Source organism: Clarias gariepinus, chromosome 16, assembly GCF_024256425.1.
Source record: "Clarias gariepinus isolate MV-2021 ecotype Netherlands chromosome 16, CGAR_prim_01v2, whole genome shotgun sequence".
NCBI lineage: Eukaryota > Metazoa > Chordata > Actinopteri > Siluriformes > Clariidae > Clarias > Clarias gariepinus.
In genome coordinates, this window is record NC_071115.1 from 2,878,706 (window position 1) to 3,022,884 (window position 144,179).

General features: G+C 38.4%; 3 protein-coding genes and 1 long non-coding RNA gene across 5 annotated transcripts in view; all 4 read right to left on the minus strand.

The window, feature by feature from the left end:
• Positions 1 to 27,905: 27,905 nt before the first annotated feature.
• On the minus strand, positions 27,906 to 83,142 carry LOC128544926 (deleted in malignant brain tumors 1 protein-like). Its single transcript, XM_053515239.1, has 6 exons — positions 83,007 to 83,142; positions 82,578 to 82,768; positions 61,902 to 62,106; positions 60,818 to 61,132; positions 28,719 to 29,033; positions 27,906 to 27,967 (listed from the first exon to the last, which is right to left on the minus strand). The coding sequence occupies exons 1-6, from the start codon at positions 83,140 to 83,142 to the stop codon at positions 27,906 to 27,908; spliced, it is 1,224 nt and encodes a 407-aa protein (XP_053371214.1).
• Positions 83,143 to 94,348: 11,206 nt separating this feature from the next.
• Positions 94,349 to 99,581, minus strand: LOC128544333 (uncharacterized). The gene is made up of 3 exons (XR_008365778.1): positions 99,499 to 99,581; positions 96,267 to 96,296; positions 94,349 to 94,521 (listed from the first exon to the last, which is right to left on the minus strand). It is a non-coding gene; the product is annotated as an uncharacterized LOC128544333 (long non-coding RNA).
• A 7,626-nt stretch (positions 99,582 to 107,207) lies between these two features.
• Positions 107,208 to 118,568, minus strand: LOC128544327 (scavenger receptor cysteine-rich type 1 protein M130). 2 transcript variants are annotated; one of them, XM_053514331.1, is made up of 5 exons: positions 118,279 to 118,567; positions 110,942 to 110,971; positions 109,216 to 109,530; positions 108,603 to 108,734; positions 107,208 to 108,031 (listed from the first exon to the last, which is right to left on the minus strand). In XM_053514331.1, the coding sequence occupies exons 1-5, from the start codon at positions 118,349 to 118,351 to the stop codon at positions 107,817 to 107,819; spliced, it is 765 nt and encodes a 254-aa protein (XP_053370306.1). In that variant the 5' UTR covers positions 118,352 to 118,567; the 3' UTR covers positions 107,208 to 107,816. The 2 variants fall into 2 exon arrangements, with proteins under 2 accessions (XP_053370306.1, XP_053370307.1); XM_053514332.1 differs by lacking the exon at positions 110,942 to 110,971 and having other exon boundaries at positions 118,279 to 118,568.
• Positions 118,569 to 135,213: 16,645 nt separating this feature from the next.
• Positions 135,214 to 144,179, minus strand: part of LOC128544328 (uncharacterized) — a 17,083-nt gene continuing 8,117 nt past the window's right edge. The window contains exons 3-6 of the mRNA XM_053514334.1: positions 137,320 to 137,382; positions 136,848 to 137,144; positions 136,624 to 136,755; positions 135,214 to 135,654 (exon numbers count right to left, since the gene is read on the minus strand). Of these exons, the coding sequence (XP_053370309.1) occupies positions 135,452 to 135,654; positions 136,624 to 136,755; positions 136,848 to 137,144; positions 137,320 to 137,382 (695 nt within the window). The 3' untranslated portion in view covers positions 135,214 to 135,451. The remainder of the gene's footprint in view (positions 135,655 to 136,623; positions 136,756 to 136,847; positions 137,145 to 137,319; positions 137,383 to 144,179) is intronic.

Consider the following 144,179-nt stretch of genomic DNA (forward strand, 5'->3'; position numbering starts at 1 on the left):
CTTTTTCTATACAATTAAAGAGGTGGAGTTAATTTTTTTTGTGGCCAGTTCCTGCTTCTGTGAAAGGTCAAAATGTAAAGCACTTGTCCAGATTATATTTAGTAAATTTTGTAATAATTTAAGCAATATTTTTCAAGGTTATTGACAAATATAATGTGCCTAAAAATCTGCTCTTTCATGTCATTATTGAACTCTCATTTAACATTCATTTATCAACTTCAGCTTTTAAGTAAACAATCCAACTCATACCACCTCGATTTTTTAGAGGGCAAACATTACATTACATAGATATTATTTTGACTAAAACAAATACTATTAAGATAAAACCTATTGTACTATTTATCACAGAGTACTTCACTGAAATGTTTACAAAAGTCACTTTTTGAAACAAGCTAATGTTTTTAAACTTAGCCACAAAATAACAACATTTGTGTTCCTAGTCAAAACAGGTCATTTATTTAGTAAAAAAGACAAGAGCCCAAACATCCACAGGGAAAACTTAACTATATTACATATATAATGCTTGATGCACACACTGTATAAACATATTTACAATTTTACAGTAGCCCTGCTGCCATTTCTGAGACCCCCACTTCACCTGATTTTTTCCCAGGACACCATCAGCCAGTTTTCTGCGTACCCTTGCATGTTCCAGGCATAACAAGTCTTTGCATCACACACTGCCAATGTCTTTATATCATACTTACTGTAAATGCTTTGTTTGGCATATGCTACTTAAATGGGCACCGTCCCCTAAAACTGACAAGATGCTCATCAACAGTGATGTCATGACCTGGTTTATTAATGAGTGGCAGGCACTTCACCCACTTCTACCAAACTTCCAAGTTTGTATCGTTGACTTCGGGCTGCTTTTATGTGGTGGTCATCAAAGCATAGCACACATGACTGGAAATGGAAGGTCTCCAAAGAGATTGTAGTGTGAAAAATTGCCCAACTGGTGTCCGCATTCTATAAGCTGGATGCAGATTCGTTCCAGATTCGTCCCCTTCAGGTTTGTCATGTTCATGACAATGGTTACAATGGAGTATGCGAGGAAATGATGAAAAACAGATTTGATGTCATCTCTCACTTTTTACTAACAACCTGGTTTCTCTTTGCCTGATCACTGTCATTGTCAAATGTAATTCCATATCTCATGTGAAGTATATCTCTTGGCCTTCATGCTGCCAAAGAATGAACAGCGAGTAAGGCCTCAAAAAAGCTTTATATACCAGAGCTAAAAGAAAGGTGTATGAAGCAATATTGGAGTTTTGTTTTGCAACAGGTCTGGTAAAAATTATGTTGTGGATAGGTTCCTGTGTGGGTTGCAGTGGAAGCTAAAAAGAGGCATAAGAAGTGTTTGTGTGTGTGTGTTTGCTTAAAGACACCTGCATGTAGAAATGTGCTTGAACTCTGTTTGATACATTAACTGTAGTCTTACCTATTCATTTTTAATGACCGGTCATTTTTGACTAGGAACACCATGAGTGTATAAGTACAAGTTCAATGAACCACTCAAATTGTTAAAAAAAAAATTTTTTTGTTCAAATGTCATGTTTGAACAAACTCATTAAACCTCATGAAAAATAAATGAAATTTACTGCACTTTTTAAAGAGGAAATTTTGCAAAAAATTCATCATATATGCCTGACACAATAGGCTTTAAAAGTTAAGTTTGAGGAACCATCTATTATGAACTTTAGACATTATACACAAACAAATGACAATTAAAAAGGGTTAGTGAGCAGTTATTATGTGCTGATTTAGCATAACGAGTTGCTCCATCTGCATTTTTTTTTATCAGTCAAAAAAAAACATTTACACACCCTAAAAAATGCTGGGTTAAAAACAACCCAATCTACCCAGCTGCTGGGTAACTATTGGACTAACTAAATGCTGGGTTAATTTAACCCAGCAAAATGGGTTATTTTTTTAACCCAGCAAAATGGGTTAAATATTCAACCCAAATGCTGGGTTATATTTAACTATAATGCTGGGTTAATTCTACCACATAAATTGGTTAAATGTTCTACCCAGATGTTGGTTCATTTTAACTGGAATGTTGAGTTAATTCTACCTCACAAATAGGTTATTATTATTTTCATGTTTTACAGTGAATCTGTAAAAAAAAAAAAAAAAAAAAAAACTACCCATGTCTATTAAACAGTTAAATTACTTTGATATACTGGTTTATTACAAAAAAAAAACTTAAAAGTTTTGCAAACCATACATATATGCAATAAACAACATCCTATTAAATGTTCATAGAAAAAACGTTCATTTTTCAAAAGCACAAGAACAGATAATCAACAGCGACATCATTACTATACTATTACTCACAAGGGCAGAATGGAGTAATAACACAAATAGGCTGAGGCAGCTTCTACAGAGCAGGATCTCTCAGTGTCATTAGATATCTTTTCTGCAGAACAAAACTATCCAGCCCTGGTTCCATTTTAACATACAAACACTGTCTATGACTTTTCAAGTAGGCCTTGCTATTTCATAGCAACATTACAAAAAGTCCTATACAGGTGCACACTACTTTAAATAGTTAATGTCAAAAATATAAAATGCCTTGAAGCACACATCAACCGCCCCAAGTAGTGTACATTGCTCCAGAGCCTCCCACCAGAATGACAAATGCCTGAGAGCAGCGCTGGTCATTACCTCCCAACGTCAGGATGTACAGTAGGGGTACGGCCTTGAAACTTCAGCCTGCTGGAGGTATTCCACCATGTTGGTGCCAACCTTAGAAAGAAATGAAAAAAAGTAAAAAAATTGGTTGAATAACAAAGATTAAACTGAAAAAGACTATCAATTTAATGTGTAATAGGATTTATACTAAATAAAAAAAATGACAAAGCTAGGGTAGAGGTAACATGAAACAAAAACATGGAGACAGCTACTACCAAAACTAAAATTATATATATACTTTAGTCAGACTAGTTGATCTTGTGGTCTGTGTTGATTTTAAGCTAATTACAAAGGAAATGCATTGTCATATCTGTGGTCATACTGGCACATTACAATCACCCAAATATAAATACTTTCATCTAGTATTTATCTGTACAGCTGACTAATAGTTAATTTAGCCTGAGTCACAAGCAACTTTGGTTAAAGAGGGCTACCTGGTTAGCTTACATGCAGCAGTCATATTTTCATACTACTTGCCAAAGGGGGAAAGGTGTAAAATATTGTTATAACTCGGGAGAAACGCGGGTGACTTTTGACCGTGGAGTAAATTACTAGCTAGTGAAAAACGGGAGGGTTAGCAGGTGTGTATATTTGTGAGAGGGTCAGCGTTTTGTAACACCCAGCATTTTATTGTCTCAAACAGTGAGATTAATAAAATTCTAATGTTAACTAAATGCTAGCGTCATGCTAATACTACAGTTATAGTTTCGTCACCTTGCAAACATTCTACAGAGAAAGCTAAAAAGCTCAGACATCTTATCCGTTTCTTTCACACACAGGTGGGGTTCTTTGGCTAACTATAGCAGCTATTGTCAGCTAAATTATCTTACCTCAGACCAGCCTGAAAGTTTAAGTGTAACCTTAACACGGTAACTGTAATAAATGTTATATATAGTAATAATTTTTCAGTAATATGTGACTTAGGTGAGTGAACATGTGTATACAGACCTTGTATTTAACGTCATTTTCCCTTAAATGAACCGTCATCAGCGGTGTGGGAGCTGAAGAGAGACACGAAGCTCTGACTGACAGCCGCTGAATCCACCGGTGAACTTTGGGGGAGGGGCCAAGCAAACTTCAACCCAGCAGCTGGGTTACACAAAAACTACCCAACTCTCTGTAAATAACCCAGAAAAATGACCCAACAGAGGCAACCCAGCGCTTGGGTAGAAAAAACAACCCAGCGTTTTTTAGAGTGCAGTAAATCTGGTCAGACACTAACCAATACTTAGGATTCAACTGTGCCAGACATACAAGATTACTTTACCATTATGTGACATTACATTACAAGAAATTTCAAGATTACTGTAGAAGCACAAGTGTCTGTGGGTAAAAGAATGTGATACGGTGGGTGTAATTAGCATTGCAATAATTAAAATTGCAATAACAAAAAAAAATGCAACCACGGGGAGGCGCAATCCAGTGTCTTCTTGTGCCAGTCCCAAGTCTGGATAAATGCAGAGGGTTGTGTCAGGAAGGGCATCCGACGTAAAACATTTGCCAAATCAATGATGCGAATCACGAATATAAATCCCATACCGGATCGGTCGTGGCCCGGGTTAACAACGACCGCCACTGGTGTTGTTGACCTACAGGGTGCTGGTGGAAATTGGGCTACTGTTGGTTGAAGAAGGAGAGGAGAAAGGCGTGTTCGAAAGCAGAGAGAGAAGAGGAAAGGCAAGAGTTTAGGAGTGATAGTAGGGACTTTGAATGTTGGGACCATGACAGGACAGGGGAAGAGAGTTAGTTGATATGATGCAGAGAAGGAAGGTGGATATACTGTGTGTCCAGGAGACCAGGTGGAAAGGTAGCAAGGCTAGAAGCTTAGGATCAGGGTTCAAATTGTTTTACCATGGTGTGGATAGAAAAAGAAATGGAGTAGGAGTTATTCTAAAAGAGGAGTTTGTAAGGAATGTTCTAGAGGTGAAGAGAGTATCAGATAGGGTGATGAGTCTGAAGCTGGAAATTGAAGGGATAATGTTCAATGTTGTTAGTGGTTATGCCCCACAGGTAGGATGTGAGTTAAAAGAGAAGGAGAAATTCTGGAGTGAGTTAGATGAAGTGATGCAGAGCATCCCCAGAGGTGAAAGAGTGGTGATTGGTGCAGACTTCAATGGACATGTTGGGGAAGGGAACAGAGGTGATGAAAATGTGATGGGCAGGTTTGGTCTTCAGGACAGGAATGTAGAAGGACAGATGGTGGTGGACTTTGCAAAGAGGATGGAAATGGCAGTAGTAAATACTTTCTTCCAGAAAAGGCAGGAACATAGGGTGACATATAAGAGTGGAGGCAGAAGCACTCAGGTCGACTACATCTTGTGTCGACGTTGTAACCTGAAAGAGATCAGTGACTGCAAAGTGTTGGTAGGGGAGAGTGTAGCCAGACAACACAGAATGGTGGTGTGTAAAATAACCCTGGTGGTGAGGAAGGCGAAGAGGACAAAGGCAGAGCAGAGGACAAAGTGGTGGAAGCTGAGAAAGGAAGAATGTTGTGTAGTCTTCAGGGAGGAGTTGAGACAGGCTATGGGTGGTCAGGAGGGGCTTTCAGTTGACTGGACAACTACAGCCAATGTGATCAGGGAGACAGGTAGGAGGGTACTTGGTGTATCATCAGGTAAGGGGAAAGTGGACAAGGAGACTTGGTGGTGGAATGAGGAAGTCCAGGAGTGTATACAGGGAAAGAGGCTAGCTAAGAAGAAGTGGGACATTGAGAGGACTGAAGAGAGTAGACAGGAGTACAGGGAGATGCAAAGTAAGGTGAAGGTAGAGGTGGCAAAGGCCAAACAAAGAGCATATGAGGACTTGTATGCTAGGCTAGACAGTAAGGAGGGAGAGGTGGATCTGTACAGGTTGGCAAGGCAGAGAGATAGAGATGGGAAGGATGTGCAGCAGGTTAGAGTGATTAAAGATAGAGATGGAAATGTACTGACAGATGCCAGGAGGGTGATGGGAAGATGGAAGGAGTACTTTAAGGAGTTGATGAATGAGGAAAACGAAAGAGAACAAAGAGTAGAAGAGGTGACTGTTGTGGAACAGGAAGTAGCAAATATTAGTAAAAGTGAGGTGAGAAGGGCGTTAAAAAGGATGAAGAGTGGAAAGGCTGTTGGTCCAGATGACATACCTGTGGAGGTATGGAAGTGCTTAGGAGAGGTGGCAGTAGAGTTTCTGACAAGTTTGTTTAACAAGATCTTGGAGAGTGAGAGGATTCCAGAGGAATGGAGGAGAAGTGTATTGGTGCCAATTTTTAAGAACAAGGGAGATGTGCAAAGCTGTGGCAATTATAGAGGTATAAAGCTAATGAGCCAGACAATGAAGCTGTGGGAAAGAGTAGTGAAAGCTAGGTTAAGGGCAGAGGTGAGCATTTGTGAGCAGCAATATGGTTTTATGCCTAGAAAGAGTACATCAGATGCAGTATTTGCTTTGAGGATGCTGGCGGAGAAGTACAGAGAAGGTAACAGGGAGTTGCATTGTGTCTTTTTAGATTTAGAGAAAGCATATGACAGGGTTCCAAGAGAGGAGCTGTGGTATTGTATGAGGAAGTCTGCAGTGGCAGAGAAGTATGTTAGAGTGGTGCAGGACATGTATGAGAGCTGTAAGACAGTGGTAAGATGTGCTGTAGGTGTGACAGAAGAGTTCAAGGTGGAGGTGGGTCTGCATCAAGGATCGGCTCTAAGCCCCTTTTTGTTTGCTCTGGTGATGGACAGGATGACAGATGAGGTAAGACAGGAGTCCCCATGGACTATGATGTTTGCAGATGACATTGTGCTCTGTAGCGAGAGCAGGGAACAGGTGGAGGAAAATTTGGAGAGGTGGAGGTATGCTCTGGAAAGCAGAGGAATGAAGGTTAGCCGCAGCAAGACAGAATACATGTGTATAAATGAGAGGGACCCAGGAGGATCGGTGAGGCTACAGGGAGCAGAAGTAAAGAAGGTGCAGGATTTTAAGTACTTAGGGTCAACGCTCCAGAGCAATGGAGAGTGTTCAAAGGAGGGGAAGAGGCGGGTACAGGCAGGTTGGAATGGGTGGAGAAAAGTGTCAGGTGTGTTGTGCGATAAAAGAGTATCAGCGAGAATGAAAGGAAAGGTGTACAGGACAGTGGTGAGACCAGCAATGCTCTACGGCCTAGAGACAGTGGCGCTGAAGAAAAGACAGGAGGCAGAGTTGGAGGTAGCAGAGCTGAAGATGTTGAGGTTCTCTTTGGGAGTGACAAGGATGGATAGGATCAAGAATGAGTTTATCAGAGGGACAACCCACGTTAGATGTTTTGGAGATAAAGTCAGAGAGGCCAGATTGAGGTGGTTTGGACATGTTCAGAGGAGAGATGGTGAATATATCGGTAGAAGGATGCTGAGGTTGGAACTGCCAGGCAGGAGGTCTAGAGGAAGACCAAAGAGGAGATTTATGGATGCAGTGAGAGAGAACATGAAGTTAGTTGGGGTGAGAGAAGAGGATGCAGAGGATAGGGTTAGATGGAGGCAAATGATTCGCTGTGGCGACCCCTGAAAGGGAACAGCCGAAAGACAAAGAAGAAGAGAATTAAAAAATAAATTTGAATATATAACCTTACCAAAACAGTTGGTATAGAGTGAGGACAGAAGATGACCCATCACTGAATCTTGTGGTACATCAAAAAAGATTCTCTATTGAACAAAAACTAACCCTCTCTGCCAATTAATGTTAAGATCACCTATCTTAGGAAGCCAACCCTTTTCTACTGTGTCATGAATTCCAAAATACATGGCAAGGCTCTAGCTTGTAAATGATTACAGTGGAGTCTTCTCAGTAACAACCACAAGAGAGCTTTCAGCTGTATATGCCATTTCAAAAACTGTACTGGTGCTAGAATCGTGGAGGTCATTATGGGAGAGATAAAGAAAAAAGTGTTGGAATATACAGGAATTCTTTATAGGTTCAGAATCGTTTACTTCAATCATGGAGCTAGCTGAACCCAAGCTGTGGGCTTGGTGGTTACAGAGGAGATGTTTCTGATATTGAGTCAAGGGACACTTGATCATCATGGCAGGCCAGTTCCACAGTTTTCAAGGCCTGAACAAAAGTGCATGCTTTTTTCATCCCTTTTAGCTGCTAGTGTGCAACAGTCCAGGGTCAAATCCAGCTATGTTTTTCCTCCACTATGTGACTGTGGGGAGCTGCTTTTTGAATACTTTGGCCTCAGATTACCTCTCTGCTTAGTACTAAGCAGGATGTGAAACAAGCAAGCTAGGCATCATCATGCAACTTTTCCCAATTTAAAACTATCAAGTCAGCACCAGTGGTCAATCAACAACGCTTACACTTTCAGTTTAAAGCCCAAATGCTGTCCATCCTAGACTCATGGTACAGAGGGTGTAAGCTCCAGTACCTGATCAACTAAGAAAACTATGATCTAGAGGAGAGACACTGGGGAAAGAATTTTATTAGGAATCCCCACCCTGAAATGAATAATCCAAAACAATGTGGTTACTCCACTTAGACCTGATCCACTTTAACTGGTCTCTGTTCCAGGAGGAGTTCAAAAGTTGCATTTTTGCATATATATAGATGGCTCTTCTGTATATACATACAGTGAGGTCAATAAGTATTTGATCACCCTGTGATTTTGCAAGTTCTGTGAGAGACAGAATCTAAAAAGAAAAATCCGATTTTTTTAAACAATTTATTTGTGAATTACTGTGTCAAATAAGTATTTGATCACTTGTTTAGCAGCCAGATTTCTGACCCTCAAAGAACTGTTATTTTGCTTTTAAATAGTCCAGCTACACTCTGCTCATGATTCTAAATTAGCAGCACCAGTGGCGGCTGCTAGCTTTTGAAACAGGTTAGCTCATATTTCTCTCTCCTTGTAAGGATGACTACTAAATAGTTTTGCCAAAAGCAGGTCAACAATATTAGCACTGTCTGCGTTTGCCATTATGCACAGCTTGCTAGCTGGCTAGTTTCCCCTTCCACGAGCTACCTCAATTATATGAATAAACTAACTTTACACTGTTGAAACAAGAAAATTGCGTCAAACAATCTACAATAAATACCTGATTCTAATCGAGCTGGTCATGAAGTTGAACGCGTTTTAGCACACTTATAAAACCAATATAAATACGACAGTGCATATATGAGCATTTATTTTCTGACATAGTAGAGGAAGCGGAGCTTCCCTTGTAGTCTTAGAGCAGCCACCACTGAGTAGCACCTATTTGAGATCGTTAGCTGTCATAAAAACACCTGTGCACCTCACAATCAGCCAAAGTCTAAGTAGATACATGGGGTATCAATAATGCTAAGAATGGTAAAGAATCAGCCCAGGACTACACGGGAGGAGCTGGTCAATGCCATGAAGAGAGCTGGGACCATCGTTTCCAAGGGTATTATCAGTACTAAGACATCATGGTTTAAAATCTTATATCGCACGGAAGGTTCCCCTGCTTAAGTCAGCCCATGTCCAGGCCCATGTGAAGTTTTCCAGGGATCATCTGGATGATCCAGAGGAGTCATGGGAGAACGTCCTGTGGTCAGATGAGACCAAAGTAGAACTTTTTGGTCTTAACTCCATTCGCCGTGTTTGGAGGAAGAAGAACGATGAGTATCATCCCATATATAATATAAGGTATAATATATAGGTATAATACCATACCTACAGTGAAGCATGGGGCTGGAAGCATCATGCTCTCTGAGGTGTTTTTCTGCACAGGTGACAGGATAACGGCACTGTATTAAGGAGAGGATGTACAGGCAACTCGTGCATCTTAACTGCTTCTCTCTAAAGAAGACCCAAAATGGTGCAAAGGATTAAAAAAAATCTTTTTACCATAAACTCTTACTAACTCACCATCTATATTATCCAGGGTTACAGGGGGCCTAGAGTCTATCCCTGGACAAAGTGCCAATCTAACGCAGGGCACACACATGTGAACTTACTCACACAAACTATGGGCAATTTGGAAATGCCAATTAGCCTAATCTGCGGGTCTTTGGACTGTGGAAAAAAAACGGAGTACCCGGAAGAAAATAACTAAGCACAGAGAAAACATGCAAAACAATTAAATTACATTTTAAAAGGATACTTTTAAATCTACAATAAGAAATATCAATGGATTCTGCATTGTTCAATTAAAACAAAACAAAAACATTACATCTAATTGATGTTTACAATTAGATGTTTTTTGTTACTTATAATTACTTGTACATCACTGACATAATTTTACTTACTTTACAATATTTAATTATACAACAGTTAGTTTGTATTGAGTAATCTGTTTGGGTGGGAGACATTCCATGAGTGATAACATAAGGCAAAATAGCATAATAAAGGTGAGACATTTGCTCTAACAATATGTGTCCCTTGGCATTCCAGGTGTTCTACAATCATTAATTACACTAACTGTCAGTCGCAGCATGGGTGAAAGTAGGTCTGTATGGTCTGCAGCACTGCGGAGAGAGTAGCTGCCTGCCAAAACCCACATTCCACAACCAGTCAAAAAAGCACTTTCAGCAAGTACACACACCTGACAACATTATGACATCTTACACTACACACTCATTTACTCATCTTTGTTTGCACATTTGCACGTGCACTTTGTTGTCTATTGTTGTCTCTTTTTGTATAAAAATAGTTTTAGGTTAACTTAAAGGGGTCATACAGGCCTACATGCACTTTTTTAAGCTATTTGGACTGAACTGTGTGTTAGGAGAGTGCGTACACAACCACTCTACGATGATAAAGAGCCACCCAGTGGTTTTCTTTTCATTTATTACGATAACATGCCCCTTCTGAAATCAGGCCAATTGCAAATGCCTGTCACTGTGATGCCACACCACAAGAGGCCGCTCCTACACTAGTTGATTGACACTGGTGTTTAAGCAAAGACCCGCCCCGAGTGAGAAGAAGCTGTCGGCCATTGTTTTTCACCGCTGGAGCAAAATGTCGCCTAAGTGAGTGTGGTGTACAGTTGTTGGGTGTAATAGCGAACACAGCAGTCGTCATTCACTACCGACTTTTGAGCTGCTGAGGACGTAGTGGCTGAATTTAGTTTTTAAAGCTATCCTCCCCGCCGATTTACCTAAATGCGTTCATGTTTGCACTAATCATTTTTCACCAGACTGCTTTATAAACGCGGGTCAATATAAAGCAGGTTTTACTAAAAAGCAGCTCCTAAAAAATAGATCTGTACTAACGCTTCGTGTTCCTGCTTCATCTTCGCCAGGCTCAGTGAGTAATTTCTTTTTCTATGACTATTTGCAGATCGCCTTTTCTAATAATCATGATGAATGCGGAGTGTAAGTTAACTTATACTCTCATAGAACATGGTTATGGCTTCTTCTCTATGTACATCCGTCTCTATATAATCCCTAATCGCCCGTTTATAATAAACAATGCATTAAGGTGATTGTCTAGTTGCAAACTGTGTACGTAGTCGGAAAACTATATTATGCTTACCTTTGTAACGCTAGATGGTTTATAACGATGTCTGTCGAAGATTAAGAAGTCATGTAAACACATCAGTAAACACATCGCGTCCGTATCTCTCTCAGTAAGCTTTTCCGCTTTTGTTGTTGTTGCTCGCGGCAGCGTAACAGCCCGTTAATTCATGCCCATGCAGTGATGAGAAAGACAAATCGAGTCGATACATGTCCATTCTTTTAATTTCTGCGTTGTCAGGCGATATTACAAACTTCCGCGTAGGTTCCGTACTTAAATCAAACCAAAAACTACTTAAGAAAACAGGCTCAGCCTCTATATTCCAGCGTTTTCCGGTTTGGACTGCATTACCCACAAAGCACTGCGTTGTGGGCAATGCTTTGTGGGTAATGCAGTCCAAAGCATTGCCCGCACTGGACTACACTCCCGTGGCTATACACCACGTGTGTTGTGAAGACACGCCCCACAGAACTGGGGGGGCGGGCTCAGCAGAGATCATAAGCATTTAAGGGAACATGCACTGAAATAGGTTGCTGAGAACAGAGCTAGTTTTTACCAGTTAAAAGTAGTGTTTTTTTTACACAACCATTGAGAATTTTTAATTAAATATATTACAAACTTTTCATTAGTACCCTAAAGATCATATTAACATTTAATGAAAAATGGTTCTGGATGATCCCTTTAAAAAAAAAATAAATAAAAAAAAAAAAAATATATATATATATATATATATATATATATATATATACAAAATGATGCGACAATCATCCTGCTCACTCATTCACTGAAAACAATATCTTCATTTACATTTTCAAAGACCCTTTTTGTTTAGAAACACCATATGCATGGAGGCGTGAATGATGATGAATAATGCTGTAATTCACACCACAAAGTCCTGCATAATGAGCCTCTCAGTCAGGTCTGTGACAGAGGGAAGTGCGACAAGAAAATAATTAGAGGACAAAAAAAACATTTTTTGTCTTTGTATTTAGTTTGTTCAGAGTATAGCTTTTATTCATTTTACAGTAGGGCCTATTAATTAGATTCACTGTTTTGGCACATGTAGAAGCGACTACTATCAGTGTGTGCCCCGTGTGCCCAAACCTTGAAGAAGCAAATGACAAGCAGGGCTCAGCTGGTCTTGAACAGCTCTCTGTGCGGGCATATTTTCGTAAAAAGTGCCCAATTTATATTGGTGACCAGAGCAAAATAAATCAGAGCATTGCTAGTGTACTTCATATACATAAACTAATTATACTTTTAGTATATTTTAGAGGCTTACAAGCTACAGTCAAACCATTAACCTGCTTATTGTAATATGCCCCTTTAAATCGTACACTATATGGACAAAAGTATTTGGCCAAACCTGTTAATTTTTTAAATGAGGTGTTTCAAACAGGCTTCAATCCTATGTCCTTCATATCCTATTTGGTATATCTTATTTGGTATACCAAGACATATTGGACAATGCTATGTTTCCTAACTTTGTAGCAACAGTTTGGAAAATGTCAATTAAATTGAATTTTATTTATTTATTTAGCGTGAAATAAATTATGAGTATAACAGAGACATGACTTGAGTCTACTTTTCACACTTTTTACAGTTTCACACTGTAACTTTAAATAGCCTTTCTGTTCCAACAAGTGCAACAGTGAAAGACCTCGGTGTGATTATAGATCCCAGTAGGGCTGCAACTAACGATTATTTTGATAATCGATTAGTTGGGCGATTATGTTTTTCGATTAATCGATTAATCGGATAAAACCTAACCGCTTATTTAATTTGATATTTTGCTTATAACTATATAAAAAAAACCTAAATCAGGGTATTATTAATGTCTAAAATTAAACTTTTAAAAATGCAAAAGCCACATATAGAGTTTAGTAATTTTAGAAAATGTATATATATATATAGTTTAAAAAAATACCCTGATATATTCTGTTCTTAAGATTTAAACAGCTAAAATAATGTAATTTTGTATAATAAAATGATGTATGCATAAGTAAAACCACAGTAAAGTGCAAGTTAACTTTGTAGTGGACTATAAAAAAAACTGTAGAAATGCAAAAAGCTAATAGTCACAAATATACTGTTATTTGCATTCGCTGAAAACCACAACAATCACTAAATGTAATATTCTCCTGTTATTCGCACCGTGTAATTTAAGCTAATCTAAAGTAGCGCCATTTAACTAATCATTATTGCTCATGAGGTGATTGCGCAATGTGATGCTAGCGAGTAGCACATGAACAGATCTAGCGCGACTGTCCCGAAGTTAGCAAACAGTGTAAACAAAAGCACTTAATACTATACAACTTTTACACGATGGAGATTTTACTGACCCTGCTGACGTTTCGCCATCCGTAATACCATCACGTTTTCTGTTTAAGTGTTCGTGCATGACATGCTGTGAAAGCTCGGTCTTGCATAGCGTGCAGGTTACCGTCTTCTTAGAGGCGTTTAATGTAAATTGCTATCAAACCTTGGAGGACTCTGGGCGCGCGCTTATTCCTGCAGACGCTTCTGTAAGTGAGCGGCTGTGTATCTGTGTGTATTTGTGCATCTTGTGGTCGCGCTCCTCAGTGACGTGAGCAGCCCAACTAATTGATAACAGCATTCGTTGACAACGAATTTCGTTATCGATAATTATCGATTTTATCAATTAGTTGTTGCAGCCCTAGATCCCAGCCTTTCATTTGAAGCACATGTAGATAATATTACCAGAATAGCATTCTTTCACCTTAGAAATGTTGCCAAGATAAGGAATATATTGTCACTAAACGATGCAGAAAAACTAGTTTATGCTTTTATCACCTCTAGATTGGACTATTGTAACGCCTTACTGTCTGGTTGTTCAACTAGGTGTATAAACAAGCTTCAGTTAGTCCAAAATGCAGCAACGAGAGTCCTCACTAGAACCAGAACATACATCACTCCTATCTTATCCACACTGCATTGGCTACCTGTGAAATTTCGCATCGATTTTAAAATACTACTTTTGACATATAAAGCATTAAATGGTCTTGTGCTTCAGTATCTGAGTGAACTGCTAGTGCCTTATGATCCGCCACGCCTACTTCGATCAAAGAATGCAGGCTGCTTGTCGGTATCATGTATTATGAAAACTACAAAGCCCCAAAGTTATGGAAGTCTTCCAATAAATGTTCAGGACTCAGACACAGTGTTTAAGTCTAGGCTAAAAACCTATTTATTTAGCCAAGCATTTTTGTAAATAGATTAGCCTAAGGTACAGGAGCAGATCTGGGGGACTCATGGACGTAGAGTATTACGGTGAACTGGTATGTTTAGATGCTGTCTTCCCCACTCTCATTGATCACTCAGGTTTGTTGACGATGAAGTGATTGGTCACTTTACATCTCAGGGATCCCTCATGTCTGTGTTTCCTTCTGACTCTCCCTTTTAGTTATGCTGTTATAGTTAGTCCTGCAAGAGTCCCTGCTTGCTCTCTGCACTAAATATGCATTCGATTTATACATTGTTTGACTGTAACTGCCATCTCTCCTTCTCTTCTGCTCTCTCTTCTCCCTTTTCTCTCACGGATGGATGCCCTGAATTGAACATTTAAACTGCTAGACTGTGTCTGAGCCCCAAACACTGTCTGGAAGGCTATTCCAAAGCTTAGGAGCTAAATATGAGAATGCCCCCTTTTGTAGATTTTGTAGATTTAAAAAAAAAATTCTGGTAGTTTTTCTTAAAGAAATGTGGAGGATTGTATATTGTCTGAAGACTGTCCAGATATGTGGGAGCTAATCCATTTAGAGTTTTGTATGTAAGTAATGCTAGTTTTTAATTAATTTTAAACTGAACAGATGGCCAGTGCAGGGATGATAATATTGGGGCCATACGATCATATTGATCTACTGAGAACCCTGGCAGCTGCATTTTGGACTAACTGTAGATTGTTTATTGAGGATGCATGACAACCACCTAGTAATGCATTACAATATTGAAGTCTGGAGGTCCAGCGTGCAACTTTTCTACATCAGATATGGATAGAATGTTCCTAAGTTTGGCAATATTTCTAAGGTGAAAAAGGCTGTTTTTGTAATATGGGAAATATGATTTTCAAAGAATAACTTACTGTAATATTACGCCCAGGTCTTTCACTGTCGAGCTGGTAGTAATAGTAAATCCTTCCAAATGCAGGCTGAATTGTAAGAGCTGTTGTGTGCTGTTTTTTTGGGCCAATAAGTAATATCTCTGTCTTATCTGAATTTAGTAAAAGAGAATTTTAGGTCATCCAATCTTTATATCTTGGACACCGTAATCTAGACAACTTGGGTATTTCGTCTGGTTTTGTTGAGATGTATAACTACAGATGTCGCCATTAAGACTGCGCGTTATTTCCCGCGAGATGCCGCAATGTAGCGCGCGGCGTGCCGCGACTTGCTGGAGGCAACATTCGGGAATTTAATAAATGTTTTGTGCTTCACTAAACATCCGCCAGATGGCGCATGGAAGGACTTTATGAATGCTGAAGCAAACATGAATTTTATTTTGTTTTAAAACAGATATTTCATAATGAACGTGTTCATATGTGCTTCGTGTTATTTTTATAATGATAAAATGAGATGCCCAAATTCGTGCTTTAAAAGTTTTTTATATAGTTTTTGTGATGTCTTAACAGGGACAAAATAATGAAAGACATCGCAATGCCTCGGTTTAAATAGTATTGAAATTAATTAAATTTCCTGATAGTAGGCTATCTGATAGTGTTAACTATGCAAATGTCCGGATTATTATTCATAATTACTTTAAGTGTAATTCACAAATTTACTGATTATATTATGTTTTTATGTGTATACAGTATGTGTTTGTATGTAAATATATTATATAAGTATGTGTTTGTGCGCGTGTCTCATATGTAACATTCATATTAAATGCAATTCATGATAAGTGTATGTTGTTAAAGTATTTGTGGATATGTATGTACAGTATCGACGCGGCTCGCGCAGGGGGCAGTGACGCGCATAAACAGTTAGCGCGCTCTCGGGTTAAAGCGCACAGAGCACAAACTCTCTCTTCCTATAAATCCTTGGTAAGGGCATATAGTTAGCCCTGAGAACATCTTTAGTTTAGGTTCCAGGATCCCATCCGTTCTCGCGTAGACGGCAGAGCTCTGGTTATTTTAATTTTTAGATTTTAAGGTGTGTGTGTGTGTGTGTGTGTCCGCGCGCGTCTCATATACAATGTATGTGCTTTATATTATTTTCATAAGGATAAAATGAGATGCCCAAATTCGTGGTTTGAAATTTATAGTAAGTTTCTTATATAGTTTTTGTAATGTCTTAACAGGGAGAAATTAATAAAAGACGCGGCAATGCCTCGGTTTAAATGGTCTTAAATGAATTTAATTACCTGATAGTAGGCTACCTTATAATCTGATAGTGTTAACTATGCGAATGGCCTGATTCGTGAATATGCCAACATGTGTTATTTAAAATGTTAAAATGTGTCGCCATCATCAGAAGACATGAATGAACTATAATGTGTGTGTGTGTGTGTGCAGTATATACAACGAGACAGCGGGATGGGGGAATTGGCAGAATTGAGGTTTAAAACTAATTAACAAGACCAAGCAGACGTCTCTGCCTAAATGTATTTCGCCAGCAAAACATAGAATAAATAGAAAAAACATGTTCAATGGTACCAATTAAATCAGACTTCATAATTACTTTGAGTGTAATTTACAAATTTACTGATTATACTATGTTTTTATGTGTATACAGTATGTGTTTGTGCGCGTGTCTCATATGTAACATTTAGATAAAATGCAATTCATGATAACACGGAGAGTTTCTGTTGATAAGTGTATGTCAAAGTATTTGTGGACATGTAATTATCTCAAAAAAAAAAAAAACTCTTAAACTCTCAAAACTTAAGAATGTCTTGAAACATAATGCAGTAACTCTATAAGCCCGCAATCTTATTAAGGTTAATTATTGCCAGCTGGCACGAATAGGTGACTTCGTCCCTTTGGCTACTCGCTCACTCCGTAGGCTCCCTGAACAGAAGAGCCTCAGATTTAAGAGGTTTTTAAAGTGTGGAGAGATTCATTTCAGTTTCTCTGAATGTATAGGTGAGAACAGCTGATTCACACCTGGGGAGGGTGCGACAACCCAGGATTAATAGGAATAAGAGGCCCTTACTGCATAAATATTATTTAGTACGACAACATTCCTCCGCGCTCTGGAAAACGTTTTTGGTGCGGTTGAGCGCTGATTAGACTGTAGGAAATGTAGGAAATTATAATGTAGGAAATTAAAAAGAAGAATTTTTATTTTGACTATTAAAAAAATTAACCTTTGTCTATTTTTAGGCGTGCCAGCTGCACCTTTTTAGTTATAAGTTTTCAATACAAATCTTATAATGCATGACTCTCCCCTTGTTAATATTTTAACTATTAATTTTACTATTTTAGCTATTACTATTTAGTTTACTTCCAAATAACATTAAAACAAGAATAAAATGTTTAATATATATTGTTGACTACATTTGGGCCATGTAACGGGTTTGACTCTAAGTGCACGGGCGGCACCATGAAGCACGGACTCGCGGCAAGGTCTTACGGAAAAAAATAAGAAGAAAAGGGTTAAAGGAGTGAGGATGGAAAGGAAGAAATGTGCACGTGCAGGTTTAATTGGCATGCGGGCACGGCCTGGTGAGCGGTGGGCAGCCACGTGGGCCCACGAGGACAGCAGATCCAGCAGCTCCTGCCTCCGTCCATTCGCGCTGACTCTGCTCTCCGCGGATGGCCACACCGGCCCCTCCCATCTCTCGCTACGTTTGAAGTCCCTGGGGCGCGTTCCATTTGCGCTGCTTGCATGCCGCACTTCCGCGTTATTGCGCGTGCGTCGCATTTGCACCGTGTAGTAAAATCCACTGTAACCCAACAAACCCCGAGGATTTTATAGCGTGGGGTGCAAGCCCGGGATCATAAGCAAGGATAGCCCCGCTTCTTCGCATATCTGAAGTAGTACTATATATATAGTAAAACCTTGAATTAAGAGCATAATCATTGCAATTCCCGATTTCGTCTGTCCCTTCCCTGTCCAAACTGACGCATTGGACACAGTTCTTTCTCAGAAGTTTAAGGGCGAAGGTAGGGAGCTTACACAGGGAGAGACAACCGATGCCACAATTGAACGGGGTCTCTTGCTTTTTAGTGGGCAGTAGAGGAGCTCTGTTATTATCTAGAAGAACGGCACTTCACATTAGTCATGGACTTTGCACACACATTGTGCACAAAGCTCTCATCCAAGGTGCTGTTATTTGGTGATTTTTGAGGCTGGTAACTTTAAATAAACTGTTCATGCCTAATGTGAGCTACAAAGCTATCTAATTACAGCCACATCGGTAATATTCAGCACAACAGCCTCAATGACATCAAATGTGATATTGTTTAATTGGACAGCAACTAGAAATAGTCATTCCATCACCAGCTCTGTCTTAAAGTTAAGCGAAGAAAACCTAAACTTCTCTGTCCTAAGACTTTTCAGTGTTGAAAAAGTGATAGCTGTACGTCTGACTTTTGAAAGTATTGACACTAGAGACTTCACCACATCACCAGGAAGCACATTTTAAAAATATAAAGGAAAGAGTCTCTGTTAAGGTTGTTGCAACAGAATCAATACAACAAGGATGTTGTAAAAATAAACATTTTTGAAAAAAATGACATTTTTAGCTGCATTGCTGTCAAAACACTGTTAAAGAAAATGAATTAGCTGTAAGAATGCAACAGTGCTGTGGTATAAAACAAAATTATTATATTAGTTCAATCTTCACTTTAAAAAAAAAAAAACAACAACAATGCATTTATTTGAATTATTTTTCAACAACGTATATCATAGATCTTATCCTCTTGACAATTTTTCCTTTTCTGTGTTTTCACCAAGCATATGATGACTGGTACTAAGATGAGAAGCAGTCCTGCTGTCGCTCCAACAGCAATGTAAGGAGTCAGAGATGCTGAAAGAGAAATCATCATCATCATTAACCTTTTTAAACTTTCAACTGCATAACCCACACACAAAAAGCAAAAGAAATGTATTTTACTATACCTTTCACCGTAATGAACAGCGGTTCAGTGGGAGGGGAGGTAAAGGAGCGTGAAGACACGTTAACTTCATAAGTACAGCTGTAGTTTCCCTGATGAACAAAATCTGCCTCAGGAAAGAGGAACAGAGCTGAATGATTAACAGCTGACTGAGTCCTGGTGATGTTGGATCCACTGAGCACCAAGTGGAAGGAACCTCCTGGATGCTGAGGTTCAGTGGAGCAGATGATGGAGAAGCTGTAGCCCCTTGTTACTTTTGGTCCATCAGCAACATGGAAGGAGATGCTGGGCTGCTGCAGGTTCACTAGAAAACAAAACACAGAGTTTGTTAGGAACGTCAATATAAAATCCAGTCAGTATAAATCTTAACAAAAATAAATTACAGAAATACACTACAAACAAAAGGGCAAATATTGTCTAAAAACACTGGTCAGGTTAACATTTTCTCTGCTCTTACCCACAGTGATGGTAATGGAGCTGCTCCTGGATGATATAGAGTTACTTTCCCTGTATGTGTAGTCACAGGTGTACTGGCCCTGATGTGATTCATCTACAGTCAGAGTAAATGTTGTTGTAGTCTCTGCAGTTTGGTTCTTTATTAATGTCCCAGTTTTATACAAACTGAAGTCTACAGAGATGCATGTTGGGCTGGGTGTGGAACATCTGAACTGAAGGACTTCTCCAGGTGAGACCACAGAGTTTGATGAGATCCAAGTCATTGTAGGACTCTGCAAATCTTATAATAAAACTATATATATTTAATATTTTTTATGCATTTACTTTAACCAGCATTTTTTTACAATCAAAAACATTTTTAAAAGTCTTGAGCACACAAGTCCTATCCTCTTCTTTGTGTAATCTGTTGCATTCAGCCATGAAATTTATTTTATACAATTTGTACCCTACTTACGAATAAGTTCTGTTCTGGGACGCATTTATAAGTCTAATTTGTTCTTAAGTCCAACACAGTGAGTCTTATTCATCCATGACGCGAATATACAATGTAAAGTATACCAATCCAATTGACTATATCTCTGTCCCCTCACTGCCACCATGTCCAAATCGCCAAATTTTTAACCAAGCCTAAAAAATTTATCTTATACAGTGTTGTTTCTCCACCTTTTAATTGCAAGGCAAATTACAGATGCCATTTTATCTTAGAGCAAATTTTCCTAATAAGAAATAATGGAAACTCAGATTATTCCAGTTTGTCTTAAAGCTGTTTTCCAATGTTCATTGGATTGTACTCTGTACATAGTTCTCCTGGACTGATTCAATGGAACCGGTAAGGTTTATTTCTCCCACACCCCCACACGTGCAAACACAATATACCAGACTTTATATATTTTATACATTCACTTACAAATTAAATTAATATATATAATTGTAAATATAGGTATCCGGTGCAGCGCAGTGTCTATTTTTTGTACAATACAATACACACACAATTTCCGCGATTTGTTCATGTCTATGAAGGTTTTTTAACTGTGGTAATTCGTAACTCGGATGTTCGTAAGTCAGGGACTCCCTAAATTAATTGTAACTCTTTGGGGTAAAATATGAGCTGAATTGATAAAATCATACAATATTAGAAAAGTATTATTATTTTTTTTTTTGTTTATGCACAGAAAGACATTTATGTTCATGAAATAAACAGCTAGTAATTTGATATAATTTAGTTTAAATGTTTTTTTTCCAAGGATTTTATACATTTATACATTTATAGTTATATAACATTTTTTACACGTGAAAAAATATATATTATGAAATAATAACTTACCTGAGCACACAATTCCAGCATCTTCATGATGTGGACAGTCCTCTACTCCAAATCCTCTGTGTGAGCACTGATCTATGTAGCTCTCAGTTCCAGTACACTGAACATCATCCAGCCAGGTTGGTTCACTTCCCTGACCGAAGCGGGCATTATGAGGAGCGCTGACTGCTTTACCACATCCAAGCTGTCTACACACCACCTCTGCATCCTTTAAGTTCCATGAATGATCACACACTGTTCCCCACTGGGCTTTGTGCTGGATCTCTACTCGACCGCAACAGTTACTGCGACCATTAATAAGCCTGATCGCATAATGGCCTGATATATTATGTAAAAAGAAAGAACTGGTTACTATTGACTGTTTTTATATGCTTGCTAATAAAAAAGAAAAAATATAATATAAACAATAAAGATTCTTTATGGAATAGGACAACTGAAATGCTTTTTGGGACTGCAAAATAAGTATTATATAAAACCAAATATTTTTAAAAAATGTGTTCGGTGCACATGAATGGAAGGAAGCAAGTGCAGGTAAAAGAAAGTATTCAATCAAATATGGTGAATCAAACATGAGTAATAATGTAAAGTCAGGTCACAAGCTATGGTCAGGCGAGCAGTATACAGGTTAGTCAAGAAGTCAAAATAAAGTTCATACACATGGAATCCAAATTGAAAGACTTAAATTCCAGAGTCAAAGGCTTGATATAATTAAGGGGTGAACTTACGAAAGCATATATATGTACTTCACAAAGACTTGTAGTTTCTGAACATCCTTTAAACTATACATCCAGGAAGATTGGAGACAGGTGTCTTGGGTAATTATCACTTAGGTGACTTGGAAAGAGCTTGCTAGAAAGTATAGTTCATTCTGTGCCTTACCAGAGTTGTGACAGATCCCCCCTGCCTCCCTCATCTACTGTATGAAGTTTGCTAACACCCAGGATATCTACATTTGCCTAAATTCTTCCCACTCAGTAAGGTATTGGATTATACCTTGATGTTGTCTAGACTGTAGGATTGCCTTAATTTTATAAGATGGTTGTTCCTCGATTTTCAATGGTTCTGCTGGTCATTCAATTGTTGCTGTTTTGTCTAGTCGTCCTTCCCTGATGGTCTTTCCTAGGTGGCTAGAGGTGGTAGTGCCAGCTTGGATGTTGCGTTGTCTATTCTTCTTAAAACTTTGAAGGGGCCAATGAATTTGTGATATAGCTTTTGGCATACATCTACTGCTGGTGAATTGGATGTGCTTGCATTCCATGGAAATAGAGGTAATCGATAACTGTGATTAAGACACACTTCGGTGCTGGATTGTATTAGTGAGTTCTGTGCATATTTGGTCCATAGAAAGAATCAACTTCTTTGGTTTTCTGTACAGTAGCTTCTTAGGAATCAGCCCATTCTATTCATTTATTGTTGTTAACAACTGGTTGTTGTAATTTTTTTTCTTTTTTAAATCAAGTAGAAACAACAATATAAAACAAACACACAAACAAAAAAGAAACACCATTCTATTCATTTATTGACTTGTGGGTGATGTCTGGACGTTAGGTTGACTGTGGTTCCTATTTTTTTCCATGAAGTCTTCCCAAACGTCTGACATAAATTGGGGACCACCGTCACTAAGTATTTTTTCATGGATGACAAAATTGTAAGTACTTTTGTTAAATACTTTTGTTCACCCGGAGGCTGCTTTTATTATTGCGGGGGACTTTAATCATGCCAACTTAAAGACAGTACTTCCTAAATTTAACCAGAACATTTTCTCTCACACCAGAGAAAACAAAACTTTAGACCATGTATACACAAACATGGCTGAAGCCTATAATGTGGACCCCCTCCCCCACTTGGGACAATCAGACCACCTTTCTTTGTTCCTCACCCCTTATCAACCGTGTGCAGCCATCAGTGAAGAGCATCAAAGTGTGGCCAGCGGGGTAGACCTTACACTCCAGGACAGGTTTCTACACACGGACTGAAGAATGTTTGCTACTCAGGCCACCTGTGGCTCTCACACGAACATTACAGCATAACATGAATAAACAGCTACACTTCCTCTGTTCTGAATGACATCAACACTACCACAGACAGTGTCAGAACCCAGAAGCAGATTACTATATACTCAAATCAGAAGCCATGGATGAACAAGGAGGTGCGTCTCCTACTGAAGGCACGCAACACTGCCTTCAGATCAGGCGATGCACTGGCCTACAGCACTTCCAGGGCTAATCTGAAGAGGGGCATGAAAAAGGCCAAACACTTCTACTAACTAAAGCTGGATAGAAATTGCTTGTTCCTCAGGCATTCTATTAAAATTTGTGAAGGGGAAGATTATCAATATCTTTTTTGATGTCTCACCTTTTTATGCGCACAATTCTTCGGTTAAGGATGGTGTGCTTTGATTCCTTTTCAGGAATTGGGGCTTTATAAATGCAAGAGAGCGCATCAGCTTTTGTATTTTTTTTTTATCCTGGTCTGTAGGACAAGGTGAAATTAAATTGTGTGTAAAATAGTGACCACGGCACTTAACGTGCATTCATTCTTCTGGAGATTTCATGTTTTTTGTGATCTTTCTAAACAGTGGTTGGGTGTCAGCCCTTTCTAGGCAGTGTCTCCATACTTTTATTATAACTTTAATTGCTAAAAGTTTTTTTATTTCATATGTCATAATTGCTTTCTGCTGAAATTACATTTTTTTACAGAATCTTTGTGAAAGGCCTGCTTGACTTAAAGGGTTTCAAGGGGGTTGGATGCTTTAGAATCGGTACTGTGATAAATAATATCTTTAGGCTTTAAAATGCCATATCAGCTGCCTGAGCATGCTTAGTCTTTTATTTTTGCCTTATAGAAGGCTTGTCAGAAGAGCAACAACAAAGCTGATAGTTCTAAGGCATCTTTGATACAAATTTTTAAATCCAAGAAGGTGATGTAGTTCTTTGATCGATTTGGAGGTTGCCCAGTCCTCCACTAATCTATGATGTATCCCAGAAAGGAAACTTTCTTTATGTGGAATTCACCCTTTCACCTTTGACAGTTGGTTCTCTTGTAGTTTCTCAACTTGTGTTACAAGGTTGATGTGAGAGTGATTATGAGAGGAATAAATCAAAATGTCGTCAATGTACATGATGATACATCTTCCCATGTCTCTAAGGACATCATTGATGTCAAGAACTAACCTGAGGTGACCAGAAGACTTAGCTTTAGCGGTTAGCCCTTTGTAGCGTGAATGGTAAACTCAAACGCGGAAGAACACGAGTAGGCAGGATAATCACGCTATTTAATCTAAGGACTCTCACAAATGGGGAGCAAGGGAAAGACACAATCTAACCCGTGTCCTATAAATGCACACTCAATCAGAAAGCAAGACCAATAAAGTGAGTACTCACGATTCGACTAACGATTCCGACGAGACATAGCCCAAACTCAATGACTGAGCAAGATGCTATGGTTTGTTTACTCCTTTTATACTTCCTGGTTCCGAGTGTGCATGACAATTGATTAGGGTTTGGTAAACTGCTGGGCCGTTGGACAATCTATAAGGCATGGCACAATATTCAAAGTGACCTAAGGCATTGCTAAATCCCATTTTCCACTCATCTCTATCTTTGATTCTGACTAGGTCGTATGCACTGGGTAGGTTTAATTTGGTGGAGATTGTGGCCTCTCTTAACTGTAACAGGGCAAAAGGAACAAGAGAGATACTTATATTTTCTTGTGACCTTTTTCAGTTCCCTGTAATCAATACAGAACTTGGGCATAGCCCACCCCCTTTCTTGGAAGCTGGCTTAATGAGCATATGTGGAGGGTCGGACAAGTGTCTTGTGTAATACGTACTCAGGTGACATGGAAAGAGCATGCTGAGAAGTGTAGTATGTCCTGTCTCTTACCAGAGTTATGACAAAATAAGAAAACCAGATTTTTTCAATAGTTGTTTAAAAATAAATAAAGAAAGAAATTTCAGCTAGTTTTCTGATTTCCAAATTTGGAAACAAATTAAAAATATTAAAAACAAAAATAAGCGCTCACTTTTCATTTTAGTTCATTAGACACAAGTAGCGTAACTTGGAAGTTTTTACTTGTGCAGACAAACTATAATTTTATTTTCCCTGAACAGCATAAATAATATTTAAAGAAGGCATATGTGTTAACCTTTTAATGAACTACTGTATGGTTAAACAGCAGCACTTTCTAAAGCTGGGTTAATCAGCTGCACAGGGATTTTATGGGGTGTGGCATTTAGTTACAACATAGCAGAAAGCAATCATACAAATGTCACTTTCTACAGAATAATAATCTTTAACTAAGTAACACAGTTCACAATATTTATGAACATAGACGATGTAAGAAATATTTATTTATATAATTTAAATAATATATTTGTGTTTCATTGTATTCTGTGTGCGTGAGAACAGAGTGTCTTTCTTTACCACGACACAAGCTGCACTTTCAATAAACACATTCTATAGTAGTTTATGTTAAAGGTCGTAAAACTGTGAAACGCTCGTAAATGCAGAGCTACTCCTAAATTTATGTTCTTCTTTACCTTATCTTTTAAAAGCATTCCAGACTGGATGTAAACACTCCTGCATCCACCTTTTCTTTGGTTCTTTGTGTGTGTGCATATATATACTCCTGTCTCCCACAATAAACTTTGAACGTCTCACTGAACATTGACTTCTAATATTAAAGGTTTCAAAAAAAAAATTAATACATTTTATGTAGTTCATAGAGAACAGTGGAATCTTGGATTGCGAGTAACCCTTGGTAACTTTTGGAATAGCCTTTCAGACTTTGAAATAGCCTTCCAGACAATGTTCGGAGCTCAGACACAGTCTACTAGTTTAAAAGTAGACTTAAGACACATCTCTTCAACCTGGCATACGCATAATTAATTCCAAAACCTCGCACTCCAGTATATCTAAATGCACACTCCTATTTAGTGCTACGGTAATTCTTTTCCACCTGTTCTTTCTTTCCCTACCCATCTCGAGGCATCTGGAGATTGTGCCAGCTCCATTAGGCAGGGGCCATCCTGCGTGGATCTTGAGGCATCCAGAAAAGGACCAGCTCCGGCTGGATTCTGCTTCATGATGGTTTGGATCTACACATGCTGCTCCCAGTTATCCAGACCTCCCCTCCGTCCTCTGCACCTGCTGACTCATCCCTGTGCTAAACTGGACTTCATGATAACTTTGACAACTTCTGTTATACTGAACTTCCAGCAGCCTAACACACATGGTGTCATTATAAAATTTCTGGTTCCTCTCAAGCTTGAGTCTTGATTTACGAGTACCTAGTATCATCTCGTAATATCATGTGGCATGCATGCTCTTCTTGTTTTGACGCGAGTGTCACATGATCACAACTGAGCCAATGGTTCTTCTCTCTCTCTCGTGCTGCAGAATTGTGGTTAATCGTCTCCCATGCTCGGTTTCAGTGCACGTGCGCCACTCATACAGTCAACGCGCGTGTACTGTTTACTACTTTTGTCCTTTATAGCAGTGATTCTGTTAGTGTGTGCACTCTTATCATTAGAGATGTTTCTTGTTAAAGAAGTTTTTAGATAAAAAAATGTGTGTGTGTGCAGTCCAAGGTTCCACTGTAATAAAAGTAAATCATAATATGCAATGCAGTGTAATCACATTCATTACAAGGTCAGGAGATGTCTGTACCAGAGCAAGTTACACCAGCATCTTCACCATGATTGCAGTTGTGTTTTCCAAATTCATTATGAGAGCACTGTGTGATGGTCCGTTCACTTCCACCACACTGAATATCATCCATCCATATTGGGCCACTTCCCTGACCAAAGTGGGCTTCTTGATGAGCGCTGACAGCATTACCACATCCAAGCTGTCTACACACCACCTGCGTATCATTTATGTCCCAGACATCATCACACACTGTTCCCCACTGGTTTTTATAATAGAATTCCACTCTACCAGAGCAGGAGTGAGTTCCACCACTTAGCTGTATAGCAGCATCTAAGGGGGAAAAAAATGATACATGTTAATATTAATGATTTCTCATTAATCTCATTACAATGTTGAAAAATTTAAACCATTCAACAAGTATGAATCCATTTCTATCATCCATAATACCAGGATTTGTACATAATCATTATACAACATTATTTGCAAATTTATAAAATAAATTTCATATCACATGCAATTTAGTATTTCACACACCACAGCCTTTGTTTTGAGTTTGTATTACTTAGCTTCTTTATTTATTCTATTTCTTCTCTCTCTCCTTTGTACAAAAAAATACATTATATTACAGTGGTGGCCAAAAGTTAAGACAACACCACAAATTAATATTTTAAAGTTTAGCTTGTTTAAATACAATGTGAGTGCGTATGTTTTCTAATATTGTTTATTTATTTAGGATGATAACTTTTTTTAAGTAAAATAATGCTTATGTGGAGTTCCTCATGAGTACCTCATTTTTCACTTTCAGCTCTGTTAAAGCGAAATGTCTAAAAGCTACACTGCTTTAAGCCTTGTGCAGCCGATTAAGCATGCTTCATCATCGGGTTGCACAATGTGCTTCCTTAAATAGCGGGAAAAATAAAATAAAAAAATAACAGTGAAAGCTATTTAGAGGAAGTTAAAATTCCCTGGTCATGCCACTTGCATCCACGGAAAAAAAAAACGTGTTGTATCATTTTTTGTCACGAGTGCGGGTGTATCGGGCTGAGGTTATCGCCGTGACCCTAAAAAGGGCAGGCATATACGCAGAGGGTTGTCAAAATAAAGAGTCTTTTATTCAACATAAACTAATCAGACAGAAACGAAACAAACAAAACACTGACTTTGGAAACATAACACACACAGGGGTAGCTCCAGAAACCGAACTCACACCAGGGTAACTCTAGGTCCTAACACAGGCTTGAACACACACAGGCTCTAATGCCCATCGACATTAACACATACAGGACATTGTTACACAAGCTCTATGTTGTACTCACAACACACCCTCCTATGAGCGATACACACATACTCACCTTTGAGCGACACACACGCACTCAACACACACGCTTCTATTAACAACACACACACTCGTAGAAGGCACACAGGCTTAGAGCTTTCAACTAACGACAGCCTTTAACTAACGTTTCTCTTAACAGAAAAAGAAACAGGAGTAACTGAAAACAATAAGACACTAATCACACTTCCCAATACGCACAAAACACAGGTAAACCCAACAATGTACTTAAATACATTCAACTCAAAAAAATAAGACTACAGAACCAGTTCAACATAAATAAACAAAACAAAAGCCCACTAGACAATATTAATGCTCGACCCAGTTTCCCAGAGCTAACAGCTTTTTATAAGATCTCTAATGAGCCACCTCGGCTCAGGTGAAGCTTCGTCATTACCTGACCGAGGTGCCTTCTGGGAAACTGGGTCTTCTAACAAAACTACAAACAACCACTTCCACAGTGCCCCCTAGGGGCAGTCCCTTACAATTTTGGTTTTGGGATTGGTTATTTAAGATATATTTTATATATATATATATATATATATATATATATATATATATATATATATATATATATATTTTTTTTTTTATAATAAAAGATACAATGGAACCTTGGATTACAAACATAATTAATTCCTGAAACTCGTAAGTTTGCTCGTCTTGCGGAACACTCGCAAACTGCAATATTAGCAATTCGAGGTTTCACTGTGCAATGCAATGTAAATAAAATCACATTTATAACAATGACATGGTAAATGGCATTTCTCTACCTGAGCAAGTAACACCAGCATCTTCACCATGGACACAGTTGTGTTTTCCAAACCCTCTATGTAAGCATTGTGTGATGGTGGTTTCATTTCCAGAACACTGAACATCATCTAGCCATATTGGGCCACTTCCCTGACCAAAGGTAGCATTTTTATGAGCACTGCCAGCATTACCACATCCAAGCTGTCTACACACCACATGCGCATCCTTCATGTCCCAGTCATCATCACACACTGTTCCCCACTGGTTATTATAATAGACTTCCACTCTACCAGAGCAGAAGTTACTGCCACCAACGAGTTGTAGATTAGCGCCATCTAGAAAAGAAATAAACACACACAATCCATGTTTATATTACCTAATAATAATGAATCTCATTACAATGTTTGCTAAATAACTGAAATTTAGTAAAAAACTGACTATGTGACAATAGTATTCATCTTCTGTAGCCATGTCCAAAGTCATCTCCAGACCTAACGCAGTAGAAAACTGTTGGACACTGGTGAAGAAAAAAGTACATCTGAACATCATCTTCAGGAAGTGATGTAGCAGATACCAGATTAGTAAGCCTTCGCTAAGGGTCACACTCGGTCTATGAATATGCCATTGAGTTTCGGACTCTAGCCACCTCAAGTGGTTAAAACAACAGATCTCTAGTGGACGTCTTCCAGGAGGGTTTGTCAGAGATGGCTAGAGATAAGCTTGTTTCTCAAGAGCTGCCCACCAACTATGGATCTCGTAGGCTGGATCAATTTACGCCCTGTTCGAGATGACCATCAAGGAGATCGCCTCCTGCTAGGAGATCACCCCCTTCCAAAGCTAACAAACGTGTCCCTTTCTCTAAAACAAAGTAATTGGACAGGACTCACATCTCCAAGGAGGAAGGGTGGTGCTGCCTAGAGAAGGCTTGCTTTTACTGTGGGCTTCAGGACACATGTTTAAGAACTGTCTGATAAAAAGAGGTGGCCCTCTAGTCAGACTGGGAGCACTGGAGTATGCGAATAAGGTGTCCATTCTTAACAAACATGCCTTTGATGCAAGCTCTGATTTCATGGTTTTACAACTATCTCATAGGGATGTTGTGTGGCAGCCTCTTAAAAGGCCGCATGGAGGTCGAGTGGCAAGATTGCCGATGTTGCCGACACAGTAATCAACCAAAGATTAAACAGAAATTTTAATTATACAGTGCAAAACTTATCTGGAGACATAGCACAATTCTACAGCAGTGATTTTTGTAACATTTTGGACAACAGTTTTCATACTCATTAATATAATGCAAGATACAGTAAAATACCCTGAAGTGGTACATCACAAAACTGCATACAATATGTGTCAAGGGACTAGATCTCTCTTCTTGCCCTACTGTACATGCAGAACCATTATTAAAAAATCTCATGCTAATGGTATTGTTCATTGGCTTTCAACCATTGTCCAAGTGTCCTTAAAAGTGCTGTGATAACAACAATCGCTAATGATTACACCAATCAAATGCTTTAAAATGATAGTAGTGGTGCTTTTGGTACATGGAAGTTTATTCAAATGTTGATAATCGTACCTACTTTATTGTTAATATTGACCAATTGTGCCTAATTCTTCCTAATATACCTTTAATAGCTGTAGTTTGTGGCACCTCAGGGGTTTAAGTGCTCATTAGGTTTAAGTAAAAAGAAGTGCTATTAAGGTCTGGGCAGTGTTTGAGCCCTGGATTTGGTAGAGTGAATAAAATTTATTAAAATGGAAAAATCACTTACCTGCAAACAGAGATGTTCCAAGAACACTGACTATGGAGAGAAAATAGAGATGGGACTTCATTAAACGAACGACTTAAAAGCTCAAACCGGTTTTGTTTTGTACCAATCTTATATTAAAAATATACCATATTGTTCCCTTTCAAAGGCTACACTCGATGCTGCATGAAAACGCTATGGGAACATCTCTTTTTGTGTTGCCGGTTGTGAAGCATGTGTGTGTCAAACACGCCAAATTTTGGCATATATAACCTCGGTCAGGTGACGTCATCTAATGAAACGCACCTGCAGGTTATAAATAGGAGTGAACCAGAACATTCCTCAGATCTTTTTGTCTTCAAAGGACCGAATATTGTGTTTGCATGTAATGCGTGCAAGCGAATTTAAAAGTATTGACTCACCGATATGGTGAAGTTCGTTAGGAGATCCATGCTTCCGCTCTTTCGGAGCGCGATTTTCACACCGTTGTTTCGGCGCATTCCTGGGTTAAACAGTGCAATCTGGCAGACGTGCACGAGACGGGAATCCCCCTTTCTCTTGCCGGATCAGGCACTTCTTGTGAATGGATGGGAAAGACTTACTCTCACTTCTGCAGGTATTAAGTGACCTATGCGATCGAGCGTTTGCGTTTCGTATTTGGCCGCGGAAGCAGGATTTCCCCAAGCGCTCGGAAAAAAAAAAAAGACGACAGATTGCTGTCGGGTGGCGGGGGGAGGAGCCTCGGATAAACAGCACTCTCTGTCTCTCCCTTCTTTCTTGGCAACCTTCATGACGAGTTAACACTTTCATGGAATAGCCTTATTCATCCTGTGTTTTTGCGCCATCATCTTCGAATTATTTGAATGTTGTTGATGCAAAGGCGGGGTTATATGATGATGTCCCAGTTAGAAGAGACGCTTGGGCTATCTCTCCTGGGACATCATCCTCCCTAATAAGAAGCATACACTCTCCACCAAGCCGTGTAGACTGACATCTTCCCTGGTGGGGAAGAGCTTCAGGCAGCTGATCAGGCTGGTGCTCTACTGCACACCATGGCGGTTTTGCAGGCTTACCAGGCTGACCTGCTCGAAGACTTGAGCACTGGCGAGGCTCTACAACGTCGTTCCTGGAATTACGCTGAGCCACAGACCTGTCTCTTCGTGCAACAAAGCAGACGGTCCATGCTATCGGCTGTTTATGGCTGCGATGGTGTTCCGCAGAGTTACCTGTGGCTAAATCTCACGAGAGAATCATGGATAAGGATAGTGCATTCCTCCTTGATGCCCCATCTCGCTCTCTGGCCTGTTTGGCAATGCTGGTAACGTCGCCACTAGGTTCGGGAGGCGAACTCATATGAACAAGCCTTCGGGAAAGTCCTTCCCCGCCATGCTCAAGGGTCGGGACTGTCGGCCACCCAGCCCCGACCGGGTCTGACTCTTGCGAGTCGCTAAGCGCAGGAATAGAGCGTTATGAGCCGGACACCCCCTCGTAAGACTGGGGTGCGGCGCGACACGCTTTGCAATCAGCCTCGAGCTGAAATGAGAGCTACAGGATCCAGTTCTCACAGCACCTTTCGCGTTTCAACGGCGTGGTCTCCACTTCTGTCAAACCAGAAAGGGCGCATCTGCTGACTCTGGAGTTACAAGACGTTCCTGGGAATAGGGGCCATAGAACATGTTCCCCTACCAGGCAGAGAGTCAGGCTACTACAGTCGTTTTTTTTCTTGGTTCCCAAAAGGAACGGGGGGGGCTGCGTCCGATTTTGTATCTTCGCGGGCTGAACGGCTATCCAAAATAAGACAGGTTCAAAATGTTGACTGTCAAAGTGATTGCTCTTAATCCAACCAAGGGATTGATTGTGACAATCGATCTGAAGGACGCATATATTTTACACGGAAAAATTGCCACAACACAGGAAGTTCCTGATGTACGCTTTCCAGTATCAGGTCCTTCCATTTGGTCTAGCTAACCCGCACATTAGACGACTAGCTATGCTGGTTCAGTCTCAGGAGCTAGCGCTTTGACATCGGGATGTCGTCCTAGTTCATCTCTGTTCCTGGATTGAGACTCAACGCCATAAAAGTGTTCCCTTTCCTGCTCAGAACACAACATTTTGGGTGTCACCTAGGATGCGATTGCAATGCGGGCACAGGGGTCTCCTGCGCGTGTCAAATCCATTCCAACACCCTGAAGGAAACCAAGCTAGGCCAGAAAGTGACTGTTCATCACTTTCAGATATTTTTAGGTCTCATGGCAGCTGTGTCCACGGTAAAACCTTTGGGCCTCTGCACATGAGATTGTTTCAGTTGTGGCTAAAAGTAAGGGAGTTGTACTCAGGGGCAATCCCCAGAGGCAAATAAGGGTTACGCGCCAAGGGTTTCGTACCCTTTCTATGTGGTTCAAATCCCGGTTTTTAACTTTGGGTCCCAATCTACGTGCATCTTTTTAACGTTTTTTTTTTTTTCTACACTAGACGTTTTCCCTCACGGGCTGGGTTGCGGTCTTAAATGACCGTCCAGCCCAAAGGGAGGTGGAAAGGCCATCTTCTTGCGTGGCACATCAATTGCCCCAAATGATGGATTTATTTTGCCCTGAAACACCTCCTCCAGCAGTTGAGGCTACCATGTCCTAGTGCGGGTGGACAACACTACAGTAGTCTCGTACATAATCGCCAGGGCAGATTGTGTCGCGCCGCTTGAATAGCTAGCGCACCAGGTTCCCCTTGGGGGCACAGGACAAGTTTCTTTCCCGCAGGGCAAAGTACATTATAGCTAAAAGCCAGGGGATTATTCAAGGGCCAATCCCCAGAGGCAAATATGGGTTAAGCGCCAGGTGGCTTCATACCCTTTCTATGTGGTTCAGACCCCAGTTTCTGACTTTCTCACTGTCTCACTCTACGGCCGTCCTTTTGTCGTCACAGATGCTACAGACAGACGCTTCCCTCACGGGCTGGAGTGCGTTCTTAGATGGCCGTCCAGCCCAAGGGAGCTGGGGAGGCCACCTTCTCACATGGCACATCAATTGCCGAACTGATGGCTTTATTTTGGGCCTAAAACACCTCCTCCAGCAGTTGAGAGGCTACCATGCCAAAGTGCAAGTGGACGACACTAGGGTAGTCTCGTACATAATCGCCGGGGCAAACTGTGCTCGCGCCGCTTGAATGAGCTAGCGCACCAGTTCTGCTTTGGGCACAGGGCGAGTCCCTGTCCCTCAGGGCGATGTACATTTTGGCCCATTTTGGCTGGAGTTCGGCAAGAAGTTACTTGGGCTTATGCCCTAGTACCCTCGGAATGTACGTAGCCGCTATTTTGGCTTGTCATGTTCTGACGGATGGGGACTGGCTGACACCCCTCCCTAACCACTAGAGTCAGCGCCTGTCTGGCTTCAGACCATTAAAATAGTTTTTCTCATAATCACTTTTGGAGATCTGCAGGCTTCCCTTCCTGCCTAGACTTTGCCCCTGGGCTAGTCAGAGCTATTCAGCATCCTCACCCAAAACTATTTTCATTCTTGACCATGCACCCAGTTTCCTCAAAGCCTTCTGTCCTTCGCCTTTTACAGCTCCAGAGCAGAATAGGTTTCACCTACTATCTTCAGTACGCACTCTTCAGATTTACGTCCACCGCACTAGCTAGTGGCGTACGTCAGAGCAGCCTTTTTCATCACATCAGGGAAAGATGCTATTGCCCTAGCCTACGAGGCGCGTGGTCTCACTTCGCCTTGAGGAATCAGGGCTCATCCAACCAGGGGGATCGCCTTATCTATTGCGCTGGCAAGAGGGTTCCCCCTGCAGCAAGTGTGTCATGCGGCAGGTTGGTCCTTTCCGCACACATTTGTGAGATTCTATAGTCTGGATGTTCATGCTACTCCGGGCTCACAGGTCCTCGACTCAGCCTCCCAGAAATTGTTCTGAGACTTCTCGGCCTTTGTACGCACACGCTTCACAACCTTGGGGTCCAGACACTTGCAGTGCGGCGGCGTTGGTATTCTCGTTCCCATAGCGTTTTCATGCAGCATCGATTATAGCCTTTGAAAGGGAATGTGTCGGGTTGCTTTGCTGTAACCCTGTTCCCTAAAAAGGCTGAAACGAGATGCTGCGCTCCAATTCCGCACTGCCTACGTGACTGGACGTCCTTTTCAGACAAAATTGATCTGAGGAATGTTCCGGTTCACTCCTATTTATAACCTGCAGGTGCGCTTCATCAGATGACGTCACCACATGCCAAAAAGATGTTCCCATAGCGTTTTCACGCAGCATCTTGTTCCCGCCTTTTCAGGGAACAGGGTTACAGCAAAGTAACCCTAGACATTCTAGCAGCACAGTCACAATCTGAAACTATAGTGTTTCTTTAAAATTAGCTGTGTCTAGGTTTGATAGCCTAGACTTGATCTTTTCATGCTTTTAAGAACAGTGATAAAAAAGTAGGGATATTTATGCACCTAAAACAAACTTTTGACACAATAAATCATGAAATAATAATAAATAAACAAGAAATATATGGGATGGGTTGTATTGGACTGGGTTAGAGATTATTTAACTAACAGGCAACAGTTTGTGAAGATGGGAGAAATTTGTGTTATTTGCTGACGACACAAACATTTGGGCTACTGGTAAATATCTACAGGAGCTTTTGGACCTGATCATTTTAGAAAAAAAAAAAATGGTTAGACAAAACCAAGTAAACTTTAATCTAGATAAGGCAAAATGTATGGTTTTTAAAAAAATGCAGAAATCATAGTTAAATACAGGTACAAATAGAGGGTGTCGATATAAACCGAGTCTATGAAACAAAGTTCTTGGGTGTGATAATAGATGACAGAATCTGCTGGAAATCTCATGCCCAGAATAAAAGTATTTTTATTCTGGTCAAAGTAAATCACTTTTTGAAGTCACTCCACACACTGTATTGCTCACTGATTTGTCTTACTTAAATTACTGTGTTGAGAACTGGGGGAACACATACGAAAGCTCACTACAACCTTTGTTTATACTCCAAAAAAGAGCCATGAGAATTGTTTATAAGTTAGGATTTCATGACCACATTAACTCCCTCATTCTTCAACCTTGTGGGATTCAGAACTGCATTAGCTATATACAAAGCTAGGAATAATCTGTTACCTGAAACATACAGAAAATGTTTTTTAGAGTAAAAAGAAAGTTATAATTTAAGAGGCAAGTTAAATTTAAAGGTGCATAGCATGCATACAATAGTTAAAAGCTTTTGTATATCTGTCTGTGGAGTGAGCCTGTGGAACAGATTAGGTTGGAATTTTAAAACAAATATTAAATATAAAACAGTTTACAAGAAAATATAAAGAAGTGATTCTTACAAAGTATTGAAATGAGGAGAGGTTAGGTTAATCTTACTGTATAGGAGTATTTTGTGTATATTATATGATGAAAACAAGTTTGAATAAATAGCAAAGGTGGAGTGTAACTGTATCAATAAGGGTATGTGGGAGCTGTATGTACAGTATAATGAACAATATTTACATTTGTATATATATTTGTTGTATGGGTACAAATATATGTGTGTATGGATGGGTATGGATGTATGTGTATGTATGTATGTGTGTAAGGACAGTATGTATATCTAAGTGCGTCTTTACAGTACTGTGCAAAAGTCTTAGGCATCATATTATATGCTATACCAATTTTGTTATATATGTTTATCATGTCTGCATAATTATGGAGCCATGGATAAATTCTTCTGTAATGTTATTCATGTTATTTATTTACAGAATATAATATGGTGTCTAAGACTTTTGCACAGTACTGTATGAGTATGTGTATGGTACATGTGTATGTGTAAATATACTATGGGTGGGTATGTATGCATATATACAGCATATGTATTTGTATGGATAAGTGTACTGTACAGTATTTGTTTGTGTGTGTAGAATATGGGTATATGTATGTATACTTGTGTGTATATGGGTATGTGTATATATGTGTATTTGTGTGTATACAGTAAATGTGTACACACACATGTGTGTGTATATATATACACCCACAGTATCTCACAAAAGTGAGTACACCCCTCACATTTTTGTAAATATTTTATTATATCTTTTCAAGGGACAACGCTAAATATATGAAACTCTAATGGGATGTAAAGTAATCAGTGTACAGCTTGTATAATGGTGTAAAGTTGATGTCCCCTCAAAATAACTCAACACATAGCCATTAACGTCTGAACTACTGGCAACAAAAGTAAGTACACACCTAAATGAAAATGCCCAAATTGTGCCCAATTAGGTATTTTCCCTTCCCGTTGTCATGTCACTCATTAGTGTTACAAGGTCTCAGGTGTCCTTGGGGAGCAGGTGTGTTAAATTTGGTGTTATCGCTCTCACACTCTCATACTGGTCACTAAATGTTTAACATAGCACCTCATGGCAAAGAATTCTCTGAGGATCTGGAAGAAAGAATTATTGCTCTACACAAAGATGGCCTAGGCTATAAGAAGATTGCTAACACCCTGAAACTGAGCTGCAACACGGTGGCTAAGACCATACAGCGGTTTAAAAGGACAGGTTCCACTCAGAACAGGCCATAGCAGACCAAAGAAGTTGAGTGCACCGTCTCAGCGTCATGTCCAGAGTTGGCTTTTGAAAATAGACATGTGAGTGCTGCCAGCATTGCTGCAGAGGTTGAAGGGATGGGGAGCCAGCCTGTCAGTGCTTAAACCATATGCCGCACACTGCATCAAATTGGTCTGCATGGCTGTCGTCCCAGAAGAAAGCCTCTTCTAAAGATGGTGCAGAAAAAAGCCCGCAAACAGTTTGCTAGAGACAAGCAGACTAAGGACATGGAATACTGGAATCACATCCTGTGGTCTGATGAGACCAAGATAAACTTATTTGGTTCAGATTGTGTCAAGCGTGTGCGGCGGCGACCAGGTGAGGAGTACAAAGACAGATGTGTCTTGCCTACAGTCAAGCATGGTGGTGGGAGTGTCATGGTTTGGGGCTGCATGAGTGCTGCCGGAACTGGGGAACTACAGTTCATTGAGGGAAACATGAATGCCAACATGTACTGTGCCATACTGAAGAAGAGCATGATCCCCTGCCTTCGGAAACTGGGCCATAGAGCAGTATTCCAATATTATAATGACCCCAAACACACTTCCAGGACAACCACTGCCTTGCTAAAAAAAACTGAGGGTAAAGGTGCTGGACTGGCCAAGCATGTCTCCAGACCTAAACCGTATTGAGCATCTGTGGGGCATCCTTAAACGGAAGGTGGAGAAGCGCAAGGTGTCTAACATCCACCAGCTTCGTGACGTGATCAAGGAGAAGTGGAAGAGGATTCCCGTGGCAACCTGTGAAGCTCTAGTGAACTCCATGCTCGAGAGAGTTACGGCAGTGCTGGAAAATAATGGGGGCCACACAAAATATTGACACTGAGCAACTGTTCCACAGTTGGAACATTTTCATGAGGGGTGTACTCACTTTTGTGAGATACTTATATATATATATATATATATATATATATATATATATATATATATATACAGTATAGTGTGTGTGTGTGTGTGTGTGTATATATACACTATGTGCGGTATACTGTAGATTGAGTAAAATTGTCAAGTAGTCAAAAGGGAAATGTATTTTATACTTCTTCCTACTCCTTTTTAAACATTTTCGTTCTGCTTTCGTTCTGCTAATCCAACCCAATTGGAAGTCCATCTAAAAAAGAACAATAGAAACACAATCCCTTCAATTTCTCTCACTCATTCTCTATACCATTTATCCTCTGGAGGCCTTGAGCAGATTTCAGGGGACAGGGCACATAAGCGATCGCATAAGCATGCATGCACGCACTATGGGAAATTCCAATTGGCCTGTTCCACATGTTTTTGTGGGAGAAAACCGGACTACCCGGAGGCATGAGGGAAACATACCTACAGTACTCCATGCACACAGAACAAAGACAATACATGAACCCTTGACCCTGGTGGTGCGGGCCACAGTGCTAATCACAATGGCACCTGCTGCAGTGTCCATACAATCAATGTAAATTATGCTTAAAATTATGCATTGTAACAGGAGTTAGTAGTCTCTTAACTGTGTATTGTATGTTGTCACAGTCCTTCCCTGAAAAAAAATAGGCATAATCTGGTATTTAAATAGAGACAATTACAAATATACTGTTACTGGAAAAGAATCAGCACTAGGGTAGTAACAGTAACTTCACATTATAATGTCATAGATCACTGAAGAGGAGTGAGGACCGAACACAGGAAGTGTCCACACGAGTGGACAGTGTGAAAAAGTTAGTCCTACAGACCAGTGCAATATTATTTTTTCAGGTTTGTATGGGCCAAATGAAACACGATAGCGGGCTGATGGCAGGCATAAAATTTGACATTGTGAGCCCTAGAGACTTTAAATGCCGCCTAATAATGGTAAATGCCGCCCTTTGATCTTCGCGAGTCACTCCGTGTGTCTGTAATGCCAGCCATGCACAAAGGGTCCAGCCCCTCACACTATATATATATATATAGTGTGAGGATTACCCTGTGATTTTGCAAGTTCTCTTACTTAGAAATCATGGAGGGAGCTACAATTTTCAGCCAGATGTGAGAGACATCCGGAAATCACATTGCATGATTTTTTAAAACAAATTATTTGTGAATTACTGTGTGAAATAAGTATTTGATCACTTGCTTATCAGCCAGATTTCTGACTCTCAGAGACCTGTAATTTGTAATGTGACATATTTTGTAAATCCTCCTTTCCTCAGTCAGAGCATTAAGATGGCTTGTGGCTCGGTCTTCCAACATGATGATGACCCAAAGCACACAGCCAGGAAAACCAAGAAATGGCTCTGTAAGAAGCATATGGACTATTTAAAAGCAAAATAACTGGTCTTTAAGGGTCAGAAATCTGGCTGATAAGCAAGTGATCAAATACTTATTTGACACAATAATTCACAAATAAATGGTTAAAAAAATCATACAATGTGTTTTCCGGATTTTTCTTTTTAGATTCTGTCTCTCACAGTGGAAATGCACCTATGCTAAAAATTGTAGACCCTCCATGATTTCTAAGTAAGACAACTTGCAAAATCACAGGGTGATCAAATACTTATTGACCTCACTATATATATATATATATATATATATATATATATAATTTTTCCCTCTATTTGCTTCGTTATATATGGCTCCTCAGAGCTAATTATAATATAGGAATTATGTTATATTTTATGTAAATAAGCAGGCACTGTAAATGTCTTCCTTTTGGTTTTCTATATTGTGTTAATAAATGCATATTTAATTAAAACACAAAAACAAACAATATTAGCAATTAGCTAGCAAAGATTATTTTTGATTTGATTATTGTTTTTTCAACTCTGGTCTTAATATTAAGTTTAAAAAAAATGTGTTGATAAAAATGTTAAATTTACCTAACATTAAATAGAGACGAAGGCTCAGCATCCTGGTTCTTAAAGCGGGGTTTAGTTTGGTGTCACTCACTGAGTCCACTCCTGCTGTCTACTCAGAATAAAACTTGTCAAATCATGAGGGCGATGGTCTTTTTCTATACATTTAAGGAGGCAGAGTTTTATAAAAAATAAATAAATAAATCTTTTGTTGGTGGGGGCAGTTCCTGTTTCTGTGATCAGTCAAATGTGAAGTTAATATAATTTATATTCTCTCACAAACAGTTGTGAGACTGTATTGTTTAAAATTATTGATGATTAAAGCAACATTTGTGAGTACGCGAGTATAGAATTATATCCAGTTTAATGATATAAGATCAGTTATATTACTGGGCAGAGAAAAGTTCTTTCACGCTCTCTGTTCAGCAAAAAAATAAATAAATTAATGTCAAGTACATAGCCAAGTTCTGCTGTATACATTAAGTTTGAGGAACCACACTTAGAGCCCAAAAAGTGTGTAAGTGTTAAAAAAAAAAAAAAAAAAACTTCCTCTTGGTTCCTCTTCCATTCATCTACCATGGCATCAAGACATTATACAAAGAGGCGACAAACTAACAAAGTTTAGTAAGCAGTTATTTTGAGCTTATTTAGCAGAACAAGTTGCTCCATCTGCATGTCAACAGAACATGCACAGAAACTATGCCCAGACACTAACCAAGGCTCAGGATATACCTGGAAACCCTAAAGCTGTGGGGCAGTAATGCAAATGATTTACATACAAAAATAGATGTATGTATACACTACATCTGTGATGAAGTTTCTGAGTGGGTTGCATATTATATACACATTAGTAGCATTTGCCAGATGACTTTATTTGGAGAAAGTTACAAAAGTACTCAATTATTTATACAAACAATGTAGTACTGTCGGTTTTACTTAAGTGCTTGTTTGGTCAACTTAATATTGTTGAGTAAAACGCTAAACTATCCGTACTGTAGCAGCTCACCTTTGAGATTAGCAGGGGAATGGAACGTAAAACACCTTGTGAATATGCTGATTCTGTCAGGTAGTGTATAAATATTTCATTTTAATTCTAGCCCTATTCAGATAAATACTGTCAGGAAAAAGTGATGTAGGTATACACAGAATGTAATTAATTTACGTTGTTAGTTAATTTTATGTTTTAGTGTTTTGCTTTTTTAAAAACATAATTTTAGGCATTTTTGCTAATTTCTCAAGTAAAGCATGTGGCAGTGTAAGGTCTGCAAAATCACAGTGTTAACTAGATCTCAGTTGTTGAAACACTTTAGATAAATGCATGGACATTATAAACGCAGTAATCATTTCTAATGCATTTATTCTGATTGTCCCTGTACATTTACAACATGGAATGTGCTACACAGCCATCTTAATTGTTACTATGCAAGGTTACCAGCAAGATTAGTCACATTCAATTGTTATGTGTGTTCTTGCAGCGATATAGCACGGCAGGCACGTGCACACATAGAGATCAAAGGGGGCTTGAGCACCTGCCGTTTTTATTCCTGGAGAGAAAGTGCCCTTTTTCTGGGGTGTTTTTTTTTTTTTTTTTTTTTGAAAAATAATACATATTCCTGTTTGCGCACAGCTTCCCTGTCAAACTAATATATTTATTGAAGAATAGTATATCTATATCAGTATAAATATAAATATCAGGTCAGGAGTTCTGAAGCGAACAGAATTCAACCAAGCCATCATGTAATAAAATAATGTGGGGCGTGGGCGGGGTTTCCATTAGCAACCATCATGCTTTGCGGGAGGGGTTGTTACGTGTTTGGGTTAGTGGCTTCGGCCAGGTTGTGTGTGTGTGAGAGACACACACACTTTCGTGCCGTGCTGAGCTGAATAAAATACTCCCAGACATTTGAATTGGGCAGTAAGGAAGCTCACTCGTCTCTCCAAGTTCCTTCGTACAGTAGCAGTGAAGAACGCTACAATAAGTTAGTAAATCTGTTCAGTTTATTGTACAGTATGTTAGATAACTTACCACCGGGCTCTAGTTCATCATTGTCCACTATTAATCTCGCTCTGTTATGTAAAAGTGATAATGTGAAGGCCTTTGGCTATGAAAAAATTAGATAAGACCAATCGCCCTCATGTGCTTCCACTCACTTTTGTGAGAAAAAAAATATAATGGGGGAGACGCATATGAGAATTTGTGTTATCTGCGGCTAATACCAATAATCTTTGGAAAACTTATACCTCAGGATGAACCTGCTTGGGAGCTCATTCTTCTTTTAAAATACATTGTTGAGCTTCTTTTATGTCTTGTGCATACTTGGATAGCAAAATTTCTGAGCACAGCAATGGGTTCCAATAGCTTTTTCCCAGAAAGAAAACTTTTGCCAAAGTACCACTTTCTGGAGCATTATCCAGCAATCATTTATCTTTTTGGGCCACCTGTTTTGTTCTCGACAATGAGATTCGAAGGTGTCAGTTGCTGTACTTAGGCACTAAATGAGCATATAAGCAGAGGTGAATAACTGAGTCTTTAAATAAAGAAAAAAGACAAAAGGACAATAGCAGTAACACAACAGACTAATGGAACAGGAACCAAACAGAACAGGAGTTAAGCAAAACGACAGCTGAACTAAACAAGGGCGAAGCAAATCAAGGACTAAGCTGAACAAGAGCTAAACGAGCTAAACTAAAACAGGTACAAGAATAATGGTAACCGGCATGACGCAGACACAGGGAAACCACAACAACCATTAAACTAAACAAATAGATGCAATACAAAACACTAAACTTAGGCAGACTATTTACAAATAAACTAATTAGCTACCTATGATGGCATAAAATACACAAAGGGCATGATCATTGTGCATGGAACAATTAGTGCACTGCCTGATGTTGCAGAAATTGTGCAGATTTTTTTTGGAAAGATTGAGTTGCTTTTATGGCTAAAAAGTTATGCTCCTGGTACAATGAACACTATTGATCCTTTAAATTGGAAAAACATCCAAGGGATGTTTTGTTTATAGAGCTGGGTGAATTGACAGATCATTATCCTCTCTCTGATTACAAAGTTGGATCTGTTTGTATGGTTACCTTGAAAAGGTAAATACATGCTGCTTAACCTTTTTTTAGAGTAATTAATAAAAAATATAAAAATTACTCATCCAGCAAAGTTAAAAATTGTTCAAATTCAAAAATTTTTTGTCACATGCACAGTCATACACAGTACAAAATGTAGTGAAATGCTTACATGACTGCCAGTGACCCTAAAAGAGAATTAAAGCTTATAATAAGAAATAAATGAATAAAAGAAATACGATAGAAAAATTAAATAGAAAAATTAAATTAAACTAGGAAAAATTGAACTAAAAAATAAAAATAGAAATATGCTGTACATAAAAATAGAAATATACTGTACAAATAGAAATATACTGTACTGTACAAGAGCATTTAAGAAATTGAGAAATTTTGATATTTTGTAAGAAAGATGGTGTGCAAATATGCATAGAACAAAGTGTCTTTGTGCAAAGGTTATTAAAGTGTCTTTGTGCACTGGTCCATGATGTAAACGTAAACATGTAGTGTAGATGTGAAGGTAGGTGTGCAAAGTTATTAAAGTGTCTTTGTGCAATGGTTCAGGATGTAAACGTAAACATGTAGTGTAGATATGAAGGTAGGTGTGCGTGGAATTGTCCATAGTGTCCATGGATGTAAAAAGATTGATTGATTGATCAATTGTGAAAAGATTGTGTTAGTTCTGCATAGTGGTGTGGTTGTGGTTGAGAGACCTTATCGCCTGCGGGAAGAAGCTCCTCCTCAGTCTCTCTGTGTTGGCCTTCAGGGAGCGGAAACGCTTCCCAGACCGCAACAGAGTAAACAGTCCGTTGTTAGGGTGGCTGAGGTCCTTCACGATCTTCCTGGCCTTGGTCCAGCACTGCTTGGTGTAGATTGAGGGCAGGTCAGGGAGCTCGGTGCGGATGATGCGCTCAACTGATCGCACCACCCTCTGTAGAGCTCGTCTGTCCTGCATGGTGATGTTTCCCGTCAGGATGCTCTCTATGGTGCAAAAGTAGAAATTCCTGAGCACCTTGGAGGGCAGTCTAAAGTCTCTCAAGCGTCTGAGGTAGTAGAGACGCTGCCGGGCCTTTTTCACCACGGTGTTGATGTGACAGGACCATGACAGGTCCTGCGTGATGTGAACACCAAGGTATCGTAAGCTGTCCACTCTCTCCCCTGGGCTCCTGTTGATGACGGGGGTCTGGTAGTTCCTCACCTGCTTTGTACTGAAGTCTACTATCTGCTCCTTTGTCTTACTGACGTTCAGGAGGAGATTGTTCCTCTGGCACCAGTTCTCCAGATTTCCAACCTCCTCCAGGTAGGGCGTCTCATCGTTGTTCGTGATCAGGCCCACCACAACAGTGTCGTCAGCAAACTTGATGATGGTGGTGGAGTTGGTAGTGGCCACGCAGTCATAGGTGTACAGAGAGTACAGCAGGGGGCTCAGAACACAACCCTGGAGGGCTCCAGTGCTGAAAGTGAGGGAGGCTGAGACATGTCCGCCCATCCTTCCTGCCTGTGGTCTGTCAGTCAGAAAATTGGAGATCCACTGACACATTGATGAGGTGAGTCCCAGGTGCTCCAGCTTGGTGGTAAGTGTGGAGGGAATTATGGTATTAAACGCAGAGCTGTAGTCGATGAAAAGCATTTTCACATAATTCCCCCTCCGAGTGTCCAGGTGAGTGAGAGATGTATGGAGGAGATGAGAGATTGCATCGTCCGTGGAACGGTTTGGACGATAAGCGAATTGTAGTGGGTCCAGTGTGTCGGGTAGTGAAGAAATGATGAAGTCTCTGACCAGGCGTTCAAAGCACTTCATCACTACTGAGGTGAGGGCTACAGGGCGATAGTCATTGAGGGAAGCAGGATGAGGTTTCTTTGGGACAGGAACAATGATTGACTCTTTGAAGCATGTGGGGATCACTGACTGAGATAAAGAGATGTTGAATATCTCAGTGAACACGGGTGCTAGCTGGTCTGCGCAGGCTCTGAGGATTTGGCCTGAGATGCCGTCTGGTCCGGCTGCTTTACTGGTGTTCACTCTCTTGAAGGCTCTCCTCGGTGAGCTGTGCTCGGTGATGATGAACGCGCTTCCGGTGCTGGCAGTGACTTCCTGTCCGCAGCTGTTAGCACCGCTAGCATTAGCATCGCTAGCGTCTTTAGCTGCAGCCTCGAAGCAAGCATAGAAAGTGTTCAGCTCGTCTGCCAGAGACACGTCTGCGTTCATCATACCGGATGTTGGTGCTTTATAATCTGTTATTGTCCTTAATCCCTGCCACAGGCTCCTAGAGTCACTCTGTTGGAGTTGTGACTCTAGCTTTCTCCCGTAGCGCTGCTTCGCCTCTTTTACCGCCTTCCGGACGCTGTATGACGCAGCCTTGTATGGTTCCATGTCCCCCGACGCGAGTCCCGCGTTATAGGCAGCGGTGCGAGATCTCAGAGCATCGCAGATGGTTTTATCCACCCAAGGCTTCTGGTTGGAAAACGTTCTAATAGTCTTTTTTTCCATGGTATCATCCGCTAGTTTGATCCATACACAATCATCATGGAATTATTTACTTTTAATTAAATTAAAAATAAAATTTAAGCAAATAAATAGATAAAAAAAAACTGCTGCAGCAAAAGAGTCTGGGTAAGTTCTTAATGTAGAAAACAGTAAGGTTCCCTTTTAAAGGCTAAACTCAATGCTGCGTGAAAACGCCATGGGAACATCTTGTCATGTTGCCGGTTGTGAAGCATGTGTGTATCAAACACACCAAATTTTGGCTTATATAACCTCGGTCAGATGACGTCATCTGATGAGATGCACCTGCAGGTTATAAATAGGAGTGAGCCGGAAACATTCCTCAGATTCTTGTCTTTACTGACATTGTGCTCGTGCGCGTGTCAGCATAAAATACATTTAAAATACATTTAAAAGCAGATAAAAGCATAAAACTCACCAGAAATAATGGCGGAGTTTATAGCAAGATGTCCCCCTCCTTGTGAAAATTTTCTTTCGGAGCGCGATTCACATATTCTCTGCTTTGAATGTTTGGGTGAGAGCCACGCTCTCGAAGGACTTAAAGGAGAGTGTGAGCACTGTGATAATCTTCCGATTAAGGTGCTTCGCACGCGCCTTGTGTTCTTTAAGGAACCACGAGCCGCGCTGCACTCTTGGGGATCACAAGTTGATCTGGCCGAGGCACAAGAGACAGAGCCCCTCCTTTCTCTCGCCCTCTCTCCCGATCACAAAGTCTCTCCTTCCACTTCACTAGCGCACTTTGGTGCTTCTCGTGGGTGTACGGAAGAGATTTGTTCTCCTGCTTCTGGAGAAATGGAAGTAGCTACCTCAGAACGCTCCTCTAAAGATGATAGAGAGTATAAGGAGTTGCTTACACGTTATAACACATGCAGTCGAATGACTGAACATTGATTGGCCACAGGAGCAAGCTCACCCAAAACAATCAAAATTAGACGACAGATTTCTGTCGGGTGGCCAGGAGAGGGCGCCACAACGCCGCTCTCTCCTCTTTTTTGATGACCTCCATAACGAATTCTCATTCTTGTAATAAACCTTTCTCAGCCCGTATTTTTGTACCATCGACTTCGTTCTATTCGATTTATCTCTCTCCTGGAACATCATCCTCATTAAAGAAGCCAACCCTCCAAGCTGTGTAGAACATCTTCTACCCTGGTAGGGAAGGCGTTCCAAGCAGCAGGTCACGCTGGTGCTTCCTTGCACACCATGGCGGTTTTGCAGGCGTACTAGGCTGATCTGCTCAATGATTTGAGCATGAGCGGCACTGTGAATCAGGAAGCATTCACAGAATAACGCTGGGCTACTGATTTGTCCCTACGCGTGACTAAACAAACAGCCCGTGCTATCGGCCGTTCTATGGCCTCATTGGTGTCCGCTGAGAGACACCTATGGCTAAACCTGACAGGCATCAAGTATAAGGATCGAACGTTCCTCCTTGATGCCCCTGTCTCACCCTCCGACCTATTTGGCGACCCTGTTAATTCCGGACTAGGGTACAGCTCGCCGCCCTTCACAGGCCTCCTCTGAAAGATCAGATCGCCGCGCCGCCTTCTTTTCAAAGAAGAAGTCCTGAAGGCTTACGCACCCAGGACCGTGGGGGTGACCCGGGGAGGGGCATGTAACATTCTTTTCCATAAGAGCGTGCCCTCCCGGGCACCCCCAGGGGATCGGTGTTTAGTTTCCGCCGCCTTTGGTGTTTTGGACAACACCGGTTTCCAATGAGGAGTTAGTCCTTTGGTCATATCCTGCTATATTCCAGGATGCCGAACCACTAACAGATCCCCCCCGTGGAAGCTACTGCCAGGCATATCTCCCTGGGTGTTAAGGACTGTAGATAAAGGCTACAGGATTCAATTTCCACATCGCCCTCCGCGTTTCAACAGCGTGGTCTCCACTTCCATGAAACCGTGAAAGTGCGCATCTGCTGCAGAAGTTGCTGGGGAATGGGGCCATGGAACATGTTCCCCTACCAGACAATGAGTCATGCTACTACAGTTGGTATTTCTTGGTTCCAAGAGGAACGGGGGGCTGTGTCCAATTTTTAAATTTCGCGGGGTGTACAGCTTTAAAATGTTGACTGTCAAAGTGATTGCTCTCAAATCCTACCAAGTGATTGATTTGTGACAAATCGATTGAAGGACGCTTACTTTCATATAGAAATATTGCCACAACACAGGAGGTTCCTGAGGTTCGCTTTCGGGGGTAAAGCTTACCAGTATCGGGTCCTTCCATTTGGTCTAACTCTCCCATGACTGGCTGGTCCAGTCTCAGTAGCTAGCGCTTTGACATCAGCATGTTGGCCTAGCTCATCTTTTCTTCTAGGATTGAAACACAAAAGTCGCATCCATTCTCAACACCCTTAAGGAAATCAAGCTAGACCAGGAAGTGACCATCACTTTCAGAGATCTTAGCTCACATAGCAGCTGTATCCACGGTGACACCTTTGGGCCTTCTGCACATGAGAGCATTTCAGTTGTGGCTAAGACAAGGGATTTCACTCTAGGGCCAATCCCCAATAAGGGTTACGCGCCAGGTGCTTCATCCCCTTTCTATGTGGTTCAGACCCCATAGAAAGGTTTCTGACTCTGGGTCCCACTCTAAGTTCGTCCTGTCATCGCAGATGCTAACGACAGACGCTTCCTTCATGGGCTGGGGTGCGGTCTTAGATGACCGTCCAGCCAAAGGGAGATGAAAAGGCCGACTTCTTGCGCGGCAAATCAATTGCCTCGAAACAAGAACTCTATGTCTGGCCCCAAAGCACTTTCTCCAGCAGTTGAGAGGCTACCATATCCTAGTGCGGGTGGACAACACTATGACAGTCTCATATATTAATCGCCAGGGTGGACTGTGCTCGCGCTGCTAGTTGGCTAGCGCACCAGGTTCCTCTCCCTCAGGGCGATTTACATCCCAGGGCATATGAATGTGGGACCAGTTGTATGTCCAGTCAATCTCTGACACACGGGGAATGGAAACCCCACCCCGAAGTAGTTAGTCAATCTGGAAAGATTTCATGTAGCAGAGGTGAACCTCTTTGCCTCATAAGATCAGCAAATGTCCCCTTTGCTACTCTCTGACTCTTCCAGCTCCCCTGGGTCTGGACACCTTGGCCCGTATGTGGCCCAGGTTACGCCTTTATGCATTTTTCCTGATAGCTCTGCTCCCGGGAGTCTTGGCGCTCAGGCGCAGGGGACGATATTTCATCTCCGGCCTGAGCTTTGGAACCTTCACGTTCGGTCCCTGAATGGGACCAATTAAGTCAAGCTGATCTTCCAGCCAGCATAATTAAGACTATTCTAAGTGCTAGGGCTCCCTCCCCTAGAAAAGTTTATGCCCTTAAAAGGAATGTATTTGAAAGTTGGTGCATGACGAAGCAGATAGACCCAGTCCACTGCCGAATTGTTTCAGTGCTGGAGTTTCTGCAGGAAAAGTTGTCCTCGGGCTTGTGCCCTTGTACTCTCAGGACGTACATAACTTCATACTTACTGAACTATCTTCTGAAAGTTCCATTCTCAACATGGACCCTATTATTTTTGAAGCCTTCTGTCCTCCGCCTTTTTAGCTTCGGGGCAGGAGAGACTTCACTTACTGTGTCCAGTACGTGCTCTTTATATTTACATCCACCGCATCAGCCAGTGGCATAAGTCAGTCCTCTACATGTTTTGGGGCCGCGGGGGGCGACCGCCACTACACTGGGTGAGAGATGCTATTGCCCTCTCCTATGAGGCGCGCGGGCTCATTTCGCCTCTAGGAATCAGAGCTCATTCAGCTAGGGGGATCGCCTCATCTATTGCACTAGCAAGAGGTATTCCCCTGCAGCAAGTGTGTAAAATGGAGGGTTGGTCCTCTCCGCCCACATTTGTTACGTTTATAGTCTGGATGTTCATGCTACTTTGGGCTCATGGGTTCCCGAGTTAGCTGCCCAGGCATGGTTCTGAGACCTTTTCGGCCTTGTGGGCACACGCTACACAACCTTGGGGTCCAGACACTTGCAGTGTGGCGGCGTTGGTACTCTTGTTCCCATAGCGTTTTCACGCAGCATTGAGTGTAGCCTTTGAAAGGGAACGTCTCAGGTTACTTTGCTGTAACCCTGTTCCCTAAAAAGGTGGGAACAAGATGCTGCGTCCCAATGCCGCACTGCCTACGTGACCGGACGTCTGTTCAGACAAATCAATCTGAGGAATGTTTCCGGCTCACTCCTATTTATAACCTGCAGGTGCATCTCATCAGATGGCGTGTTTGATACACACATGCTTTACAACCGGCAACATGACAAGATGTTCCCATAGCGTTTTCACGCAGCATCTTGTTCCCGCCTTTTCAGGGAACAGGGTTACAGCAAAGTAACCCGAGACGTTCACCTCAGTAAAATAAAATGTTTCCTTAAAATGTATTTCAACAAAATACTAGGAAGGTCTTACTTGTGAACCTCGAAAATCAACTTGAAACTTGAAAACTCAGCCACGAAGTTCTTGTCCGTCAAGACATCAGCGGTGTCCATCTTGAGTGTCACTGTGTCCGCAATCTTCGCCATTGAGCTGGATATGGGCATTCACCATTTCAGATACAGTACCACAAGCACTGTCTTGACTGCATTGAACCTCTTCACACTATTATTTTTTTTTAATGACAGTTTGAACAAAAAGAAATCCCAGTCTGTAATGGCTGAACATGTGCACAGTAGTGATGGGAAGTTTGAATCATTTTAGTGACTCAGTTATTTGAATATCTTTCAGCAAAATTAATAAACTTTTTTTTTAGTCATTTAGTTAATTTCGTTCTTTTGATCAGAATAAAATGTTACATTTTCAATAAACAGACCATCAATACAAAATTCTGGCTATAGTTCCATTCATGAAAATATTACAATGCAGTGTGGTGGGAATTCCTAAAACAATATAAAGACAAGTAAATCATACACTGGGTTAGAGCAAAGTAACAAAGGTTTTATTTTAAACTTCTGCAGAAGGACCATTCTCATACAGCAAACAGTTGCAGCATGGAGAAAGGTGATCTCTTTCTCTCTGCTGTCCCATTTTATACATCTCTGTTATCACAAACATCTTTGTTAACATAATCAAAGCCCTGTACATAAAGTTCCTACATTCAAATTCGTGACTCTTTATCTGGCCCAGACCAGATTTCCATACCTTATCATTTATTGAGGGACAACCACAATCAGGTTGTTTCTGTTCTGTTCTCGGCCTTGCGTTTCTATGTTTCAGACAGGTTTAAAGCTTCTATAGTCTATGTGGCACATTTACTGCAAAGATCAGAATTAATACACGATTAAAATGTGATTTTTCCACCACAGCAGCTATATATAAGACCTTACAGCTCACAATACATGTCAGTGCAAATGAGAATCATGAAGACAAAGGAACTGCCTAAAGAGAAACAGAATTGTGGCAATGCGCAGATCTGGCCTAGGTTACAAAAAAAAATTCTGCTGCACTAAAGGTTCCTAAGCGCACAGTGGCCTCCATAATCCCTAAATAGAACACATTTGGGACGACCAGAACCCTTCCTAGAGCTGGCCGTCTGGCCAAACTGAGCTATCAGGGGCGAAGAGCCTTGGTAAGAGAGGTAAAGAAGAACCAGTGTGGCTGCATCAGTGTGGCTAAGCTCCAGACATACAGTCGGATATGGGAGAAAGTTGTAGAAAGTCAACCCCTTACTGCAGGCCTCAACCAGTCAGGGTTTAATGGCAGAGTGGCCCGACGGAAGCCTCTGCTCAGTGCAAGACACAATAAAAAACACCTGAAGGACTCTGGTCTGATAAGACCAAGATAGAACTTTTTGGCCTTAATTCTAAGAGCCTGTGTGGAGAAAACCAGGCACTGCTCATCACCTGTCCAATACAGTCCTAACATGAAGCATGGTGGTGGCAGCATCATGCTGTGGAGGTGTTTTTCAGTTGCAGGGACAGGATGACTGGTTGCAATTGAGGGAAAGATGAATGTGGCCAATTATAGGGGTATCCTGGACAATAAAAACCTTCTCCAGAGTGCTCAGGACCTCAGGACGATTGGGCCAAAGGTTTACCTTCCAACAAGACAATGACCCCAAGCACACAGGTAAAATAACGAAGGAGTGGCTTCACAACAACTCTGTGACTGTTCTTGAATGGCCCAGCCAGAGCCCTGACTTAAACAAATTAAACCAATTGAGCATCTCTGTAGAGACCTAAAAATGGCTGTCCACCAACGTTTACCATCCAACCTGACAGAACTGGAGAGGAAATGCAAGGAGGAATGGCAGAAGATCCCCAAATCCAGGTGTGAAGAATTGTTGCATTTTTCCCCAAAAGACTTATGACTGAATCAGATCAAAAGGGTGCTTCAACTACTGAGCAAAGAGTCTAAATACTTAGGACCATGTGATATTTTAGTTTTTCTTTTTTAATAAATCAGCAAAAATGTCAACAATTCTGTGTTTTTCTTTCAATATGGGATGCTGTGTGTACATTAATGAGGGAAAAATGAACGTAAATGATTTTAGGAAATGGCTGCAATATAACCAAGGATACATCATTTAAGGGGGTCTAAATATTTTCCATACCCACTGTAAATGCCAACGCTTACAAAAGACTTGTAGATGATTACAATGAGTGGCATGCGTCTTCTTAGTAGCAACCACAAGAGGGCTTTCTGCAAAATGTGCCACATTAAAAACTGGACTGGTGCTTGAATCTTGAAGGTTGGGTGAGAAAAAGACATAGGTATTTGGTAGAATATACAGGACATCTTAATAGGCTCAGCAGGTTTGCTTTAATCATGATGCCCTTGTGGTTACAGAGGAGATGCTCCAGGAGGTTGTTGATATCAAGACAAGAAACACTCAATCATCTTGTCAGGCCAGCTCCATAAACACTTCCTTATAAAGGGGATTTTTATCCCCTTTTAGCTACTAGTTTGTAGAAGTCCAGGGTCAAATCCAGCAATGTTTTTCATCTGCTATGTAAAACAAGCAACCTAAGCATAATTATTAAGGATTGGGGTGACACAAAGGCAGAGGAGATAACACTGGACATTTTTCTAGCTTGATGTCCTGCTCGATTGTGTTATTCTGCTAGCTTCCCATTAACTGCCATACAGTTTACACTTTTTGTTGCATACAGTGATGTGTGGAAAGCTTGGTAAGTTCAGGTTGTAGTTCACTGAGTATCAGTTCACACAGCATCTGGTGGTGAGGAACTACATATAAAAGATGTAAATTTGGTTATGGTGTAAATGATAAATTGTTGTGTCGCGCCGGGTGGTAACTATTGTCTGTACGTTGATAGTTCTCTTTTGACTTTTCTTTTTGTTAGCGTGGCTGGAGGTTTTCGCCCGCTCTTGTATATATTGTAAATAGTGTAAATACACCCTTTTGTTTCTATGTATCTGTATGCTAGGGAAGCTGTAGGGGTTGGGTGCCAGTTACTTTATAAGACCCCTTTGTTCATGTTTTTCTAAATAGTCAGGAAGATAGTTTAGTCCCTGTGTTTTTTTGTTTGGCTTTTCTTTAAGTATATTACGTTTTTTGGGTGGAATTAGGGTCGATACTTTTGTTTATTATTTTGGCCTTGGCCCAACCCTGAAGTTTAAAAGCTTCCCATTTTTGAAAAAAGGAGAACAAAAGAGCAAAAAAAGTTTTGGTGTAAGGATTTATTATTTATGTTACTCCTCAACCCTGGATCTAGGACATAAAAATTGTATATATTTATTAAGTTTATTTAAAAAATTGAGTGAGTGAGCAAAACACTCACAAACCAAGGTACTCACAATCCAAGGTTTCACTGTATTGGTATCTGGTGCACAGCAGTGTCTATTATTTGTACAATAGATGTGAGCTACTTTTGATTACTGTCATTTATTTGCATCTACAAATATTTGTTGAACCTGTAAGCATATTTTAGTAAAATATACTTGTGTATTCAGCAATGTAACAATATGATAATATTAATCAACATAATGTTAATCTTAGTGAAATAATATAGAAGTAGGTAGAGAGTATGACATGTCATAAAACATACTGGGTTCATTCAGGGGTGCGGTGAGAAAAGCAGACAAAGTATGACAGATCATAAAACATAATGGGTTCACTCAGAGGTGAGCCAAGAAAAGCAGACGACTATACGACAGGTCGTAAAACATAGCAGTAAGTGATACTCAGTGTACAGTGTGTACCCAATGAACATGGGAGAAAAACCCTAGAGTGACCTAGACATGAACTGTAATTTTGAATTAGCTGTCATGTGTATAATAAATAGATAAGATAAGGCACCAGGTGCCAGACTTGCCATGAGCATACCTGGTAAAGGATTGAAAGGTTTAAGGTAAGAACTTCCTACAAGTCTACCTGAGTTTTCAATAACTAACTGGACTCCATATTAACATCAACTGTTATGCTAAACTGTCTGCCACATAACACACAGTATGAATGTAGATCAATTCCTGCTCACTGTTTCACCCAAATGAGGACGGGTTCCCTGTTGAGTCTGGTTCCTCTCAAGGTTTCTTCCTACTACCATCTCAGGGAGTTTTTCCTTGCCACTGTCATCCTCAGCTTGTTCACCAGGGACTGACCATTTTGACTCATACACATTCCATACAAACCTAAATAATTCTTTTGATTGTGTAAAGCTGCTTTGCGACAACGACAACTGTTAAAAGCGCTATACAAATAAAACTGAATTAAATTGAACAAAGTGTTGGATACATGTGCAACACGTGCACCTGCAGTCGTGCACACATGTCTAAGTCAAAATATAGGCAAATAACCAAAAGAAACACGATCAGTTTTACGAATACTGAGTTAAATAAGAGTAGACACAAAAATAAACTAGTACATGCATCTACAAAATGCCAAACAAAGAGATGCTTACCCATGGTCTGTCTCTTGAGAACTGTAGAATAAACCAGGAAAAAACAGGAATGTATAGTAAAATTAAGTGCCACCCTAATATATATATTTTTTTATAAACTAAGCAAAAGAAGAGTAAAGATAATTGAAAGTAATTTTAAGGAAAAATGAATTATAATGGGAAATTTATGACAGGGACAATAATGTAATAACTGGATGGCAAAAGAGTTAGATTATAATTTGGAAAATTTTCCGGAGTAAGATAGACATAATGGGCGACCTTGACGGTCGGAAGTAAGAAAAAATAAAAAGACCAGGCAGACCAAATTTGGTCAAAGGAAGTGAGAAAAAATAGTAACCAAGTAACTGGAACAGGGATCAAAGTTGGTCCCCGGAAGTAAGAAAAAAGGGAAAAACCTAGGGAGGAGACTGTTGAGTTCCTCCCTCAACCAAACGGTATAAAACGTGTATGCATTGTATTGCTTTTCAGTCTGCTCTTGATGATGCTTGGATTTACGACCTAAGCATTACAAGTGTGGCTCACTTGTGTTTTACTGCAGCAATAAATCCTGCTTAATTTATCCAGACCTGCACGGAGTCCTGAGTCATTCTTTGTTTTTTTGGACTAGAGATACAGCGTTTGTTTAATATTTTTAATTAAGGTACCATTAACAAGTGGAAGATAAAAATCTCCCACAAATCGCAGTCTGTTCATCTCTGAAAATTCGTCACTCATATGTTCGGAAGTTGGGGCTATATATTCTGCATTAAGCAAAGAAAACAACTAAGCTAATTTGGAGTAACTAAAACGTATTTAAAAACTCTTCAACGCATTATTCCAAACTTAGTTTGCGAGTAAACAGCTGTGTGGCCATAAGATAACCACTTCTTAGTGAGACTAATCAAAAAAGTATTAATGTGCTAGGGTTTGTCATAGGATCATGACATTTGTTTCCATCCAAAACATTTGCATACATTTTTGGCAAGTTGTATTGTATAATGTATTTAATGCACATATGATAAACCTTGATTATTGCATAATGTATACCTTCTTATAATTTAACAATATACACACAACTCATTTTCCTTCCTTCCTTTCTTCCCTCGTCTGATTCACTATGGAAGCACCCACAAAAGGTGCAAATGATAAAAAAAAAGAAAAAAAATTAACATACATTTTATTGTTTATTTTTATTGGTAATAATACATAATACACATTACATTTTAAAAGCAAAAAAATGTTTCATATAAGTATTTATGTTACTTATGTATTTTTTTAATCAGAAATCTATTTATTCCCAGTGTGATTCCTAAAATTTATTAAATATTTCAGTAAGATAGGAGCTTATATAAGTAAATAGATTAAAAAGACTTAATTAACAACATTTAAAATAAAAATCTAACAATCAAAGAAAGCACTGCAAATAATATTTTCCAATTAAAACTAAATAATGATAATAAAAAAATAAATTTAAAAACTATCTAATCTACAAGAAATGCATAAAAACATACAGTTAAAATGTTTCCTATATATATATATATAAAATTACTTGTCACCATTTTACATAAAACATTGTCTGATTATTTTTCATCTTGATGCATTTTCATTCTCGAATCTATTATTATTATACTACAATCAGTAGTTTGTGTTTATTTCTCTCTCTCTCACTCATCTTCTATACCGCTTTATCCAGTATTAAGGGTCAGGGTGTGTGTGTGTGTGTGTGTGTGTATAAACTTTTACTATAGTTACAGCTGAAAAGACTAATGAGTAAAGAACAAAAATTTCGGAGATCTGTGCAATCTAATTAACAATGATGATATTTAAAAAAAAAGAGAGAAAAAACTATCTATTTTACTACTATCCAACTATCCATGTTATCTGTTCTGGGCCCTTGATATTTGTTAAGTTCGCTGCACTACTCTACACAGTTTGCATACGTTTCCTCGTTTTCATAGTCATAGTCCATGTCATGTCCTTGTTCACTACCACAAACAACATCATAAACTATATCTGAGTCTTCAAAATCCCCCCTCTGGTGGAAAAAGTTCTCTGCGATATCCTCATAAGCTTCGTCATCTGTCGTAATCTCTCCTTGGGGACTCGCATATGAGTTTCCGGCACCTACAAATTAATTGTTTCATAAAACACACAAGGGAGTTGGTATATACAGTATTATAGACTGTGATGGTTTTATATATATATATATACCCGAGCATACCTGGTAAAGAATATGCCAGGTACTGAATAAAAATATATTTGTATATTTAAAATATACACTTTTGTTTTTGCTCCCATTTTTAATGAGATGAACTCAAAGATCTGAAACGTTTTCTATATAAACAAAATAACCATATCTCTCAAATATTGTTCACAAATCTGTCAAAATCCGTTACGATGAAGAAATGGAGTCAAGTCGAGACCCCAATGAGGAAGACGAGCATGCAGATGAGCTTCCCTGAGACTGTTTCTGACAGTTTGTGCAGAAATTCTTTGGTTATGCACTCCGATTGTTTCAGCAGCTGTCCGAGTGGCTGGTCTCAGACGATCATGGAGGTGAACATGCTGGATGTGGAGGACCTGGGCTGGTGTGGTTACACGTCGTTTGCGGTTGTGAGGCTGGTTGGATGTACTGCCAAATCCTCTGAAACACCTTTGGAGACGGCTTATGGTAGAGAAATGAACATTCAATTCACGAGCAACAGCTCTGGTGGACATTCCTGCTGTCAGCATGCCAATTGCACGCTCCCTCAATGCTTGTGGCATCTGTGGCATTGTGCTGTGTGATTCAACTGAACCTTTCAAAGTGGCCTTTTACAGGTGGCCAGTCTAAGGCACACCTGTGCAATAATCATGCTGTCTAATCAGCATCTTGATATGGCACACCTGTGAGGTGGGATGGATTATCTCGGCAAAGGAGAAGTGCTCACTATTACAGATTTTGACAGATTTGTGAACAATATTTGAAAGATATGGTTATTTTGTGTATGTAGAAAACGTTTCAGATCTTTGAGTTCATCTCATAAAAAATGGGAGCAAAAACAAAAGTGTTGCGTTTATATATTTGTTCAGTATATATATATATATATATATATATATATATATATATATATATATATATATATATATATTAATCAACATAATGTTAATCTTAGTGAAATAATATAGAAGTAAAACATAAACATACTGGTTCATTCAGAGGTGAGCCAAGAAAAGCAGACGACTATACGACAGGTCGTAAAACATACAGTAGCAGTAACTGATACTCAGTGTACAAAGTACATGGGGAAAAGTACATGTTGGCAATATAGTTTGTACTGTATTATATATAATATACAAACTGTATTGCCAACATGTATTTGCTTGTATTGCCTTCAAATTCATATGAACTTGACGTTACATCCAATTCATAATCCACAGGATTTAACATGATGTTGGCCCTCCCTTTGCAGCTATAACAGCTTCAACTCTTCTGGAAAGGCTTTCTACAAGGTTTAGAAGTGTGTTTATTCTTCTAGAAGCGCATTTGTGAGGTCAGACACTTACAGTAAATTGGATGAGTAATTTAATTCAATTCAATTTTATTTGTATAGCACTTTTAACAATTGTCATTGTCGCCAAGCAGCTTTACACAATCAAAATAATTATTTAAGTTTGTATGGAATGTGAATGAGTATGATCAAAATGGTCAGATAGTCCCTGGTGAGCAAGCCGAGGGCGACAGTGGTAGACGGTAGGCCTGGCTCGCAGTCTCTGCTAATAGTAATACATTGCTATTCCTAGTTATTATTAAAAGTTACTTTAAAATGTTTTATGCTTTTTTTTAAAAAAAGAGGTGGGTCTTGGGAATTAACTGCTCAGCAATCGTGTGTAGTTTATTTGCACTGGCCAATTCTGTATGCAACTTTAAATGAAGCCATTTGTGCTTTGCTGTCCACTGATTCAGATATTACCATGTGATTCTCCTACTTTCTGTATTCTGCCAGGTTTCTTTCAAAGAAGTGGCTAATTAATGCGACTGTTGTCTCTAAGTGTCTTCCTAATTTGTTGAGTCTCATGCCGTCTGCTGCCAGCGGTTTAAGACACAAAACACATGGGTCTCTCCTCTGTCCCCACCATTCCCACCATGAATCCAAGTGCAAAATAGGTTTCATCATATTTTCTTTTAGGCTGGCTTTTTGGTTGATTAGGCTGATAATGCTAAATTGCCTGCTTTTTTATGGTCCATGTAACAAACTGTCCCTAAATAATCAAATAATAAATAATCCATTGACGTTATTATGCCCACTACGTACGCTACTGACCGGTTTGTGACCATGGTAAAGTTAGGTTTATATTCGCATATTTGCATCTCCTGCTTCAATAGCTGCATAAATAAACACACAAATAAGATACCCACATATACATATATTTCCTTTTTACATTGTCTTTAAGCCACCCCCGCTTTTTTCTTGATTAAGCACTTAAATTATACATATTTGAAAGTATAAATCCCATTATTCTCTACAGCGCAATAAATGATTTAGGGATGATTGCAAAATGCTGTACACCAACAAAAAGCGTAAATTGATATTGATCTTCCCTTTTATTCAGCGCCTGAAGGATTAAAAAGCAACTTAGTTGATGCACTAGAAACTAGAAATGCCAGATTAGTACCGCCTGCTTAAATATAAAATTTTAACAAAAATCCAGAAACATCAGCATACACATTAGAATGAATGATAATTACATATATAATACTGAAAGTTTGGTAATAAATTAAGTTTCCTCTGCAATTAATATGCCGACATTAAACCGTTATTGTTGCACTATATTCCCACTTTTTCCCCACACATAACAGGCTAAAATAGAGAGGAAGAGAGAAAATGGATTTTTAACCTCTAATGAGACTTTCTTTTGCTTTACATGCACGCACACATGTGTGTTATAAGAAACAGTACACGCATGCTGTACACGCATGCTGTACACACACGCTTACAAACACAAAATAAAATGTTTTATACACACACACAAATGGTCACAGTGTTAAAGTAAACAGTACACGCGTGTGCGATGTCATTATACCAGTAAGAGACGCGCACTAAGACCCAGCAAGGGAGACAATTTTACCACAAATCCGCAGCGCAAGAGAGAGAAAAAACGTTGGCTCAGTTGTGATCACGTGATGCTCGGCGTAAAAACAAGAAGCGCATGTGTGATACATGATACTCGGTATTCATAAACCAAGACTTGTTCGTTTTCCAAATCAAAATTTACTAAAAATCTTTGCTCGTTATAACTGCACTACTGTCAGAACTGCTGTTAGAGAAAACGAATCAGCTTTAATAATGCAGCTTTGTGCTATAAAACAAACATATTTACAAGGATGTTTTTTAAACAGTGAATCTTTATATGATTTTTTTTCAACTCACTCAGTATATCATTCATCTTATCCACTTGACATTTTGGTCTTTTACGACTCTTCAGAAAGCAAACGATGACTGGAACTAAGATGAAAAGCAGTCCTGCTATTCCTCCAGCAGCAATATAGAGAGCCAGAAATGCTGAGAGAGAAATCATCATCAGCTTCATCATCATGATCATTATTATTATTATTATTATTAATAATAATAATAATAATAATAATAATAATAAAAATAATAAAAAAAATTAAACTGCATGGACACAGAAAAAATAACCTATTTATTTTACTATACCTTTCACAGTGATGAACAGGGGTTCACTGGCAGTGGAGGCAAAGGTGCGTGAAGACACATTGACTTCATAAGTACAGCTGTAGTTTCCCTGATGGACAAAATCTGCCTCAGGAAAAAGAAAGACAGCTGAGTGGTTAACAGCTGACTGAGTCCTGGTGATGTTGGATCCACTGAGCTCCAAGTGGAACAAACCTCCTGGATACTGAGGTTCAGTGGAGCAGATGATAGAGAAGCTGTAGCCCCTGGTCACTTCTGGTCCATCAGACTCCCAGTAGAACCATCCACCCCCAGCACTGAAGGAGACATTAGGCTGCTGCAAGTTCACTAGAAAACAACAGGCACGGTTTCTCAGCAACTTCAATTATAAAAGCCAGTCACTTTGAGTCTTACTGAAAATAAAAAAAATGCACAACAAGAACACAAACAGAGTTACTAATATCATCTGGTTATAGGGGAAAAGGACTGGAAAATTTCACCTACCCACAGTGATGGTAATGGAGCTGCTCCAGGATGATATAGAGTTACTTTCCCTGTATGTGTAGTCACAGGTGTACTGGCCCTGATGTGATTCATCTACAGTCAGAGTAAACGTTGTTGTTGTCTCTGCAGTTTGCTTCTTTATTAATGTCCCAGTTTTATACAAACTGAAGTCTACAGAGATGCATGTTGGGCTGGGTGTGGAACATCTGAACTGAAGGACTTCTTCAGGTGAGACCACAGAATTTGGGGAGATCCGAGTCAGTGTGGGAGTCTGCAAATCTTATGGTTAAAATATACAATTAATTACTTCCTAAAATATATGTACTTTATTTATTAATTAAATAAATTCACTTTAACCTGGATTTTGGTATAACTAATGATAACTTACTTGAGCACACGACTCCAGCATCTTCATGATGTTCACAGTTCTCTATTCCAAATCCACTGTGTGAGCACTGATCTATGTAGCTCTCAGTCCCAGTACACTGAACATCACTGAGCCAGGTTGGTTCATTTCCCTGACCATAGCGGGCATTATGAGGAGCGCTGACTGCTTTACCACATCCAAGCTGTCTACACACCACCTCTGCATCCTTTAAGTCCCAGGAATGATCACACACTGTTCCCCACTGGGCTTTGTGATTGATCTCCACTCGACCACAACAGTTTCTCGCACCATTGACCAATGTAATCTCATTATGAACTTGATTTATTATATAAAAGGACAAAAGTATTTTTTATTTTACTAACCTTACATTTTTACCAGGTTTACTTATGCATTGTAAAGTAAAATAATATTAGAAGTAAAACTAAAAACATATGGTAGACCATTTAACCTGTACAAAACTGATAGAGTTACTGATAGGTAGTAAAATGTTTTAGCCTATATATTCAGCCATTATTAAATAACAGTATTAATGCTTTAGTCTATTTCATTACACAATTTATATAATACATACTGTATATCTATATTAGGGATAATAAATGATAGTTATTTGAACAGGCCTATATATATATATATATATATATATATATATATATATATATATATATATATAATATATTAATTAGTGACTCACAACGCTGTTCAGATTAACCTCTACTCTGCTCTTACCCACAGTGATGGTAATGGAGCTGCTCCTGGATGATGTGGAGGCACTTTCCCTGTATGTGTAGTCACAGGTGTACTGGCCCTGATGTGATTCATCTACAGTCAGAGTAAATGTTGTTGTAGTCTCTGCAGTTTGCTTCTTTATTAATTTCCCAGTTTTATACAAACTGAAGTCTACAGAGATGCATGTTGTACTGGGTGTGGAACATCTGAACTGAAGGACTTCTCCAGGTGAGACCACAGAGTTTGGGGAGATCCGAGTCAGTGTGGGAGTCTGCAAATCTTACAATAAAAATATACTTAAAATAATTTTATTTAGATATTCACTTTAAATAGGATTTTGCTACAAGTAAAAACTTACTTAAACACACGACTCCAGCATCTTCATGATGTTCACAGTTCTCTACTCCAAATCCTCCGTGTGAGCACTGATCTATGTAGCTCTCAGTTCCATTACACTGAACATCATCCAGCCAGGTTGGTTCACTTCCCTGACCAAAGCGGGCATTACGAGAAGCGATGACTGCTTTACCACATCCAAGCTGTCGACACACCACCTCTGCATCCTTTAGGTCCCAGGAATGACCACACACTGTTCCCCACTGGTCGTTGTGCTGGATCTCCACTCGACCACAACAGTAACTTGGAGCATTCCCCAGCCTGATCTTATTATGGACTTGATTATTTAAAAAAAAAAAAAAAAAGTATAAAAAATTTTACTGATCTCAAATTTGTATTTTTAACCAGGTTTTCTTATGAGTTTAAAGTAAAATAATAATAACTTATATAATGTAGAACATTTTAATAGTACAACACAGTTAATGAAACGTAGCAAATGCTGCATAACCCAAGTGTGCTTGAGGTTGAGGTCACAAACTGTGGTCCAGATATTTTCTCTAAATATTTTCTTGTTAAACAAAGTATTCATGGTTCAATTCAATTCAATTCAATTTTATTTATATAGCGCTTTTAACAATGGTCATTGTTTTAAAGCAGCTTCACAAAGATGAAAAAAATCCAATATATATATATAATGAAATAACAATAAAATATTAATAATAATAATAAATTGTGTATGTGTGAGAAAAATGTGTCTAGATAATAACGAGATGAATGAATGAAATTTCTCTGATGAGCAAGCCAAGAGTGACGGTGACAGTGGCAAGGAAAAACTCCCTGAGATGGTAATAGGAAGAAACCTTGAGAGGAACCCATCCTCATCTGGGTGATAATGGATAGAGATGATATAACACCATGTGTGTTGTGCAGCTGAAAGTACAATATAACAGAAATTCTTTAAATTAACATGAAGTCCAGTTCAACATAGGGATGAGTCAGTAGGTGCAGAGGGCAGATGGAATCTGGATCACTGGGAGCACAGGAGCAGGATGTGTAGCTCCAATCATAATAAGGCAGAATTCAGCTGGAGCTGGTCCGTCTCTGGATGCCTTAGGATCCTCGCAGGGTCGGCCTTTGTCTACTGAAGCTGGCACAATCTCCAGATGCTTCGGGATGGGTAGAAAAGTACAGAACAGATGGAGAGAATTAGCGTAGTTGCCATTCAGGATAGATGTACTGGAGTATGAAGTTATGGGATGAGTCACGCGTATGCCAGATTAAAGAGATGCGTCTTGAGTCTACTTTTAAACTGGGAAACCGTGTCTGCTCCCTGAACACTGTCTGGAAGGCTATTCCAAAGTTTTAAAGCTAAATATGAAAAAGCCCTACCCCCTTTTGTAGATTTTGAAATTCTGGGAATTACAAGAAGTCCAGAGTTTTGTGATCTTAAGGAGCGTGGCGGATTATAGCATTTCAAGACTGGTTAGGTATGTGGGAGCTAAACCATTTAAAGCCTTGTATGTAAGTAATACTATTTTGTAATTAATTCTAAACTGAACAGGTAGCCAGTGCAGGGATGATAATATAGGTGTTATATGATCATATTTTCTGGATCTGGTGAGAACCCTGGCGGCTGCATTTTGGACTAACTGAAGCTTGTTAATTGAGGATGCAGGACAACCACCTAGTAATGCATTACAATAGTCCAGTCTGGAGGTCATGAATGCATGAACTAGCTTTTCTGCATCAGATACGGATAAGATGCTTCTAAGTTTGGCGATATTTCTAAGATGGAAAAAGGCTGTTTTTGTGATATTGGAAATATGATTTTCAAAGGACAAGTTACTGTCTAATATTACACCCAGGTCTTTTACTGTTGAGCTAGTAGTAACAGTACATCCAGTACATCAACGCAGGATGAATAGTGAAAGCTGTTGTGTGCTGGTTTTTGGGCCGATGAGTAATATTTCTGTCTTGTCTGAGTTTAGTAAAAGGAAGTTATTGGTCATCCAATCTTTTGTGTCCTGGACACACTCGGTTAATCTAGACAATTTAGGTTTTTTGTCTGGTTTTATTGAGCTATATAATTGGGTATCATCAGCATAACAATGGAAACTAATTCCATGTCTTCTAATGATGTTACCCAGGGGAAGCATGTATATTAAGAACAGCAGAGGTCCTAAAACTGACCCTTGTGCGACCCCATATTTCACTGGCATTACATCAGACAGTTCTCCATTTAGATCTACAAAATGGTATCGATTAGACAGGTATGATCTAAACCATTTTAATGCCTGTCCCTGAATACCTATGTGATTTTGTAAGCGATCTATGAGAATGTTATGATCTATAGTGTCAAATGCAGCACTAAGATCAAGCAAGACTAGAATTGAGGTGCAGCCTTGGTCCGAAGCTAAAAACAAGTTGATTGAAATTCTTCAAGGATGTTGTTTTCCTGCAGAAATGTGCATATTTGAGCTGATAGGTTCCATTAATTTTAACAAGTCCTCCAAGTTCCAAAGTTGCTAGGCAGCTTAGACCATAACACTACGACCACCATATTTGGCTGTTTTAGTTTTATGCCAAATGTAATGTGACACACACCTTCTGAATTTTGCCTCATCAGTCCACAGAATATTTATCCAAAAATCTTGGACAACCAAGATATTCTTTTGGCAAATGTGAGATGAGCTTTTGTTTTCTTTTTGGTGAGCAGTGTCTTTCACCTTAGAACTCTCCCATGAATGCCATTTTTGCCCAGTCTCTTTCTTTTTGTTGAATCTTGAACATTGACCTTAACTGGGACAAGTGAGGCCTGGAGGTTTGTATGTTCTTTTATGAGGCTCTGGACGAACCGTCATTGTGCTCTGGTAGGCTCTGGTAAGTTTGGTAGACTGGCCACTCCTGGGAAGATTCACAGATGTTCCAGTTGTTTTCTCCATTTGTGCATAATGGCTCTCACTGTGGTTTGCTGGAGTCCTAAAGCCTTATACATGGCTTTGAAACCTGCTCCAAACTGATACAGTATGTCAGTTACCTTGTTTTTCTTTCATTTATTTAGAGCTTACCTTTTTCCAACACCCCACAGACCACCCCGCTTGCACACTCTCATTCACCACTGATTTCTCCCGGCATTTAAGGAAGTGCAGCATGCTCTCTCACTGTAGGATTATTGCATACTCTCTTGCCCAATTATTTTTTGTTTTTTTACGGATTTTTCTTGTTGCCAAGTTAGCTTTGACTCACATTGTTTTTCATCTTTTGTCTCACATTTTGGACTATCGGAGCTGGCTTGTCTATTCTAGTACAAAAATTGTTTATCTTGCTTCTGTTGCAAATGAACTGATATCTGACTGAGGACTAAATGATTTGAAGAATGCCACCCAGGTTTTGAAATCTCATGAAAATAGCCCAGAACATCAAAAAACATGAAGGCATGGAAAGAACTGGAAATTTGCCTTGAAAAGTGCCAGACGATTAACAGCCAGGCAATGGCTCTTGTTGAGACAGAGAGAGGGGGGTGGTGAGAAGTATTGAAAAAATAGTGGCAATAATCCAGTCCCTAGCTGACAGAAACATGGCTTTAGAAGGGTTAACAGACTCACTTTTTTCTCCTGCATAATGGCAACTTTCTAAAAGAAGTGGAGCTTATGGCTAAATTCGATACTGTTTTAAAGTAATTTTATCATACAGATATGATACAGAGTGGAGCGGGGAACATGACAACATACCTGGAAAAAACAATACAAAATTAACTGATATGTGCCAACAGTGAAACTATCATAGATGCAATTGTAAGTGACATCGAACTCTGCAACTACTTTTGATGACATAAGCCACACAGAGCAATTATCAGTTGTCATTAGGACTGTGTCAGTGGAGGACAAGCCACAAGTTAGAAAAAAAATAAAAATAAAATAAAAATAATGTAAGTCTATGGAGTTAATTATGTGCCAAAATTTAACAAACAAACACAATCTGCTTTGCAAAGAAAAAAACGACTTTCTCACAAATGCAGCGTTTTGCAAACAAACACAATCCGATTTGCAAAGAAAAAAATTCAACTTTCTCACAAATGCACCCTCCATATTTTCTCACAAATACATCCTCCGTATTTTCTCACAAATACACCCTCCGTATTTTCTCACAAATGCATCCATCCGTATTTTCTCACAAATGCACCCTCCGTATTTTCTCACACATGCGCCCTCCGTATTTTCTCACAAATACACCCTCCGTATTTTCTCACAAATGCACCCTCCGTATATTCTCACACATGCGCCCAACCTATTTTCTCACAAATGCAATGGAGCAACTTCCTCTTCCAAAACAGCAGATGGCGCTATCGGTCAATTTACTCTATTCTCCCAAGACCTCAAACAACGTGTTTATATGGTTTACCCTTATGTCCCAGAGGAATATGAGTGGGGAACAGTTTTGAGGTGTCTATTATATATCCAGACAGCCAGACATATTAACAATCCACTATCTTTTTAGTTATACAGTTATATCAAACCACAGCTGCATTTTAATTAACTATTGAAGGCTGAAAGAACTGCGATCATGTTTGGCTTTTTATATCCATACCAGACGTATGCAACATGATGCATCAAAATCTTTTATAATTAGTGATCATATCTACATTTAAATAATCTTTAACAAAGTTATAAGGGGTAAAAAAGCTTTAAATGAACAGTAAACATACTGAATTACAGACAGAATTCTATTACAAACCTGCTTGTAAAAAGTTTCATAAATTTCATGCAGTCTAATACAATGATTCTTGCATCTTACTGTATCTACACCTCGCACTGCAACAGCTGTCTACAGTGTATGATTGTACTACAGACACAGATTATTTAAATGTAGATATGATCACTAATTATAGTTAATAATTCAATAGTTAATTAAAGTGCAGCTGTGGTTTGATATAACTGTATTCCCCTACAGGGCTCTATCCTAAAGATAGTGGATTGTTAATATGTCTGGCTGTCTGGATATATAATAGACACCTCAAAACTGTTCCCCACTCATATTCCTCTGGGACATAAGGGTAAACCATATAAACACGTTGTTTGAGGTCTTGGGAGAATAGAGTAAATTGACCGATAGCGCCATCTGCTGTTTTGGAAGAGGAAGTTGCTCCATTGCATTTGTGAGAAAATAGGTTGGGCGCATGTGTGAGAAAATACGGAGGGTGTATTTGTGAGAAAATACGGATGGATGCATTTGTGAGAAAATACGGAGGGTGTATTTGTGAGAAAATACGGATGGTGTATTTGTGAGAAAATACGGAGGGTGTATTTGTGAGAAAATACGGAGGGTGTATTTGTGAGAAAATACGGAGGGTGTATTTGTGAGAAAATACGGAGGGTGTATTTGTGAGAAAATACGGATGGATGTATTTGTGAGAAAATATGGAGGGTGCATTTGTGAAAAAGTTGAATTTTTTTCTTTGCAAATCGGATTGTGTTTGTTTGCAAAACGCTGCATTTGTGAGAAAGTCGTTTTTTTCTTTGCAAAGCAGATTGTGTTTGTTTGTTAAATTTTGGCACATAATTAACTCCATATAAGTCGCTCTGGATAAGAGCGTCTGCCAAACGCCTAAATGTAAATGTAAGTTAAGGAGCACTTCATGGGCTTTCTTGAAGCTGAAGCCTTAACAAGGGAAAAGCTACCTAGTCTTATCTACCAGAGGCTTGTAGACCTGAACATAACTTTTGAGGATTGCAAGGGGCAGTCATAAAACAGGGCAAAAGGAAATGTGTTCAGGCTAGATTGCTGGCAATAAACCCCAGAGCATTGTTTGTGCCATGCACAGCATACACCTTGAACTTGTGGCCGATGCTGCACGGAGCTCCAAAGATGCAACAAGTTATTTTGGATACCTGTAGAAGATATTTACCGTTTGCATCTTACACCAACCGATGGTGCATTTTGAAAAAGTATGTCAAGATCACAATAAAGTCATGGTCAGAGACAAATTTGGGAAGCAGTGTAAAAAGCGTAGAAGCAATTAGATACTAGGCCCCACAGGTAACATATACTTTATATATATATATAAGTAAAATATACTTTATGAATTGAGTACAAGTCAGTACAAAAATTAAGTAGACCTGAATAACTATTTGTAGTACAATGATGTACAAAATTGAGTAAATGTATTAAAAAAATGGGAAGTTAATGCAATGGTTACCCTAAGTGAAAATGAGTAAAATAATTAAGTAGATATAATTGAAATGGAAGGTAGAAGAAGCTGAAAATTAGACTAAAATTTAACAAACAAATGTGCTACATTTACTAAACATTTTAACTAAATTTAATTCTTACTGCTCTATCACAGAATTAATATGTTACACTTAATTTTTTTAACTACATTTACCCGTTACTCAAGGGGAATTTTAATTTTATTGACACCAAATTATAAACAAAGAAACAATACACACATTACTATTTAATTAAACATTTATTTGCTAAATTTGACAAGACATGAAATCTAAACTCAATGTGGTTTACATTGCAAATGACACGTAACAAGATCATAAACAAAGAGCTGAACTGATTTTATTAGTTAACAGTCTCACAAACAATACGTCCGCCACAAGTATTATACAGTTAACATGTGGAAAGTAGACTTTTGTATTAGAATCTAATGAGTAACATTTTATATGTGAAAGATTGCACACCTTCACACTTCAGTTTCCTGCAAACTGTGGGATCCATACAAATGTGTGTGCAGACCTTCTCAGGTCTTAAAGAAGCAATGACTGTCTAAATGAAGACAGGACACTGAATATGTTTGATCAACAGTATCATGCTTCATTCAATCAAATGGAAATTCTCTGAAATGAAGATGTGAAACTAATTAGAATTTACAGAGCCCATTGCTGGTAAAATTCCGGTGAACATTCCAGTGGAATGCTTTTACAAAACACGCAAAAAATGCAAAAAATATGACCAACTAATAAAGAAACAGAAAGAACGACGAACAACCCCCACAACATCCTCCACAACACAGTCATCCATTAAAGACACGCTCTTCAGTGCAACTCCGTATCCATCCAGCTCAGAAAGGCACAAAAAAATAACAGATGCCGTTGCCTACTTCTTAGCCAAAGACATGTGCCCTATTAGCACGGTTGAGAATGAAGGATTCAGGAAAATGATAAATAATCTGGACAAGCGTTAAGCTTTGCCATCTCGACACCATTTCACGAGAGTTGCTCTGCCTGCTTTATTTGAAAAATGCCGTTCAGAAATGGCTAATGAAGTATTAAAAGCAGAGTACTTCGCCACCTTTGGTCTTGCCGCACAATGGAGCCATACAGTAGTTGATCAATTGGAATGGTTATTACCGTTGCGCTCACCGCCGTGTAAAAACATCAGCTGCCAAAATAAATCAGTTGCATTTTAAAGTCATTCGTAAAATGGCCGCCAGGTGGGCAAAGTGACATTTTCGCTCGTTGCAGTAAATACAATAGTGACTGTTATATAGCGTATCCCTGTATCTGTTTATTGTAATTTAAGTTCTGGATTATTTCAGGTACTTTAAACACATTGTTGGGTTGCTCATGTTGGCTCATATGAGATGTAGTTTACAAATGAACACCTGGTTGGGTTATTTTGACCCAACAACTGGTTTATTCATTATTCTTTTGTTTCTCCAAATATCAGCCTGCAGAATGTTCGAAATATTACTGTTATTGTGTCACAGGTGAAGTTTTAAGAGTTGTTTAGGCAGGAATGCGTGTGTATACAGCTCAAAACCTCCATCAGTTATTAAAGATAGCATCTATTTAGAAAAAATGCCCCGCGATTTCGAAACTTCAGGAAATCTCCCGGCACTCTGCGCATAACACCAGGGCAACTCATGTCGGAAATAATTTATAAACGGTTTCTAAACGTGGGCTATTGTTTTTTTACTTATAATATTTGTTAATTTAATTTAATCTAAATGATGTTTGGGCTCAGGACTTCGATTCGGCATTGTGATTCTCCCCTTTAATTTACTCCATAGTGTAAATCAGCACTCATGAAGTTTTCCATGAAGTTTGATTATGGATGCGTCGGGAAAACAGCAAGCAGACTAACTCTGACCATTTAAAAAAAAAGTTTGCGTTTATTTTCTGACGCGCTTAAGTTCACCAAAAACAATACAGAACAGCGCACCTTATTTGCTTTCAAACATTTACAAAATCATTACGTTTTTTCGTTATTGTGAGTGCGCTTAAATAAAAGTTGAGTCTTATAAAGGCATGTAGTCTTATATAGTTTTATTATATAGTTTTTGCACATTAATCTGACAACAGTTTTTTCAGCCTGTCACGGCGTGCGCCCAAATCAATATCGTTCCTCGCTCACTAGTTAGGCGTCCTTCCCTTCAGACATGCGAAGCAGCGGGACCGCAGAATTACACACGACTGGTGAGCTATCGTTGCCCGGGCTTGCACCCCGCGCTATAAAATACTCGGGGTTTGTTGGGTTAAAGTGGATTTTACTGCGCTCTGTGTATGCAACGCGCGTGCAACAACGCGGAAGTGCGGCATGCAAGTGTGGCAAATGGAACGCGCCCCGGGGACTTCAAAGGAGCGAGAGGTGGGAGGGGCCGGTCCGGCCATCCGCGGAGAGCAGAGTGAGCGCGAGCGGTTGAATGGCCATTGCACTCACACCGTGTAGTAAAATCCACTGTAACCCAAGTATTTTATAGCGCGGAGTGCAAGCCCGGGATCATAATAAGCCGTGCCTTCATTGCGTCATGTCATGTGGGCATTATAAGATTTGTATTGAAAACTTCTAACTAAAAAGTGCCAGCTGGCACGCCTAAAAATAGACGCAGGTTATTTTTTTATAGTCTAAATAAAAAAAACCCTGCTTTAATTTCCTAAAGTCTAATCGGCGCTCAACCGCACGCATAGTTTTCCCGAGCGATTTTTTTGTGCTAAATAACAATTGTGCAGTATAAGAATTCCTATTAATCCTGGGTTGTTCTTTTAGTGTAACTATAGTGCTTTACAATGCCAGACAACATTTAAATACAAATTATTCACCCTCCCCAGGTGTGAATCGGCTGTTCTCACCTATACATTTAGAGAAACTGAAATGCACTTCTCCCCACTTTAAAAACCTCTTGACTCTGAGGCTGACTTTCAGTGATTTAAATTTGTGTAATTTTAATCTTCTGGATTCTAGATTCTAAAGTTAACATTGTTGCCTTTTTAATCCTTGGAATGGAAGAACTTGAGATTTTCCTTATAATAGCGTAAATTGCATTGTTTTTAATCAGTCTATACACAATAATCTTCTTTGGTATTTTTACAAAAAAAAACGGGTATGGGGGCTATCTTGTTTTATTAATCCTTGTGCCTGGTTTAGGTTTGGTATTTAGTGTGCATCTGTTATATTACAACTAAATACCTTTTATTGGGGGTTAAGTGACTGATGTGCCTAACATTTTTCAGCTGAGCCTTTGTTTCACTGAATAATCAACCACCGCGACACCCCTCTCCCTCTCTCTCACACACACACACACACACAGAGCCGACCAAATCATTAGCACCTCCCTCCCCCAGCACAGCCATTTAAGCCGCATAAAGCCGCATAAAGTTTTGTAAATTCGTTTAATGTATAATAGTAAATAATGACGCCCGTTGCGCTGTACCACCGCTCGGAAAACCTTATGAAATACAAATTAAAGACAATTATGATGATCTGCCACGGCTTGCGTCTGTGATAGGCGTGCGCCCAAATCTACTATCGCTACTCGCTCACTCCGTAGGCTCCCTGAATAGGCAGCAAAGGGACGGAGCCGCCTATTCGTGCCGGCTGGCGATAATTAACGTTAATATGATCTCGGGCTTGCTCCGCATTATAAAAGCAAGGCGCGGAGTTTTGTCCGAGGTCTGGGAAGTACGTGATGTGATGGAGAATATGAAAGAAGCATGTCAGTGGGGCGATGTGACACGCCCCAGGGACTTTAAACAAGGACACTAGAATTCCGCCCTTTGATCTCCACGCTGAGGACAGCGCGAGAAAGAGTTGCGCGAGCTCCCGCGGCACCTTAACTCCCGCACCGTGCCCGCCTTCGCAGCCCCGCTGCCGAAGAGCAAAAGACTGCGAGGACGTTTGTGTTAAGTTTTTTTTACGTCAGCGAGGACTCGCGCCGGCCATCGGCAGCGGGAGAAGCGCTGCCTCCGCGTGCTCAGTTCTGCCACTCCGCGCACCAACACTTATCGTCAGCTGTGTGCCCGCATGCCAGTGTGGCACAGCCCCCGGAACTGCACATGCACAACCTTTATCCCATTCTTTCCATTCTTCCTCCTTCAACACTTACCTTCCCCATTTTACCTAAATAAATTACCTTTTTCCCGTAAGACCTCGCCTTGTGTCCGTGCTTTATGGTGCCGCCCGTGCAACATGGGTCGAACCCGTTACAGATCATATCAGTCTACTGCATTTCATTCTTATAATAACGCAAAAACACAAGCGGGGCTGAATGACCGACATCAGCTGACGCAGTAGAACGTCCTGACAATGTTATAATTTTATGGTCATTTATTTTAGTTAATAAATCTACTATAAATTTAAAGAACACAAGATATAAGATGTCACAAAACCCTACATGCGTCTTTTCTAATTACACGTGATAAAATCTAAAGGCTCACTGTGTTAACATTTATTTTGTTTAAATTTGATCCTAATAAGATTTAATTTAATTTGAATTCTACATTTGTACTGTAATTTTAGTTCTGTGATTATAAATTTGTTTAACTACAATGTTTTACTTGATTTTATCCGCTACTACGTGCAGTTCTAAAACTCCGTGTCTCCTTAATTCAGCAGAGAATGAACTAAGGCATGAGGCGTCAGTCTGTAGTTATATAGCGCCACTCAGCGGTAAAAGCCAGCAAACGCACAAAGCCAAACGGTACCGCCGAGTGCCGCGACGGTAGAACCTACATTCCGATTGAGTAACCACTGTATATAAGCTTAACAATACACTTCACCAATGCTGATTTCAATTTGAGTAAGAAATGTCTCCAAACTGCGTTCATTCCTGAAGACCATACCGGGCAAAGCATAGCCCATGGACTCTTTTTTAAATTTGCTGTTAATGAAATAAATGTGCTAAGTAATGTACTAGTAACTTAAGCTATAAAATATAGTGTTTAAGGGCACTGTTTTGTTTGTGAAGTACTTGTAGTACTTTTGCACTTTAAATACATTTTTTGCACAACGCACAGCTGATGCATTTACGTTTTTCAAACAGTGTCTTACTGCTGTGTGTTCAATATTGCGGCGCAACCGCGGCCGGTTACACCGAGAAACCCGAAGGAAGCCCGTAAATGCACGTGCACGCTGCTCGGTGTTAAATCTCTCCGTTTACACCAAATTTTAAGTGTCTGTATTAACCGTGCTTTAGCTAAGCAGTTTGGTGGTTGGAACAAACAAGTAAAATCACAATGAACACCAGGACTGGCCTGTTGCTAGCTATCGTTAGCTATGGAGCTCGGCTGTGACAGGATTCAGAACAGTAACTTACACCCTATAAAATTGTGTGTGCAGGCAGACAGAGTCATTATTACAGTAACTTGTGTTAGCTGCTTATTTACCAGATTTGTAAGGAGTGTTCCAGGTGCCTTATGTCCATTCTCACATCCTCACAGCCTTCTTGTCTCTGATGTTACACCAGACTTCCCATGAGCACTTTCACAGGGCAATTATCTCAATTATTTAAGTTTTTGTTGTTAAATATAAAGAATATTGAGTTGGAATGAATTATAATTGTAGGTCTTGAAACTAATCAGTATTACTCCATTACCAAATATTTTGATCAAAAATATCAAGTGCACATTAAACATATAATTCAGTTAGTCGAATACTAATGTCTATTTGTGAAATAAACTTAAATTATAGTGTTTATTTAAGACAAAATGAATAGTTGTTTTTTTTAGGCATTTATTTTGATTCGTCCAATTCAATCATGTATGTGATTTTTTATAGATTTTATTAAGGTAACATAACCTTTTTATTAATGTAAAATTTACAAGGCCACAGAATCATTTTTTAGAGTGTAAATGAATAACTAGTACAGCAGTGTGAAACACTTAGCACCACTTTAGGTAACAGTGAGCATTCAGACATAGATGTAAAACAACTTGTCATGGAAATGAGATGTTTCTCAGACTTATCATCTTTGGGGCAAATCTAAAATCTCACCTAGGGCGCCAACAAAGCCTGGGCTGGGCCCTGCTCCTTGCCAAAATAAAGCAAACATGAGGAACCAATGCATCTGGAAAGGACCCGCAACTAAGGAGCAATGGCATCACCTGCCTTTTCTGCAGAAAGTCTGGCCATCTCCTTAAGAACTGTCCAGTAAAAGTATGGGCCCTTTAGTACAGCTGAGACCAATGCTAGTTTTTCCCTGTTGTCTGGCTGTGCGCCTGTGATAAGCATGTGACTAAATCTATTATCTGCCACTTTGCCTACCACCGCCTTTTTCTCATAAGACCTCGCGAGATTGAAAATCTGGAGAACTGGTGCCAGAAAAACAATCTCCTTCTAAACGTCAACAAGACAAAGGACTTGATAGTGGACTTTAGCACAAAGCAGGAGAGGAACTACCAGACCCCCGTCATCAACAGGAGCCCAGTGGAGAGAGTGGACAGCTTCAGATACCCCGGTGTCCACATCACGCAGGAACTGTCATGGTCCTGTCACATCAACACTGTGGTGAAAAAGGCCTGGCAGCGTCTCTTTCACCTCAGACGCTCGAGAGACTTTAGACTGCCCTCCAGGGTGCTCAGGAATTCTACTCCCGCACCATAGAGAGCATCCTGACAGGAAACATCACGACCTGGTTTGGAAACAGCACCATGCAGGACAGACGAGCTCTACAGAGGGTGGTGTGATCAGCTGAGCGCATCATCCGCACTGAGCTCCCTAATCTGCACTCGATCCACTGCAAGCGGTGCTGGACCAAGGCCAGGAAGATCGTGAAGGACCTCAGCCATCCCAACAATGGACTGTTTACTCTGTGGAGGTCAGGAAAGCGCTTCTGCTCCCTGAATGCCAACACAGAGAGACTGAGGAGGAGCTTCTTCTCACAGGCGATACCATCTCTTAATCAATACACCACACAGAACTGATCCATTTGCACATCCACATGTGTGAGTGTTTGCATATTGTATTTATTTTATTTATTTATTTAGTTACATTCTTCTCCTGTATTTATTTTCAGTTTTTTTATTTTAAAGTTTCTGCTGTTGTAAGAAAGCAAGTTGATGAAGATTAACAAATACACATCCTTTAATTTAACTTTTAAGTCTTAGTAATCAATAACCCTTTCTGGGCCTAATATATCTGTTAAGCTGCCTGTAACTTCATGTAGAACCACACATGCAGGGGAAGAACAAGAAAAAAAAAAAGTTTTACTAATGACTGATTAGTAACAGTAATATAAGAATCAAAACCAGTCTAGTAAATAACAAATTTAAATATCTAAATTATATTTAAAACAGAATTTCAGGTGATCAATGAAATATGTGAGATCTACACTCACCTAAAGGATTATTAGGAACACCTGTTCAATTTCTCATTAATGCAATTATCTAATCGATCATCACATGGCAGTTGCTTCAGTGCATTTAGGGGTGTGGTCCTGGTCAAGACAATCTCCTGAACTCCAAACTGAATGACAGAATGGGAAAGAAGGGTGACTTAAGCAATGTTGAGCGTGGCATGGTTGTTGGTGCCAGACGGGCCGGTCTGAGTATTTCACAATCTGCTCAATTACTGGGATTTTCACGCACAACTATTTCTAGGGTTTACAAAGAATGGTGTGAAAAGGGAAAAACATCCAGTCTGTGGCAGTCCTGTGGGCGAAAATGCCTTGTTGATGTTAGAGGTCAGAAGAGAATGGGCCGAATGATTCAAGCTGATAGAAGAGCAACTTTGACTGAAATAACCACTCGTTACAACCGAGGTATGCAGCAAAGCATTTGTGAAGCCACAACACGCACAAACTTGAGGCGGATGGGCTACAACAGCAGAAGACCCCACCGGGTACCACTCATCTCCACTACAAATAGGAAAAAGAGGCTACAATTTGCATGAGCTCACCAAAATTGGACAGTTAAAGACTGAAAAAATGTTGCCTGGTCTGATGAGTCTCGATTTCTGTTGAGACGTTCAAATGGTAGAGTCAGAACTTGGCGTAAACAGAATGAGAACATGGATCCATCATGCCTTGTTACCACTGTGCAGGCTGGTGGTGGTGGTGTAATGGTGTGGGGGATGTTTCCTTGGCACACTTTAGGCCCCTGAGTGCCAATTGGGTGTCGTTTAAATGCCACGGGCTACCTGAGCATTGTTTTTGACCATGTCCATCCCTTTATGACCACCATGTACCCATCCTCTGATGACTACTTCCAGCAGGATAATGCACCATGTCACAAAGCTCGAATAATTTCAAATTGCTATAATTAATAAATATGACTAATAAAAATAACTGCAGTTAATACAAAATATTTAACCTTAATAAGTGCAGGTGACATAAATGTTGATGCAAAGCATTGCAGTTAAACATGGCATCAAGATCTATTGAGGGTATCATGTTGGATTTTTGACTTTTTGTCTAATTTCTTGTTTATAATTATTTAGGCTTGCTGTATAAATGAAAAAAAAAACAAATAAAATGCTTTTTGGGAATGTAAATATATAATATAAGTAATATAAGTTTATAATGCAGACATGTAAAAGGTACATATTTGTTTTAAAATGTGAATAAAAAAATCTATCTATGGAAAATCAATTTATTCTAAGTGCACACAAATTCCACAAATGCTTCTTTTAAAACTGCTGTTCTGTGTGAACTTTGTGAAAATTATTTGGTGCCATTTTATATTTGTTATTAACAGAATATGTGAATGCTTGCTTGCATCTTTTTCTTTTCAACTAACATTTTAGTTCTTTCTTTTCAGCTGGTTATGAAAATTTGGAAAGCAAGCGAAGGATCATTTACAAGCTTATTGTACTGCCATCTAGTTGACAAATTTTGTGTAGCACATGGACCCAAACATTTCAACTAATATAATTAATATGGACATGAATATCAATATTGTATTGTGTTCATCATTACAGCTGTCAGTTGTGTGTATAAGTTGTTTAAAAAAGCCACGCCATAGGAAATGTAAAAATAAATAAAATACATTTGCTATTTTATAGCAATTTATTAAAGTAATTACCTTATTAGAAGAAATAACTGAAAAAGTTTCCCCAATAGGGAAGTCTTCTTTCTTTCTTTCTTTTTAAATATCAACATGAACCTAAATGCAATTAACAAGTCACTGTTTGGAATCTTACAGAATATATAAATTTGCCAATCAGGATTAAGGATTCAATAAACAGATCAAATGATTAAAACACATAATGGAAATTTATCACAAAGGAAAAAGATACTAAAAGAAAAGAAAAAAAACACAACCTAGACACAATCACAACATTATGGTTTATGCGATAAAAGTTTTTTGTGTGTATTTTTCGTATTTTAATAAAGAGTAAGATAAGAAGTTGTGAAGTACACTTTGAATGTACTCTAAATCTTGAATCATGAATTAAAAAAAAAAAAATTCCTGAAAAAGCAAGGCCCCTTTGTTTTAACAAAGTATTTTCAATTTATTGTTCCCTATATAAAAACAAGATTCAACATTTTGTGCTACCTAATGCTGTACTTACTCATAATAACTGTTAAAAAGTTATTAAAACTGTAAAAAAAAATATTGATAATACACAAAATTATATATATATATATATATATATATATATATATATATATATATATATATAAGCACACATAAGTCATCAAGGAGTGCAGTTGGGTTTTCGGATGTTACTTTTAAAACAGGAATAATATTGCGAAAATGTTGAACTCTCAAAAAAAATCTTTGGTTACCTGATCATGTCTTTCTGTGATATATATTTGCCTATGTGGCCCATTTTTTTATTTTCTGCGTAGTCATTTTTGTATAATGGCTTAAAATTAATTAAAAATCAGTTCATCCTATTGCCTAGGTTGTTCATTTAAAAAAATACTAAAATAATCTAGGTTTTAGGAGCTACAACCATAAGCCACATAATAGCTTTCAGAATTGCTGTTATGTTTCATTTCATGTTAAATGTTGTTGTACTAATACAATATTAACCAATTGTGTCTAATCTTATCCTAACCTAAAATACCTTAAATCGGTATAGTTTTTGGCATCACAAAGGTTTACAAAAAAGGGTGGTTGTGGCCTAGATATAATTTGAGCTTGATGTAGAAAGTGAATTCAATTTATTCTTATAAAAATACACTTACCAGGCAGTGGAGCATCTCCGAAAACACTGCCTATGTGAAGAATATAAAAAAAGTAACTTAATTAAACCAGTGATTTAAAAACTGAAAGCCATTTCTATACAAATAAATAAATATTTAAATAAATAATAATTTCAACTGAAATTATATAGATAAGCATCAACTATACTTGAATGTATTTATATTTTGGCTCCAATTCTGTGGCGACTGAACAACAGTGCTACTTTAGTCTTTGCAGTTTTAGCCACCCATTTATTATGCATTATAATAATAATGATGTTAGTTTTATTATGCATGGTATACAGTATGTGATATATGTAGTGTGTTAATATGCACCCAGTGTAGCAGAAACTGCACAGAAAGTAAGGCTAATAAAAGTTTTACACATTGTCTACAATGTCAAATGTACTATGTTAACTGAAAAAAGGTATAATTTGATATTTTAAAATACTTTAAGGAAAAGCAATTAAGAACGAATTACTGGAAAAGAATACATTTTAGTATGGTAACAGTAACTCCAACTCGTAACGCTCATTAAACAGCAGTGAATACAGAACACAGGAAGTGGTTACTATGTAGATAGTGTGAAAAGATTAGTGCAGGTCTAGTACAATATTATTCTTTGCAAGTTTGTGTGGGCCGAGTAAAAAAAAAAAAAGCATGCTATGTTTGGCCTGCAGGCCTTGAGTTTCACAAGTTTGACCTATCTGAAGCTAATAAGAAATATTTTCTCTAATTGTGTTACCCAGAGTTGTTGGTGGTTTCCTCTGAATTACCAGAAAACTAAGTTAACTAATTCTAATAAATGTCAGAGTACTGTCTGAGAAAAATACATTATACATTTCTGACTGCCATGTATTGAGATAAAAAATTCCTCAACACTTAATGAGTAAAAAATCACGTTTGGCAATTTACAAATGCCATTATTAGTACCTCAAGAAAAAGAAAAAAAAAACATTTGTATAAAATAAGTATGTTTGTGTTTTTGCTAATTTCTCTGTTTAAAAATAAATGTCCCTTAACGTTATCAGTGCTTTTAAAATATTCTAATTTATGCACTTTTTGGGGGAAAAGAAATATCATGATGGGCGAGGTGGTAACTTCACTGAGCTTGATTTGCATAAAATCTAAACAATTGACATTTAATATTTCTGAAATAAATCACAAAAGTTCTTGAAAAAAAAAAATAATAATCTTGGAAAAAAGTCTTAACATGAGTGCCCAATAAAGGGGTAAACCAATCAGAGTTCTTATGGTAAAATGACATAAAACATATTTCTTTTAATAAAATTGATTTCTTAATCATTTTTATATTATTGTCTATATATTATATTATCCCTATTTTATATTTATTAGCTAGAATTCTCTATAGACAGTACATGAATTTTTATTTAAGCAAAACAAAAAATTAAAAATTATCTAACTTTACAGGAATACTGTAAATGTCTTTTTCTGCAGAATTACTTACTAGTACGGTATATATTTCTATACAAAAACAATTTTATAGTATGCCAATATATGCATATTTATTTGATTAAATCTCTATCACAAAGATAAAGAATAGATATTATTAATCAACTAGCAAAGATTGCCTGTGATAACTGTTTAATAAACTCTGTTCTTACCATTAAGCACAAGACAAAGATATTGATAAAAATGTTCTATTTACCAAGCATTACATAGAGACAAAGGCTCAGCATCCTGGTCCTTAAGGTGAGGTTCAGTTTGATGTTAATTATTGTGCCTGCTGCTGCTTTCTACTCAGGATGAAATTAATGAGCTTACGAGGCTGGTGGTCTTTTTCTATGCATTTGACGAGGTGGAGTTTATATTCTGGCCGTTTCCTGCGTCTGTGACTGGTCAAAAGATAAAGTTAATATTACTTCTACTCTATCACAAACAAGACATGTAGACTACATTCATGAAAATCAGTAATAACTGAAACAACATTTGTGAGCACATAATTATACATTATAACAAAGGAACTGAGCTGCATCCATTGGAAAGACCAGTTTGTCAATGAGATAAATTATTTTGCTGGACAGAGAAAAGACCATTTATGCTCTCTGTTGAGAAAAAGAAAGTTACTGAGATAAGTCCATACACATGTTTTCCTGTATACTGTATACTTACATTTTGAGTTCACACTGGTTGTAGGAACCTGTTAAGGCATCAGCTATACTTGAATGTATTTGTATTTTCCCTGCCATTTAGTCATGGACAAAAACTCTCGTGACCACGTTTTCTGGGGCAAATGTGTTGTGCTTCTGCTACAAAATGCAATCAAAAGTATAATGATTCTAATAGAAATGTGCAGCCTGGAATCTATATTTTATATTTTATTTGTGCTTATTATGTAAAATGTAGGATGTGTGTAGTTTTGAGAGTCAAAACCTGACATTTATTGTTTTATAGATCCATGCAAATGTTGGTCCATCTAAAAAGAACAATGTCATGTTTAATTGTCTATACAATTAAAATATAAGCTTTAACTTATGCATTACTACAGATGTTAGTAGTTTCAAAATGTATAGTGTGGTCAGATAGGTGACCTGGATGGCTTTTGTCTTCCTTTTAATAATAATAATAATAATAATATTAATAATAATAATAATATGTAAGTTATACAGTATGTGATATATTTAGACTGTCAATATGCACCTAGTGTAGCATACCCTGTACAGAAAGTAAGGCTAATAAAAGTTTTACACATTTTCCACAATGTCAAATGTACTATGTTATTGGAAAAAAGGTATCATTTGGTATTTTAAAATACTTTAAGGAAAAGCAATTAGGAACCAATTACTGGAAAAGAATACATTTTTGTATGGTAACAGTAACTCCAACTCGTAAAGCTCATTAAACAGCAGTGAATACAGAACACAGGAAGTGGTTACTATGTAGATAGTGTGAAAAGATTAGTGCAGGTCTAGTAAAATATTATTTTTTGCAAGTTTGTGTGGGCCGAGTTAAAAAAAAAAAAAAAAAAACATGCTTTGTTAGGCCTGCAGGCCTTGAGTTTCACAAGTTTGACCTATCTAAAGCTAATAAGAAATATTTTCTCCAATTGTGTTACCCAGAGTTGTTGGTGGTTTTCTCTGAATTACCAGAAAACTAAGTTAACTAATTCTAATAAATGTCAGAGTACTGTCTGAGAAAAATACATTATACATTTCTGACTGCCATGTATTGAGATTAAAAATTCGTCAACCCTTAATGAGTAAAAAAAAATCACGTTTATAATAATCTAATAATAGCAATTTACAAATGCCATTATTAGTACCTCAAGAAAAAAAACATTTGTATAAAATAAGTATTTTGTATTTGTGCTAATTTCTATGTTTAAATAAATGTCCCTTTAACATTCAGCGCTTTTAAAATATTCTTATGTATATACTTTTTGGGCAAAAAGAAATATTATGATGGGTGAGGTGGTAACGTCACTGAGCTTGATTTGCATGTAATAAAAACAAATAATTTATATTTCTAAAAATAAATCACAAAAGTTCTTAAAAAGAATCTTAAAAAAAGTATCTTAAAAAGTCTTAACATGAGTGCCCAATAAAGGGTTAAACGAAGAGACGTAGGGTCGTAGACGTAGAACACGGAACATACTTGGAGCAAGAAGACGAGACTTGGAGCAAAGTTTTGGGTCAGGTCCGTTGCAGGGTCTTTTTCCATAGGTGAAATCAGACATTGAGTAAGGGGAAGTGAGGTGTATTTAAGGTATAGTGCTAATGTGAATCAGGTGTGTGCTCAGAACTCGGGTGATTGGGAATGAAGGTTGAGGGTGGAGCCTGGTGTTTCCGTGACAAACCCCCCCCACTCCACGGACCACTCCCAAGGGCCGCTGGACCTGTTGCCGGGGTGAACGAGCCCTTCCTCTGTGGGCATAGGGAAACTGGGTGAGTGACAGGGTTATTTATGTGACAGGGTTGATCTTTGCGAGGATGATGAAAGGTCCGATGAATCTGGGACTCAGCTTCTTACAGGGCAGCCAAAGACGGATTTCTCCTGGTTGGAAAGTTGGCTGCGGAAGTGAATTTTGTGTACTCGGCCCGGGAAATGAACTGGCTCCAGGAGTGTTGGTGATCATGGCAAAAGGTATGGAGGTATCTGCCTATCTCCTGGATCTTCCGTTCAGTTTGCCCGTTACTTTGAGGATGATATTCAGAAGACAGGCTTATGGTCACCTCCAGAAGATTTTTTTGTTCCTGGTCTATAACTGATGGTGAACCGGAACCGGGTAAAGAATAATGCCCATCTGTCTTGTCGTGGGTTGAGGCATTTGGCGTCCAGCAGATATTCCAAGTTCCGGTGATCTGTTAAAACCAGGAAAGGGTGTACCACCCCCTCCAACCAGTGTCTCCACTCCTCTAATGCCAGCTTGATCGCCAGGAGCTCTTGATTCCCAATGTCATAGTTTCGTTCGGCGGACGACAGCTTTCTGGAGAAGAAAGCACAGGGATGGTACTGAGCAGGTTTCCCCTGCTGCTGAGATAGGATGGCTCCTACTCCTGACCGTGACGCATCGACTTCTACCAGAAATGTTTTGTCGGGGTCCATGAGAACATGGACAGGTGCTGAAGTGAATGCCTTTTGTAATCAATACAAGAGTGAAGGCCCCGTCCTTTTTTGCCAAAAAGGAAAAACTCGAAGCAGCAGGGGAAGTGGATGGTCGAATATACCCCTGTTGGAGAGCATCCTAAATGTAACTCTCCATGGCTTTCTGCTCTGGAAGGGATAGAGAATAGATTTTTCCTTGCCCTGGTTCACCTGGACGAAGGTCAATGGCGCAGTCCCATGGCCGATGAGGTGGCAGCTGCGTGGCCCGCCGAGGACAGAACACGTCTCTGAAGTGGGAGTAGCATTCGGGGATAATCACACAGGGCTGGCCAGTGGGACTCTCCATGGATGTGGTATTACCAGAAAGGATGGGCTTTGCCTGTAAACATCGACTCACACATCCCAACCCCCACATTTCAGGATCTCTCCACTCTCCCAAGAGATGATGGGTTGGTGCTCGGCGAGCCATGGGCATCCCAAAATGACATCGGAGGTGAACCGTTCAAGAACCAAAAATTCGATGCCTTCCTGATGTAGCCAGCCCCATGTTAATAGTGAGAGTGGTGTAATGCACCCATCCCCATTGGTTGGGGCGCCGTTGACACAGCATATTTTGAAATGGGTCAGGTGGAGGATTATGGAGATATTGAGTTGATGACATAAGGCGGCAGAGCTGAAGTTGCCGGCTGACCCTGAATCCAGGAGTGCCTTCACTGTGACAGAAAGAAAGGCAGTATTAAGAGCTACATCAGTGGTTAAAGGAGCCATAGGTTTACCGAGATAAGATATTTTGCTCACCAATGGACGAGGAGGCTGTCAGGGACATGTCAGACGGACATGTCCCTTTTCTGCACAGTAAAGGCAGAGCCCTTGGGTCAGCCAGCGCTGTCTTTCAGTGGGTATGGGTCTGGAGAGTTCTTGTGGGTCCACTTGCCTCAGTTCTGGAACAGATCGCACCTCTGTTGGGCGGAGAACTGCAGATGGCTCGAGGCTCAGGGAGGTTTCGGTGGTGCATTCTTGGAGATGGTTTGCCACTTGGATGAAGGTTCGAATAAACTGCTCCAATCCCATTGAGTTGTCCTGCGCTGTGAGTTGTAGACTCAGATGTGGATCCAGCCCTTGCCAGAACTGTCAGGAGTGCTGCTTCATTCCACCCACTGGCGGTCGCTAAGGTTCTGAATGTTAAAACATAGTCAGTAATGGAACTTTCACCTTGCTTGAGTTTAAACAGTTTCTCGCCAGTGGTAGAAGAGTCTGCCGATTGAGTAAACACCTCCCGGAAGTATGTTGTAAACTCTTGGTAACCGTGCACTATGCTGCCATCCTGCTGCCAAATGGCCTCGGCCCACTGAAGAGCTTTATTGGTAAGCAGGGAGATTATGTATGCAATTTTAGATGCATCTCGAAGGTGAGAGAGCACTGAAGAAGGAATCCATTGTAGTTCTCCGCCTCGCCACCAAAGGGCGCTGGTGCTGCCATGGAACTCTGATGTCAGCGAAGAAGTGGTTGTTGCCGGAAGTGGTGCAGTGGAGGTGAAAATTTGGCGGAGTGGTTCCCACAACTCAAGTAGAGGGTCCGGGCCCGTTGGGTTCATTGTTGTGGTCTGACATTCTGTTACAGAAATGCAGACTCAACAGACAATGATCTTTTGAAAACCCAATCAGGTGTTTTATTAACATTTTTTGGACAATGGAAAGCATTGAATGAATAAACCCGGAGAGTCTTAACTGTGTTGACGAGGAAGCTGGTGGACGAGTGCAGACAATCCGGTAAGATGTAGAACACGGAACATACACGAACCAGGAGACGAGACTTGGAGCAAGGAGACGAGACATAGAGCAAGGAGATGAGACTTGAAGCAAGGGGACGAGACGAAAACATAGAGCAAAGTTTTGGGTTAGGTGCGTTGCGGAGTATTTTTCCATAGGTGAGGTCAGATGTTGAGTGAGGGGAAGTGAACTGTATTTAAGGTGTAGTGCTAATGTTAATCAGGTGTGTGCTCAGAACTTGGGTGATTGGGAACAAAGGTTGAGGGTGGATCCTGGTGTTTCTGTGACACAGTTCTTATGGTGAAATTACATAAAACATTTCTTTTAATAAAATATTTTATTCATCTAGATTTTCTATAGACAGTACATGAATTTTTAGTTAAGTAAAACACAAAAAATGCATGACAATTATCATATTGGATATTGTATTAAATTTTATTTAAAGATTTGTGTAAACAATTATCTAACTTTACAGGAATACTGTAAATGTATTTTCCTGCAGAATTACTTACTAGTAAGGTACAGTATATATTTCTATACATAAACTAGAACATTTGTTTTTTTTTCATAGTATGCCAATATATGTATATTTATTTGATCAAATCTCTTTTACATAAATGAAGAATAGATATTATTAATTAACTAGAAAAGATTGCCTGTGATAACTGTTTGATAAACTCAAGACAAAGCACAAGACAAAGATATTGATAAAAATGTTGAATTTACCAAGCATTACATAGAGACAAAGGCTTAGCATCCTGGTCCTTAAGGTGAAGTTCAGTTTGATGTTAATTATTGTGCATGCTGCTGCTGTCTACTCAGAATGAAATTAATTAGCTTACGAGGCTGGTGGTCTTTTTCTATACATTTGAAGAGGTGGAATTTATATTCTGGCCGTTTCCTGCGTCTGTGACTGGTCAAAATGTAAAGTTAATATTACTTCTACTCTATCACAAACAAGACGTCTAGACTACTGTACTAATTCATGAAAATTAGTAATTGAAACTGAAAGAACATTTGTGAGCACATATTTATACATTAAAACATTGTGAGTTCACACTGGTTGTAGTCATGATGAGCTCATGGAACAGCTTTTCTGGAACTGTAATAGAGGCACTAAAGCTGTCATTTCAAACATTTATAAACTATATAAACATTTCTTTTTCTGTATGTGAAAAAATATCTTTACCATGGCTACAGTCAATTAATAAAAATCCTTTATGAGAGTAATGTATTAACTACAACACCAGAGGTGTCAAGTAATGCAGTACAAATACTTGTACATGTTACCTTAAGTAGAAATTTTGGGTATCTATACTTTACTGGAGTAATTATTTTTCAGATGACTTTTTACTTCTACTTCTTAAGATTTTCACGCAGTTATCTGTACTTTCTACTCCTTACATTTTAAAAAATAGCCTCGTTACTCCTATTTTATTTTAGCTTGTCATTTAAAAGACAAAAAAAAAAAAAAAACATCCGGATAAATCCCGCCATCCGGATGGAGCGAATTTGATTGTGGTTGGATAAGAAATATAAACATACCATTCCAACACCCTATTGGTTGGTACGCGATCTATCGCACCTGCACATGATGTCACATACTGTATATATAAATAAATATATATATAATATATATTTTATTAATCACTTGGATTAATTATTTATACTGACAGCACTAATTTTTATTGTAGACAACCATACAAGGGTAATTGTTACTAAGCCTGCCCTGGGTACACTAATTTTCCTGTATGTTGCCCTCACAGATTCCTCTGTAGCATGTCTGGATCGGTCACTTTCACACACGCAAGGACCACGCAACCATGCAGCGATGAAATTCAGTGTTTTCTTTATTTCTGTAAAAAGGAAAGATAATCAGTGGGTCAAACAGGCGACAGCTTCTCCCTCTCTGGCACACACACAGAGTCATTCACAGGGAGAACCGGATAATCCATGCGCTCATAAACCTCGCACACAGGTAGACTGAGGCTATTATATATTTTAAAAAAATGGTAAATAAAATAGATAACATTGTATAATATATATATATATATATATATATATATATATATATATATATATAAAAAACAATAACCATATTACATTAACTTATACAAGTATCTATATCCTAAAATATATTATAAAGGAAAAGAGAAAGAAAATATATAACCCTTCAATACATACACATTAGTATTGCTTTCATTACATGTCAAAATTAAACATTCAAAGTCAAATAACCACATTAAATGATTAATTTCCATCATGACCAACACAATTAAAGTATAAGGTAGTCACGTTTATCCACTAACAAATATGCATTTTAGGCAAGAGACATTGTCATACCAGAGTCATTCACAGGGAGAACCGGATAATACATGCACTCATGAGCCTCGCACACAGGTAGACTGAGGCTATCACATGCCGCATGCAGAGAAAGCCTAAAGTGTCCCGCTGATATCGCTCAGGTCTGGACTTGGTGGTGAAAATGATGTCTCATACTCCATGAACCACTCTTTTACAACCAGGTCTTACCAAGTATAATTTTACAATTAGTCATTAGATAAACAACAAGCAAAGACACGGCCTACACCACTGTGGTCTGAAGGGCTTATGTAGGCCACTGGGTCTCCTGGTTACCCAATTATCAGACAGGATGTGGGATCAACCAGAGACAGGCTGGACAGCAATCAATAGTTTGCAGGAACCAACTGCAGTAGTTGGGACCAGAAACATTGAGGGACACACCCCAATCCCACCACAAGCAGAGACAAAGCACAAGCACAGACACAAAAATCACAAAATACAAACACACTCGATATCGTAACATTGCTGTTCTCTTCTAAATGCGAACCTCATAAGGTCAGGATTTTTCCAAATGCTGTTGAAAAGGTGGAGCTATTTCCTGTTTGTGCAAAAAAAAAATCATTAGCAAAAACACAGCTACTCACTCAGCAGTGCACTCTCTTACACCTGGAGGCAATCTATCATTTTTATGCTAAGTTACAAATTCCAAAATTCATACAGATGCTCACAGGAGGATTCTACTCGCCTATACAAGGCTACTAAAAGATTGAGGGCTGATGACCATTGTACTAAACAACAATTAAAGTGCATTAAAGTGGTAGACTGGTTGGAATTCTGGAGGTAATTATGGGTGGGACAAACAGGTGATAGTTGATATAATTGTTGGGCATAGGCAAAATAGGCAGTTTTAATAATGGGCTATAGGTGTTTCGTAAGGAATGTTGATATGGACACTTGATCATCTTGGCTGGCACTTGAGCACTTCCATGTCAAGACACTGAAAAAAAAGTTTGAGGGCATGCTTTATTTTTATCCACTTCCAACTGCTAGTGTATGGAAGTTTAGGACTATATTCAGTTCTGTTTTTTTTTTTTTTCACTATGTGACTATGAGGGCATGCTCTTTAATTTCTCTGGCCTCAGGTTTGTTCCTTAACCCCTGATTGAGAAAGTTCCATGAAGTGGTATTGATTGGTGGTGTATGATGATAATGGATCTTCACCCTGGGAAAAGCCAGTTGTAGCTTCTGGACAACTTCCAGGTCAGCAGTCTCCCTATGCATGTACTGAGCTAGACTATGAGATACATATTATTTATACTGTAATTATGGAAATGTACTAAAATTTAAAATTAAATATTTTTATATTTTGAGATACTGGACTTTTGCTTTGCATGAGCTGTAAACCATAATTATCAAAATGAAAAATACTTTACATAGATTTAGAACATATGAGCTTCAGTTTGAAAGTACAGTAAATTAAAAGTAAATGAAGGTAAATTACTAATGTAAATTAGTAAATTAAATGTTTATTGCAGTAACAATGAATAAAAAGTAAAACAAACTAACAAAAAATTATACATTATACATATCACAAATTCACAAAAAAAAAGATAAATTAGATAAATATTGGGAACAATTGATTAGGAACACATCAGTGAGTAATTTCAAGACCATATAAAATGTCCAGTAGCTTAAAGATAATCCAATACCAATAAAACAGCTACTAATTTATTACACACACACATATTGTACACACACAGTTGTAAAGGCTAAGGGGAAAGACAAAAAAAAAAACACATTAATTTGTTAAAAATTACACAATAATATAATTAAAAATAAGAATATCTTTTGTTGTCTGAATCAGCCTTCTGGTAGAAACTGGTGTCTGCTACTTCATAATTAGGTTCGTAAACTGTCACATCTTCTGCTTGGAGATCCTCAAATGGCTTTCTGCCCCCTATAAAATTATTTTGTTTACTTTTATACCAAAGAGCTGAATGTTTTAAGCAAGAACAGTTACATAAGTCAAAGCACACAATAGTTGGATGTTGTGAAGCATCTACCCAACAATGTAGTCCCTGTTCTTACTCATATTATTGCAGCTATAAATTCGTTTCTGTATCAGCTTCTTTTAAAGTTTAAAATGAAGAAAAAAAAATTCAACATGTTACCAAGAAACTGCAACATGTTATTTAATGTCCTGAAGACTTTCCCATCTCAGAAAACAAAAACATCTGCCTTAAATGGTAAATCTCAACAGCACAATGCTTTAAATGGGTTTTAAAATATAATTGTAGTTAGTTTTCTGGGGCTTTTGCAACTCACCATTTGTATCCTTCTTTTTATCCACCTGACATTTTCGTCTTTGCTGTTGCGTCACTAAACAAATGACTGGAACTAAGATGAGAAGCAGTCCTGCCTTTATTCCAACACCAATGAGAAGCATTCTTGCTATCATTCCAACACCAATGAGGAGCAGTTCTGCCTTCTCACCAAGACCAATGTCAGGAATCAGAGATGCTGAAAGAGAAATCGTCAACATCATTATCATCATAATTGTCATTTTTAAACATTAAACTACAACATAACAACCGCACAAGCTTATTTTACTTGTTGTTCTGTCATGTTTTATAAGACACTAGTCAATGCTGGTTATACTGCCTAATTTTAGATTTGAACACTGTCTATAAACACCCACGCTAACTGCATTCTGATTGTCTTGTCACTGCCACTCTACCCTTACACACAAACTACTCAGGTAGTTTTAATAATTTAGTAAAAACTGTATTATTTAGCTAGCTGCCAAACTGACAGCAAGATAAATTATTGTGCTACACCTGTGAGTGAGAGTTTTCTGTACCTGAGCAAGTAACACCAGCAGTGTGATGATGCTTCCCCGACCAAACTGGGCACTGGGATGAGCACTAACAGCTTTACCACATCCAAGCTGTCTACACATCTGTCCACACACTGTTACACACTAATAATGAATCTTATTACAATAATGCCAAAGAAACTGCCTAAGCTATGCCCTGCTTTGCCTTAGCCACACCCTTCCCCTCCACAAACAAACTCAACAAAGCCCTCTGGTGGCCAAGGTTGCACCAGCTGGGTTCAATTGCAGTGCAGTTTTTCTCTGAACCAGGCAAAAAGTACATAGTGCTTGTTTGCTTACAGGATTTGAGACCATGCTTCTGCAGGACACCCCAACCTCATGCATATCAGGTTGCCAGGGTTGATCACATCAAGCTTCCATATGCACAGCCTAACCACATCTTTCTTCATTGCTGCTTCTAGTTTAGAGTCCTTGATTATTATTATTATTTTTTAGTTATTATAAGAGCAATACTTTTCCAGTCTCTTTGTCTTGCACCTGTTCTCGTCGCCTCTCTTTGTGGTCTGGTATAGTAGATCACATACTGGTTATTTTCCTGTTTATTTTTGTTTTATGTATATATAAGTAGCATCTACACTTATGCTGTGCCTGCAAAACATAATTCATAACAATTACAGTTGTTGACAGGTCAGTATTTGGTTGGCTCAGTTTGTAGTGAAGTCCCAGGTGATCTTACATCTAAAAAAAATCTCACATCCTAAAAATGTAGGCCTATTGCTAATGCATAGTAAATTTGTAGGAGATTTATGGCACGTGACATTACAGAGTTAAGTAACCAATAAACTGTCAAGAATTTTAATTCAGGCTCATTTTAATAACAGTTTTTAGAAAGTAAAAGTAAACAACCCTAAGTCTAATAGGAAATCCATCTACATAATATTTCAAATATACAGTAGATATTCAGTTGCGTTTTTTGAAATACATACACACCCTAACAATTTTCAGTAAAATATCCTCTCTGCTCTTACCCACAGTGATGGTAATGGAGCTGCTCCTGGATGATATAGAGTTACTTTCCCTGTATGTGTAGTCACAGGTGTACTGGCCCTGATGTGATTCATCTACAGTCAGAGTAAATGTTGTTGTAGTCTCTGCAGTTTGCTTCTTTATTAATGTCCCAGTTTTATACAAACTGAAGTCTACAGAGATGCATGTTGGGCTGGGTGTGGAACATCTGAACTTAACAACTTCTCCAGGTGAGACCACAGAGTTTGGAGAGATCCGAGTCAGTGTGGGACTCTGCAAATCTTAGAGTAAAGAAATACTATTTACTGTAACAATTTGGTAATGATCTTCATCTCAAACAGGTTATTTCTCCAAGACTTACCTGAGCACACGACTCCAGCATCTTCATGATGTTCACAGTTCTCTACTCCAAATCCTCTGTGTGAGCACTGATCTATGTAGCTCTCAGTTCCAGTACACTGAACATCATCCAGCCAGGTTGGTTCACTTCCCTGACCAAAGCGGGCATTATGAGGAGCGCTGACTGCTTTACCACATCCAAGCTGTCTACACACCACCTCTGCATTCTTTAAGTTCCAGGAATGATCACACACTGTTCCCCACTGGGCTTCGTACTGGATTTCCACTCGACCACAGCAGTTACTCGCCCCGTTCACCAGCCTGATTTGGTCATGAACTGATTTGTAACAAAAAAAGGAAGTTTTTTTTCTAATATTAAATTTTTTTTGGTAGTTGTGCTTGAGTTTTTAGTAAAATAATACAAGTTAATCCCAAAAATAAATAACTAATAACTCCAAGCTGTGGAGATTAATATCCTCTCTGCTCTTACCCACAGTGATGGTAATGGAGCTGCTCCTGGATGATGTGGAGTTACTTTCCCTGTATGTGTAGTCACAGGTGTACTGGCCCTGATGTGATTCATCTACAGTCAGAGTAAATGTTGTTGTAGTCTCTGCAGTTTGCTTCTTTATTAATGTCCCAGTTTTATACAAACTGAAGTCTACAGAGATGCATGTTGGGCTGGGTGTGAAACATTTGAACTGAAGCACTTCTCCAGGTGAGACCACAGAGTTTGGGGAGATCCGAGTCAGTGTGGGACTCTGTAAATCTTATGATAAAGACATTTTAAAAAAAAATTCACATGTATTCATGTATTCATGTTTGACTGTATTTTGCTACAACAAATAATAACTTACTTGAGCACACGACTCCAGCATCTTCATCATGTCCACAGTTCTCTACTCCAAATCCACTGTGTGAGCACTGATCTATGTAGCTCTCAGTTCCAGTACACCGAACATCGTCCAACCAGGTTGGTTCGCTTCCCTGACCAAAGCGGGCATTATGAGGAGCGCTGACTGCTTTACCACATCCACGCTGTCTACACACCACCTCTGCATCCTTTAAGTCCCAGTCATCATCACACACTGTTCCCCACTGGGCTTTGTACTGGATCTCCACTCGACCACAGCAGTTACTCGCCCCATTCACCAGCCTGACCTGATTGTGACCTTATTTATTAGATTAAAAAGCAGACATTTTTTTATAATCATAGATGTTTCTGTTTATCAGTTCTACTTCTAAACATTAAAATAGAAATATTATAAAAAAAAACTAAAAAAAAACGTAGGTCACAGAAAAGTTTATGCGTCGAACAACCTTGGTATTTTTTAGAATTGCCAGGAAGTTGATTTATATACGTAGATATGTTCTCAGCTAAATTAAAAATCAGACCATGCCCTTTTTTTCCCAAACAATTGCATTGAAGTTGAAATAGTTAAACTTTATTTTAAGTGTAAGTTCTGCAAGGATTGTTGGAAAAATACAAAATAATGAACAATTGCACAACATTAAAAAAGATTAAGTGTGCTCTCACTCTACAAACTATTGTTTCCTACCATGCCTGGGTACTATTATAGTAAAGTATTTAGTATTTAGTTCCCTTTTAAAAGCTACAGTCGATGCTGCGTGAAAATGCTATGGGAACATCTTTCTGTGTCGCCGGTTGTGAAGCATGTGGCTATTAAACACGGCAAATCTTGGCATATATAACCTCGGTCAAACTGACAGCAAGATAAATTATTGTGCTACACCTGTGAGTGAGAGTTTTCTGTACCTGAGCAAGTAACACCAGCAGTGTGATGATGCTTCCCCGACCAAACTGGGCACTGGGATGAGCACTGACAGCTTTACCACATCCAAGCTGTCTACACATCTGTCCACACACTGTTACACACTAATAATGAATCTTATTACAATAATGCCAAAGAAACTGCCTAAGCTATGCCCTGCTTTGCCTTAGCCACACCCTTCCCCTCCACAAACAAGCTCAACAAAGCCCTCTGGTGGCCAAGGTTGCACCAGCTGGGTTCAAGAGCAGTGCAGTTTTTCTCTCAACCAGGCAAAAAGTACATAGTGCTTGTTTGTTTACAGGATTTGAAACCATTGCTTCTGCAGGACACCCCAACCTCATGCATATCAGGTTGCCAGGGTTGATCACATCAAGCTCCCATATGCACAGCCTAACCACATCTTTCTTCATTGCTGCTTCTAGTTTAGAGTCCTTGATTATTATTATAATTTTTTTAGTTATTATAAGAGCAATACTTTTCCAGTCTCTTTGTCTTGCACCTGTTCTCGTCGCCTCTCTTTGTGGTCTGGTATAGTAGATCACATACTGGTTATTTTCCTGTTTATTTTTGTTTATATATATATATATAAATTAGCATCTACACTTATGCTGTGCCTGCAAAACATAATTCATAACAATTACAGTTGTTGACAGGTCAGTATTTGGTTGGCTCAGTTTGTAGTGGAGTCCCAAGTGATCTTAAAAATCTCACATCCTAAAAATGTAGGCCTATTGCTAATGCATAGTAAATTTGTAGGAGATTTATGACACGTGACATTACAGAGTTAAGTGACCAATAAACTGTCAAGAATTTTAATTCAGGCTCGTTTTAATAACAGTTTTTAGAAAGTAAAAGTAAACGACCCTGAGTCCAATAGGAAATCCATCTACATAATATTTCAAATATACAGTGGATATTCAGTTGCATTTTTTGAAATACATACACACCCTAAAAATTTTCAGTAAAATATCCTCTCTGCTCTTACCCACAGTGATGGTAATGGAGCTGCTCCTGGAAGATGTAGAGTTACTTTCCCTGTATGTGTAGTCACAGGTGTACTGGCCCTGATGTGATTCATCTACAGTCAGAGTAAATGTTGTTGTAGTCTCTGCAGTTTGCTTCTTTATTAATGTCCCAGTTTTATACAAACTGAAGTCTACAGAGATGCATGTTGGGCTGGGTGTGGAACATCTGAACTGGAGGACTTCTCCAGGTGAGACCACAGAGTTTGGGGAGATCTGGGTCAATGTTGGACTCTGCAAATCTTATGATGAAAAAATACAGTATATTAAACAATTTGGTAATGATTTTCACCTCAAACAGGTTATTGCTCCTAGACTTACCTGAGCACACGACTCCAGCATCTTCACTATGTTCACAGTTATGTGATCGAAATCCACTGTGTGAGCACTGATCTATGTAGCTCTCAGTTCCAGTACACTGAACATCATCCAGCCAGATTTGTTCGCTTCCCTGACCAAAGCGGGCACTATGAGGAGCGATGATTGCTTTACCACATCCACGCTGTCTACACACCACCTCTGCATCCTTTAAGTCCCAGTCATCATCACACACTGTTCCCCACTGGGCTTCGTACTGGATTTCCACTCGACCACAGCAGTTACTCGTACCATTTACCAGCCTGACCTGATTGTGACCTTATTTATTAGATTAAAAAGCAGACATTTTTTTTATAATCATAGATGTTTCTGTTTATCAGTTCTACTTCTGAACATTAAAATAGAAATAATATTAAAAACAAAACAAACTTAGGTCACAGAAAAGTTTAGGCGTCGAACAAACTTTGTATTTTTTAGAATTGCCAGGAAGTTGATTTATATACGTACTGTAGATATGTTCTCAGCTAAATAAAAAATCAGACCATGCCCTTTTTTTCCCCAAACGATTGCATTGAAGTTGAAATAGTTAAACTTTATTTTAAGTGTAAGTCCTGCAAGGATTGTTGGAAAAATACAAGGTTGCTGAAAGGATTTGGAGAGTTGGAGTTGGGGGATAGTGGAGAGCTGGGCCGATACTTCCTCCTTTGATTGCTGGGATTTCCTGAAGTTTCTGTTTGTTTTAAAGACTTTGGTCTTTTCTTTTAGGGGGGGTGTGTGACGAGTCTCTGGTTCTCCCTACTACGGCCGGCCAGTGGGCGGGGCCAGGAGACTCATCAATTGAACGATCTCCACCTGTTCTTCCTGCCATAAATGTTGGGGCTGTGTTGGCGTGGCCAGGCCTGCTTTTTTTTGTCCCGTTTTGCTTATCTAGTTTTATTATTAGTTAAACTTGGTCGGTCGGATGTTTTGACCTTATGGTCAGACCGAAATAGTGTTTATGTTGATTTTGTGTTTTATGTGTTTTTTTATTTATGTTAATAAATATTTTTCGTTGCAACCAAACCAACTCGACCTTGTTCTCCATTGATTTGTCACGGCTTTGAGCTTGTCGTGACATTACATCTGACAAAGATTGAGTCAGAAAATTGGAAATAAGGTTGAAGAAACAAAATCTGAATACACATCATAAAAACACAGCCTGGTGTCTACACGTTTTGTCAGCAGTGAAACTGCTGCATGAAAGCACTATGACGCTCTTTATGGGGTTGTTAATAGAGATCCCCATGCTACACCCATTGTAATATTAGGCCATATTATTTATAAGGATAGGCCTATATGAGTATGAAAGTCAAGCAAATATAGGCTTAATTTATTCATGGAGGGAAAAAAAATTCTTCCAATGTCAATAATTGGACCCATTTGTACATATATTTGTATAAGTGATTAAAAACCAAATAAATATTTATGTAAGTGTTCAGGATCATCAGCAATATGACCAACATTCTTTACACACACATAAAGAAATCTAACAAGTCTCATTTTTAAACAGCATGAGAGTGCCGTGTTACAAGAAAATTGAGTTTTAACTAATGAAGTGTTCACATTTTTTTGTTTATGTGCTTCTATTTGTTTATGACTTGATTTTTGCTGATAACCAGGCAAGGCAATGCATTAGTTAAAATAAAATAAATGCTAATTATGCTAAAGCAAGCTGAAATGCTCATTGTAAAAAGTAGGCGGAATCTCTCATGTAATAGAACTGTAACCTGTAAAACATGTGGTCATGACAGTTCTTGCTGACGACTCCAATCAAATGCTTTATGATTCTCGAGCAGAGCTTTGTGCAAACGGTGATAAATAGCGCCATTCTAAAGGAGTTTAAAAATCATTTAAGTATTGTAGATCCCAGTTCTTTAATTTAAAAAACCTATACTGACCATTCTTTCACAGTTCCCCTTTAATAGCTGTAGAGGTTCACAAAAGGTCCTAATGTGGCAGAATTTGAGCTTGTCACCACTAATGCAAAGAGTAAATACATTTTAGTTGAATAGAAATTTACCTACCAGCTAGTAGAGAAGTTCTGTGAACACTGACTATGGAGAGAAAATAAATAGAAGGAACTTCATTAAACCAGTGATATAAAACCCAAAGCTGTGTTTTGTCTAATAATCTAAAAATAAATTGAAATTAACTTATATTTAAATATATTTTCTCTGTAATTTAGCCACAAGTAAAACAGTAGTGTTGTTTCAACTGGTGCACTTTGAATTTTGGCTAAGATTACAGTGCACACTGTGGTGTCCAGTTCATGTGTGAGAATCAGTCCTGGAATATTAGCATCCCATTTTTTCAGGAAAAAAAAAAAAATTCTAGATAACCTGGTATATCAGTACATTCAGGTGGTCAGCTGACTTAATTTTATTGCCACATAATGTTGCTGAGTCTCGACCTGAGTAACTGATCAACCCCAGATCATAACACTGTCTCAAGAGTCTTGTACAGTGGACACTATGCATGATGGGAGCATCACTTCATGCGCTATATATTAATATATTATTGTTTTAGTGATAACAGCACATTGACAGAGACATGTGTGCCTGCGCGCAACATAATATAATGTGGCGACCAACCTATAATGAAAGATTTTAAATTGCTATTCAAATTTAAATTTTCATTTACAATTTTAATGGCCCCTGCCAATCATTCCTACGTAACCCCCTTGTATGGCAGAAACTAACTTTTATTTACTTTGACACCATATACGCATAGGGATACTCATCAGGGCCCGGTTTCCCAATAACAAACACTCTCACCGCGCTAAGAAACTCTTAATATATATCTTATGTAAGTTGTTTACTTTTCTAAGTGTGTTTCTCGGACTGCCCCTTAGGAGGTCTTTTTAAGTCGCTGCCTCCTACGTCTGACGTCACAAGGCGCTGTCTACAGTGAGGGTACTGAATTAGCTGACATTAGTTGCTCAGGAATCGATTGTTGACTCTTTTTGCATGACAGCGTTAAGAAAGACAGCACTTTCTATGTAAATTAAACAATTTTTTAAACACAAAGTTCTTCCAATAACATTTATTTCAACATGGGTTAACTTATCAATAGCATGCCATAATAGACAAATATACAAATTAAATCACCGACATGTGGCTAATATTTTCATGTAACCTGCAGTTGCGGTGAAACGAACTGGGTATATAATCATAGTTGATTGACAAACAGCTGCGGTCTTTTATACTTTTTCCTTAGTTAATTTTTGTCAGAGATATTTTAATGTGTGGGCCTACAGTATACAACTTTAGGAGAAACATGGCAGTGATTGGAGTTGTATAGCACACTTATGGAATGAATACGATGAGATGACAGAGTAGAGGTTTTAAGCATTACAATCACTTAGAAAAATAAATAGATGTGGGGTTGAAAACTCCCAAGTTTATTTTCTCATTTAACTAAATCAAATTTTATCATAAAATAAAACGTGTCAAAAGAAAAGTCTATCCAGTCATACATGATGGCTAATGATCAATGAAACATATTTTAAACAAAAAGCAGCGAGCAGCTGGACATCGGGATGTAGAGCGTAAGTATGACGCGTTGGCCTGGCAAGTGCAGGTCTGAGCAGGTTAAGAAACTCCATAATCTGTTGTCTTGGAAGGCAAACGTTGTTTTAAAATAGCCACCAGGCAAAATATGCAAAGGGCTGAAGTTTTGGCTAAAGAAAAAAATTACATGAACCACACGACTCTGCGGAGGGCGTCGTCTTAGGTTTAGCACAACAACACACTGTATCGCTGCCATATCTGTTGCTTTCTGGACGCCACCATGATTACCCATTTATATGACCCTAGCCACTTAGAGCGAGATTGTTTGCCACCTGTTCAATATTAAAAGTGATTGCCAATTTCAATGCATTAGTCACATTTTGAAATAGGCTAATAAAAAGGCCCTCTTTTAGTTCTGATATCAAATCAAATCAAATAATTAAACAGGTAGCCTACAGCATAGGCTACCTACAGTATATTCCATCATTAATACGACTTTGATAACGTGCTATAATGTGCTTTATAAAATTTATAAAAACTGCTGCACAGTGGCAGCGACTAGCGGAGCTCAAACAACGCTAAAAATAAGTTAAGGTTGGTCCAGACCAACCTTACTAACATGTGACTTACCTAAGATATACTTAAAGTACGAACGTTTCGGGAATCGCGCCATAATGTTAAGAGAGAGATTACCACTAATTCTTATAATCCTTGTAATTGTTATTTCTCATTGGGCTACTGGCTTAGGGGATCGTTACCTGTCTTTTGCAAATTTGTGCAACCAGTTTAGAGAGCTGTGCATGACTGCTCTTCTGCAAGGTGCTTGATCTGCATGATGTCTTTGCTGTGGCATGCAAGTCAACAGGGTGGGGGTGGGGTGGGGTTGTGACGATGCTAATGCGATATTATGGAATTAGAACTCAATTACATTAATTAATCGGTACTGTAACATGTTTTTCTTTTAAATTTAAAAACATACTGTATGACAATAAAACTATCAGGAAAAATGACTTGCACAAAAGGTCAGAGGTAAAAAAAAGGACAGATGAACCACATGCAGGTACCTGCTACAGGCGGTTGGATATTATTTTTACAAGTTTGTGTGGGCAGACTGAAACTCGATAGTGCACTGTGGTTAACATGCAGGCCTTAAGTTTGAAAAGTATGACAAAAAAAAGTTTGAAAAAAAGTGTAAACCTAATGCAAAATATACTGTAAACCATTGTATCTTTTTGTAAATGTTAACATGGAAAAACATTTAGGAAAAAAAAGATCATTGTGTCACAATATTAAAATATAAAGTGTCATACTCTAGTCATGAACAATTAAAAATACTAACATACCTAGTGTCTACAGACAAATGTACCGTGTAAACACACATCTGTCACAACAGTAAGAACCTACCTACATAGGGTTCTACATAAACATTTTTAAAATTTAGTTTATTATTGCACTTGAAGTATTTTAGATTATATGCAAAAGTTTTAGGAAACATGCACTGTAGAATCGCTTTACCATAAAATAAATATTTAAATTCTAATGTCCTATAGAGACTAGGACTTTCGGTTTTATTGATATGTTTATGTATTCATATTTAAATAACAAACTCCACTTGCATAAATAAATGTCGGCAATCAATTGGCAAAGATTAATTGTAATATGTACTGTTTAAAAAGCAATAAGGAAGTTAATAATAATAATAAAATAATAATTTCAGAAATAATAATAAAAAATGTTTAAAATTTACCAAGCAATAAACTGAGACAAAGTCCTAACATTCTGGTTCTTGAAGAGTCGTTCAGTTTTTGACACTGAACTGCTGCCTTCTCCATGCGAAACTCATGAGACTGATGAAAGACTAATGGTCTTTTTCTAAACATCTGAAGAGGTGGAGTTTATTTTGGGCCAGTTCCTGTTCCTGTGACTGGTTAAAATGCAAAGAAAATTTCACTTCTAATCTATCACGAAAACCTATCTAGTTTACATTCAATAAAATTGGTTAAAATTAGACAAAGTAAAAGGAAGATAAAACAACAGGTGAGTATAAAATGATTAGAATATGACTATAATATGCTCTGCTTCCTTCATAACATGATTTCCTCACAGTTTAATAAAATAAAAGGTTTGTTAATGAGATGACTCATAAACAGAAAATACATTTTACACTCTCTGTTTAGGAAGAATGTTAATCAGATAACTTCAAAGGAAATTAAACAAACAGTTTGCTGTGTATACTTTAGGTTTGAGGGAGCACACAAATAAATAAACATATTAAAACCCACAGATTGTCTCTAGAGTGTTAAAAATACCCACTTCCTCTTAGTGCTTCCTTTCATCTACTCTGTCATCTAGTTATCTTACAGATAATCTGAGCACATTACACCAGTCCTCAGGTCCACTGACTTCCTGTAACATTTAGGAGAGATTTGAAAGTACTTTTACAGATCTGGCCTTTAAAAACGCACGTTTTCGGAAAAGGGATCCCACGACTTACCGCGGTTGCGCGCGGCAAGCTGTGAAAATGCCCTTCAATACCTGTAGGGGGCAGTCGTGTTTCAGTCTAAAGTATTGTGTGTCTACTGAAGCAGAAAAATGTTATGTCTCTTAGGCGCCCATTGACGGCAAGCGACAGAGCTCATAAACGTGTCAAGCTCAAACTGTTACGTATTTATTCATCATTTTCATTCAGAATTATTATTAGTAGTAGTAGTAGTTCTCCGAATTTAATATTATTATTGTAACGCACCCGCGCGTGTGCAAAAGGACTACAAAGATGTATGACGTTAGCCTATAACAGTATTGTTTTATTGTTTTTATGCGCTTTAAACGCAGACGGGTACTGGTGGCTCAGTGGTAGGTGATTCGCCCGCCATGCGGGAGACCTGGGTTTGATTCCCAGCCAGTGCTCAATATGCTGGTGCTATTTGCTAAAATGCCATTACATTATCAACTTATGCTTCAGTACTAAATGCATGTTTGCAATTGAGATTTTTTTTTGCTTAAGCTATGAAACACATTAGCACTCACCTCACAGTTGCTATAATTTAATGATTATCATAAGCAAAAAGTGTAAAACAAAGGATTCACATTTATTACATTTTCACCCAGAGCGGGATTCGAACCAGGGTCTGGACGATTTTATAGGATATACGGATATTATACGGATATTGTTTAAGCAACGCCACACCACGTGGAAAGCGGCAAAAATGCTTCAATTTCATTGGCTGTCACCGAGCGTCAGCTATTCACGACTGACCCCGCCTACCATTGAAAATGAATAGGAAACGGTTTAGGGTTTTTTCTAAGGCGGCTGGACCAATCAGCGCGCGACTCTGGTTCCCGGCTTGACCAATCAGCGCGCGAAACGGGCGCCGGCGGGCTCCGCAGCGGCCACCGGCGGCCGAAAGTATATCGCATCCGTAGTGGTTTAGCACTACCACTGAAAATGAATGGGAAACGGTTTAGGGATTTTTAGCTAAAGAATCCGCGGCCGCCGCGGAACACAGAATCCCCGGGCTTTGACTGCGCTTTCTCCATTCGTTATTACAGGGGCGGACTGGGACCAAAAAGTGGCCCTGGACTTCCTGGCCCACAGCAGCCCACACCATAATACATTGGCTCATTATTGTAAAGATACATTTTTAACACCAGTTACTAGTATAAAAATATAACACAATACAGAAATCAATGCTATTTAAACATGTTATTTGAAGTATCACTGAACATATATTGGGTCAAAGAAACGAAAAAAAAAAGAACATTAAGACAAACAACATATAAATCTATAAAGACAATATTTTAAAAGGAATGGCAATAAAACTGAACAGGTAAGCTGAAATAAAATCAGTAGCAGCAGTAGCTCACGCTAGTAAACTAGTTACTTATTTTAATTATTATGGTAGTCAATATTAACATGAAATAATGCTGAGGAACATTATTTCAATTAATATTGACCACCATCATAATAACTAGCACAAGTTAATGCTGCTACTAATTTTATTCTGTTTGATTGCCATTCTTTTTACTTGGCTCTGGTAGATCAGGGGAGACGTGTTGGTCATCATCAGCATGTATTATGATGTGGGATGTGGTGCGCTGCTGGGTCCAGCCTCACTGTCCCTGACCTGTTATAGGCAGAATCTGTTCATTTGAAGCATTTCACAGCATTTACCTCTAAAGCTTTTTCTTATTTTCGCGTAACCTTTTCTTCTTCCTCCTTTTCATTCATGGAAATTATTATTAATTTGCTCAGAAAATTCGCTGCATCGAGAAAGGATCAATATATAAAAATTGCCCACGTGTGTGGACAAAGAATACAAAAGTGTATAATCTTTAATAAAGTTAATCTAATACAATATTGTTTCCAATGCTGAAGCAAACATGATTTTGTTTTAGTCTATTCATTGAATACAACGCGACAGCGCGCTCCGAGGTGAAGCGCACCCACAGTTACTGTAATCCCCCATCTCACCTTTACAACAGGTGTGAAGTCATCAAACCGGTTTCGCTGCTGGGGGAATTCACAGAATTGGGGGTTTTAAAACAAATTAACAAGACCGAGCAGACTTCAGACAGGGGGTTTGGTTGGTTAGAAGTGGCGCTGACGGGGGGGCGGGAGGGAGTCTCGCCCGCGGAGCAATTCAGTGTAGAACCGCCACTGCCTATGTTCCACCACATCACGTACTTCCCTGATCTCCATCTCCGCGCTTTGCTTTTATAATGTGGAGCAAGCCCGAGATCATATTAACGTAGCAATCATCATTCAAAGTTATTCATATCAGTGTATAGTAAGTGTGATTTGAAAAGTGCTATAACTCCACCTGCCACAGTTTCAGCCCAGTGGAACAATCTGACTACATGTGAAGTGCCATGAAAAAGTATTTGCCCCTTCCTATTTTTTTTCTTTGCATATTTGTCACACTTGTATAGGTGGAATTTTACCTAAACACTTTAGGTGAGAACGTACAGTATAGGTTAATATGTATAGGTGAGAACAGCTGATTCACACTTGGGGAGAGTGAATAATTTGCTTAATTATTAATTTGCTTATTAATAGGATTAATAGGAATAGGAGGCACTAAAGAGGAGGATTTTAATTTAGACTATAAAAAAATTAACCTGCGTCTATTTTTAGGCGTGCCAGCTGCCACTTTTTAGTCTTATAATGCCCACATGACATGCTGGTACAGAGCTGGACATAGCTCATCCATGCCAATGATCCCGGATTTGCACCCTGCGCTATAAAATACGAGTACGACGGCCATCCGCGGACAGCAGCTCCTGCCTCCGTCCGCTCGCGCTGGCTCTTCTTTGAAGTCCCTGGGGCGCGTTCCATTTGCCTGCCGCACTTCCGCGTTGTGTGCGCGCGTCTCACTCACACCACGTAGTAAAATCCACTGTAAACCAACAAACCCCGAGTATTTTATAGCGCGGATTGGAAGCCCGTGATCATTAGCAAGGAGAGCTCTTCTTTACTATTCGTGCTTAATTCCGCAGCCCCGCTTCTTCGCATATCTGAAGGAGAGGCCGCCTAACTAGTGAGCGAGGAGCGATATTGATTTGGGCGCACGCCGTGACAGGCTGAAAAAAAAAACTATCTAACTGTCTAACTGTCCTTAAAAATGTAACAGATGAGGACTCAGATTAATGTGCAAAAATTATATAATAAAACTATATAAGACTACATGCCTTAATAAGACTCAACTTTTATTTAAGCGCACTCACAATAACGAAAAAACGTGTTTTTATAAATGTTTGAAAGCAAATAAGCTGCGCTGTTCTGTATTGTTTTTGGTGAACTTGAGCGTGTCAGAAAATGAACGCGAACGTTTTTTTAAATGGTCAGAGTCAGTCTGCTTGCTGTTTTCCCGACGCGTTCATAATCATTAGTCTACTTCTGCCGGTGCGCTCTAGAAAACTCCATGCATGCGGCTGAGCGCTGATTAAAACTATGGAGTAAATTAAAGAGGAGAATCACGATGCCGAATCAAAGTCCTGAGCCCAAACCTCATTTAAATTAAATTAACAAATACTATAAGTAAAAAAAAACAATAGCCCACGTTTAGAAACCGTTTATAAATTCTTTCCGACATGAGTTGGCCCGGTGTTATGCGCAGAGCGCCGGGAGATTTCCTGAAGCTCCGAAATCACTGGGGCATTTTTTCTAAATAGATGCTATTGTTAATAACTGATGAAGGTTTTAAGTTGTATACACACGCAGTTTTGAGGGGTTTAAAACGAATTAGTCCTAGCAGACCTACATGAAAGGTGAGAAGTGAGTAACTGCGCGCGCTGTCGCGGTGTATATACTGTACAACACGCGTTTATCAAACTTTTGATAAAAACGCTGCCTTTTGTAAAGTAAAAGTACTTTACAAAAGACAAACAGCTTTATTTCAGTCATGAATTCACAATCACATCACATTCCAGCTATTATTTTCAGCCGTGGTTAAATAATGGATGAAATAATTATTAAATGCTGGACACAAACAGCAAATATGATGATTATTATAAAAAGCTTGAAGAAGTTCATGGTCATAAAATAATATTTACTTAATAATATAATATATATAGTTCATTCATGTCTTCTGATGATGTCGACACATTTTTTACGTTTTAAATAAGATATGTTGGCATATTCACGAATCAGGACATTCGCATAGTTAAGACTATCAGATAGCCTACTATCAGGAAATTAAATAAATTTCAACACCATTTAAACCGAGACATTGCCATGTCTTTCACTGTTTTGTCCCTGTTAAAACATTACAAAAAATATATAAGAAACTTATTAAGAATTTTAAAGCACGAATTTGGGCATCTCATTTCATCATTATGAAAAAAATATGAAGCACATATACACACATTTATCATAAAATATTTGTTGTAAAGCAAAATAAAATTCATGTTTGCTTCAGCATTGGGAACAATATTGTTTTAGACTAAGTAATTATACACAATTCTTCGTTGTACAGTACTTGGTCCGGCGTTTAAATAAAGTCCTTCCATGCGCCATCTGGCGGATATTCAGTGAAGCACAACACACTTATTTAAATTTCCGAATGTTGCTTACGGCAAGTCGCGGCGTGCCGCGCGCTAAATTGAGGCATCCCGCGGGAAAACACGCGCAGTCTTAATGGCCACATCTGTACTTGTTTCTATATCACTCAATGGCCCAGGACATAAATACATTGCAGATATGTTCACTGAATATAAACCTAACAGACCACTCAGATCGTTAGGATCGAGTCAGTTAGAAATACCAAGGGTTTACACAAAACAAGGGGAGTCAGCTTTTAGCCCTTATGCTGCCCACAGTTGCAACCAGCTTCCAGAAGAGATCAGATGTGCTAAAACATCAGTCACATTTAAATCGAGACTTAAAACTCATCTGTTTAGCTTTGCATTTATTAAATGAGCACTGTGCTACATCCGAACCGACTGCACTGTATTTTAGGCTTACTTTATTTTTTTTTAACTGCCAGTGGCGGGACGTTTATTACCCCTCCCTCACCTCCTCCACATTGGTGTGGCCCTCTCCACCCAGCTCACGTCACTACACCCCACGCTTGCCCTACTTGCGAGACTGACCGACAGGTAGCAAAGAAATTGTCAGTGATAATAAGACGTTAGCTATGTATTACCCTAGCTTTAAATGAATTGTGGCTCAAATATTCTGTACAGTACTGTCATAGATTTTTAATTATAGTGGTGTGAAAAACTATTTGCCCCCTTCCTGATTTCTTATTCTTTTGCATGTTTGTCACACAAAATGTTTCTGATCATCAAACACATTTAACTATTAGTCAAAGATAACACAAGTAAACACAAAATGCAGTTTTTAAATGATGTTTTTTATTATTTAGGGAGAAAAAAAATCCAAACCTACATGGCCCTGTGTGGAAAAGTAATTGCCCCCTGAACCTAATAGACAGTAGAATTCATGGTTCCATCTATCACAGGAAGCCTTCCAGATCCTGAAGCAGCAAAACAACCCCAGACCATCACACTACCACCACCATATTTTACTGTTGGTATGATGTTCTTTTTCTGAAATACTGTGTTACTTTTACGCCAGATGTAACAGGACACGCACCTTCCAAAAAGTTCAACTTTTGTCTCGTTGGTCCACAAGGTATTTTTCCAAAAGTCCTGGCAATCATTAAGATGTTTTTTAGCAAAATTGAGACAAGCCTTAATGTTCTTTTTGCACTTTGTTGTCTTTTTTTGTCTTTTTCTGTATAGGACTTTAGATAGGATAGTTTCTGTTAATTTATAATGTTAATCTGGTTTGTCTCTTTTTAGTTAGTTAGCTAGTCAGTTTTGTTAATTTATCAAAAGCACCTTGGTCCTGGAGGAACGTTGTTTTGTTTCATCGTGTACTAAACTGTATATGGTTAAAATGACAATAAAAGCCTACTTGACTTGACTTTAGAGAAAGAGTGTGTGTGTGTCTGTAAAGGCGAAAGTAGGAGGGGTCTGTGTGTTTGTGTGTGCGTGGCACGGTGTCCAATGTCGTCCGCGCACACAGACACACACAGCAGGCTGAGCCTTGAGCAGAGAAAGAAAATAGATCTTTAACCTCTCTAATGAGACTTGTTTTTGCTTTACATATGCACTGTACACACTCGCATAAAGACACAAAATAAACTATGTTTTACACACACACACACACACACACACACACACATGTGGCCACTGTGTTATAGTAAACAGTACACATGCGCACGGATGTTGATTATACCAGTGAGAGACAAGCATTAAGATCCAGCAGGAGAGACGATGACCCACAATTCTGCAGCGTAAGAGAGAGAAAAAGCGTTTGCTCAGTTGTGATCACGTGGTGCTCCGTCAAAACAAGAAGTGCATGCGTGATACATGATGCTCAGTACTCGTAAACCAAGACTTGTTCGTTTTCCAAGTCAAAATTTATAAAAAAAATCTTTGCTCAAGACGGGGGGGGGGGGGGGGGGGTTCCTCTTTGGGCAATTATGGCAAGTTTTTTTGTTACCAACATACTGTATTATAGTCAAAACTTCTATCCTTTTTTTGATCTGTAACACATTCTGCCTTATGTGTTGTTTGGAAGTACGTGTGATTTTTTTCATATTTTTGTGAGAAATGAGTTTTGTCTAGCCACCCCACCCAATAACATAAAAAACATCTACGTCCTTTTCTTGGTAAGGTTTCTGCGTTGCCATATTCGCTTCAGTCTAGACGAACTTTACAGTGTTTGATCATACATTTATTTCTTCAGAAATTCTTTTGCCTTTTCTGATAGAAACCCCTTTTCTAATATCAATACCTTTTAAATGTTTTGTAAACTTCCATTGGACCATGGCTTTAGCAATCCCATGAAACTAGGAAGATAGATAGCAAAATATTGTACAGAAATAGAATAGTCATCTTTATTTGTTGTAAACAAAAATCTATTCATTGATGATGGCTCGAGAAAATTACTATGGATATAAGTTTAAATGTGATTAATGCAAATTTTACCAAGGTTGTTTTGTATCCCACTGTATACAGTATGTATAATATTAATGCAAAACAATAAATTATATGTTATAAGGAGAATAGGAGGGAAATTAATGGGGAAGTAGTGAACAGAACAGTATGCAAATGATTGTGCAGAATGGCAAATTGAAAAAAAAAATCATGTTCTGTAGAAATTTCCTCACTGACTATCGTTTATCGGATCATTATACTTTTATCTTTTTATCAAAATTATGCAATATTAGTTTAAAACATAAAATTAAATTTCATTAGAAAAAGATTCAAACAATAGCAACAAGTTCTGACTTTATTCATTAATGACTGTTTTAAGTATTTATAATTAGTAACAATAAAAAATTCATGTAAAACCTCACGTTATTAGTTTGTCATCAATGACTGATCATTTTACTCTAATGCAGTTAAATATTTATTATTATAATAATAACTATTTTAAATACATTTTGTCAAGTAGTAAGGTAAGTGTGTAGGAAAACCAGTAAGAAAAACAACAACAAAGTTTTATGTTTATGACAATGAAAACTAATCCAATTTAACCTTGTTATTGTTTAACTATGCTTCACAGTTTGCATAAATATCTCCATCATTACAGTCATTGTCCACATCACGTCTTTGTTCATCATCACCAACATTAACATAGTCATTATCCGAAGTTTCTGAATCCTCCTTCTGTTGGAAAGTCATTTCTGCGTTTTCATAATCAGCTTCATCGTCAATCTCTTCTTCATTAGTCTCGCACTGGGGATTCTCGTATGTGTTTTTGGTGACTACAAATGGAATGTGTCAAAATGTACACGTTAGTGTATAGTTTTATTTCCCCATGTATAAAAAAAATATTGAATTCAACAAGAATAACAATAAAAATAAAAACACAAAGGGAAATTAATCAGCAATCAACTTTACATTCTAAATTCTTTTAATGCTATTATGATGTAGCTATTTCTTAGCTTTTTATTAAATAATTAATTAAATATATGTTTTTATTTATTTATACTGTAGGTATTTGCTATACCTATTACACACTATGTAAAAGTTCTGCATGAGTTCATGTCATCACTTGTTTAATCCTATAGAAGTTAAAAACAGCTTGTTCCAGTATGTGTTGTCCATGTATTTTTCTAGTAGATTGTAAAGAAACAGTAATTTACTACAGTGATCTTGTAAACATAATCCTGAGCTTTGTCGCTGCACTTCAGTCAGAAATGCAACAGTATATAAAAATATGCAATAAAATAAAAATGCAACAGTACTCTTTTATAAAACTAAATTATATTAGCTACATCTAAAATTGATTTTTTTTTTTTTTTTGGTGAAATATTTATGATTTTTGCAACTCACACTTTGCCTCTGTTTTGTTAGCCACATGAAATTTCCGTTTCTTCTTAATTTTCACAATGCAAATGATGACTAGAACCGAGATAAAAAGCACTACTGATGTTACTGCAATAGCAATGTAGGGAGCCAGAGATGCTAAGAGAAAAAAAAATCATCATCATCATCATCATTATCTTATTCATCATCATCATCATCATCATCATCTTAATCATCATCATCTTATTCATCATCATCATCTTATTCATCATCATCATCATCATCATCAAAATTTCCAAACATTAATCCTTAAATATTTATGCAAAGTATATAAAGATCATTTTGTTTCTGGATTATAAAATATAACAGGTTTTAAAATCATATAACTTTTTAAATAATGTATAATTGTGTTATAGCTGTTTAGCTAGTTCTTAACATCTGTACCTATTTAAGTTAAATTGGATTTAGTAAATCACTCAAACACTTTAAAAAAGTGTTAAAAGTATTCTTACATACAATGTATTTTTTGTTTGTTTATTTTTATAGTATATGGTAATAAGTGCAATGTGCATTGTATAATAAATAAAACCATAATGATAACAAAGTTATATGATTTGTTTGTCAGAAGAGTTTTCACTACCTAAGCAAATGACACCAGCATCATTGCCATTGACACAGCTGTGATTTTTAAATCCATTATGAGAGCACTGTGTGATGTTGCTTTCACTTCCAGAACAGCGAACATTATTCATCCATATTGGGCCACTTCTCTGACCAAAGCTGGCACTTTGAGGAATGTTGATAGCTTTACCACATCCAAGCTGTCTACACACCACCTGTGCAGCAGTCATGTTCCAGCCATTATCACACACTCCTCCCCACTGGTTATTATAATAGACTTCCACTCTACCAGTGCAGAAGTGATTGCTACCAGCAAGTTGTATTGTCTCACCCTCTATGACAAATAACAAAACACATGTTATATAAATGGAAAATTTATATATTTCTTTAAATAATGAAAAAAAAAAAGATCTACAGTTAGATGAACTTCTATTATTTGCGGTCAAAAATATGAAGACATTTACATATTGTTTACCTAATATTTATTAGGTAATTAATTCAGATTTCTTGCTTATTTTTAACCTGCCACCTCCCTCCAGTTTAGAGCTTAATAAGGATTTTTTTTTCATAAAAAGTTAGACTTTATGGACTATCAATACCACTATGAAAAAAAGAAAGAAAAGGAAATCAAAATCACAGGAAAAACAGAATAAATTAAATGAAATAAAATTAGATTAGACAAAGATTAATTGTTTAAACAACCATTTTAACAACAATGTAACATAATTTAATAAGGGTTATGATTACAATATGCAAGCTTCCTCATGATCGTAAGCTGGCAACAATGGCACTTTATAAAGCCTGTGCCCTTCGCAAGCACAAAGTTGTTCGGGATAAGGAGGCTCCCTATATGAAGCAAGGAATTATAGTTTAGAGAATGCTTAAACCCAGAGAGAAAACCCAGTTTACGCTTCTTAACCCTGTTGTGCTTTCTCACAACTATAATATGCTCATTAAGAGCTTTACAGTTATGCATTGTGAGGCTTGAGAACCCAGTTATGATTTCGGAAAGCCTTGTTATGCTCATCGACAGCCCAGTGAGACCTAATATGCTTTCTGAGAGTCCAGTTATAGTTCCTAAAATCCCTGTTTATCATAAGATGGTTTCTAAAAGCTTGGTTAACCATGAGACATTTCCTGTTGGTATTTGTTTAGGTAAATTGATGATCCATGATTTGTCGAGATTTACTGTTTACAATAACACTGTGACTACATGTGTGTGCGCGTAAAACATCTTTTATTTTGGGTAGGTATAAGAATGAACAAAGAAGTAGGATTAATTAAAGCAGGCCATGAGCCATTCCTTTTCAGCCCTGCCTTGTCTAAGCCATGTCTGTTTCTGTCTTAAACAGCTACTGCACCTTCTCCACCTAGCTTAACAGCTTCCTCTTGCACCAAGGATGTGCTGCTTTCTACCAGCTGGGTTTTAGAGCAGTGCATGCTTCCACCATTTGACTGTGAGGACATCATCCCTGCCCCACTGCTCAGATTTAAAAAGCTCACAGCTCCATCCCTTCCGCAAGACGTAGTCCGTGTGTCAAGCCCCAGCTTCATCCAGCACCATTCATCATATAATATGTTTTTTTTCTCTGAGTGATGTCATGACGGGCTTCGCTAAGTCTAATTCCACACTGCTATGCTTTGTAATAATGATATCTGTAGGTAATTACATATAAAGTCACAAGTACCGACAACGTAATTTGAGTTGACAAAATCTAATTTATTTCTATGAAATGTTTACTTACCAGTCAGCAGAAATGCTCCAAGAACACTGACTAAGGTGAGAAAATAAAAGAGGAGAAATTTCATTAAACAAATAATTTATTGTAAAAACTCTGTGGTTTGTCTAAATACTGTACTTAAATGTAGTATATGCATGGAAAAAGTCATATATAGCCTACTGTGTGTATATATACGTATATATATATATATATATATATATATATATATATATATATATATATATATATATATGGAACCTTGGGTTGCGAGCACAATTAATTCCAGAAGCACGCTTCTTGTCACACCTGAGCTAATAGTCCCAGGAAATAAGATTTGGTTCTCCGGATTACTAAGCCGCTGCTTTGTCTCCCCCTAATGTGTCTACATCGGTATGTCTCTCAGAGTATTAACAGATTAGTTTCACCTGTGTCTTCCCCCTGTGTCACTATTTAAACCAGCCGAACCCGTAGATCCCCATCCGTTCACTGTTGTTGTCATGTTTGTCGATGTGCTACGTTTAACTTTCTATGTGTTCTTTGTTTCCTCCTCAGGACTGAGAGGTGTCTGCAGGGACGGGGCTGGGTTGGTTTATGATGGCAGATCACTGTAAAGGTCAAGGCTGTAAAATAATCCATTCGTAGCTTCTGTTTTGTTTTCTGACTGACTTGCTTTAATTTTCTAATAAGCCCGCCTGCAGACCCAGGTTGGGAAGCCAGTCTTTGATGTTTTTTTTCTGTTCTTTTCTTTGGTGATTCTCAAACGAAAGAATAAAGACGAGTGATGTTGAAAGTAACCTGCATTTTCATGACACTTGTATATCAAAGCATTTTTGTAAAAGCAAATTTCCCCCAAAAGAAATAATGAAAACTCCCAATGATTCGTTCCACAACGTAAAAATGTTAATATAAAACATTTTATATAATAATTAATACAATATATAAAGTTAAAAAAAACAAATTAACCTGATTTACCGTTAAAAAAGTTATAATAAACAATACTCACGCATGTAAAAAGATGTGCCTGAAAGGACGACTTTTATACACACATGCACGTGCACACACACACACACACACACACATACAAACCCAAAATAAAAAATGCTTTATGCACATACACGTGGTCATACTGTTATAGTTAACAGTACACAGCATGGATGTTGATTATAGTAATCAGCATGGATGTTGATTATACGAGACCAAGCATGGGAGACGATTACTCACAATTCTGCAGCGCAAGAGGGAGAACAATCCATTGGCTCAGTTGTGATCACGTGACGTTCAGCGTTAAAACAAAAAGCTTATGCATGCTACATGATACTCGATGATACTCGGTAGTATTTCAAGACTTGCTCGTCTTGAAAATTTACTTAAAATTTATGCTCATCTTGCGGAACGTTCACAAACTAATAATGGTTATATTATTATATAATGATTTATATATATAGTTGCGAGCATAATTCTTTCCAAAAGCATTTTTTCGAGTATATAAAAGCACACTTCTATCAAAGCAAATTTCCCCCATAAGAAATAATGGAAAGTCAGACAATTCGTTCCACAACCCAAGAAAATCCATATAAAATTCAAGATGGCGCCGGTGAGGTCGGCTGCCATCACGACTGCTCGACCACCTTTTCTTTGTTTTTGTTCTTTAAGTTAGTTTTTGGCGTTTTAAAACCAGTCAAATTACCACCATGGAGTACATTAGTTATGATAGAGACACTCTTGTTTCTATTGGTATACAATGTACTCACAATTCGAAGTTTTTAACCCCGGATCCGAGCTGGCCGAGTGAGATCCTGAGGAAAAACAAAGGACGCGACGCGAAGCGGCGGCCTCGAGGGAAACGAGCCGGCGTCAGGAACAGGCTGAGAGCCCGTGCACACCGCACACCTCTGCTTAGCATCCTGCTCGCCAACGTCCAGTCACTGGAGAACAATCTCGATGACCTCAGGGCCAGGATAAAGTTCCAGAGAGACATTCAGGACTGCAATCTCCTCTGCTTCACCGAGACATGGCAGAACCCAGCGGTGCCGGACCACGCCATCCAGCCGGCCGAGTTCTTCTCGGTTCATCGCATGGACAGGACACGGGACTCGGGGAAGTCAAGGGAGGTGGCATGTGTTTAATGGTGAACAGCAGCTGGTGCAACAGTGCGAGCGTTGTTCCTCTCACACGCTCCTGCACACCAAATCTGGAACTACTGTCCATCATGTGTCGTCCTTTTTATCTACGTCGGGCGTTCACATCGGTCATAATCAGCGCCGTTTATATTCCACCACTAGCGGACACGGACACTGCCTTATGCGAGCTGCATGAGGCACTCACACAGCACCAAACACAACACCGGGACTGCGCTTATTGTGGCGGGGGACTTTAACAGTGCCAACCTCAAACAGCGCCGAACTTTTATCAGCATATCACTTGCCCCACCAGGGGCGAAAGAACACTGGACCACTGCTATACAACTGTCAAGGACGGCTACAAGGCACAATCTTGCCCACCGTTTGGTAAATTCGACCACGCCGCCATCTTCCTCATGCCAAAATACAAACAAAGGCTGAAACAGGAAGTTCCGGTTCAGAGGGAGGTCGCGCGCTGGACGGACCAATCGGTGGCCGCGTTACAGGACGCACTCGATGATGCAGACTGGGACATGTTCAGAAACAGCTCCGATGACGTCAGCGTGTTTACGGAAGCGGTTGTGGGATTTATCAGGAAACTAGCGGATGATACTGTGGAAAAAAAGACTATTAGAACGTTTCCCAACCAGAAGCCGTGGGTGGATAAAACCATCCGCGATGCTCTGAAATCTCGCACCGCTGCCTACAACACGGGACTCGCGTCAGGGGACATGGAACCGTACAAGGCTGCGTCATACAATGTCCGGAAGGCGGTGAAAGAGGCGAAGCAGCGCTATGGGAGGAAACTAGAGTCACAGCTCCAACAGAGTGACTCTAGGAGCCTGTGGCAGGGACTAAGGACAATTACGGACTATAAAGCACCAACAACCGGTATGACGAACGCGGACGTGACTCTGGCAGACGAGCTGAACACTTTCTATGCTCGCTTCGAGGCTGCAGCTAAAGACGCTAGCGATGCTAATGCTAGCGGCGCTAACGGCTGCAGACAGGAAGTCACTGCCAGCACCGGAAGCGCGTTCATCATCACCGAGCATGGCGTGAGGAGAGCCTTCAAGAGAGTGAACACCAGGAAAGCAGCAGGACCAGACCGCATCTTAGGCCATATCCTCAGAGCCTGTGCAGACCAGCTAGCACCTGTGTTCACTGAGATATTCAACATCTCTTTATCTCAGTCGGTGATCCCCACATGCTTCAAAGAGTCCATCATTGTTCCTGTCCCAAAGAAACCACATCCTGCTTCTCTCAATGACTATCGCCCTGTAGCCCTCACCTCAGTAGTGATGAAGTGCTTTGAACGCCTGGTCAGGGACTTCATCATTTCTTCACTACCAGACACACTGGACCCACTACAGTTTGCATACCGTCCAAACCGTTCCACAAACGATGCAATCTCACATCTCCTCCATACATCTCTCAGTCACCTGGACACTCGGAGGGGGAATTATGTGAAAATGCTCTTCATCGACTACAGCTCTGCATTTAATACCATAATTCCCTCCACACTCACCACCAAGCTGGAGCACCTGGGACTCAGCTCATCCATGTGTCAGTGGATCTCCAATTTTCTGACTGGCAGACCACAGGCAGTAAGGATGGGCGGACATGTCTCAGCCTCCATCACTCTCAGTACTGGAGCCCCCCAGGGTTGTGTTCTGAGCCCCCTGCTGTACTCTTTGTACACCCACGACTGCGTGGCCACTACCAACTCCACCACCGTCATCAAGTTTGCTGACGACACTGTCGTGGTGGGCCTGATCACCAACAGCGATGAGACGGCCTACCTGGAGGAGGTTGGAAATCTGGAGAACTGGTGCCAGAGGAACAATCTCCTCCTGAACGTCAGCAAGACAAAGGAGCTGATAGTGGACTTCAGTACAAAGCAGGTGAGGAACTACCAGACCCCCATCATCAACAGGAGCCCAGTGGAGAGAGTGGACAGCTTCAGATACCTCGGTGTTCACATCACGCAGGACCTGGCATGGTTCTGTCACATCAACACTGTGGTAAAAAAGGCCCGGCAGCCTCTGTACCACCTCAGATGCTTGAGAGACTTTAGACTGCCCTCCAAGGTGCTCAGGAATTTCTACTCCTGCACCATAGAGAGCATCCTGATGGGAAACAACACGACCTGGTTCGGGAACAGCACCATGCAGGACAGACGAGCTCTACAGAGGGTGGTGCGATCAGCTGAGCGCATCATCCGCACCGAGCTCCCTGACCTGCATTCAATCTACACCAAGCGGTGCTGGACCAAGGCCAGGAAGGTCGTGAAGGACCTCAGCCACCCCAACAATGGACTGTTTACTCTGTTGCGGTCTGGGAAGCGATTTCGCTCCCTGAGGGCCAACACAGAGAGACTGAGGAGGAGCTTCCTCCCGCAGGCGATAAGGTCTTTCAACCACACCACTATGCAGAATTAACACAATATTTTCACAATTTTCACAATCAATTAATCAATCTTTATACATCCATGGACACTATGGACAACTCCACGCACATCTACACTACATGTTTACGTTTACACTCTGGACCATTGCACAAAGACACTTTAATAACCTTAGCACAAAGTCACTTTTTCTATGCATATTTGCACACCATTATATTTCTATTTGTACGGTACATTTCTATTTTCAGTTTCTATTTTTAGTTCTATTTTTCCTAGTTAAATTTTATTTTATTTATTTTATTTTTTTATTTAAATTTTCTATTGTATTTCTTTTATTCATATTTATTACTATTATAAGCTTTAATTCTCTTTTTAAGGTCACTGGCGGTCGTGTAAGCATTTCACTACATTTCGTACTGTGTATGACTGTGTATGTGACAAATAAAATTTGAATTTGAAAAATATTAAGTAAAAATAATACAAATTAACCTGCACATTAATGTTTAAAAGAATCGTGGCTGTAGTAGATTGAGACCAGAGAGAGGAGAGGAGGAAGCGGGGGGAGAGGGCTGCTATGTAGGATGACTTTTACACATGGGCACACACACACACACCTACACACACACACACACACACACACACACACTAGTTTGCAGACAAGGTGTGAAGCGAGGGGGTTTGGTGAGGTGGGTAAGTCTCTATTTGGTAAACTAGTGTGTATGTGTGTGTGTGTGTGTGTGTGTGTGTGTGTGTGTGTGTGTGTGTGTGTGTGTAAAAGTTGTCCTACACACACACATTCAAACCCAAAATAAAAGATGTTTTACGCGCACACACATGTAGTCACAGTGTTATTGTAAAGTCTTATTAAGATCATGTGACTCTCGGCGTTAAAACAGGAAACGCAAGACTTTCTTGTTTAACAAGTCAAAATGTATTAAATTTTCTTGCTTAGGTTGCCGAACGCTCGCAAACTGGGTTACTTGCAATATGTATATACCCACTTTCAAAAGCGAGACCAGCCCTTTAATTTCAGCACACATTTAAGTGTATCTTCTCAAAGGACACTCACTTACTCATCTTCTATACCGCTTTATCCTGTATCCAGGGGCCTTAAGCCTATCCCAGGAGACTTAGGGCACAAGGCAGGGAACACTCTGGACAGGGTGGCAATCCATCACAGGGCACACACACATGCACCCACACATTATGGGCAATTTGGGAACGCAAATTAGCCTAATCTGCATGTCTTTGGACTGTGGGAAGAAAACCACCAAGCACGGAGAGAACATCCAACCTCCATGCACACAGAGACGGGAATCGAGACTGGATGGGAATCAACACTGTGCTGCCACTCTCAAAGGACAATACTATATAAATGAAACTTGGATATATTTTGGAGAAGTCAATGTGCAACTTGTGCAACTTGCAACAAAAGTGAGTACACCCTAAGTGATAAAAGCTGTAAATCTTTAACTATGTAAAGTCATATGTCCTATTCATCATGTTCATGTGTTTGTCAGTGGCTGAGTACAGTTGGTCTCCAGTCCTGAACCCTATTGAGCACCTGTGGGACATCCTCAAGTGGAAGGTGGTAAAGTGCTGTGTGTATAACATCCAGCAGCTTCATGATATCATTATGGAGGAATAGAAGAGGATCCCAGCAACAACATGTGCAGCTCTGGGGGATTATGGCCGTGATAGATAGCAACGATGCTCACACAATTTTGACCCTTTAGACACAGTTTTGACATGTTTACTTAGCGTGTACTCATTTTCGTTGGCAGTTATTTAGACAATAAAGTCTGCATGTTGAGTTGTTGTTAGAGGACAGTAAATCTGTACCGTCGTACAAGCTGCACATTGACTACTGTAAATATTAACATGAAATAAAGGGGTTGCTAAAATGGGTGTACTCACTGTATATATACATATACATATACATATTATATACGTATTATATATGTAATTACTCATTTGTTCCACTTCAGTACAATTCATAACATCATTACACTTTTATACAGGAAGTGACTATTAGTCAGTGTGAAAATGTTGAGTACTACATGCAATTGCAATACATATATATATATTTTTTTCTTTTTCTTTTTTTTTGCAGGTTCGTGTGGGCTGAATGGAACAAGACAGCATGGTGTTTGGCTTAAGAGTCCACTAATTAAGATGAATGATTTCTTTGTGGTACATGTACTGGCTATTGATGTACTGGCTGAGATTCGACTGAAATAATATAAAATAAATTAAACTGATTCTAAGAAACATTTTGCTTTCTGGGCAAAATAATTTCTCATTGCAAATGTTTGGTACCTCACACATTAAAAACTATGCATTTCACATTAGCCAAGGTAAAAACAAATCTTATTTTCTTATATATACATCTTTTATATTTTCAGTAACTCACTTTTAAAATCGAGAATTTATAAGGTTCTATGTTCATGAAATAGTGATTCTAAATCCTTATTTAATCCTACTTCTTTGATCATTCTTATTTCTACTCAAGATATTACATCAACATTTCCATAATTATTGCTTGAAATTATATTCGTTTTATGTAAAATGTATGGAAACATTTATGTGAGTTTAAATAAACATGAAAATGGATTTCTTTGTAGAATATCTTCATAGTCACATAATGAATCTATATTTGCCATATTATTGTATGTACTAGATATTTAATCAAAAATTTCATACATATTTTCATAAATAAATCTACAATAAAAAATAAGCAATCAACAAGTAAAATTATTTCATATTTGTATTTTTTTAATTGTTCTTAATATTTAAGATAAGTTAAAATATATTAATAAAAACATTGAATTTACCAAGGATTAAATTGAAAATGACTCTCAGCATGGTGATCTTTGAAGCGTCATTCCGTTTACTATTAATGTCCATTGCTGCTGTGGTGTAATGATAAAAGCTGGTGGTATTTTTCTGCGCAATTGAAGAGGTGGAGTTGATTTTTTGGTCAGTTCCTGTCTCTGTGACTGGTCAAAATGTATGTTAAATATCACTTCTATCACAAACACACGACAATAAAGAAGTTGAATTAATGAGCTAAATTAATACCACTTTCGTTGCTTTCTGTTCATCTTAACAATGTAAGTCCTCAAAACACAGTTTGTACTGTACTTTACTGTATGTCTTAGGAATCATGCTGGTTAAAAATACTTGTCAAAGCCCACAAACTGTCAAACAAAAAAATCCACTTCCTCTTGTTACTTCCGTTCATCTACCATCCTATCTAGCTATCATACATAGAGGTGACAAAGAACAAAAACATCATAAAGTCTGTTATTAAGAGTGTCATGCCATGAGGCAATTGCCTAGAACAACTTGTCTGGGCTTAAACTCTCCTGCTTTAATGATGGTCATAGAGAATGGTATATAATATCTCCGTAAAGTGACTAGAGGCACTTTAGCACTTCAATTGACTGCGTCAAACACTAAATGTTGCAAATTTTGCAACATTTTTTTTAAAACAGGTTATTTCACAATTATTTCTGAAAAATATTCCAACCCCCACTCTGTTTTGCTGACACCACTGTTTCAGACCGTCTATTTACTGTATCTGGATTGAGGCAAGAATCATTCAGCTTCCTGGATAAAGAATGAACATTAACCCTATCCCTTGGTTTTAACTCTAACTATTGGTTTTACTTGTCAAGCATCTGATTCCAGCTGTTTGTAGCTCTCAGACTACAGACCAACCTAAAACATTGTAGAAGAGCTACATATATAATTATTTATATATTATTATTTAAAATAAGGGAGTGTTACTAAACAAAGTTATTAAATGTAGTGCTAAAAATGTGTAATCACTGCAGTCTTTGTATAATTTATTTTCCTCTATAACCAGTGTACAAATGCTAGGACACTTATCCAGAATTATTATTAGAATTATTAACTTTCTGTTGAAATGTCACCAAATTCTGATAATTTTTGGTTTTATTATAGTTCTTTTACACTATGGTGATAACAATACTGTACTGTTTCTTTAAAAGGAAATGACATCATCACTGTGCTATTCTCAGTCTGTGCTGTCTGAGCTAAGAGAAAGAACTCGCATTCTGCCAGAGCAACAACATATTCATTTTTATTTTTAAAAAGCAAAAAGACTTACACAATATGATGCAGCTTAAAAATGCGAACATGTAGTTATTCTATTAATAAATAGAAAAAAAATGTTAAAGGTAGCTTTTGGCTAGTGTGTGGCGCATGCGTATTGCTGTGGTTTAGGCTTCTTGCACACGTGGTTTCCTTTGTTAACAGAGATGAACCATGTATGTGTAACAGAGAACTGCATTTAGAAGTTAATTTTGTCTGTGTTACTTATTTCTTCAGGTTAGTTTTCTAATCAGCATCAGTTCCTTACTAGTTATAGTCACTTTAACTGTTGCACATGAGATTAAAAAAGATACATTTTAGATACATTTTATTTCAGAAAATTTATATTAACATTCTTTTTTACTGTAGCTATTATTTAAAGTATGTAAAGTAGCAAAAACAGAACTGCTTATATTCATGTCTCAACATAACTCACAGATCATAACAATTATTTCTAAAATAAAAAAACTAAACTTTACTTTTACATTTTAAATAACATGCACTTGCCACTCGCCCCTTCCAGGACAGTGGCAATATAAATCCCGACAGGGCATCCAGGGCTTCACCCAAGACAAGACAACATGTCCAGTTATGCCCCCCCTCCAGGTTTTTAAACAACTGCCTTATTATCTACAATCCTAGCATGAATAATGAATTACCATACAGAGAGGAGCTGTGGTGACTAACAAAGAAAACGTCATGAAGGTGAACAAAATCATAGATATTTACCACACACTTTGTGGTTAGCATTGTGGATGACCACATGCTCCCCTTAAACAAACTCTTCGGCATCCCGTCATCTGAAAAAGTATCACCACCATAGAAAACAATTTGTTATGACTATTACATTACTTGCAATTTTGGCAAATCTCTTTCTTAAACCAGTGGTAAACCTCTGCAAACAAAATAATTAACACATTGCAGTTAATTAACATGTTTACTGCAACCAAAATGAGTTATTGTTGTTTTTATTACTCTTTTTTCTTGTTCTGTATTTAAGGTAGTAGCATGGTACTGAGGAAAAGTTGTCATGCTTTGTATGTAACTGTACCTGCCTTAAGTATTTGAAATAGCAATAAAAATCACTTGAACCACTTTTGCCATTCTGTTATTGGTGAGGTCCCTGTGGTTCCCCTTTTACTCAATTTGTATATGATGGCCTTTACTGTGTACCATTTTAATAATAATAAAAATATAATAATAATAATAATAATAATAATAATAATAATAAAACATTTTATTTAATGGCGCCTTACATGGCACTCAAGGACACCTTACAGTCAAAGTGTACAGTCAAGTACAATGGTTAAAAACTAAACAGACAGAAACTGCATAGAATTACATAAAAGCCTGTCTAAACAAACAGGTTTTTAGACGAGATTTAAAAACTTGGAGACTTGGACTGTTGCGAACCTCGACAGGAAGTCTGTTCCATAAAAAAGGTGCCGCATAATCAAAAGCTCGTGACAGAAACTGTCCGTGTACGTGGAAGAACAAGTGCAACTGCAGAAGCAGACCTTAAGTTACGCGACGGGATATGTATATCAAGAAGGTTCAAAAAATATAAAGGTACCAAGTTGTTTAGTGCTTTGTAGGTTTAAAGTAGTATTTAAAAAAATTATTTTGTAATTTATTTTGTAAAACGGAAGTGATGTTTTGAGAAGTGATGTTTTGAGAAGTGATGTTTTGAGAAGTGATGTTTTGAGAACGTCTCAGGTTACTTTGCTGTAACCCTGTGCTGTAACCTCTTGTTCCTGCCTTTTCAGGGAACAGGGTTACAGCAAAGTAACCCAACCCGTTCCCTTTCAAAGGCTACACTCGATGCTGCGTGAAAACGCTATGGGAACGAGAATACCAACACTGCCGCACTGCAAGTGTCTGGACTCCAAGGTTGTGTAGCGTGTGCGTACAAGGCCGAGGAGGTCTCAGAACTGTATCAGGGAGGCTGACTCGAAGGACCCGTGAGCGCGAAGTAGCATGAAAATCTAGACTATAAAATCTAACAAATGTGTGCAGAGAGGAAATAAGTGTTGGTGAATGGTTGCTGGTGGCCTGTTTGTTTGTGTGGGGGAGGGAGGGAGGGCTGCTAAAAGCAGAGAACTTTCTTTTGTGCTGAGGTGGATAAAATCTCACTGCACATAGCCTACTACACTTCAGTGCCCTCAAGAATTCTGTGGTGACGAACCACCTCTCCAAGTAAAGAAAATGCAGACCACTTGGCAGGCCTTGGAAATAATCCTGAGTGAAGTAAACCCTTGTGACTTGGATGGAGAAGACATAGAACTTCAGCGGGATTCGGACTCAGAGCTGTCTGATCAGTCTTCAGGTTAAGTTTCATTTCATATTATTTCCTATTTAATTTCAAACAAGTAGCCAACGGCTAAGGCCAGGAAAAGTATCTTGAGTCGCCTTCAGAGTTTCTTGTGTTTCATCATTTTTGACGTGCTTCATAGCATTCAAGAATGGACTATTCAACATGCACAGCAAACGTAGCATGGTTATTGGTTCATGGACCTCCCTGAACTAATGGCATTTATTGCAATTGTCATCTTGCGGGGGCTTACCAAGGTTCCATCACTACGTGACTGCTGGTCAACAAACCTGGGAAACCCACGGATCATTGGAACTATGCTGCGAAACCGCTTCCAAGACATCATGCGACACCAATGCTTTGATGACAGCTCCACCCGCAGTAATCGAGCAAAGACTGATAAGATTGCTGCAATTTCCAGTGTATGGGGATCATTTGTCACCAACTGCATCACGTCCTACAACCCTGGTCTACATATCACTGTTGATTAAGAGCTTTTCCCATCAGAGACTCGCTGCTGTTTCCTGCAGTATATTGCAACTAAACCTGACAAGTTTGGGATCAAGTTTTGGGTGACTTGCGACCTACAATCCAAGTACATTTGCAATGTCCTCCCATATCTTGGCAAGGACCCCAGTCGTCCCAGTGGGGAGTGACTGTCCGAAAATGTAGTGATAAGCTGATGGAACCATTCCTAGACAAGGGCAGAAATGTTACCAAGAAAAATTTCTTTACATCGCTGTCACTTGCGCAAAAACCGTCTTTTGCTTAGACGGAAAACCACCATCCTCGGCACAGTCAACAAGATTCGCTGGGAAATTCCTCAATCTGCTAGACACACAGATTTAATTCAAGGGTATGCGCCCAAACGGAAGAAGACCTTATATTCTTAGCAGCATGCACAGCGTGGTTCAGACTGATAATACTACCAAAAGGAAGCCAAACACTGTCACCCTTTACAACACCACAAAGTGTGGCGTGGATGTAATGGACAAGATGGTGCGGGAGTACACTGTCTTCACAGGAACACGGCGCTGGCCAGTTGCCGTGTTCTATAACATGATTGACATGGCAGCAATGAATGCACATGTGCTGTTTCAAGCATGCACTGAGACGCAGGAAAGAGGGGTGGACTTTCTGGTGGAGCTTGCAAGAGAGTTGGCTAACTCTCATATGGCTGGGAAGACGGCAAGAAAAGAACAGTTGCTTCGAACAAAACCCTCCACACCTAGCCCTGGAAAAAGAGCCATGTGTCAGGTCAAACACAAATGCAAGAACAATCATGCCACTGTGCGATGTGTTCACTGCTACAGATACACATGTGGTAAATGCAGACTAGAGATACCATGGCAGTGCCAGGATTGTGAGTGATTGCTGAAATGTACTCAAGCACTTTTTATTTTTATTTGTAAATATGTGTACTGTTTTTATCAATAAATCTCAGCAACAAAGGAAAAAAACCCACGTGTGTTGATTTCTCTCTAAGATGGCAAAGTGAAACACAAGTTTTCTTGAAGTGGCTCAGTATGGCTCCATCTTGTTTAGATAACAAGAGCATCGGTTCACAGGTGATTAAGGATATTAGCTAAAAGCCTTCCAGCCCATCGGCTGTTCTGCAGGTTTTATACACTGAAAAGAATTACTCCTTAAATTTACTCAATTCAATAATGGACATTGGTTGCACATAAAATGTTTGCTTCAACAGCAATTTACCAAAATGTGTTGAATCAACACAAACAATTTATTTATTAAAATTTGACTCAGTAAAGTAAGTTAGATCAACTAGTTGATCATCTTTCCCCAACTCAATGTGATCACTTCATTCCAACCCAATCTGTTCTTTTTATCGCTTTTTTTAATCCAACATTATTTGATCACTTCAGCACATTTGTTAGTCCCATGTATTTAAAGTTTTAAAAGAAATATCAAATTAAATTAATAAAAAAGAATTCATTTAAATACTATGTCCATATTTATAATAAATTCTTATATAAATACAAGAAATTACAATTACATTTTCAGAAAGTATTCATCCTGATCAATCTTAACATTCACACTTTTTTCACAACTTAAAACAATGAGTTTTGTTTCAAAACCTTTAATCAAGATCCTTGATGAACAGGTGTCCACACTTTAAATGGGCAAAGATAAAATGCCACATAAAATGTTTAACATTTTTAAATATTAAAAACGCAAAAACTAGTGTTTCAACTAGGTTACACCAACTTGCTACCATGTATTATGGTTTACACAACTCTCTGAACACGTTAAAGTGCTATGCAACAATGCCAAGATTATTCAGGAATATATAGAATATTGGCAAACAAAATAGAAAAAACAAACATGCAGATAACTGCGTAGGAATGATGACAGCAAAACAGCATATAGAATATTAATTACAGATGAAATTATTTGACAGTAATTAAAACTACACATCAATGACCTTAAACATGGCAAGGGAACCAGCCAACCACTCAGTCCAGGAATTATGAGGTAAAAGATTTTTGCTCAGGACATCTACACAAACAATGGAAGAAACAGCAGTAGTCTCTTCACTGGTGTAGTTTAGTTTTTAAGCTCTGGGCCTTTCTTGATAGTTCAGATGAATCTAACTCCATTATAACTTTTTTAAATAACCTCAATGGTGTAGCGAAGCTTCGTCGGGTACCTCATATTTAAGGCAGAAAAAAGTGCAAACAGCATGGCAGTAGCAAGGGCCACACTCTCCAGATCTTCAAGTACCACCACACCCTCGAGGATTACTCCAACATCAGCACAGTCACTGCTGGAAGTCCCTCTGGCAACATAGATCCCCACTGTTGTGCCCTCTATGGCCTTCAGTGTGTTAATATCAGTCATGTCCTGATAAAATTAAAATAATTTTAGAGTAAGTTATATATCTTTTCTTTTTATTATGCATCTGCGTAGGAATGTTTGTATAACTTAGGTGTGGCTAAGTTTATCAAGGTTTAGGCTAGATTTATTATTATATTTTTTTATCAACTGTAGCACAGCTTACTTTAGCACAAACTCACCACATACTCCTGCAAAAGATCGTTAGGATCCTCGTTGAGGTAGATGCAGAGTCCTTTTATGACACACTCCCTAACAGCATCTATATCATCCTTAAGAAGTACAACAAAGAACAGAACAAATCAAATTTTCAGTAGCAACAGGGATAAAAAGACAAGCAAAGACAAAAGAAACTCCAAACAGTTCTATAACAGTTTACTTTGAGGCTGACGTCTACATAAACAATCTGAAAACCATATAAAATGCAGTCTCCTCTGTGTTTACCAATGGAAAAACTGATGGAAATTCTTTTTTGCTTTAATCAAAACTTAAAACACAATGTTGCAGTTGCCTTGTGTGACTGTAAAACTAATTGCCTCATTAATTTATACTACACTAAAAGTGAACAGATCATGATCTTATTTTATTCACCTGCTGCACGTTGTAATTTAGAGGCAGGGGAATCATTGTTTTAGACATTCTAAATCCTCAGTTAAGGAAAAATCCTATATTTTTCTTTTTGCCACCCTCTGTATATTTCTGCATTCAGAAACAATGCACCATGCTTTATTCAGTAAACATTAATAAAACAGTTCAACTCACTCATGCAAACAGCATGTATGTAGTATGTTGTTTGTCTGTTGGCATAGTGTTTATTTTTGTTCTTAATATAACTTTGGTTAAGGCCAATTCGAATTCTGTTACTTTGAGAGAGGACACACTCACCAGAAAGACTGAGCCACAGACTGAAGGGCGAGGCACTGCTAAAAGCAATCTGCAGCAACAGGAGGAAAAAAAAACATTAAAATATACACCACTTTTAAAATTCAAAGCATTGACTCGCAAAACTAAATTGATGTATAATTAAGAACGTTGCATAAACATTTTATGCTTCGTTTTTACAGGGCCAGAACCTTCTGGTATCTTCTAATTCACGTGCAAAGTTTCTCTCCGCCCATTTCTAGTGCGGCCGCAGTTAATAGCAAGAACAACCCAACACCTGTCCTCCGTTATTGTAAATTCTCCTGTTATTACAGGACATAAATGCACAGCAGTGTGGTCAGTTCGTTAAAAACAAAAAGTTAATGGTATCTACTTGAAAATCTTTCACAGAGAAAACGTATTGAAACTGTTTGAACTTCAAATTCAGGTGGAAAATGTTAATAAAAACAGCGCGAGAGAAAATATCATGCAGTTAATCATTGGTTAGTCTAAAGACATTATACTACATATTATTAGTTATAAGCGAATATTTCAATTTAAATATTCAAGTTCTAACGTGATGCCGCCATCCAGACTTACCGAGGTGAGGTGAATGAAACAGTCGTGCTTTGCGCGCGGTAAAATATGGCGAGAAAAATATTCATTCTGTTACTTAAATGGCTCACTTGATCCTACCTTGAATGCCATGTCTCTGCCCAACGCGAACTAAAAAGGTTCATGTACTTTCACTGCACATCATATAAATATAACATTATATTAAAACGTTTTGCTTAAGAACATAAAATAATAATATAAACTGCACAAAAGGTACTTAAATAAATCCAAATGACGGCCAGGCTGGAATAGAAGCAACGTACGTCCTGAGAGTACTAGGGCACAAGCCCGAGGACAACTTTTCCTGCAGAAACTCCAGCACTGAAACAGTTCGGCAGTGGACTGGGTCTACCTGCTTCATCATGCACCAACTTTCAAATACATTCCATTTGAGGACATAAGCTCAAAGCAGTGGGTGGAGCCCTAGCACTTAGAATAGTGTCAATTACGCTGGCTGAAAGACCAGCTTGACTTGGTTGGTCCCGTTCAGGGGCCAAATGTAAAGGTTCCAAAGTTCAGGCCGGGGATAAAATATTGTCCCCTGCGCCTGAGACAGAAGATCCCTCCTCACTAAAATCACCCATGGTGAGCCGTCAAGGAGAGATAATAGGTCCGAAAACCACACTTTGGTCGGCCAACAGGACGCTATCAATAAGAGGTGCAAACTTCAAGCTGTGAAAATGCCCTTCATTACCTGTAGGCGGCAGTCGTGTTTTAGTCTAAAGTATTGTGTGTCTACTGAAGCCGAAAAATGTGTTATCTCTCTTAGGCGGCCACTGACAGCAAGTGACAGAGCTCATAAACATGTCGAGCTCAAACTGTAAATACTGATATGTATTTGTTTTTCATTTTCTTCTCTCCTTCAATGATGATACTTATTTAACTGCGCTTTCTCCATTCAGTATTATTATTATTAGTAGTAGTAGTAGTAGTGCTCCGAATTTATTATTGTTATTATTCTTATTATTATTGTAACGCACCTGCGCGTGTGTGCAAAAAGACTACAAAGATGTACGATATGTTAGCCTAAAATATTATTGTTTTATTGTGTTTATGCGCTTTAAATATACACTAAACAATTAACACTGCCTTGTGCAAAGTGAAAGTGAGTTGCGCGTGCAGCTTTTTGATCAACGCTGAACCCAAACAGCAAAAGAACATAACCATAATAATAATAATAATAATAATAATAATAATAATCATTATCATTGTGATTTTATCTTTGTTTTCAGCATTAAATTATTTTTTTATTATTCATAATTGAAGCTGCTCACATCGCGCGCGCTTTCACTTAAAAATGCAGTGTTTAATCAGCAAGTATATGTCGCTCCTCTTTATGATTAATATGATTGGCTCATATCGGGAGCATTTTTATCAAAGGGGAGATTATTTTATACATGTTAAATAAGCGCTGTCTATGTGACGCTGTCGAAACGCACGCGAATGTGAGCCGCTTTATTTTATTTAACATATTTTTGCTGTGTAGGACCCACGCGCACAACCTCTCGCGGGCGAGCCTATGAATACGCCGTTTTAACGGGGTGGGGTTAAGAAAGACCGCCCTGGCAGAAGTAGACTAATGATGAATGCATCGAGGAAAACAGCAAGGAAACTGACTGGCCAAACAAGCACTAACAACAGCTCAAGGGCTTGTAATTATTATTTTTTTAACTAGGTAATTAAGTTCACTAGCTAACGATTTCATTTGTACAACAAATTAACTGTTATATAGCTTCTGTTTGTATCGGTTTATTGTTATTATAGAAGAAATTACATTTAAAGACATCAAAATTTAAATATAGAAATAACTGGGACAATAGACCTTTAGAATAGAACATTAGAATAACAAAAAAAAATACACTTCTATCTTTGTATATTATGGTTATAGTATAATATATCTCTTATTTCTATTTACTTTAGGTTGTTGTTCTTGCAGTGTTACTGAGTGTGCTTTGCAATGTCAGACACATTCAAATGCAAATAATACACCCTCCCCAGGTGTGAATCGGCTGTTCTCACCTTTACACTCGGAGAAACTAAAATGCACCTCTTCTCACTGTGCATGGTTTCAGCAAACTGGGGAGGATCTTGGATTTGCTTCAGGCGTCTTCTTAAACTTGTGTAAATTTAAAATCTTCTGAATTCTACATTTTAAAATTGACATTGTTACCGTTTTTAATCCCTGGAATGAGATTTTTCTTATCATAACATGCATGCTTTTAATTACTCTACAATGTTTTATTATAATTTTTTTAAATAAATAAATAAACCAAATTAAATTATTCATTTTGTATTTACCCTTGTAAAATAGCATAAAAAAATGATCCAATTTTCCATTTGATCCAAATGATGGATTGTGTATCGAGCGATTAAAAACAATACAAGATATGTTATGATAAGGAAACTTTCTATCTCTTCCATTCCAGTGATTAAAAAACGGCTCACCAGCCGTGCCTAATTCCGTCATGTCATGTGTCCTCCTCTTTAATTTACCACGTGGTCTAAATCAGCGCTCAGCCGCATGCAAAACGTTTTCTAGAGCAGAAGCAGTTTTACAGAGAAGTAGACTAATGATTATGAATGCGCCAGGGAAAACAGCTAGCAGACTGACTCTGACCATTTTAAAAAACGTTTGCTTTCATTTTCTGACGCGCTCAAGTTCACCAAAAACAATACAGAACAGTTCAGCTTATTTGCTTTCAAACATTTACAAAAAAAAAAAAAAAGGTAAGTCTTATAAAGGGTATGTAGTCTTATAAAGTTTTATTTTATAGTTTTTGCACATTAATCTGAGTCCTCATATGTTACATTTTTGAGGACAATAGTTTTTTAGTCACGGCGTGCACCCGAATCAATATTACTCCTCGTTCACTAGTTAGGCGGCCTCCCCTTTAGATATACGAAGGAGCAGGGCCGCGGAATTAGGCACAGCTGGTAAGCTAACCTTACTAATGATCCCGGGCTTGCACCTCCGCTATAAAATACTCAGGGTTTGTTGGGTTAAAGTGGATTTTACTACACGGTAAGACCTCGCCTCGAGTCCGTGCTTCTTGGTGCCACTCGTGGGCATTATAAGATTTGTATTGAAAACTTCTAGCTAAAAAGTGGCAGCTGGCACGCCTGAAAATAGACGCAGGTTAATTTTTTTTAAAGTCTAAATAAAAATTCTCCATTTTAATTTTCTACAGCCTAATAACCTCAACCTCAACTGCACCAAAACGTTTTCCCGAGCGCAGAGGAATTTAGTTGTACTAAATAATATTTATGTAGTATAATCAGGGCCTCTTATTCCTATTAATCCTGGGTTGTTGTTCTTTTAGTGTTACTGTGTGTGCTTTACGATGCCAGACAACATTCAAATATCACCTCCACAGGGGTGAATCAGCTGTTCTCACCTACAGTATACATTCAGAGAAACTGAAATGCACCTCTCCACACTTTAAAAACCTCTTAAATCTGAGGCTCTTCTGGAGACTTTCAGTGATTTAAATTTGTGTAATTTTAATCTTCTGGATTCTAGATTCTAAAGTTAACATTGTTACTGTTTTAAATCCTTGAAATGGAGGAAATCGAGATTTTCCGTATGATAGCATGAATTGCATTGTTTTTAATCACTCTATACACAATAATATTCTTTGGTATTTTTATTTAAAAAATAAAAATGGGTATGGGGCTATCTTGGTTTATTAATCCTCGTGCCTGGCTTAGGTTTAGTATTCAGTGCGCACCGTTTGTACATCTGTTATTTTAACTATATCATAACACTCAGAAAAACCTTTTATTTGGGGTTAAGTGACTGATGTGCCTAACATTTTTCAGCAGATCCTCTGTTTCACTAAATAATCCTTGACTTCTCATGAGTATGTAAGACCTCTTGACACCTCTCTTTCTCTCTCTCTCTCTCTCTCTCTCTCTCTCTCTCTCACACACACACACACACACACACACACACAGCAGACCAAATCGTCATTAGCACGTCCCTCCCCCAAACAGCGCACACTGTAAACCCGGATTTGATATCTACTTAAACAATCAATTACAATGTACTAAATAATTTTACGTTTGATTGCATTACTATTATAGGTAAGTATATTGTACTAATTTGTAATACAATATACTTGCAATTTGATAGTAATTTAATAAATTAATAATTTTAAGTTTAATCGCTTAAAAAACATTAAGTTTTAGGCGTGGCCACGCCTCTTTATCACCATAGAGACTGCTTTCGGTTATTTTACCTGTCTGATTCGACCACGATCCGTTTTTCACCTCTTATTCCTTTAATTTGGTTTTCTTTCACTCGAGAGGCTGATTGTAAGCTTTTGAAATATCAGCTCGAAAAAAGTTTTATCACCTGTTATTTTGACTGCCGTTAACGGAGCTGGTGTAACGGTCGCTGTGAGCGGACGCTGCCCCGCATTAACCTCCCGCCAGGTGACTGAGCCGAGGCTGCTTCCAGCAGGTGAGACCGGAGAGCGACGGGTCGGGCTGCTGTTTCACAGTATACTGAATATGGTGAGTGCTATTGGTGAGAAGTATAAACCTGCTGCTTTTTTTGCTGTATTTTGCACTGGAGAGGCTGAGTGTGGCAGTATTAAAACTTTGTTGTCATGTTCAACAATGACAATGCTGAGTTCGCTAGCTAACTGGGAACATGAACGCGCATTTCACGTAATTTCACCCGCTAAGTTAGCTAGCTATATTGTATTGTATTGAAGCAGTACAACATGATGTTTTTTTATATTTTTTTAATTTATCGTTTTACAATATAACAATCAGCACAATTGACAAAAGAAATATTCAACATTAAATAGCATCAGAGTATACAAATATGAAAACATATACATCATCAAATACAGATTATATTGCTAAATTAAAACAAAAATCAAATAGCAGCACATGAATGGTCAGTGTGATAACAATGGGTATTATCTAGGTACAAGTCAAAGGGTTCATTAAGGATCCAAAAAAAATATTCCAGGTCTCTAAGAAGATGTATGTTTTTCTTTTTAAAAACTGTATGTTAAATATTCCAAATGCAGTGTGTCATTTATGATGTTTTTAAATAATTCAAAAGTTGGAGGGTGTTCCTGTTTCCAGTTTAACAGAATACATTTCTTAGATACATAAGAAATCAGACCTACCCTTTTGATAAATAAAGGGTCTGATACTTCATTCAAGTCCACCCCAAAAAGATATATTAAAGGAGCCTTGTGATATTTCTTTCCCAGAACCATCACCGAAAACTCATGTACTGTATCCCAAAACTATCTCAGTTTTTCACAGTTCCAAAAAATATGCATAATGGTGCCCTTATGTTTCTTACATCTATTGCACAACATGATGTTTTTTAATTTGTTTGATGGTCATTTTCCCTTTTAGTCACCTTATCATTTTATGGTCTGTTTGCGAGCAGTGAAACATGCTTTAACCAGTGTGATAGGCTATTTTCCACCTCTTTCCTCATTATTTTTTTTTTAAGGGTTTACAGAATGGTTAATTTTAACTGCTTAATTACAGTATATATTCTCTTTGTTAATCTGTTTTTTTGTTTGTTTGTTTTTTTGTTAGGATGTAACTAATATGGACTTGTACAGTAAAACACCAGTGTAAGTCCTCTACAATGATCAAGAAAAACCTCAGCTTAACCCATTCAGAGTGGACGTCATCTTGGAAGGGACTGTGTTGAAAACTGGCCACCTACTTCAGGCCTTTTTGGACTGATGTATGCTCTGCACCTGGACTATGATTAAACCTTTGTTTAAATAATGACCAAAAAAGGGTTAATAAGACATGACTTCTTGAATTACATGTTTAAAGTTTAAATAAAACAGCAAAAAATATACTCTTTAGATTTTTTTATATTTAAAAAAATATATAATTTAAATGCTCTAATTTAAGTTTAATAGAAATAAAAAATTCTCACTTTAACTTAATATTTTAAGTGGTGTGATTGGGTAAAGCAATTGATATTACAAAAGATTTTAAGTTAAGTCAGCTTAGCATTTAAGTTAAACTTACTTAAGTGTTCATTAAACATTACTTGATTTCTTTAGGGCAACCAGTTTCCTCCATTTTTTTAAAGTAAACTTAAGTTGTCTGGGCTTACAGTGCAGCCATTTACTTTCTTTCCATTTACTTACGTCTGAACTGCGTCGTTTACATAAGTCTCTGATCAATAGCTCATCATATCAATTTATTCATACAGATGTTCCTGTTTTACATGGAAATTTACAGGTTTTTTACAGAATGATTTTCTCTGAGAGCCACAAGAACAGTGGCAGCTGGAACACCTAAAACACATGCAGGATATTTTTTTATAATTTAAATAAAAATGCTTTTCTAAACGTGGGCTATTGTTATTTACTTACAATATTTGTTAATTTAATTTAAATGGGGTTTGGGCTCCAGGATGTTGAGCATTGTGATCCTAAACTTTACTTTCTGTGACGGCGTGCGCCTATAATGGGTGTGTGCCAAATCCACTATCGCTACTCGCTCACTACGTAGGCTCCCTGAATAGGCGGCAAAGTGACGGAGCTGCCTATTCTTGCCAGCTGGCGATAATTAACGTTAATAAGATTGCGGGCTTATAGAGTTACTGCATTATGTTTCAAGAAATCCTTAATTGACATTTTTCTCCTAACTATATGTTCACAAACACTTTGACAACATACACTTATCAACTATCTACATATACTTATCAACAGAAAATCTCCGTGCACGCACACACAATCTCTCCGCTCGAAAACAACGCGAGTAGCCCATATACAGTACTGTACATGTATTTGTCTTTGGTGCATTTCTGGCCGAGAATGTCTGCATTTTTATCGATAAATCGCACGCGATTAGCAGCCTTTTGATCAAAACGCTGCCTTTTGTAAAGTGGAAGTACGAGCCGCGGGTTTCTGCATGGAGATGAACAGCTTTATTTATTCATAAGATATGTTGGCATATTCACGAATCAAGACATTCGCATAGTTAACACTATCAGATTATAAGGTAGCCTACTATCAGGTAATTAAATTAATTTAATTTAAGACCATTTAAATTCTTTAATTGTTTTGTCCCTGTTAAGACATTACAAAAACTACTATGAACTTACTATGAATTTTAAAGCACGAATTTGGGCATCATTATGAAAATAATATGAAGCACATATACACTCACTCATCATGAAAGATCTATTGTAAAACAAAATAAAATTCAGGTTTGCTTCAGCAGTGTTCAGCTGCGTCGTTACATACATATCCACAAATACGTTTTATAAATTATATATTTGTTCATTTATGTCTTCTGATGATGGCCACACATCTTTATGTTTTAAATAAGATATGTTGGCATATTCACAAATCGAGACATTCGTATAGTCAACACTATCAGGAAATTAAATTAATTTCAATATAATTTAAACCGAGGCATTGCCATGTCTTTCATTGTTTTGTCCCTTTTAAGAAATTACAAAAACTATACAGTCTAAGAAACTTACTATGAATTTTAAAGCACGAATTTGGGCATCTCATTTCATCCTTATGAAAATAATATAAAGCACGTATACACACATTCATCACGAAAGATCTACTGTAAAACAAAAAAAAAAATTATGTTTGCCTCAGCATTGGAAACAATATTGTTTTAGGCTAACTAATTACAGTATACACAATTCATCGTTGTACTTGGTCCGGCTTTTAGATAAAGTCCTTCCATGCGCCATCTGGCGGATATTCAGTGAAGCACAAAACATTTATTGAATGTTGCAAGTCGCGGCATGCCGCGCGCTAAATTGCGGCATCTCACGGGAAAACACGTGCAGTCTTAATGGCGACATCTGTATGCATGAGATTTAAGATTCTTTATTGTCGCTATATAAGTATAGCAAAATTAAAGCAATCCGTGCAGTGCAACTCAAATTATAGCTTAAATTACAATATTTAGTGCAGGCTAAATAATACAAATTATATAATTAATATTCTCTTATACATACATACAGTACACATTGTATGTATATTTAATAATACTGTGGTAATAATAAAATAACATTATGAATAATAAATAAATATTTGTAAATAAATAGGCCCATACATTTTGCAGAATGAAAAATTATACAATGCAAATTAACAAAATAGACTTAATTCACTAGGTAGATTAAATTACAAAAGTGCAAATAAAAAAAAAATTATAAACTACACAAAATTTTATTACTGAATTAGACATCTAAATGAGTTTAGAATAAATATAATAAAACCATTTTTTTCATCAGTTGTTTAGTCATCAGTTCGAAACTGACTTATTATTTAAGATTTACTAACTCACTCACTCACTCATCATCTATACCACTTCATCCTGTCTTCAGGGTTACAGAAAGCCTGAAGCCTATCCCATGAGACTAAGGGCACAAGGTGGGGTACACCCTGGACAGGGTGCCAATCCATCGCAGGGCACACACACACACACACACACACACACACACTCATTCACACACTTTGGGCAATTTGGGAATGCCAGTTAGCCTAACGTGCAGGTCTTTGGAATGTGGGAGTAAACCGGAGTACCCAGAAGAAACCCCCCAAGCATGGGGCGAACATGCAAACTCCATGTTCACAAATGCCGTAATTGAGTCTAGCTAGAAATCAAACCCTGACCCTGGAGGTGCAAACACCACCTATTTAAGTTTTAATAATAAAAAAAAAAGCATTCTGTAAATTATTCTAGGATTAAGTAGTGGTAAAATAAATGTGTATTTAAAGCAGTGGGAAAAGGCTGATAAGAAAAGAACAGTTTTTATGTTCTACATGAATTAAACCATCTACACTAATCAGCCATAATAGTAGATCCTTGTGCCCCCTGGGGGTGGCTCATCTCTTAGGGTGTGGCTCTACAGGGCCTCAGGTGGAGTACTGTGGAGATTGAAGGCTGGATCGGTGGCCTGGTCCCCTTTTCGTGCTTGGCCCCAGTTATTCTGGTGCTTTTCTATTGTGGCTAGCATTGATGTTTTCAGCAATTGAATGGGCTGGTCTTTGGTCTCTGAGGTGAGTCTTGGGTGCCCATGATTCTATCACCAATTTACTGGTACTGTATATAACTGATGATCAGTGGCACTCACTTCACCTGTCAGTGGTAATAATGTTATGGCTATAAATAACGTATATAATTAACAACAAGGATATCTTAACAATGGTAAATTATTTAGTTTAACCATGGTATTGTTTCGTGACTGTTGATATTGGATAATTCCGTAGTTTTCCACACTACGCTACACAGTTTGCATAAATGTCCTCATGCTCATAACTGTTGTTCATGTCACTCCTTTGTTTACCACCAACATTAACATAGTCATTATCTGAGTCCTCTGAATCCTCCATCTGTTGTAAAGTTATTTCAGCATTTTCATAATCAGCTTCATCATCATCTGTCTCAGCATCTCCTTGAAGACTCCTTGTGGTTCTGGGATCTACAAATTAATTCCGTGACAATTTAAAAATAATTTTTTTATACAGAAATATATATTCAGTTTACAACAAAAATTATTGTAATAAACAAATAATACTAGGAAATAAATGTGTGAGCTGTGTTGTTATGGGAAAATAACAAATCAACATTGATTACATCCTAAACTTGTAGTTCACTTATTCTTTGTAATTTGCCACTGATCATCCTTCTACCCATTAATGAATAAAATTTATTTTCTTTTATAGACCTTGTTCTTAAAAAAAATCTGCAACACGAGTAGTTCCTGTTCTCAGCTATGTTATACTTCACCAGCCTCTCTTCTTTCTCTTCCTTGAAGGTATTAAGAAGAAAATATTGCAGCTTATCATGTAACTGATTTCCCCCCTGCAAACTACTCTGCTCTGAAGACTTCCCCTTGTCGAAAAGTTGTAGCTGTACCTCTGACTAAAGTGCTGATACGAGACACTTCTTCCAGAAAAACTAATGAAAAATGTCCATACATATATATATATATATATAGAGAGAGAGAGAGAGAGAGAGAGGGACGATTTAAGTTATCAATTTCTTATTTAAACATATAATTTACCTGTGCAATATTTATTTAATAATGTGCTTGGGCCATACCACTCAAGTGCAATTTCTGACCCATATAACTTGTGCAATAGCTCTTCCTTTTCCCCTCACATGTGCAATATTTGTCTATGGAACTATGTTTAATATATGCTTGTTTTTTTGTTTTGTTTTTGTCTAATTTATTACTATTTTTATTTCCTCCTGGAAAACAACTGTAGGCAACTGTAACCAAGAAATAAACAATTTACATCTGGGAACAATAAAGTTTTTATTATAAAAAAATATGCATTACTGTGAGAAAATTAATCAGCTTAAAAAATGCAATGGTTCAATTTTCAAAAGGATGTTTTTAAAAAACAAAACAAAAAAAAAAAACCTTATAGCTTTTTCAACTCACACTGTGTATCCTCTTTTGATTCCACTTGAAATTTCCCTCTTTTTCTTTTCTTCACAAACAAAATAATGACTAAAACTAAGATGAGAAGCAGTCCTGCTGTTCCTCCAGCACTAATGTAGGGAATCAGAGATGCTAAGAGAGACACATCATCACCATCATCATTAAGCTTTTCAAACCTAACTGCAGAAAACACAAAACAACAGAACAAAATTATTTGACTATACCTTTCACAGTGATGAACAGGGATTTACTGGCAGTGGAATTAAAGGAGCTTGAAGACACTTTAACTTCATAAGTACAGCTGTAGTTTCCCTGATCGACAAAATCTGCCTTAGGAAAAAGGAAGACAGCTGAGTGGTTATCAGCTGGCTGAGTCCTAATGTTGGATCCATTAAGCGCCAAATGGAAGGAACCTCCTGGATACTGAGGTTTAGTGGAGCAGTTGATGAAGAAGCTGTAACCCCGGGTCACTTCCTGTTTATCAGCATCACTGAATGAGATACTGGGCTGATGCAGGTTCACTATAAAACGACAAGTAGTGTTTGTCACAAAATCTTAAATATAAAAGCCAGTCAGTGCGAGTCTTACTGAATTTTTTTTTTTTTTTTTTTTTTTTTTTACAGAACTATACTAAACTAAACAGTGCTGCATATATTGTTTGGTTCTGGGACAAAATGTTCAGAAAATCTTCCTTACCCACAGTGGTGTTCAAGGAGCTGTTCATGGATGATGTAAAGGCTCTTGAGGATGTGTACTGACCTACAGTCAATAGAAAGGAGCAAGTGTGACAAAATTACCAGAAGAACTCTAGCATATTCTCTAGCATGCTCAGTAAAACCTCCAGTTGTGTTACTTATAAACCTTTATTTAATGTAGAAAAGCATCTTTTGCTTATATCATGTTATTGTATGTGCTCAAAACTGTAAACAGTCCTGGAAGCTGGGAGGAATCCAGGTGGAGGTATCAGTGTAGTAACCTAAAATTTTAGGTGTGTAAAATCTCAATTGGAGATAGGATTCAACTGAAAGATCTGTACCTAAATTTTTAATGAGATAGACAAGAATAGGCAAAAACAACATAATTAAAATATTCTGTACAAAATATGAGGTAATGTAAGAAAAAAGAATAAGTTTGGTGGTTGACGAGTAATGTCTCTTAAGCAAATGATGAACAGATCTGTGACTGAATAAGTTTTCTTTAAGGTAGACACGATAGGGAGCTTGCGCCATGGCATGTTTATTCTAGTGATGCTGAGATTAAGTCTAATTTAGGTGTCGAGGCTTCCCAGCCAGTAGTTTCACCAAATGTTTATTTCATGAAGCTTCATTGGATAAGCACATTGTACTTCCATCTGGTGGACAAATTTTATATAATAAATATCCCCTTATATTGCAAGCAGTGTAATTAATATGGACATGCAGTCATGTGTCAGTTGTGTGTGTGTGTGTGTGTGTTGTTTGAAAAGACACTGTTTAAAGAGAGAGTTTATGCACATAATCACCATCTCTGAATCATTGAAAATTAAGTAAAGAACTAGAACAGAAAAGAAAAGTAAAGATCAAATTGGGAAGTCCTTATTTTTCTTTCTTTAAACATGAATACAACTAACTACTACTAGCTACTTCTTGGAATCTTTGAACAGAATATACAAATTCAACAGTCTGTGTTAAGAATTTAGTACACAAATTAAATGATTAAAACACAATAAAAAAGAGTGATAAAGGATCACTAGATTGAGGTAATTAATATAAAACAAAAGTTTTTTTGTGTGCATTTTTCTTCTTCATATATTAGATGTTATTAGGCATTAGAAGTAAATGTAAAGCTCATTGTGAAATGCAAAAAAAAAATGGTTTAGGTTTTAATTTATGAATTTAAAAAATAAATCATATAAAATGTTTCATAACAGTGAGACTCCATTTGAGCCAGCCTTGACTTGAACCAATTAAAGTGCCAAGCAAATCAATCACGTGATTGCAGGCCCCTCCTGACCAATTTAAGGTACATATCTTCAGTGTCATATGTCAAATTGCTAGTTCATTTCGCATAATGACGTTAGACACTGAACACTGTGTGCTGTGGTCTGTTTTGAATTATATTCAAATCTAATTATTTAAATGGTTATCAGAGTTGTGTTATTGGTATCATCAGTTAAGTATAGACTGTTCTCTGAATATGTTCTGTGTGAACAGTAAACAGACTGTATAAAAGAAATTGTTGTTTGTACTAACTGGTGTAAAAAAAAATTTTCTTTGTCAGTAAGATGAAGTGACAATGAAACACATGCTGTTCTCTTCTTTCTTAACTTCGAGAAAATAAAAATGACTACCATCTGCCAAGTTACACATTTGTTTACAGAAATACAGTTTATGGACCTTGTGAACTAAAAAAAAAAAGGGGGTTGATAATGGACAACACTAGGAGGAAAGAGTGATGGGTGTAAACCAGTGTTTGTTGTATTGTTGACATTTTTTTTCTAAATGCGCTCCGCATAAAAATTTTGGAGAGTGAACACTGTGTGCAACTTCTTTATTTATATTTTTCCATTTCCAGCACAACTACATCATTGAGGCTGGGGAGTGAGGTCTTCAAACCCATGTGATGTGGCAAACAATTTCCTTGAAACCGGGTGGCTGAGTGAGCATGATGGTTTACAACCAGGTTATGAAAGCAGCGCACAACACTTAAACACAGTTGGTAAAAAAAAAAAAAAAAAATTAAAAAATCTCGGTACAGAAATTCTCTTCACTATGTCTAATGGCAAGCCAGGACCGTGCTCAACTCCCTGTAGCCCTGACCTCTGGACCCATTACAGTTTGCTTGGCATTCATTGACCAATGATGTCATTTCACACCTTCTTCACACAACACTAACCTACTTAGACACTAGGAAGGGGAATTGTGTTAAAATGCTGTTGAACACAGCTGATCGCACCACCCTCTATAGAGCTCATCTGTCCTGCTTATTTGTTGTAATAATGAGACGGCCTACCTGGAGGAGATTAGAAACCTAAAAACCTGGTGCTGGAGACAACAACTTCGTCCTGAATGTTATCAACGAGATATCATCAGTGAGACCCCAGTGGAGAGAGTGGACAGCTTGCATGGTCCTGTCACTGTGATGAAAGGCCTGGCAGCATCTACAGTGGTGTGAAAAACTATTTGCCCCCATCCTGATTTCTTATTCTTTTGCATGTTTGTCACACAAAATGTTTCTGATCATCAAACACATTTAACTATTAGTCAAAGATAACACAAGTAAACACAAAATGCAGTTTTTAAATGATGGTTTTTATTATTTAGGTAGAAAAAAAATCCAAACCTACATGGCCCTGTGTAAAAAAGTAATTGCCCCCTGAACCTAATAACTGGTTGGGCCACCCTTAGCAGCAATAACTGCAATCAAGCGTTTGCGATAACTTGCAACGAGTCTTTTACAGCGCTCTGGAGGAATTTTGGCCCACTCATCTTTGCAGAATTGTTGTAATTCAGCTTTATTTGAGGGTTTTCTAGCATGAACCGCCTTTTTAAGGTCATGCCACAACATCTCAATAGGATTCAGGTCAGGACTTTGACTAGGACACTCCAAAGTCTTCATTTTGTTTTTCTTCAGCCATCAGAGGTGGATTTGCTGGTGTGTTTTGGGTCATTGTCCTGCTGCAGCACCCAAGATCGCTTCAGCTTGAGTTGACGAACAGATGGCCGGATATTCTCCTTCAGGATTTTTTGGTAGACAGTAGAATTCATGGTTCCATCTATTACAGCAAGCCTTCCAGGTCCTGACGCAGCAAAACAACCCCAGACCATCACACTACCACCACCATATTTTACTGTTGGTATGATGTTCTTTTTCTGAAATGCTGTGTTACTTTTACGCCAGATGTAACGGGACACGCACCTTCCAAAAAGTTCAACTTTTGTCTCGTCGGTCCGCAAGGTATTTTTCCAAAAGTCTTGGCAATCATTGAGATGTTTTTTTAACAAAATTGAGACGAGCCTTAATGTTCTTTTTGCTTAAAAGTGGTTTGCGCTTTGGAAATCTGCTATGCAGGCCGTTTTTGCCCAGTCTCTTTCTTATGGTGGAGTCGTGAACACTGACTTTAATTGAGGCAAGTGAGGCCTGCAGTTCTTTAGATGTTGTCCTGGGGTCTTTTGTGGCCTCTCGGATGAGTTGTCTCTGCGCTTTTGGGGTAATTTTGGTCGGCCGGCCACTCCTGGGAAGGTTCACCACTGTTACATGTTTTTGACATTTGTGGATAATGGCTCTCACTGTGGTTCGCTGGAGTCCCAAAGCTTTAGAAATGGCTTTATAACCTTTACCAGACTGATAGATCTCAATTACTTTTGTTCTCATTTGTTCCTGAATTTTTTTGGATCTTGGCATGATGTCTAGCTTTTGAGGTGCTTTTGGTCCACTTCTCTGTGTCAGGTAGCTCCTATTTAAGTGATTTCTTGATTGAAACAGGTGTGGCAGTAATCAGGCCTGGGGGTGACTACAGAAATTGAACTCAGGTCTAATAAACCACAGTTAAGTTATTTTTTAACAAGGGGGGCAATCACTTTTTCACACAGGGCCATGTAGATTTGGAGTTTTTTTTCTCCCTTAATAACGTAAACCTTCATTTAAAAACTGCATTTTGTGTTCAATTATGTTATCTTTGACTAATAGTTAACGTTTTTGATGAGCAGAAACATTTACATGTGTCAAACATGCAAAAGAATAAGAAATCAGGAAGGGGGCAAATAGTTTTTCACAGCACTGTATATGACTTCAGATGCTTAGACTATCCTCCATGAGTTTAGACTACCCTCGGAGTTGTTTAGGAACTTTTACTTTTACACCAAAAAGATCATCCTGACAAGAAACATCACAACCTGGTTTGGGAACAGTATCATGCAGGACAGACAAGCTCTACAGCGGGTAGGTTGGTCAGATGAACGCATCATGCGCACTGAGCTCCATGACCTGCACTCGATCCACACCAAGTGGTGCTGAACCAAGTCCAGGTCAGGAAAGAGCTTCCACTCCCTGAAGGCCAACACAGAGAGACTAAGAGGAAAATAATCAATTGGATGTTTTTGTTTGTTTGTTTTGTTTTGTTTTTTGTTTTTACTGAATACACACAGAGCAGGGGTAGCTTAGTGGTTAAGGCATTGGACTACGGCTCGGAAGATCCCAGGTTCAAACCCCACAACCACCAAGTTGCCACTGTTGGGCCCTTGAGCAAGGCCCTTAACCCTCAACTGCTCAGATGTGTAATGAGATAAAAATGTAAGTCGCTCTGGATAAGAACGTCTGCCAAATATGTAAATGTAATGTACGCTCCCACTACATTTTTTCTAACACTTCAAAGTGATGATGTAGCACAGTTCTCAGCACACTACTCATCACGTTTCATATTTACACATTGCTTATACATTTCACACATCCTGATACATTGCACTTTTTTTGTTCTTGTTTACACGCTGCAAATTGTTCACAAAAAAAGGAAGGCTTACTGGCACTTAATCATTCTAATTCCTCCTGTGCAATTTATTTCTCACAGATAAATCTTTCATAGGTCATAGGCCTTAGTATAAACATTTCACAGCTTATCATACTCTGTATGGCTGTGTATAAATAATATACACAAATAAATACATTTAAACCTGTCAGTTATTGCGCAAACCCAATCTATAGTATGAACGTATACAGTATTTGAATGGCCTACAGTATTTGTTTAATCAAGTGTTTAAAGTGTGACATTGGTGTGTAGATTCTAGTCATTTATTTGAAGGTCATGTAGATATTAAATGGGTACCTTCTTTCATCTCAAAAATATTGCCAAAATAATAAATAATGTCACTACATGACAAAAAAAGACTAGTCCATGCTTTTGTCACCTCTACTGTAGGTTGGATTATTGTAATGCCATAAAGTATCTGGATGTTTAACTAAATGTATAAACAAGCACCAGTTAGTGCAGCAGCCAGAGTCCTAACTAGAAGATGTGAGCATATTACTCCTATTATCTTATCCATACATCATTGGCTCCCAGTTAATTGTTTGCACTGATTTTAAAATACTACTATTGATCTATAAAGCTCCAAATTGTCTGGTTCCATGGTGAACTTACACTGCCTAGCCAAAAAAAAGGTTGCATAACCTAATTTGTTTAATTTAAAACTTTAGCTTTGATTACAGCACACAATGTGGTGGCCAGTTCAGTTGGGTATATGATTTCCTATTCTCCAAGAATCACTTTTTCACAATATGGCCGGGCCACCAGGGAAGAGAAACATTTTTAATGTGATTCATTACATTCAGGTTCTCAGTTGACTTAATTGTATTGCCACACAACGTTGCTGAGTCTAGACCTAAGCAACTGAATCAACGCCAGATACTAACGCACCAACATCCCTGCTTACCCTGATGCTCATCACTGTGGAATAGGGCCAATCTGGACTTATCAGACCGCATGGCCTTTGTTCCAATTCCAAGTGCTCCCTAGAGAGATTCAAGACTTTGTTCTGATTAGTCTCACCACACTTACAGTAACTTTTTCATTTCTCATCACATTGTGTGCGTGTGAAAATGCTCTTACTTTTACTTTTAAACATACAGTAGCTCTGTTTTTTTATTGTTACATTATCACCATGCAATTTTACCAATTGTTTAAGAGATCTTCATTTATGTAATTTGCATTGACAATAGTGTTCCTTAAAACGATTGCATAAAAAATCAAGCAAATGTTGTACAGTACAATCTCCCATAAGTGCATGCTTGGACATACATACAGTAAATAAATTACATTTGTATACAGTATTTTAATATTATATTAAACTTTAATAAAGCAAATGTGGCAAAAATATATATTTTTAAATCTGTACATGATAACCAGTCATGGTCCAGTGATATTGGTCCTAATTAAAAGATTAAATGATTGTAAAAAAAAAAAAAAAAGTACAAAATAATGGTGCAATTGTGATGTGGATAAACTGAAAGACAAACCACAGCCACCACAGTTCAGCTAGACTTTTAACAGAAACTCAGCTTCTGTGAACTCTCAGAACTACTTCCTCTTTTCAAACTTATTAAGTGTTCAAAATAAAACCACACTGTTTATTATGTTTGACTATAATTGGACTAAAAGTCTCCCTTGTAAAAATTACCTAAAAAATAGAACAATACTGTATAAGTGGACTAACTTATGTGTTGTCTAACTTAAGTCTAACCTAAGAGTTGATTATGAGTTTAACTAAAGTGTTTTTTATGTTGTTTTCAAACATAAATAAAAAATTAAATTTTATATATATATATATATATATATATATATAATTTTTTTTTTTTTTTTACATCACTTAAGTTAGATGTATTCTCCACACCAGGTAGGCAGTGAGTCATTACCCCACATGAAGGATCTTTGGGTCTTATGAGGTTTATGAAAACCTCATGATGGGACATTTGAGCGTGAAGTTATCCAGAGTATCGGAGCAGCAGAGTATTACCGCACCCTTGTGACAAAAAGAGAGCCAAAAAGCTATCTTTGGACTTAAATTAGACACAGACTTAGCAAC

What these genes read in the sequence shown, in the direction of transcription:
- LOC128544926 (XM_053515239.1), bottom strand. Translation starts at nt 83,142, where the DNA reads ATGGAGAGTCCCACTGGCCAGCCCTGTGTGATTATCCCCGAATGCTAC. An exon ending in GACACTGGTTGGAGGGGGTG is followed by an intron (nt 62,107 to 82,577) that starts GTACACCCTTTC and finishes TGGGACCTAAAG; the next exon opens with GATGCAGAGGTGGTGTGTCG. An exon ending in TGCTGGAGTCGTGTGCTCAA is followed by an intron (nt 29,034 to 60,817) that starts GTAAGTTATCAT and finishes TTTCTTTTCTAG; the next exon opens with ATGGCGCTAATCTACAACTC.
- LOC128544327 (XM_053514331.1), bottom strand. Translation starts at nt 118,351, where the DNA reads ATGGACATTAATAGTAAACGGAATGACGCTTCAAAGATCACCATGCTG. An exon ending in TGGAGCATTTCTGCTGACTG is followed by an intron (nt 109,531 to 110,941) that starts GTAAGTAAACAT and finishes TATTTGTCATAG; the next exon opens with AGGGTGAGACAATACAACTT. An exon ending in TAACAAAACAGAGGCAAAGT is followed by an intron (nt 108,032 to 108,602) that starts GTGAGTTGCAAA and finishes TTCCATTTGTAG; the next exon opens with TCACCAAAAACACATACGAG.